The sequence below is a fragment of the Grampus griseus genome, assembly GCF_964374135.1.
Source record: "Grampus griseus genome assembly, chromosome: 3".
Classification (NCBI taxonomy): domain Eukaryota; kingdom Metazoa; phylum Chordata; class Mammalia; order Artiodactyla; family Delphinidae; genus Grampus; species Grampus griseus.
Genome location: NC_139019.1, coordinates 117705282 through 117846407, shown reverse-complemented (window position 1 = coordinate 117846407; position 141126 = coordinate 117705282). Strand labels below are relative to the sequence as shown.

Genomic DNA, 141126 nt, shown 5'->3' with positions numbered 1-141126 from the left:
CCCGTGGCCCCATCCCGCCCTCGTATCTCCCACCAGCTTCTTTTCTGGGAGCAGATCTGCAGGGCCCCCACCTCCAGGCGCCCAGAGGCCTGAGGAGTTGTCGAAACCACTGAACCTGACATGTATAATCATAGGAGATGCCAGCCGTCTCCTCCAGATGCGGACTAAAAATACAGAGGAGCAAGGGCCCTTGGTAATGGAGACTTTAAGAGCCTGTGACATGCGGCAATGGCTGCGCGGTCGCTAATGAGCTCTGAGCCGGTCGATGCCTGGGCCGGGAGTGAGCGCGTGGGCTGGGAGCAGGGATGGGGGTGTCACTCAGCATTTGTCCATCCTGGCTTAGAAACCTGGAACGCTGGTGTGCGCCAGGGACTTGGGGACCAGCTTGAGTGACCCCTGGACGATCAGATGGGGAGACTGAGGCCAAGTGACAGGAGGTAGGAAGACATCCAGGGCCCCCAGCCACACACCCCAGAGCTCAGCACACAACCTGCACCGGGACAAATGGGTGACGACTGACCAACTGAGTAAACAATTGAATGAGTGAATGAATAAATATCTTCCTCACTGCAATGTGAGCTCCCCAATGACGGGGACTGTACTTAGCCCCCTGTCCCTCTAGGAGCGCCTGGCACAGAGTAGGCACTCAGACACTGCTTGCTGGCTGAATGAACACGTGATCTGCTTCTTCATCTACCCTCTTCCTGAGTGCAGAGAGAAGGAAGCCTGTGCAAACTGTTCCTGGGGTCTCTTTCCATGGGTCCTGCCGCTCAAAAAGCCAAGGTGTAGTCCCACCTACCAGAGAGAAAAACCACCACGACACAGCAGACGTCTCTTAAACACCCTCCTAAGAACGTGGCACAGATTATCTCACTTAGTCTTCACGTCAACCTTATGAGTTAAACGCCATGTTTACACGCATTTTGCACAGGAGGAAGCTGAAGGGCTCAGAGGGGTTGTGTGACTTGCCCTGGGTCACGCCTCGAGGAATAACTGGGGCCAGGATTCAAACCGGACCAGCCTGCCCCCCTCCCTCCTGAACCACTGTGCTACCCTGCCTCCCCTGAAGTACAGCAGGAGAGGAGAGGAGAATTGCGGGCCAGAGAGAGCCAGCAGCGTGGAGGCAAAAAAATACCTCCAGGGCTCATAAAGTGTTTGATAAATTCCAGGAGAAGAATAGGAAGAAATAATGAGCATTTGTCAGAGTCTTTTATAGCATATAATACGCTTTCCCCTGCATTCTCTCATGTGATCTTCACCACAGGCCTGGGAGGAAGGTATTATCATTATCTACATTTTACTGGGGAGGAAAGGAAGGCTCCCACGCATCCCTGCTCAGGCTGGGCAGGCTGCATACCTTTGGGGGTCTGGGGAGACGGTGATGTGGTGATGGGGACTTGCTTCCCATCTCCTGGACGTTGTCATAAACCCTTCCCAAACTGTCACTGGCTCAAAGGCTAAATCCAGGCTGAGGCCCATGACATTTCTGAGCTCCCTATCACCACAGGAGAAAGGCCAGAAGAGGGCAGAGGGCGGACCAAATGCCACCTCCGCCAAGGAGCCTGCCTGGACCTGCCCAGGCCTGCAGGCCTCCGGGAATCTCACTCTTCTCTGAGCTGTTCATCTCCTCCATTTCTTTGGCAGCCCCTCCCAAAGTAGGGCCGAGCTTGCTATTTCTGCGTCATCACAATAGGTATTAGCCAACAAATAGTTACTCTCAGGCGGTGGGAAAGTAAACACCTGTGCAAGTTTGCTGGTGCACTGGTATGTGATGGTTTCAGGGCTGAAAGTATGTGTGGAATGAAGCCAGAGGCCCTCACCCTCTCTTTGCCCCTCTGGCTCCCCAGCTCCTCTGTCAGCTTCTCAACCATCAGAGCTTGTGGCCGAGGCTGGGCACAAAATGGGTGTGGTGACACCTTTTCTGAGGCTCCGCATGAGAAATGAAATTCAGATATAACATGATGGAGGGCTGGTGTAGGGTTCCTGTCCTACGCCCAGTCACTGTGCTCCAAAGTGAATGAGGGTGTCAGGCAGTGACTGCCCTGTGATTAGTTGGAACTCCCTCAGCTCAGTATAGGGTCAGTTGCGTTCAGCATAAGTCATCATCATTACTTTTTGTGCCAGTTCAGATGGATGGAAAAAAAAATTGTTTCTCACCAACCCTACAAAAATGAGAACCCAGGGGCTTCCCTGGTGGCACAGTGGTTAAGAATCCACCTGCCAATGCAGGGAGCACGGGTTCAAGTCCTGGTCTGGGAAGATCCCACATGCCACGGAGCAACTAAGCCCGTGTGCCACAACTACTGAGCCCGGGAGCCACAACTACTGAAGCCTGCCTGCCTAGAGCCCACGCTCTGCAACAAGAGAAGCCACTGCAACGAGAAGGCCGCACACCACAACCAAGAGTGGCCCTCGCTCGCCGCAACTAGAGAAAGCCCACGCACAGCAACAAAGACCCAACACAGCCAAAAATAAATAAATAAAATTTTAAAAAATAAATGAGAACCGAGGTTTTATGCGATTGAATTTCTTGGACCCCGGTTAATGCATATGGTGGAGTTTTACAGTCCTTGTGATTGAAAGGGGGAGCCAGAGCAGGAACGTGCCTGAGCAGGAGGCAGGCAGACGGTCCACAAACATATATGGAGCCCCTGCTGCGTGCTCTGCACTGTGCTAGGCTTGGAGGACACAGTGGTGAACCAGGTAGACACTCCCTGTTGTCAGGAGTTTCCAGTCCAGCGGGGGACGGGCAAGCAAACTTCACAGGGCAGTAGGTGCTCCTAGGGGTGGGGAGGGGGAGGGTGTTTCGTGTACCGAGAGCATGAAAGCCCACAGAAAGCTCCTGACATAATTAAGGAAAGAGAAGACCTCTGGGAAGGGGTTGAACCTGGGCTGAGTCCTAAAGGATATGTCGTGATAATGAACGCCTGACCTGGAACCTGGGCTCTGCTACTTCTAGGGGGTGACCTTGGGCAAGTCACTTGAACACTCTGTGCCTTGGTTTCCTCATGTATAAAATAGGGATAATAACGGTAACACTTACCCCATGCGGTTGTGAGGATCAAGTGAGTTCACACATATAAAGCACTTAGAATAGTGCCCAGCAAATGGTTAGCATCTCCCACATGTCAAGTATGATTATTTTTACCTCTCAGGTTGTTGTGAGGATGAAATAAGATAACACTGAAGCACTCAGCAGAGAGTAAGTGTCAGCTGCTATTATTTTTGTTATTAAGTAGGCACTTGCCAATGCTGGCCAGGTGGAAAGAGGGCCAAGGAGAAGAGGAATCCAAGGCGGACACAACAGCATATGCAAAGAGAGGCCTGGAGGCCACAGAAAGCCCGGTGCATTTGGCAAAGTTTAGACATTCAATTAGACTGGCACATAGCTAGCTTCCAGGAGTGAGGCAGGACCGGGTTGGAGAGGTAGAGGTAGGGGCTGGATGGGGAGGTGTTGGGAATACTGAGCCTCCCGCCCCTTACTGACAGCCCAGCTGAGAGTGCCTAGGCGTTAAAGGCTTGCCTGGGATGGGGGGCTGCTCGGCTCCATCCCCCACCCTGCCCAGTGCCACTCTGCGTGGAGCTGCCGGCTGTCAATTAGGCAGCCTCAGTGCAAGAGGCTCTCTTTCCTCATGCAATACATGTCACATCCGGGAACGATCAAAACAGCTTTGCTTTGGCAAAACGTCTTGTGCTGCGTGTTTGTTCTTTGGTGTCTGAGTGTAACTCCTGTTCTTCCTGAGACACCTGTGATTTGCTGGTCCCTGACAGCCATTACCTGCTCATAGTCTCTGCCTGCCACACACCCCGCCTGGTGGCACCACCATTCCTTTCTCTGCCATCCCCAGAGCACTAAATGCCTCTCCGGGCCGCAGGGGTTGAGGCTTGCACGGAATCAGACATAGCTGGCAAGAATGGCCAATTTTAGGGCTTCCCTGGTGGCTCAGTGGTTAAGAATCCACCTGCCAACGCAGGGGACATGGGTTTGAGCCCTGGTCCGGGAAGATCCTACATGCCGCAGAGCAACTAAGCCCGTGCACCACAACCACTGAGCCTGCGCTCTAGAGCCCACGAGCCACAACTACTGAGCCCGCACGCCACAACTACTGAGCCCGCAGCCACAACTACTGAAGCCCGTGTGCCTAGAGCCCCTGCTCCACAATAAGAGGAGCCACCACAGTGAGAAGCCCACGCACCACAACGAAGAGTAGCTCCCACTTGCTGCAACTATAGAAAGCCCATATGCAACAACGAAGACCCAACAAAGCCAAAAAAAAAAAAAAGAATGGCCAATTTTAGTAATCACCTCTGCTATTGGGGAATACCTACTGTGTGCCGGGTGCCTTAAATGCCTTATTACTCTGCCCAACAACTCCACAGTTCAGGTTTATTATCTTTATTTAACTGAGGCACAGTAAAGCTAAGAAACTGGCCCAAGTCCACCCAGTTGATAAGAGTCCAAGGCAGCATTTGAACCCAGATCTCTTGGCCGCCACAGCCTGCACACCTGCCGTGACACCAGGCTGCCTCTCTCCAGATCACTTCCTCCACAGCCAGCTGCTTCTGAAAGGAGGGTCTTGAGGATGGCTGGATTCAACATAGGCAGGAGATCAACAGATGAGAAGTCAGCTCCTCTGGCCCCAGGGCCCCTCAGCCCCTGAGGACAGGCCCCCTCACAGGTAGCAGGCCCCCAGTGCTTGTCTCCAGAGCTCAGGCCCCGACCAGCTCTTCCTGCAGGCAGCCCCTCCCCTGTCTCTTTCGGCTCCTGGACCCATCCTTTGGCCTCCACCATCTACCCACCAAATCTCCCTTTGAGTTCATGCGTGTCAAGCATTCAATTCAAGCTAACTGTTGTTAGGATTATAATGGGTGCAATCATAGCCTTATGTAAGGCTTGAGAGCCCTGCCTTTTTCCCTACTTTCCCCCTTTCCGGGACGAAAGGAGGTACAGGTGCTCCATTTTGTGATAAGCTCCTTGAGGGCAGAGCCCTGTCTCATTCACCTTCATTTTCGCAGTGCCTTGAACCACAGTAGGTACTCAGAAAGTATTTGTTGAATAGTCATCTCCACAGCTGCTATAATTGAGCTGCCCTGAGCATTTCACTTACATGACCCCGTTTAGTTGTGATAGGAACCATATAAAGTGGGTATTATCTTCCCCTCGGATGAGGAAATGGAGGCTCTGAAAGATGGAGCGATGCGTCACCAACCACCGTTAGGAGGTGGTGGAGCCAGCATTCAAAGCTCAGGGCTGCCAGGCCCGAAGCCCACCTTTCCTACCCTCCATCCTCTACTCTCTGTTAATGTAATCAGTCAATGAATAGTCAGTCAGTGAGTGAATGGAGGAGTCTCACGTGCCCTCTGCAGTTAGCTGCACCTGGCCTGAGCCCTCCCACCATCTCCTAGGACACTGGAGTCCCCTGCCCATCCTGCCCCTCCCCTGGCCATGGGCTCAGAGCAAAGCCTCTTCCAACAAGGCTTATTATTTCTAATCTTAGGAGAGAAGCCTCAGTTCAAAGGCATTTCAATTCCATTGGAGACATGGAACACTTGGCCTCTCTGACCCCCTTCTACCCCTACCTCCTCCTCCACCTGGCGCCAATAACACAAGATAAATCTTTCCTCAGAAATATAATAGTTGTTCTTCCTCTTCCCGTTGAAGTCTCTGCCAGGTAATTAGCATACGCTGACACCCTGATAGATGAAAAGAAAGGCATGAGATAATTCCCTTTTTCTTTAACCATTATAGTATGAAGCAGCCTTTCAGTTTGCCAGTTACCCCATCCAGCATTCCTGAACGCAGCCCACTGTGTGATATGTTATTCTAGCTGATCCTACCATCTCCGGTAATCATCACCAACCCCAGGTCACGCTTGATAGAGCAAATTCTCCCTCTTCACACTGACACCTCTCTAGTAGGAGGGGCAGCCAGGGTTCAGATGGTCTGGAAATTGTAGGGATGATGCCATCACACTTGGTTGGGCACCCCCAGTTGGCAGCCTGAGGCCTCTTCCAAGGGCCTCCAGGGGCACTTTCAGAATCCTTCCCCTCTTCCTCTTTCCTGCTCCCCAAAGAAGCTGGCCTTTGACCAGGGCTCTGGAATCCCTGCATTTGATGATGCAGCAGGAGTTTCAGCTTGCAACTGGTGGTCTTTCTTTCTCCTCACCGACAAACACACACAACATACATACACACACACACACACACACACACACACTCACTCTCTGGGCTCACGGGCCTGGCATCTTGGGGTGGTGCCCAGCCTCTTTAGAGGGACTGTTCCTCCATGGTCATATGTATGTTTACATGTATATGATTTTCTCCTTGTCTTTTTTGGGGGGTGAGGGATAGGAGAATGAATTCACTTCATTCAGTTTACTAAATGAAATAAATAATTTATTAACTGTTTATTAAGTGTTTACTATGTGCCAGGCAGACAGGGATGAACAAGACAGGTTAGAGCCCCCGCCTCATGGAGTTTATAATTCAGTCCAAGGAAGCACACAAGGAATTATTAATAAACCAGTAAAAGGTATAATTTCAGATGGTGATATATGCTGTTTAGGGAAACAAAACAAAACAAGTGAGGGCATAGGGAGGGCGTGGGAGGACTCTCTTGAGACAGGATGGCCAGAGAGGGCCTGAGATGTGAACTGACAAATGATGAAGGTGAACAAGCCAGCTGTGTATGAGCTCGGGGGAAACCTTCCTGGAAGTGGGAACAAATACTCACCACTCACAAACCGGTCTGAGAATGCGTCATCCTGCAGCTGGGACCGTCACTTTGGAGGGGTCTGTCCCACCCTGACGCAGTCTGACTTTCCCTGGGACCGCAGAGGGTGGGGCAGGGTTGGGCGAGCAGCTTGCTCCTCCGTTGGGAGATGGTGAGAAATAGCTACCTGGGTCTACCAGTCACCCAGGCCATCCGCAAGGCTGGGAACCAGGCACCCCACACCTGAGCAGAAACCGAAAGCAGATCAACTCTATCATCCTCCCAAAGGCTGCCCAAAGAAATCTAGTAGCCCCCCTGCCTCAACCCTCTTCCACTCCAGGCAGGAGGCTCAGCTGCCCCTACCTTCCCCTCACCTGTTTGCCCACTGGCTCCACCTTTTGGATGGGACAGGCTCCTGACACCCTCACACTGGGCCCAGGGGCTGGGGGCTGGGGAATGAGAGCCTGCCAGCTGCCTGCATCAGCACAGACACTACTCTTGTCAGCCAGCTAAGAGAAAGTAAGAATTTTCTTTAAAGGAAACTCATCTAGCAAAAAGAGGAAAAAATAAAAGAGAAAGAAGTCAGCGGCGGGGTGGGGGGTGGTGGCGGGGGATGCAGAAGCTGGAAACAGGTATCCACAGAGCTGGGGTTCTGGACTCAAGAAATTCAAACCTAGCCACAGCTCACTTGGCCTCCTGCGGACTTCACCCCACCACCATCCTGTGGCTCAGGATGCAGGAGGGCCTTGGGACAGCGCTCAGGTTGCCAGGTGACTTGTCAGTCATTCTGTTGGGGGGTGAGGAGCACAGGCCCAGAGCCCAACTGGGCCACGTGGAGCCTCTCCTTCCCCTGCGTCACAGGGGACCTGTTGGCGCTCCCAGCCGCCTCAGCCTCCAAACCTGTCTCCCCACCTCACCCTGTGCCCTCCCCCCATCTATTCTCCATACATGAAAACCAGTGATTCTTTTTAAAAACAGTATATATGAATCAGGTGACGTCGTTGATGGATTAAAACCCTCTACTGAATAAACACTAGGATGGGCAAGAGAGAAAGGCCTGGATACATGGGATGAACAACATGAACTGCCAGCCAGACCTCCCACCTCCCTTCAGGGAAGGGCCGGGTGCCCCAGGTGCTGGAGTGCCGTGGGCAGACAGCTGCCAGCCCTCAGCCCCTCCAGGGACTGCCTCAGCTGCAGAGAACACGGTTCAAGGCCACGCCGCTTCCTGGGGTCTCCGAATCCTAGAACTGACTGATGTAGGACACGAAGGACAAGCCATCAGCTCAGCTCCGAAGGGCCGTGCCAGCTATAGAGCTCCCGATCAGGTTGGCCAAGGCTGTCCTTGACCTATATCCCAGCTCCGCCTCTCCCTCTGCCCTGGCCAGCCTCCTTCCACAGGTGCTGCTCCCAAACGAACACCTTAATAAAATCTTGCGCACTAAAGCAAAATCAAAACCAGAAATAGAAAAATTCCACTGACCTCCCACAGTATTTTCAATAAAAAAATCAATTTTTTTACGAGAGCCAATAGACCTTGCATGCATGCCCTGACCCCAGCCCGCCTTTCTCAGCTCGTGTCACTGAGGTCCTCCCTGGCCACCTTGTCTAAAATGTCAACCTCACATAGCCATTAATTTTTTTCTCTTTATCATTTATCACTATCTATCATACTATACATATTTTTTAAACTTATTTATCTAGTTTATTTTCTGTCTCCCTACTAAAATATAAGCTCTAGGGGGGCAAGAGTTTTGGTCTTTTCCTATTGTGCCTCCACAGCTTAGCACAGTGTCTGGCACGTAGTAGGTTGTTCAGTGAAATAATCAATGAATCTCCTACCTACTGCTATCTCACACAGCACCTGGAACATAGTAGGCATGAAATATTTGTAGACCAAATGAATGAAAGAAAGAATGAAGCTGTGTCCACCAAGTGGGCCTCTCTCCAAAATCCTCCATTTGTTCTCAAGGGCTCCTGCCCCTCCAGTTCCTTAAGTTCTCTCTGGTAACCCCTCCAGGAGCCCAAGGTCACAGATATCGGTGACAGAGTTGTATGCCTGTCCCCCACCACCTATAAGCCTCTGATCATAGACTCTCTGACCATAGGCTGTGTGGTCAGTGCTAACAAACCAGGGCTCTGGAACCAAACTGCCCGGATTCAAGTTCTGGTCCAACCGCTTATCAATTGGGTGGCCTTAATATCTGTGAGCCTTTCATCTGCAAAGTAAGGAGGATGACTGTGCCCACCTCATGGGGTTCTGGCATGTGCCTACTGAACGCTCGTCCCCTACGACATCCTGAATGCTCAGAGGGCAGGACCAAATATACAAGGTCACAGCTGACCCCTCAGCACTTAATAGGTACACGATAAATGGGAGAAGGAAATTCCGTGTTTCCCACTGTCCATGGCTCCCCAGATGTGCATGAGTGAGCAAAACCGGTGGGACGGCACGGCAGAGGCAGATCCCTAATGGCTGCACTCAGGGGTCTCTGCCCGATCACCCAGGGTTTGCTTTCTCCTTCCTTCGCCTGAGGACTGCCTCTATTCTCTTATTTGGTGGGGAGGAGGAAGTCCAGTGGTGGTCATCCTATGCCCAGGGGTCCCTGCGTACCCCCAGATGACCACGCTACCCTGCAGCTTCTCTGCTCGTGGGCCTCTGACCGAACCCCAATCTCTTCTCTGGCACCCCTTCTCCTTACTCCAGGATCCAGCCGAGTCCTCCTCCAAACAGCCTCCGATAGCTCAGGCCACAATATTCTCTCCCCGTCCTGACCACCCACTGCATCTATCGACTGAATCGTGCTTGCTGGTATTTGCTTCCACCTAGGTCTGCATTTGATTAGGTTCTGCCGCAGGTTCCCATCTCACTTGCCTGTTAGATCTCTCCAAATCGACTTTAATAATAATAACCGTAATGCTCCCACACATCTGGGAACCCACTGCGCACTCATACAAAAGGCTTCAATTGCTTTTATCTCTGTCTCCACAACCACCCCAGAAAGGAGAAAGTGGGGATGTAGAATCTTCCCCACTCTGCAAGTAAGGCAACCAAGGCTCAGATAGGCTCACATCAAAAACTCCTCACCCCGACCCATTCCCCTTTCACCAGCTCAGTCACTGGCACCACTGTCCACCAAGATGCCCAAGCCAGAATGGGGGTGACATCACCATGCTTCACCTCATCCCTTCTCTCACAGCCAGACAGTCCCCAAGCCCTGCCCAGGTCACCTAAGTCTCTCCCCCGACCACTCTCCAGCTCTGCCGTCTTGGCCATGTGAGCTGGCCATCCCCTTCCCTAGAGGATTGCAAAGGTCTCCCTCCTCACCTCCATCATCGTCCCACCCCACCCCATCCTTCTGTACACTGCATCAGAGTGGTCTTTCTCTGCTGCATACTCATTTAGGTATTCATTCATTCACTCATTCAATAGTTTTGAGAGCTTACCCTGGGCCATGCCACTGTTCTAGATGCTGGAGGTTCAGCGATGAACTAAATAAAGCCCTTGTTCTCACGGAGCTTATATTCCAATGGAGAGGTGGGGGACCAATAAGAAATAATCGAGTAAATATATAGCAGCTAGAGAGTGTTAACCTTCATGGAAAGAAAAGAAGCAGAGGGAAACAAGGAAGTGCTTGGGCAGGAGAGAGGCTTGGGATTATACAAGGTAGGGAGGGAAGCAGACTTCTAGAAGAAGTGAGGGAGTGAGCCTCCTTGACACCTGGGGCTGTTCCAAGCAGATGGAACAGCAAGTGCAAAATCCTCGGGTGGGATTGCGCTCGGCAAATTCACGTTTGAGGAAGTGCACAGCGACCAGCAAGGCTAGGGGAGTAAGAGAAGAGGGAGGGGTTTGGCAGGAGGCCACACCTTGCAGGGTTTGTAGGCCATCTTCAAGATTCTGGCTTTGACTCTGAGGGAGATGTGGAGCCATTGGAGGGTTTGAGCAGAGGATCGACATGATTCGTTGGACATTTTAACAGGATCCCGCTAGCTGCTCCATAGAGAACAGACGACAGGGGGACAAGAGTAGAAGCAGGGAGACCAGTTAGGAGGCCACTGCGGCAACGAGGGGAGAGATAATGATGGCCTGGACCAGGGAGGTGTCTGTGGAAGTGGTGAGAAGTGGTCAGGAGTCATACGACTTACAAAGGTAGAGCTGACAATATTCTCTAATGAATTGGATATGGAGTGTGAAAGAGAGGACGCAGGAATGACACCAAGGACGACTGCAGATCTGATCTTGTCACTCCACTACTTCCCCATTGCTCTTTGGTTTGTCCAAACCCCTTAACAGGGATTATAAGGTCCTCATGATCTGAAGCCCCCCTTTACAGAAGGGGAAACTGAGGCCCAGAAAGGTTAAATAGCATGACCAAGGTCACACAGCTAGTAAACAGCAGACTCAGGATTTGAATCTAGGCATCCGATTCCAATGCTCCTTCTTTAACGAGAGACTGAAATTACAGTTCCACAACCAGCCATGAGCTCATTCCCCTAAACTCTGTGACTCCCAACAGGCAGCTCCACGTGTCGAGAACATTCTCCCTCCCACCTCTCACACACCCCTAACACCCCCCCCCCCCCCCCCCCGCCACACACACACACTTTTGTCTGGCTAAATTGCCTTCCTCTGGGAAGCCAGTTAGGGTTAGGCACCCCTGCTCCGAGCAACCACGGCTGCCTGTGCTTGCTGTGTGACAGTTTGCCACACTGCCTACCTAAGAGCCTGTTTATCTACCTACTAGATGACCTCTGTGTGCACACAGGCCAGTATCCACAGAGCAGGAACGAGGGCCTGGCATCTGTAATTATCTGTGACGGATAAAGGAGACAGAGCTCAGACTCAGACATTCTACCTCTAAGAAGGATGCACTTTGTATCCCCCCTCTAATAAACTCTAGGTCTGTGCCCCTCCACTTTGCCTTCTCACAGCCCCTACACTGCTACCTACGTAGTAGATAATAATAATAGCTGACATTTACTGAGTGCGTACTTTGGACCAGGCACAGTACTAAGCAGTTACATGCACTATCTCTCTTAATCCTCCCAACACATCTATGAGATAAAGATGCTTATTATCTCCATTTTACAAGTGAGGTAACTGTGGCTCTCAGAGGTTAAGTAAACTCCCCCAGGGTCAAAAGTACTTGGATGCTAAACTAATAGCTGATGAACTGAACTGATGACATTGGCAGTAACCTGTGCCTGCTTTCTGTGGGTCCACGGCTCTCAGCCCAAGACCTGGCACAGAGTGGACAATCGGCTCAACCAGTGAACAGACCCGCAGCCCAGCTTTCAGGCCACAGAGGAAGACCTCCCTCCTCTCTTCCAGAGCTTCCCTCTCCTCATTCATCTCTCCCTTCACACCCTTAATAAAAGCCCTGAGAGTGACCGACCGAAGGCTGTGATTTCCTCCGGAGAGCAGCACCATTTACGTGGGAACATTCAAACAGGAACAGAATGCTTCCGCGAGGGCATGGGCTTCAGAAGACAGCTGTGGATGGACAGTTGTTGTTGCGGAGGAGAGGGGTGCCCGAGGGATGGGGAACGATCCTTTATTTCCCTCTCAGAGCCTTCACCTTTCATTAAAACAGCCTCCGGATGGGGGTGCAATCAAACATTCATTAGACAAGCAAGGTACATTTAAAAAGAAAACTAACAACGCCCAAACGCGCACGCGCACAGAGCAATCATCTGCGCAATGAAACCAGTCGTTCAGGCGAGAAAAGCAGGCTGTGAGCCTCCGCACGATGCTCCCGGGGCCCTGGGTCTACCCCTGGTGACCGTGGCTCCCTCCCTGGCTGCGTGCCCGCCGCGGTCCCTTGGCTGTCTGCCCCTAAGCTACGACCCTGGGATATGTCACCTGTGGGATACTGCACGTGCGGAGCAGTCCGTACCCCCACCAGCGGGTCTGACACAAGGGGGTCCTTCCTGATGCTCCCACCTCGACAGGTTTGCCCACCGGCCTCAGACGCACAGAGTTCTCACTTGCATCTGTTCGCACATCCTGACCCGAGGCTCAGACCTTGGCCCCGGGGGTCGTCTTCACAGAGCAGTGGCATTTCCCCAAAGCCCGGTGGTTGGGGGAGTGGGGGATGAAAGGCAGTTGTCCGGAGGCCTCGGCTCTCCTCCCCTCAATCACGACCGGCTTCCCGCAGGAGACGGCGGCGGAGCCCGGAACGGGGCAAGGAAGTGGCTCGACAGATGGGGAGTGGGAGGCTCTTCCCAGCATATGGGGCTGCGTGGGCGTAAGGAGTCTGGGCCGGGCATGGGGGAGGGGGCACAGGGCTGCGGAGACGGTCCCCGGAGTCGGGACCCGCACTGGAGTGGGGGTGAGCGTGTGAACTGGACGGAGAGGGGAGGAGGTAACTCCTTAAAGGTGGGGGCGGGGGAGTGGGGGAGGCCTTGGATGCGCTCATCCCAGAGCCTTCGGAGTGCGCAGCACGCCGAGCGCCTTGCACAAGAGCGCCCCCTGATGGCGCTTCTCACGTCAGACACGGTTTCCATTTTCTTCTCTTATCAGTTTAACAAAATCCTTCACGGAGAGCTCCTTCGGAGCCAGGCGCTCGGCTGAGATCTTTGGAGGATCCTACCATGTCCATTTTTCAACTAGGAGAATGGAGACCCAGCGAGGTTATACCGCTAGACCTGGGCGGCAGGAGGCAGGATTCCAACCCGTGCACTCATTCATTTCACAGTCATTAAGACGTCCCTCCTGTGTGCTGGGGGCTAGGGATACTGCAGTACACAAGACCAACGGGTCCCTGGCCTCGTGGGGCTTATGGTCTAGGTGAGGAGACAGACGGTACACAAGTGAACAAATAAAGGAGCAAGATAATTTCAGTGTGCAGAGGAAATAAACCAGGGTGTGGAGCTAGGCAGCAACTGTTCTCGGCTTCCCCCAGCTGGCCTCCTCCTCACTGCTCCATGGGGGACAGGGATTTGTCAGCCGTGGCTTCTAGGCAGCAGCAAAGGAAGGTGGCTCTGGGGGTGAAACTAAGGTGCAGGGGTGTGCAGATTCCCAAGGCCAGGAGCTGCTCCCCTCCCTGGCACCCCCTCCCACGTGCCACCACCAGCACCTGCAGCCCAGGCTCTCCCACTGTGGCCAGCAGGCTGAATTATCTTCTCATCTCAACCCGAAGAGTTTTTAATCTGTCCTTACACAGGAGCCTGGCTGCCTGCGCCAGGATTATTACTGAGTTCTCTGCACATCGCTCCTGCCTCCCCTGGCTGTTCTGACCAAGTGAAGCTCTGCATGGAGGCTGGAGGAGTCTCTGCTCCAGAAAGATCTAGGGGAGATCCAGTGCTTGCTGTGGGCAGGGCCCTGAAGCGTTCAGGAAGCAGATGCTCAGGAGTTCAGGGGCACTGTCACGCAAGATGGGGTGCAGCCAGGGTGTAGAGATGTGGGGAGGAAGGGGCAAAGTTCACCATTGGAGCTCAGGAGACGGGGCTGTTCCTGTAGTACCAGGTGACTTGGCAGCTCCAAGGGGAGAGATGAAAGGAGGCAGGAGAGGCTGGGACGGCCTAGGAAGGGACAGGAGATCAGGAGAACAGGGTTCCGGTCCCATCTCTGCTACTTACAAGCCATATGCCCTTGGGCAATTATTTTTTCTGTAAAATGGAGGTGAGGAAAATATTCTGATAACATTTAATGAGGTGGTGTACGCACACGGTATTCCCACAGTAAACACACGGTCGTGTCAGCTGTGGTTATTAATATCATTATCCGTAAAATGGGAGTAGGAGTGCTGGCTCTGCTTCCTGGACAGATCTCTTGTGAAACTCAAGTGGACAGAGGCACCAGGCACACATGAAGACTATTGTCGATCTGCGGCCAGCTCACCGAGGCTAGTAAAGGTGTGAGGAGGTGTGAGGCAGACACACGCAGTCAGTCGCTTCCGCGTTGGGTCAGTGACAGACACACGCTGACAGCTGCTTATTAGACATGCAGCCTGGATAACCCCATCCCCACGCCGCACCCTGCCTTCGCACCAGGCCTAATAGCAGGCACTGTGGAACGGAAGCTCCCACACGCGACTTCGTGTCTGCCCTGGTGCCAGTGGGTACTTGAGAGTGGACTTTCAAGTACGCAAATCTGAGCGTCTCAATCATTGCCCTGGGATAAGCCCCCGATGCCCTCCGTGGTCTGGGTATGTCTTCTGTTCCCGCCTTGCCGCTCACCTCTCCCGCCCCTAGCACACTGAGCTCCTTAGGGCTCCTATTGTATACTTGGCCTCTCTTATCTCTTCCCCCACACATGCAGTTCCTTCCTCCTGGGACACTTTTCCCTTCAAACTCTAACCCCCGATAACAGAGACTTGGTCTATGGGTTTATCCAAAGTGGATGATCAGTAACTACTGGTTGAATTGAATTGAATCCACCCTCATCCCAGCTGACTCCTTCCGGCCTCAGCTCAAACCTCAATTCTCAGGAAGAGCCTTGCTGATGCGGAGGCTGGATAAAGCCTCAGAAAACCACCTGTACCTCCCCTGGGAAGTGGACTAAACTCCACAAGGGCAGGGACAGCTCTTTCTCGTTTACTTTTCTGTCTTCAGTTACCCAGCATGTAGCAGGTGCTCAAGAGATATTTTGAATGAGCAAATAAATGGATGGATGGTACCAGGACACCCTGCTTCCTGTTTTAGTCCCTCCCACTCACCCTCCTTCCCCATCTTCAGAGGAATGACTTCGGTATCTCAGGACCAGGTCTTTATTCTCCAGCCCCTTTTCCTTCTGTCTCCTTCTTCCATACCCATTCACTTCTAGGCCACGCCCTGGCTCCTGGGCACACCCCTCTGGCTGGGCCCTCTCAGCTTTGGGGGCCCCTCCCTGATGAAGAGTAAGGTCTGCTCTGAGCTCCTGGGGCAGGCCTGTCCCTGGGCGCTCTGAGCCCACCTCCCTTCCCCGCTCCAGAGATCACGGCTGTGAGCCTGCAGACACAGTGAGGCTGGGCGCCTCTCTCCCCTCACCAGCCAGCCCCGCCTAGCAAATGCCGAGTCATCGGCTGCCGCTCGTCTCCAGCTCCTCCAGCCTGAGGAGCTGCCAGGAGCAAACCCAGAAGAGCCGCCCCTGGCAGCATCTGAAGCACTTCACACCTGGAGCCAAGGAACCTCTGCTCCCTTTGTGCAGACTCCCACTTCTGCAAGGTAGGTGGAGGCCCAAAGCTGGGTGGGACCACTGACCCATCTCAGTGCCGCCTCCCCACCCCAACCTCCACTGCCAAGGGCCTCTGGACACACGCTGACCACCGGCCTCAGTTTCTCCACGGGGCCCTTTCCATGAAGGAGCTACCAAGGGAACTGCGCCAAAGCTTTGGTGCCTGTGAATGCAGACTAATAATTAAGCCCCTACAGACTGCCTATAGATGAACAATCCCTGCATTTGTACAGCCCTGCACAAATCTCAAAGCCTTTTCACGTATATCATCTCATATGACCTCCCACAATCATCCTATTGGGTAGTTACTGGGAAGAAAATTAATGTCCTTATTTTGTAGAGGAGGAAACCAAGACTCAGAGAGGGAAGAGTCTTGTCCGAGGTCACACAGCTTGTGGGGGGCCAGGGTCGGGCCCAGGACACAGGTTCCTAAGAGTCCGTGGCTCATAATTATCCCCTTGCCCGGGATCCTGGAGTAGCCTCTACAGCACAAACCCTCTCAGCTCTCCTGCCCACGTTAGCGATGAGGTGGCCCAAACTTAGAGAAGTTAAGTCATAGCCTAAAGTCACACAGGCTCTTCAGATCCAGGACATAATGCTCGTCAGTTTGACCAATCTGACTTTAATCCCTATCCTTAGGCTCTTTCTGGCTTAACTGAGGCTCCTTCTCAGACCCCAAACCTTCAGAACCTCTTCCTTGAAGTCTGGGACTATTAGAGAACTCTCTCTTCCACGGCTCTCTGCACTCCCACGTCCTCATTCACTCACACGTTCATTTGACAAACATTCACCGAGGCCCTTCTCTGTGCCTGGCATTATGAATACCACAGTGGACAGTGGGCCAATCTCCTGCTCTGGAGGAGCTAGCCCAGGCCAGGGAAACCCGGGAAGGCTTCCTGGAGGAAGGGGCACCCAAGATGAATCTTGAAATATGACTAGGGGGCAGGCAGCGGAGAGAGAAGGAAGAATGTGCCAAGCATAAAGAGCCAGAGGTTAAGAGAGAGCAGCACCTGTTCAGAGATGCCGTAAGTGAGGCCGTTTGGCTGGAGGAGAGAAGAGAAGTAAAGCTCATACAGTGCTGAAGAGGGGCATGTGGCAGGGTCGTCATCCTGCCAGGCCTGTGTTAAGGATGCTGTGGAGGCTGTGTAGAGGGTGGGGCTGGCACTGGGGACACCGTGTTCCCAGTCCTTTCTTGTCCAGGACCCTTGCAGCCAGCCTTGCAGGCTGTGGGGATGTGGGAGGGGCCTTCCAGGGCACTCTTGGCTGAGCTTGCGGGAGACTTTGGAGGGCGGGGGGGGGGGTGGTTTGTGGATGGGGTAAGATGTGAGAGCCGAATCTTCCCACCAGTCGTCCCCAGTGAGGTACCCGTTTGCGAGCAAGCAGAAGGAAGGGCATTCTAGACAATGGGAACACCATGTGCAGAGGCCCAGAGGCAAAAGAGAGCAAAGCCAGCTGTGGAGCTAGAGCCGTTCAATATGGCTGAAGAGGGGGTCTGAGCTGGGTGGGGCCCCTACTGTGCAGTAGGAGTGAACTCCGACTTTAATGGGTGAGAGTCCAGGGGTTCTGCAGATGGAACACTGCAGGTTCCAGCCCCAGCTCCTACTACCCAGGTGTCCTGGGGCAAATTATGTCATTTCTCTGGTTCTCAGTTTTCTCCTCTATAAAATGGGATTGTTGTGAGGATTATACAAAACAATACACGAAACACAGCATATAATAAACACTTAATAAGGGCAACCTATGTTATTATCGCTCTCATTAGTATTAGCAGTTTTGCAGTGAGAAATCCAAAGTGGAGTACCATGTTGTAGGGGAGGAATCTCATTTTAAAAAGTAAAAACAAGTTGCAACGTGTGCTTATCTGTAATCTCCACATTCACAGATATGTGTGAAATTTCATCTGCAACTGTTTTCTCACCGTGTCATCTCATCCCAAATCAAATGATGATGTTGGATGTTGGATGTTGTCACAGGAATAGTAGGGGCATCACAGCAAATGGTAACAGGCTTGAGGCTGGGAGTGGGTGCAGGGGAGGGGAGGGGGCCTCTCTCAGTCCCCGGAGGGGTGACAAGCGCATGTTTCTGAGCTGGGATGGTGGGGGACACTTTGAGGACTGGGAATGAATCTACCTGCCCCAGTTAGGATGAGAGAATCAGCCACACTTTTCTGGAGTGAAGGCTGCGAGAGGAGTCTGGGACACGGCCCCTGCCTCCAGAAGCTTATCATTTTTTAGAGTTATGAATTAATCTCATAGAATCTGCATTGTTTAAGCACGGGGATTGAGATTTTCAGGTGTTAACCGCGAGACCCCATAGCTCCAACATGGTCAGACAGGCCAACGAGGACCAGGAAGCCTGTGCTCCAGAGTCCTGCCTGGTTGGAATCCTGCCTCCATCTGTGCACCCATGAGCCTTAGACAAGCTACTTGTCTAGGTTTTGGTTTCCTTCCCTATACAACTGAACCAATAATTAGACCTACCTCAAGGTTTGTGTTAAGATTCAAAGAAATAACGCCTGTACAGTGCTTGACATGGGGCCTCCCACGTGATCAGGGCTCAAAAACTAGTAGTGGTAATTGCTGATGTGATGTGGTCATTGCCAATATGATGTGCTTCTCCTTCTGGGAAGCTTGATGACCAATCTTAGAGCTCCAGGTAGACTGCCCATGGAGAGGGGCAACAGGAACCTCTAACAGCAACTGGGGAACAAACTGGGCCTTGGCCTCAGCAGTGAGAACAGGGAAGGAGGTCAAATCAGCCACAGGGCTGGCTGGACAAGGACCTCTAACCAGCACACGGGGTGCAGAGCCCGGGGCAGGGCGAGGTCTGCATCGGGAGCGCTGGTCTACGTCTTGGTGGAGGTAGGGAGCAAGGCCAATCATTTTCCAGGCCTTCTGAAATTCAGGAACATGAAGCTTTAAAAAACAGCACACACACAAAGAAATGGTTTCTTGCAGCTGTTTTGGCATTTGGGGAGTAATTTACCAACTTGGAGTTCAACTTAATGAAGTCGGGGGTAGGCAACTTCCATGGGAGTTCTGCTTCCTAGCAATCTGTGTTCGCCCGGCCAGCAAAGAGGGCCGAGCGGGTGGTCGGTGGGGAGCATTAACAGTAACATGTTGTGTATTTGTCATCAGAATGGAGACCCCAGGCACTGGGGTAGTGCCCATGGCTGCCCAATGATGCATTTGTCATGTGCCACTGACACAATCAATTGACCCCCTTCCACACCGGTGTTTACTAGCCATTGTACAAATATTTCACCCCTCCCCGGCTGACACATAATCTCTTCTTTGCTGCCTCTGACAAATGAACATTTCTCTGTAGACTCTTAAATGAGTATGTGTCACAGCTATGTCACTGATTAATTTTTTTACCACCACGAACAACGATGCATAGAAATGTAACTTATATTCATTTCCCGGCTTGAGCCTAGCTGTCTAAAAAATTCCACCAGCAGATACGACTGACAGACAGCTATCCTAGCGCTTGGGCGTGCTGACATGTGGTTGTGTGAGTGCCAGCTTGTTAATTACGGGCTTTCTCTTCCGGCCTGGCTGCGGAGTAACCAGCCACAAGGACCTTAATCACTGTCGGGGCCGGGAAGGGCCTGCTTCAGAAGGCTCCGGGGGCTGGCTCCCCAGCCCAGCCTAACCACACACATTTTTTTCCTCCAAGCATTGGCCACATTTGCCTCCGGGCCTTGGTTTGGGAATGCCCCTGAAGTCACCCTGGTAACACTCATTGCCACCTTGAACTCTTCACCCACTGATCTGTGAGATCATGAGGTTAGGGACTGGGTCTTATTTGCTAAGCACAGGGTGGATGCTCCCCAAACATTTGCAGACGTCAAATGAGCCATGGTGTAATTATTGAACAACGTGCCAGACACTTGACATGTATCGTTCATTTCACCTTTTCAGTGAATATTCTTGGAACCCCTACTATGCAGACCCAAAGACCTGGGGCCAGAGGAAAAGGTGACCATTGCTTGGAGAAAAAAATGGAGTGCGTGGTTAGACTGTGGTGGGAAGCCACTCCCGGGAGTCTTCAGAAGCTGCCATTCCTGGGCCCAACAGTGATTAGGGTCCCTGTGATGGTTACTTGGCTGCTGGGCCAAAATGAAGTTCAGGTTCTAGTGGTGCAGGACTAGAGGTTCTCGGAGTAGGCACTATTTGTACCCTGGTTTGCAGCTGAGAAAACTAAAGGGCAGTTCTTGCCACTGGAGTCTGGCTAAGAGCCTGTGTCATCGATACCAGAGCCTGCACACCTAACCATCCTCTGTCAATCTCCCCACACCCACAATCCTTTCCTGGGGCTGCCTTAGTGTCCCCCCACTGCAGCTCACCTCCCCGCCTGTCCTTTCCTCTCCTTCACATTTTCCTCTTCCTGGCAGATTCCAGACTCACCTTGGGCTTCAGAGCCGACTCAGCATCCCTGCCCCAACCCCGACCCTGTCCATCTGCTGCTTCCCCCTCCCTACCCACCCACCCACTGGCACGGGACTGAGCCTGCAGCAGGTGTCTAGGCTGCTCCCACCCCACCCCCTACCTCCATGCACCTGTGTCCCATGCACCTGTGTGCCTTCTCTCATGTCATGTAACCACTGGCTGGGAGCCAAGTCCACGACACCTGGGGGCACTTCCGATAGATTAACTAACTCACACCAGCTCCACTGTCGCCCGCAAGGCTCTCAAGAGACTGACCTGAGGGAATTCCCGGGCGGTCCAGTGGTTAGGACTCAACATTTTTCACTGCCAGGGGCCCGGGTTCGATCCTGGTTGGGGAACTAAGATCCCACAAGCCTTGCAACGTGGCCAAAAAAAAATTAAAAAGGGAGATTGACCTGAGATATAGGGATCCTTCCCCTGCCTAATGTCATGTCCCTGGAGTCCACACAAATCAGTCAAAACCACTGATGTATGTAGTAAGGTAGAGAGCCTGGAATGGGAGACAGTCTGAATCCCAGTTTCTCTATTTACCCACTGTGTATCCTTGGGCAAGTCACTCATTTTCTTCTTGTCTTTGACACTGGGGCTGCCGATACCCCTTTCACAGGGCTGTTATAAGGGTGAAAAGAGCTCACGTCAAACAGCACCAGGCATGGTGCCTAGCACACAGTAGGTACACAGTAAATGGCAGGCATTTCAAGGAAAGGACTTTCAAGACTCCTTCCCATCTTGACCAATCATCTCCCAGTCAGAGAAGAAAAGCTGATCGAACCCATCTCCTGAGACACACGCAGGTGCCTGTCGATACCCAGCCCACACAGACCTAGGAGGTAGCCCTCTGAGACCCCACGTATCAGGTGGCACTGCCCGCCTTCTCCCCTCCTGGCCTGAGTGGTGTGGGAAGAGGGGCAGTTCTAGGGAATGAGATGAAACTGCTGGGGGTGGAGCTTCCCAGAGGATCTGCTCTCACTTTCAATAAGCATCATTCAAAATGATGGCCACATATGAACATTCAGTCCAGGCAGCACTGAATGAAGGACATGTTTATGTGCATTATCCCCCCGAAAAGTCCCCCAAACCCTCTGAGTTAGGTATGACCGACCTCCTTCTACTGGTAAAGAAATTGAGACCCAAAGAGATTAGGGAAACTATAAAACGTCACACAGAGCCAGGACTCACTTGAACTTGGGTCTACCTCCTTCCCAATCAAATGCTCTTAACTACCACCATATGTCACCTCCTTCCGATCTCCTTCCCCACTAAGCCTACCAAGTGTGCTCCAGGGGGCAGGTACCACCTGCTCGATGATGTCATCCAGGGCCTGTGCTGTGACGTCACAGCCCCAGTGGGCTTGCCTTGCCCCACCTGTGGGGACTTAGTGGTGCTGAGGGCAAGGTCAGGGGAAGGAAAAGCCCAGATGATGCAGTACTGGGTCAGAACCAGGATGACAGCAGGTCCGGGGAGGGGGCTGATGCAAGAGAGGGGCCCACACAACTGGCCCTTCAGTTGCAGGCTTGGCTGTGCCATCCCCCATACATTTCCTTGTTCAAAATGGAGCCTGGAGCCCCGGAAATCAGGACAAAGCACCACCCACAGCTCTGGTCTCGATGACTCAGATTCCACCTCCCACAGCCTCTTCCTGTGTGTGTTTCTGAATGTGTGCGTACCCGAGCGTGCACCCCGCCAGTGCATGAGGCTGTCAGCTGTGTGTGCACGTGTGTGCACATGCACACACAGGGACGAGTCCACATGTTTACCTGTGTCCATCTGCAGACCTATTTCCAAGCCCGAGCCTGCAGGATATGACAACCAGCAGGGTCGGTGATAATCATAACGTTAGTAGCAGACGCACTTCCTCTGCTCAAAGGCACTGTGCTAAGCACTTTACATGTAGCATCATGTGGAATCCTTACAACAGCCTTATGAGATAGGTACTATCACTATTCCCATTCTACTTATGATGCGACCAAGGCTCAGAGAAGTTACACTACTTTTCCAAGGCCACACAGCCAGGAAATGGTGTAATCTTCAGATGCCAAAGCCTGTGCCCAATAAGATGTGCTTTCCTCCTTGCCCTCTAGGGGGTTTGGAGAGAAGACCCCAAGGGTCCTTTGTATGCAGAAAGCAGCCAGGGTCCCTGAAGGAAAGAGGGCCAGAAGCCAGAGTCTTGGAGGAGAAGGGGGCAAAGAGCACATAGATGCCTGAGCAGGAGGGGGCAGGGCAGCTGTCTCTCAGAACAGGTGTTAGAGAAGCTGTGACAGCCACTTAGAACCATAGTGGCAAGCCTCCTTTACATGCCGATTTGCATATATTTGCATGTATTTGCATCACGAAATCCGTGGAATCGGCCTTAATGGTCCCTGCCTCGGAAGACTGGCAGAAGCTAAGAGGGTAGGAGTGACAGGGTGGGCCTGGGGAATTCGGGAAGGGAAGGAGGGAAGAGGCAGTACTGTGGAGGCACTGGGAGGTGCTGGGCACTGCTAAGAGACAGTTTCTAGGGGAAAGCAGGAAGATTCTTCCCCCTGTGTCCTGAGTCCATCTCCTGAGGGCAGCGGGGAAGAGCGGGGTGGAGGTGAGGGGAAGGGAGGGGGGGTGGATTCAGAAGTCGGGGAGAGCGGAGTGGGGTGTGGGACCTGAGTCAGGGGGTAGGACTCGACAGGAAGGCCGAGGCTGAGTCGAGAGCCCCCCACCCCCAGGTCCTGGGAAGACTGGCAGGAGGACAGGGGAGGGCCTTGCCCGGCGTGTCCCCGCTGGGCGGCCGCCCACTCAGCCGCCGGAGCTCAGTGGCTCGGTGTTGGGCGCCATCTAGTGGACATATGCGGGAACGCTCCTTCTTCCTGCCTACTCTGGCGCAGCACCTTCCTCTGCCTGCCTGAAGAAAATGGGCATCTGCTTTGCCCCTGCGGAGGAAGCACATCGTGGACCACGGTCCCGCAGCCCGCTGTCTGAATGGGCCTGGGAGTTGCGACTTTCCGGAGGATCACCAGCAGGGACCTTCCTATGGGGCTCAGGCCAGGCTAAGATAGGCTAGTATAGCTAAGTGATGAAGAGCTTAGGCCTTAAGGTCAGAAAAACACGGCTGTGCCAGTTACTAGCATTGTGACTTTGGCAAATTAACCTCTGAATCAGTTTCCTCATCCGTCAAAGGGGGGGTGATAATAGTTATTTGTGGGACTGAAAGGAGCGAATATATGTTAGGAGCTTATTAGTAGATCAGGATTAAGAAAAGGCAAGTGAGGTGACTGGGATGCAAAATTTAAGGACTTGGGACTTGCAGGACACAGAGACCTCTTTAAAATTTGTGTCCTAGGCCCCACATTCTTTTCCCTCTAGTCCTGGCCTTGCTTATTAGCATATTGCCTTGGCACCGAAGGAGCTACTGTTGGTGTTATTATCACAGCGTTACTGCTGCAAGGATGCTAAGCCTTGGAAGGCAGCCCTACCCCCAAGGCCCAGGAGGCAGTAGCATCCCAGGTCCCATCTGGCCTGGGCTGGCAAGGGTGTGAAGCGCAACTGGAACCCAGAGAGGTGAAGGGTCACTTCCCAGTGAGTCAGGAAGTCACAGGCAGATAGGATCTAGGTGGATATTGGGTCACAAACTTTGTGTGGCCTCTTAGGTTCCCTGTGCCCAACTGATAGACGAGGTTGGGGCTCGGGCCTGTCTCACAGAGGGTCAGTGTGACGTGTTGGTGAGAGTTGGAAGTGGACTGTGGCCACATTATGGCCCTCTCAGGATGACCCTAAAGGGCATCAGTGAGGGGAAGTCCCACCCAGTGTGCAAAGCTTTGAGCGGTACTCTTGGTCCAAAAGAAGAGATGGACTGAGGTGTAGATATTCCCTGACTCCTGGGAAGCAGTGCATGTCTTGGCTGGTTGGTCAGGAGCCTGGAATGAACAAGACCAATGTCAGTGGCAAAGAGGAGTAGGGAAAGGTAGATGGACAGACTTCTGGGAGTGGACACCAAGTGTGCAAACTTCCGGTCTCAGGTAAACACCCCGCAGGGTGTCCACTGCCAGGAGGCTCTGAACCAGGCAAATAGAGTGATTCATCAGGTGGGTGATGTCCACCCCAAATGCCTGCACCATAGCCCTTGAACAGAGCGGTCATGGTGCCAGGGATGGGGATGAAGCGTGGGCCCGACAGCCTGGGCTCCCCTCACCAAGGCTGAGCTGGTCTACCACTCTGCGGGCTCAACCCACCTACTGCGAGACCTACCCTGAGTGCGTGATGACTCTTCCTCAGAAGACCAGCCAAGCCCCTGGTGGCAGGTGGATTGCACTGAGCCCCTTCCTTTCACCCTGGAGGGAACAGTGACTCATCCTTCCTGGAACCAGTGAAGGCTCAGGATTCGGGCTTGTCTTCCCTGTCCACAGAGCCTCTGCAAAGAAGGTACAAAAAAGGGGTCATCTAAGACTTTTACACTTGCAGCTCTTACATCTAGGCCTTTGATTGTTTTGGGTTAATTTTTATCTATGGTATGAGGTACTCGTGCGACAGTGATCAGCAGATTCATCTCTCTCACTCCCTTGTACCTCATCACCCACAAGCGGTCAGCCTGGCAGAACAGTGGAGCGGCCTGCTGAATGCTCAGAAGATGCCGGCAGGGTACACCTGTGGGTTTGGGCCCTGACCTCTTTGACAGGGTATTTGTTTTCAACAGCAGTGTGTTCCCTATACCTAGAAATTACAGGTCCCAGAGTCAATGTGGCAGTGGAAGTGGCCCATCTCACCCTCAGATTTGCACAACTTTTGCTTCCTGTCCCCCAAACTTTAGGCTGTGCCAGTTAGAGGCCCTAGCTCCCAGGGAGGGAGAACTTATACCAGGGAACTCAGTAGTGTTTCCACTAAACTGAAAACTGTGCCTGCCACCTGGCCACCTTAAGCTCCTCATACCAGGGAACCAATAGCCAAAAAGGGCATCACTGTACTGTTCAAGGTCATTGGGACTTCCCTGGCGGTCCAGTGGTTAAGACTCCACTCTTCCAACGCAGGGGGCGCGGGTTCGACCCCTGGTCGGGGAACTAAGATCCCACATGCTGTGTGGCGTGGCCAAAAAATTAAAAAATATTAAACAACAACAACAAGGTCATTGATCCTGGTTGCCAGGAGGAACCAGGGCTGTGGCATGTAGATGCAATGAAGGCAGGGCAGGGTAGATCTGGACCCAGTCCGGAGATTCATGGGGCATCTCCTAGAACCTCCTACCCAGTGCTAATTGACAATGGACAGCCTCAACAATGCCAATCCCAAAAGGGCAGGCAATCAAAGAGTCAGACCTTTCCAGGATGAAAGTCTGTATGGTCTCATCAGGTTAGTAGCCCAGATCTGCAAAGGGCTACTTGAGGGGAGGCGGGGAAGGAGATAACATCATCAGTTATGGACTCAGGACCAGCTACAGCGGTGGGTCCTGGGCTCGCTTCACTAACCCTCTTGCCCGTATCTTCCTTGAGATCCCATCAGGCACTATCTTAAAGGGGATTTGTTGACAGTGGACTGTGCCTCCCTTTGAGGAAAAAGTGATAACTTTGTTCTCAGGGAAGAAAACGGAGGCCCCATGGTGTGGTATGGAAGTCAGGTATAACGGGAGGGCTCTAGGGGATCTCAGTGGCTCGAGCGGTAGGCGTAGGGAGACACAAAGCTTCCTTCTCAAAGGCCTTAGCTACCTCCTCTCCTTCTGACGCTGCCCCTCCGCTTTCAGGCCTAGACGCAAGACCGCACTGTGCAGTGTGGGATCTGGTTTCCGAGTGCCACCAGGGGCTGGATGACAGAACCCAGAAGTTTGGGGAGCACTTGACGCCCCGGGCTAGGTTGTGGGTGGGGGCTGTGGACCCCTCCAAGGTGTGACCCTCCTCACAGCCTTCAGCAGAAGCCCGCTACCACACGCTGCGAGCACACCGGCTGAGCCCTGCAGCGCCTCTCTGTGGCCAGTTTGAAGCACAGCCAGGACAGCAGGGCATCATTGCCCCAACTGGCCTTGCAGCTTCCCCGCCCTCGTTTCCCTTTGCCTCACCCTCGGCCCCCTGGTTTTCACCTGAATCCTAGCCACAAGCTCTGCTTCTAGGGGGCCTAAGACAAGGGGTGTCTGAGAGCCGTCTCCCCCGTGTGTCCCACTTCGTGGCCACTGCCGGAGCCCGTCTGACCAACCCAGCACTGCTGCCGAAGCCAAAGAAATGAAGACCTCAGTGGGCGGGGTGGGAGGGGCAGGAACCAGCTAAGGACTTTCCAGATGGGGGACAGAGAGGGTGGGCATCTGAGAGATGAAGGAGGAAGCCCAGAGCAAGAGGGTAGAAAGTTAAGTCCCAGTGAAAGTTGTCTTCTGTAAATGGGTCTATGCAGGGAGCTTTGGGGAGGAAGTGGCTGGAGCCTGGAGGTGAGAAGGGAGGACAGTATTTCCTCCCCACATCGGGTGGCCTCGCAGGGCCAAAGGCAAGTTCCTCTGAGCCCCCTCAGACCTTCATATTCCTGGGTTGGGGAGTGTCTGATTCGCAGATGATGTGGACGGTGAAAACGGCAGGCGTGAGTGAGTGGTGCTGGGGGCAGGAGGAGGCGGCATCAGGCAGAAGGCCTGGAGCAGCAAACAGCTCCCTTTTCTAGTGCAAGGAGGCCAAGAGGGGCTGGACAGGGGCAGAGTAACCCCCCTCCTGGCCGAGGTCTCCCCACCTCCTCTGGCTACTCCAAATCCCCCAGTTCATAAACACTGCAGGCTTCCGGCACGACCCCATCTCTAGAGCACAGCTTCACACTACAGTGCAGTTGTGTGCCCCAGGAGGGACCATCCCAGTGGCAGTCTGGTGGTTTTCAGGGAGGCTGGGCAGGAGGAAGTTCAAGCAGACACTGAGACCAAATGTCCCTAATGTCACCGCTGCCCCCATCCTGCCTTTCTTTAGATGTATGGGAAGTACTCCAGGCTGGGGGCAGAAGTCCTGGCTTAAAACTGTTCTGCTTGGAATATAGCCAATGTTTTATAATAACTATAAATAGAGTATAACCTTTAAAAATTACGAATCGGGCTTCCCTGGTGGCGCAGTGGTTGGGAGTCCGCCTGCCGATGCAGGGGACACGGGTTCGTGCCCCGGTCCGGGAGGATCCCACATGCTGCGGAGCGGCTGGGCCCGTGAGCCATGGCCACTGAGCCTGCGCGTCCGGAGCCTGTGCTCCGCAACGGGAGAGGTCACAACAGTGAGAGGCCCGCGTACCGAAAAAAAGAAAAAAAAACAAACACGAATCACTACGTTGTACACCTGTAACTTATATAATATTCTTCATCAACTATGCTTCTATTTAAAAAAAAAAAAAAAAAGGACTGTGTTCTGCTAGTTCCTAGGTTCTTCCCAGTCATTCTTCTACCTCCAGGGCAGACCCCACTTTTCTGCATTTTTAAGGCAGAAAGAGGGGCAGGTAGACCAGGGACCTGAGCCCCAGGCAGGGGACCCTGCCTGCTTGGGCCACATAAGTGGGACTGGAGGGGGCCATCTATGGTAGAGTGCATGAGAAGGGGTCCATAACTGTCATTGGAATTCTTATAAAAGTTTTGCCCCGCCATGCAGCTTGCAGGATCTTAGTTCCCCAACCAGGAATTGAACCCGGGCTACGACAGTGAATATGCTTTCCTGGTTAGGAAAGCCAGTGGTTAGTGGCTTTCCTAATCACTGGGCCACCAGGGAACTCCCTAAAAGTTTAAGATCTGCATGTGCTGTCCAGTATGGTGGCCACTAGCTACATGTGGCTATTTAAGTTTAAATTAATTACAATAAAATAAAACAAAATAAACTCATTCAGCTCCTCCAGCTCACCAACCACACAGTGTCTCAACGGCCACACGTGGCTAGTGGCCACCATGCTGGAAAGCACAGATAGAACATCGTCCATCATTGCAGAAAATTCTACTGGACAGCACTGCCCACTAACTTTAAAAAAATTTTTCCCACCTTTATTGAGGTACAATTGACAAATAAAACTGTATGAATTTCAAGCATATGTGCAATGCAACGTACATATATATATTGTGAAATGATTATCACAATGAAGTTAGTTAACACATTCACCACCTCACATAGTTACCATTTTTTTGTGTGGTGAGAGCATTCAAGGTCTACTCCCTTAGCAAGTTTCATATATATTTTTAAAAATTTATTTAGGTTGCGCCAGGTCTTAGTTGCAGCACACAGGATCTTCACTGCAGCACGCAGACTCTTAGTGGGGGCATGCAGGCTTTTAGTTGCAGCATGCATGCATACAGGGTCTAGTTCCCTGACCAGGGATCGAACCTGGGCCCCCTGCATTGGGAGCGCAGAGTCTTACCCACTGGGCCACCAGGGAAGTCCCTCCCTTAGCAAATTTCAAGTATGCAGTACAGTATGGTTAACTGTAGTCACCGTGCTGAACATTAGATCCCTGCCCACTAACTTTACACACCGAGAAACTGAGACCTGTGGAGGGGGTGACCTGCCCAAGGTCCCAAAGGGAGTCTAGTGGTAGCTGCAGGACTAGATGCTCTTCATAAAATGTCTTGCAGTGAAATTGCATTAAAATATCTCCTTATATACAGCTCACATCAACAGCCTGGGGTGGAAGGGACAAGGCTCTAGTTTCAGGGGTGGGGATGGAGGGAAGGGAGGTGTTCTGTGTTTGTTCCTCCCCTCCCAGCTCCCAGGGCTGCCCCAGTCCTCCAAGATAAAGGAGGCTTAGAGGCCTGGCACTCCCTTCCCTCCCCCACGATGACCTCATCCTCACAAAAATGTGCAAAGGGCACTGGGGAGGGGCTGCGTGGAGGGGACTGTATGGGTGGGGGAGATGGCACAGTCTTCAGGCCAGAGAAACTGGGGGTGGGGAGAGCTGTGAGGACCCTAACCGGTCTTCTGTGTGGGCATCTTAAAAATGCAAGGATGGGGGCTTCCCTGGTGGCGCAGTGGTTGAGAGTCCGCCTGCCAATGCAGGGGACACGGGTTCGAGCCCTGGTCTGGGAAGATCCCACATACCGCGGAGCAACTAGGCCCGTGAGCCACAACTACTGAGCCTGCACGTCTGGAGCCTGTGCTCCGCAACAAGAGAGGCCGCGACAGTGAGAGGCCCGCGCACCGCGATGAAGAGTGGCCCCCGCTCGCCGCAACTAGAGAAAGCCCACGCACAGAAACGAAGACCCAACACAGCCAAAAATAAATAAATAAATAAATAAAATTTAAAAAAAAAAATGCAAGGATGAACCTATCACCTGTTTGAACTCTTCTTGGAATGGAGACCAAATCCCAACCAAGAACAACAAGGGTCTTCACGGCCTGGTCCCTGAGGTCCCTTAATCTTGGGTGGCCTCAAACTCCCAGCCTCTTTGATCTGTCTCTATTCCTCACCAGGCTTGCGTCCCCCTCGGGATCTTTGCCTGGAAAACCCTCCTTCCCACCCCCAATTAACTCCTAACCATCTTTCTGATCTCAGCTTAAGCACGGCTTCCAGGAAACACTTTCCCAGACCCCCAGGCCAGGTTGGCTTCCTCTGTTTCATGTTCTTGTACTGCTTCCCTTCAGAACACTCATTTTGGGGTGTAATTATACATTTATTTGGGGCACTCCTCTAGTAGACCAAACTCTCCACAGTCTGTTTCTGCTCATTGTTGTACCTTGTTGGGAAGGGGGGAATTTCCCCCTCTACCCCTCTTAAGCTCTTGTGGCTAGACTAATAATAAAATTGACACAGAGAGATTAACAGAGAAAAAGAAACAAATTTTAATTCATGTGCATGGAGGTCTCATAGAAGTGGGACCTAAGAAGTGGCCAAAGCAGGCAGCTTTTAGAGTTTTTAGACAAAGAAACAATAAATGTGTGAGAAATTGACAGGACACAGAAACATGGGTTTTGGGTGCCCAATTAGTGAAAAATTTAAACAGAGTTTGGGCTTGGGGCAGTACATTAAAGAAGGAACAAGGCTTGTTTATATAGGCTCCTTGGCCTGACTTCCTATCTTTGGTGATAAGGGCATCCTTCTACCTCCAGATGCAGGGAGTGCATCTGTCACGTGAGAGATTGATTTCCTGCTTTCAGGGAGACAGAGTCAGGGTGTCTCTCTTGCTTTGGCTGTTTCTTAAGTCACTTTAATTCAAAACAATCAATATGTCATTGAGGCACATTTTGGGGTGGCCAACCACGGACCCCAACACTCTCTAAACCCTTGAGCAGCGGTTGGTCCATAACAGACACTCAGTAAAAATATGAGAGATGTCTAAACATGGGGAGAAATATGAGAAATAAATGAAGTGATCGAATGGGAGTATTCCTTCCTGCAAGAAACGTGCCCCTCAGAGGCCACCCCCACCCCAGCTGGCCCAAATATGGGTGACGGTTGTGCCCTCTACCACACAGAAGGGGAGTGAGACCTGGAGGCCACTGGAGACAATGGAGGTGATCAGGAGTCACAGGGGTGACAGGAAATTAGATGAGGAATAACAAAATTGGTGGAATGGAGATGACAACCAGGGACCTTGGGGGATGGTAGAAATAGGACAAGTGCAACGTGGTCTAATTTAACAATAGGATGCCATGGGATGATTGATTAAAACAAGATCAGGGGATGTACCAGGGCGATGGGGTAACAGGCAAGCTGGTTGTAGTCTAAAGTCACTGTGGAAGTGACTGGTGAAAATAGTAACAAAGAACGGGAAATGTTTATGAGCACTTGCTGTGTTTCAAGTCCTTTGCCCATATTATCCATATATCTCCATGGATTAATCTTTACAGCAACCCTGTGAGGTAGGCACTATTATTATCTCCACTTTGCAGAAAAGGAAACTGAGGCACCAAGATTTAAGTAACTTGCTCAGGTCCCAGCACTGGTAGAGGTGGGGGTCAGGGTTTGACTTTAGAGATTTGCTCTTAATTACTACATCATACCATCCCCTTCCAGGGAGCAAAATGGTATTCTAAGTGACAGGGGCTGTAGCAGTCAGTCTATGGTGTGGGTGGGGAAGGGGAGGACAGAGCCACACAAAGGGGTACTGGAAAATTCCCTTCCACACCCACCCCTTGTTTCTGTCCCTCCCTCTGCTCACTAGTGCCCCTTTGTCCCATGTGTTAGGGTTAAGATGTACTCATGTCACATTTCATTCTTACTCCTCTCTCCCTGCAAAATGCCAGAGAGGCTGAATCAAACCACACAACGAAGACCATGGGAGACAGAAAGGCAGGGCTGGCTATGGGAAGGTCTCTGGGGAGATGGAGTATCAAGGAGAGAGAAGACCCAGACAACTGAGGTTTGTGAAGCTCACAGAAGTGTTGCTGTAGGTTACAAGGTCTTCTGAGAGATGAAACATTGGAGAACCTGGCCATTGGTTTTGGTCTCTGGACTGGACCTTATTGTTAAACCATGGCTCCATGCGTACTCTGGGTCACGTGAGCCCTGCAGCTTATGTTTGGTAGACCAGAGCGGGCAGATCAGACGATGATTGTCAGTAATGCAGTCTCTCTTGCCGGGGTGAACTGGTAGGGGTCCAGGGTTAAGGTTTGAAGAGGGACCCTTCTAAGGGGTACCTTTTGCACACGTGGTACCACTGAAGGAGCCACAGATGATAACCCCAAAAGGAAAAGGCAGCTCAGCTCAGATTACCAGCCGTGGCTGTCCATGGAGTAAAGTGAGTTCCCTGGCTCAGCCTGGCATTGCTGATCTTGCTGTAGGTGGACCCCTTGGGCAGTGAGAATGAAGGAGGTCTGGTTAAGGAACAGGGATCCAAGACAGCCCCCCAGGGAAAGAGCCCCTTCAAGGGACATGAGCCACCGACCCAGTCTCCCTCTCATTCCTTTGAGCTGGTTTACCCTGCACAATACCACTCCCCCTGCTCTCTTCTCCTAGGATGCCTTCAGCTCTTTCAGGACATGCTGTGACCGCTCTCTACCCCCAGTTTCTGAGACCAACAGCCCTCCCCTGGTCTAAATCATCTTGGGAGGCATACACCCCAACAAGGGAAGAGCTGATTTGGTACTCCACCCCATTCTCAAGTATTCAGAGAAAAGATCAACCCCAGAACTCCATGCTCCCCTTCCTTGAGGCCACTGACCTCCCTTCAGCCCATCCATTAGGGGCCAGGGCTGACATCTGCTGTAGACTTACTCCAGAGCCTCTGTGCCCTCGACCCAGACCTGGTCAGTTGCTCAGTGCTCTTTTGGGGGCCTGGAGGAGGGCAGAGGACAGCCTCGACCTCTGGATTCCTGGACTGTAGCTCCACGGAGTGGAATTCAGGGAAAGATCCCTTGGACCCAAGTCCAGGATCACAGGAGCTTCAGCCCTTGTCTTCTGGAGTCTGGGATGCCTCCATTACCTGCCTTCGTTTTCACTCATCTCTGTCTTGGCCTGTTTCTGCCCCTAAGAAGGCTGAGAATGGAAGAGGGGGTGGGGAAGGAAAGACCTGCATCTCCCCCCAGAGCCCGAGGCTCAGGGACATTCCCTCTTCCAGGTCCCAGTGACCCTAGAATTACAGAGTTCTCCTTGCCCCACTGTGCCCAGGCTACAGGAATCCCCTGAGTCTGCCCTGTTCCCTCAGTGACAGATTATGGGGACACAGAGAGAGACACAGAGGCACATAGAGACAGAGACAGAGATTAGAGAAACTGGGAAAAAGAGCCAGGGAGAAAGAGGGAAGGAAGATACCAGCCAAGGACCAGACGCTCCACCAGCCCCAAAGGGTTGAGTCAGAGAGGGGAAGTAGGGTCGGAGGGAAGGAGCTGGGCCTCCTTCTCTGTGGCTCTGCCCTGACCCTCTGACTCAGGTGTCCTTATCTTGGAGTCACTGAACTTGGATGGGAAAAAAAATTATATTATTTTCACTAATCTCTAGCTGAAATGTAGCATGTCCTTCAATTATGACAGCAGCAACAAACCAGTCATATTAGCCACAACTATGGCTTTGTCACCAATAGAAATCATATATATATTTGTATCATATCATTACAGTATTGCAGATAGTTTGAAATATCATGCACGCTCACCACTGCTTCAAAATTATGTGAGGCGTCAACCTACTGCTAGATCTTATTTAAAGCATTAATAAAGAAGTACATATATTACTATATCACTTAAAAGTTTTATAACAGTATTGCAATATAATTGGTTTCCTTTGTAATCCTACATATTTCATTTTATGCATTTTTAAAACATTATTCTGAGATTGGGACCATATCCTTTACCTGATTGCCAAAGAGGAACCTGACACAAAAAAGGATTCAGAACTCCTGCATCTGGGCCCTGACCAGGACCCCCCCACCCCGCCCCCGGCGCCCATCCCTGCAAGCTCCTCGTGCCCTCTACTAATTTACCCAACTCTCCTCTCTTGCTGGGTTACTCCGAGTCCTCCAAGAAGAAGCCGCCACGGCAGGATGAAACGTGCAAGGATCTGATTAAAGCAAAGCAAGGGAGCCAGGAGCTGGGAGAGCTATGAAAGAGAGAGGGAAGGAAGGAAGGGTGAGAGGAAATATCCTAGACCACTTATGCAGAAGAAGGAAAGTTCAGCAAGCCCATGGGGGAATTCTCGAGCCAATGTCAGCTGTGAGAGGAGCCCCCTGTCTCCCAGGGCTAGGCCTGCCTTAGGATCTCTGCTGAGCTTGGTCATTGGCTGGGAGCGGCCCGGGGGGAAGCTGGCCTTAGAGTAGGAGCTGATGGATTTCAGAGAGAAGCAGCTGAGGCCCTTGGTCAATTTTCACTCCTTATAGCTGCAGGTCTATGAGGAGCATTCTCCTGCCCCGCACCCCCCAGTTAACCATCCAGAACAAAGACATCCAGGAGACTGTCTCCTTATCTGTAAAATGGAGGTGGTAAATTCCCTATCTTAAGGGTTGCCGTGAGAATGAATCAAACTGCAAAGCAGTGTTTGCACAGGGCCTGTGACATAGACAGCTTTCAATAACTGGTGGCCATTATTATGGCCATTTGAAGTATTAATTATTATCATTCTCTTTCTCAGCTAGAAGGGCTCCAGGAGGCTGAAAACGGCAGTCCCCTTACAAGCTGGGGCAGATGGGAGAGGCGGGGACCACTTCCCCACATTCCCTTCACCTTCCCCTCAGGCAGGGGTCTTCCCCTAGCTACTGATAGTTCCTGTGTCTGCTGACTCACAGCCAACTTCCTCTCATACAAACCGGAAAGCACAGCCCGGCCAGCGGGCGCCCCTACCCCGCCCCCCAACCCACACACAGCTAAAGGCCAGCCCCACTCGGAGGGGGAGGGGCCTCAGGCTCTGGGGGGCAGGCTCTAAGGTTAGGGCTCCAGGCAAGATCCCGAGAGGGGAGAGGAGCCGTTTCTCCTCAGGGACCCCTCTCCCGCCCCCCCTCACCACCCACCCACACACCCACCCACCCACCCACCCACCCACACACACACAAACTGCAGTGGGAGGGTGGGGAGAAGGGGCTTCGCCCCAGGATGCAAAGGCTGCTCGCCGGGTCACCGTGCTTACAGGGCACCAGCCTTATCTTCAAAAAGGCAGCCCCGAGACCTGACCTTCATCTCTGGGAAGAAACCTAGACTAGGCCCTTGGAGAGGGAGAAGCAGTCGCGGACTCCTCCTCTGGGCCTCTGCCTCTTTCCCCCAGGTCATACGGCTGGGCTCCTGAAGGTTCGCCAGCTTGGAAGGCTGTGGATATCCGTGACTTGTGGATATCAGCTTCTGTTCCCTCATTAACTGGGTACCAGAGTCCAGCCACCCTGCGGGGCGTGGGAGAGATGCCCTGGGGACTTAAGGCCCTATTCTTTATCCTCCCCTTTCGGCCGGACGGGGAGGGAACAGCGGAGGGCATGCAAAGCTGTCCCCCGCAGCACTCTCCTTCTCTCTCTGGTTCTACCCCTGTCCCCATCTCCGTCTGGTCTCTGCCTTTTTGTCCTGCTCTCTAAGGCTGTCTCGGCCTCCAACCCTGTTCCGGTCCCCCCCCTTTCTTGGCCCCTCAAGGGGCTGAGCTTGCCAGGCTGCGAGATAAGCGCAGTGGTTGGGTAAGGAGCCCAAACCTTTTGGAGGCCGCCGCTTGCACAAGGAGTGGCCGGGGCCCCGCCGAGGGAACCGACGAGCGGGGCGGGGCTGGGCCCCGTCGGGGGAGGGCTGAGAGGAGGCGGGGCCGGCGCGGCAGGACCCGGAGCCTACGGCAGCGCGTCGGGCACCTGGGAGCCGACTGCAGCCGCTTAGTGAGGTGAGGACCCCCGCGCCCCCGGGCCCCTGCCTCCCAGACTCCTCCCCATCACCTCCTCGAGAGCGTTCGTGGGATCCCCGGCCCGCTCCGCGCCGGGGGCCCTCCCCTCTCCCCCTCCCCGCCGCGACCGCCCCTCCCTCGGGTTGCCGGTCTCTGCCCCCTCCCTCCTTGCCCCCTCCCTCGTCGTAGCCGGAGCTGCTCCGCGCGGCCTGGCCCGCCCCCCCGCACTCCTGCCCCGCGCACCTCCTAGTTCCCAGTCCCATGCCCTCGAGTCGGGCCTGAGTCACCGGGAAACTGGACTCTGAGTCAGGGCGGGAGGCGCAGCACCCCGGCCCTAGCTTGGGGAGGGGCTCGGCCACAGAGAGGCAGAGAGGCCAGAGCTGATGCTGGGGCGAGAGGGAGTCCTGGCCGGGACCCCGCAGGAGAGAAACTGGGAGAGAGCCGTCAGGGCAGAGGCAGAGACAGAAACCTAGAGCCAGTTTCATGTGGCCAGAGACACAGATGAAACCGAACATCTAGTTAAAATTGGAGACGGAGGCAGGGAGAGGCTTAATGACAGAGAGCAAAACAAGGAGAGGGACCAAGATGGATTTAGAGGTAGAGATGGAGATGGAGATGGAGTGGGGTAGGGACAGGGACAGGGTAGAGATAAAACTCAGGGAGACAGAATCCAAGGTAGGTCTAGGCAGTACAGCAGGGTCAGGGTCAGGCTGGTGGAATGGGACAGAGCCTCAGAGACCTGGGTCCAAAGGCATGAGCAGGGCGAAGGAGGACTTGGAGAAAGCAGGGGTAGGGGGATGTCATTTCACATTGTGAGTTCCTGCAGGGTGGGTGCTCCTGTTTGCACACACGTGTGTGAGAAGATGCTGCAGAGTGAAGACCCTGGTGTACCCCTGGTCCCTCATCTCTGACTCAGTTCTCTGCCCCATCCTCACTCCCCAAGTGGCCTCTGCTCAGATGTCGGTACTGCTTAGAGCTCTCTGGGCAGCCTGACCAAGGGAGGCAGGATGTGGGGGCAGCCAGAGCCGGAGGGAAAGGAAGGAAGTCTGAGCAGAGACAATAGGTGGAAGGGGAGGGGGAACTGGGAACGTCCAGGATTAGGATGGCCCGAGCCTGTACCTCAGCTCTGGAAACCAGCGGGAGTGGGATCTGCATCTCCCCTCTCCTCTTGTGCCACAGCTGCCCTATCCCCACGCTGTGCCACAGCAGGATTAGGGCACATCGTGGGCCCTTCCTCCCCACCATCCCCCCTTCACCCTGCAGGGGCAGGGTTCCGGCCTCTTGTCCCAGACTTCCTTAGTTGAACGTGCAGCAATGCAGAGGCAGAGCTTTGACCCAGACACAGGGTGGGCAGGAGCTAAGGGACCAACACTGCCATCGATAAGCCAACTTGCTGTGAGCCCTGGGAAAGCCTCTTCCCCTCCCTGGGCCTCAGTTTCCTCATCTGCAAATGAAGGGGTTCACCTGCAATGAGAAAGCATGTTCTGGGATGGCTCTGCCCCCGGATTACAGGCCTCTGGTCATTCTTCTTTGGAGGAAGACTGGAGTCTGGTACCCCTGTCCAGGCCTCAGACTTTGGTACAGGGAGGGGGAATCTCAGCCTGAGCCCTCCCTTCACCTGCCCCTCCCCCCAGCAATGGCCTGAGCCCCCATGGCTGCCCCTCAGGACCTGGACATCGCTGTGTGGCTGGCCACGGTGCACCTGGAGCAGTATGCAGACGTGTTCCGGCGGCATGGCCTGGCTACAGCGGGTGCAGCCCGGGGCCTGGGCCATGAGGAGCTGAGGCAATTGGGCATCAACGCCACAGGGCATCGGAAACGCATTCTGCGCCTGCTGCAGGCGGGCACGGCAGAGGGCTCCCCGGATCCCCAGCTGGGAAGTGCCATGGAGCCACCGCCCAGCCCGGCCCCCCAGGCGCAGCCCCCCAAGCCTGTGCCTAAGCCCAGGACGGTATTTGGTGGGCTCAGTGGCTCCACCACCACCCAGAGGCCTGGGTTGAGTCCAGCTCTCTGGAGACCAGAAGCATCCAAGAGCCCAGAGCCCAGCCCGAGGTCCCCTCCTGTCCCTCAGAGGTCCTCCTCTGAGCAGCCTTCAGCCTTGAATACTGTGGAGATGATGCCCAATGCCATCTACTTCGGCTTGGACTTAAGAGGCGGGGCACAGACGGCTCAGGACACGTGAGTGGAGTTGGCTCCCTGGGGATCCCATGCTGGGGGCAGGGAGGAACAGGGCACGAGGGCTTGTCCTTCCTTCTCTTTCCTTTAATGACACTAGACCTTTCCCCTAAGGGCCCCAGACAGCTCCCAGACAACTGCCCCCACTCCTGCCCTCAGGCCCACAACGGGCACAGGTAGGTGGGTTATCATGGGTTGGGGGAAGAGGGGCAGTGCCCTTCAGGACGTCAGACACTCTCACCTGACCTCTTCCCTGTCTCCCCTTTTTTTCCTCCTGCCAGTGCACATCATGGACCCTGGTTGCCTGTACTATGGTGTCCAGCCTGTGGGGGTCCCAGGGGTCCCCGACAGAAGAGAAGGCAGAGTTATCTGTCAGGAAAGGGCTGAACACAGGTGAGTGGTCCATAGCATGATGATGGCAGGAAGAGGGGCAGCTTGAGGAGCGGTTGAGCTGGTGGTGGCCGTGTTTCCCGTTATCTGTCAAATGTGCATTAAGTGTCCACTGTGTGCCAGCCGGGTTCTTGAGGTACAGGATGAATATGACAGACCCAATCCCCCATGAGGGAGCTTGTGACTCAGTGGGGACAGACAGGAAATAAAACAGGTAGACAAAGAAATGGATGTATGATTTAAAATAGGGAGCAGTGCCTTTCATTCCTTCATTTAACTATCTTTATTGAGCACCTACTGAATGCCGGATATCGTTGTAGATACTTGGGATAGATCAGAAATCCCTGCCCTTGTGGGGAGATGTTAATTAACAACAGATATAATAAATGAGCTACACCATACGTTAAAAGGTGATAAGTGCCATGGAAAAAATCGAACCGGGTTAGAGGGCTGGGATGGAGTGAGGGGGGAGTGGACTGCAGTTTTTCATGAAGAGTTGCCATTATTAAGAGGATGACATTCAAGCCAAAACTTGAAGGAGGGGACGGAGTTAGCCCTCTTCTAGGAGAAGAGTGTTGCAGGCGGGAAGAGTGGCCAGAATAGAGGCTTTAAAGAGGCCAGTTGCCCACAGGGATCCAGGAGTGATGACAGGGTCGGCCGGGCTGGGGCAGAGTGGGGCAGGGTGGGAAGAGTTGGGGGAGATGCTGCCATCAGAGCTGTAAACGGAGCCAGATGGGTAGGACCTTGTAGGGACTTGCTTTTACTCTAAGTGAAATGGGAAGGCAGCCACTGGAAGGTTTTTCGGTTTTTTGTTTTTTTTTTTTGCGATACACGGGCCTCTCACTGTTGTGGCCTCTCCCGTTGTGGAGCACAGGCTCCGGACACGCAGTCTCAGCGGCCATGGCTCACGGGCCCAGCCGCTCCGCGGCATGTGGGATCTTCCCGGACCTGGGCACGAACCCGTGTCCCCTGCATCGGCAGGTGGACTCTCAACCACTGCGCCACCAGGGAAGCCCCGGAAAGGTTTTGACTTACATTTTAAGAATCCCTCTGGTTGCTGTGTTAGGCATGGTCTGTAGGGGGCAAAAGCAGAAGCAGAGAGACTAGTTAGGAGGTTCTTGCAGTGATCTAGGTGAGACATCTCAGGCTAGTGTGATGGGAGTGGAGATGGTGAGAAGTGGTTGGTTTGTGTTGTATTTTGAAGGCGAACCGTCCTGGTAAATTGAGGTGTGAGAGAAAAGAGCAGTCAAGAATGACTTCAGGGGTTCTGGTCTGAGCCTGTACTGTCAGTTGTGGTGGCCAGTAAACAAGTGTGGTTGCTGAACGCATGAAACGTGGCTAGTCTGGTGTGAGCTGTGCTGTAACTATGAAACAACCACATTTCAAAGATTTAGTTCCACAGCACTGTTCTGAGCAACTGGAAGTCCCTCAAGTTGCCATGGTCGGAGATGGGGAGGACTGGGCATAAAGCAGAGGTAGGTGGGGGGCAGATGAGGCGTTCAGTTTTAGATGTGTTGAATTTGAGGTGTGTACTATACACCCAAGAAGAGGTGGCAAATAGGCCACTGGATATACAAGTCTGGAGTGTGGGGAAGAGGTCCGAGCTGCAGATCCAGATTTGTGAGTTGTCAGCGTTTGGATGGGTATATGTAGCTGTGAGTGAGTGTTGATAGAGCAGAGAACCAAGCACACTCCAGCATCAAGAGGTTTGGGAGAAGAAGGACAATCAGCAAAACAGGCTGAAAAGAAATGGTTAGTGAAGCAGAGGGAAAAGCAGGAGAAGTTGATGCCACAGGAGCTAAGTGAAGAAAATGTACAAGGAGGAGGGAGAGGTCAGCTATGTCAGGTGCTGCTGAGAGGTTGGGTACGTTGAGGGCTGAGAATTGACTGCTGGAACTGGTAACATGGAGGTCACTCGGGACCTTGACAAGTGCTGAGGATGAAAGCTGGATCAGAGTGGGCTCAAGAGAGAACGGAAGGAGAGGAGCTGCAAATGTGAAGACAACATTTTTTGAGGAGTTTTTCTGCAAAGAAGAGCAGAGAGTTGGAGTGGTTACTGAGAGTAGAAGTGGAGTCAAGAAGGGGGTTTTTATAGCATAGAATGCTACGTATGTTCATAGGTGAATAGGGATGACCTGGTAGAGAGGGAGAACTAGCTGATGTAGGGGAGAGAAAAGAGAGAAAGTCTGGAGCGATGTCATTGTGTAGGTGAGGGGACTAGGATCAAGTGCTCAGAGGACGGACCGGCTTTAGACAGGGCTATTTATTCCAGTACCAGGAGGAAGGCAGTGTGTGTGTGAAATGGGGCAGATGAGGCACTGGGAGTCTGCGGGGATTCTCGTCTGATGGCTTCAGTTTCTCAGTGAAGTAGGAAACAAACGGGGTAGAGGTTCTCAACCTCAGCGGCACTACCTCCTGGGGAACTTTTTTTTTTTTTTTTTACCGGTATACGGGCCTCTCACTGTTGTGGCCTCTCCCATTGCGGAGCACAGGCTCCGGACGCGCAGGCTCAGCGGCCATGGCTCACGGGCCCAGCCGCTCCGCGGCATGTGGGATCTTCCCGGACCTGGGCATGAACCTGTGTGCCCTGCATCGGCAGGCGGACTCTCAACCACTGCGCCACCAGGGAAGCCCCCTGGGGAACTTTTAAAACAACAGATGCCTGGGCCTCATTCCCAGAGACTCAAATTTAAGTGTCTGGTGTGGGGCTCATATACAGGTATTTTTAAGTTTCCTGGGTGATTCTGTGCAGCTGACGTAAGGAACCACTGGAAAGTGATAGAGAATAATAGAAGACTTTCTGAGAAGGAACACTCGAAGGATGAGAAGAAGCAGCCCAGGGGAGCGTGCTCTAGGCAGAGGGAACACCGTGTGCAAAGGCTCTGAACTGGGGAAGAGAATGTGGCTGGACTGTAGTAAGCCAAGGTGAGGGCGATACAGGGTGAGGTCAGGGGAGTCGCCACGGGTCTCACTGTACAAAGTCTTGCAGCCCCTGGTAAGGAATTTCAATTTATCCTAAGTGCAGATGGGAAGTCATTGTAGAGGTTCATGCTGGTGAGTGAAATGCTCTCATTTGCATTGTTAAAAGAGCACTCTGGTGTCAGTGGGAGAACGGATGTTTGGTGGGATGGTGCGAGTGGAAGCAGGTGACCAGTTAGGTGATTCCCTTCACCTCGGTGAGAACTGATGGAAGCTTGGTCCCCGGAGAGAAAGGCAAGAACTTTCTGGAGCAAGAACCAGTCAGGCTTATTGATGAGATATGGGCAACTGTGGCAGAAAGCCATCTACTCAGCCCTTCCCCAAATTTTCTGCCAAGTAATCCTAATGGCAGAGGCGAAGGACTGAAATTTTTTGTTTGTTTGTTTTTTGGGTTTTTTTTTTTTTTTTTTTTTTTGTGGTACGTGGGCCTCTCACTGCTGCGGAGCACAGGCTCCGGATGCGCAGGCTCAGCGGCCATGGCCCACGGGCCCAGCCGCTCCACGGCATGTGAGATCTTCCCGGACCGGCGCACGAACCCGTGTCCCCTGCATTGGCAGGCGGACTCTCAACCGCTGCGCCACCAGGGAAGCCCAGACTGAAAGTTTTCAAATGCAAAGTCCAAGTGTGCTCGGGGAAGAAGCTCCATGCTAGTGTTTTGGGTTCTCAACCTCCCTGTTCCCCTGTTTGAAAAGCAGATCCAGTACCTGCCAGGCATTCCACTAGGCGCTGAGGGTGGGGCTGTCCAGGGAACTGGGTCTAATGTGTGTCCCTCTCTGTCTTGGCCCCCACAGGCTCAGCAGGCAGGATCTGGAGGCACGAGAGGATGCTGGCTATGCCAGCCTTGAGCTGCCGGGGGATTCCACCCTCTCACTGCCCGCCCTGGACGCGGAGACCAACGATGACCTCATTTCACCCTATGCCAGCTTCTCCTCCACGGCAGACCGCCCCACGCCCCTGCTCAGTGGCTGGCTAGACAAGCTCTCCCCTCAGGGGTGGGGCTGCTGGGAAGGGCAGGGGAGGGGGGCGCGGGAGGCTGCGTGGTGGTGGTGGAGGTCAGGCCCCAAGTGCTCCCAGCTCCTAGGACGCCCCGGGATGCAGCTTCCACCACTTACTGGTCTCGGCCCTTGCCTTCCCCAGAAACTACGTCTTCCAGAGGCGCTTTGTGCAGTTCAATGGGAGGAGTCTGATGTACTTTGGCAGCGATAAGGTGGGTCCGGGAGATGCTACATGGGGCCTGGGGAAAGGGAGAGGGAGAGGGAGGGCTGAGGGAGGCTCAGGACTGGAAGGCCAGTCCCCCCCTGGTGGGGGAGGCAGGTACCGCATGACTGGTGTCAGCATCTAAAGGAGCTCGGTTAGCAGCTGTACCCCACTGCTTGCGGAATGAGTGCTGATCTCATTAAAAGTTGGCACTGGCCCCCCCGGGGTCAGCGCACGTGGCTGAGTTCCTGTCCCCATGGGCCAATGGTCTGTCCCTCCAGGACCCCTTCCCCAAGGGTGTGATCCCTCTGACAGCCATCGAGATGACCCGCAGCAGCAAGGACAACAAGTTCCAGGTCGTCACTGGCCAGAGGGTGTTCGTGTTCCGCACAGAGAGCGAGGGTGAGGGCCAGGGCCTCCCGGGCCAGGGCAGGGCTGGGGAGGCCAGGTAAGCACACAGCCGGCTGACCCTCTTCCCTGTCCCCCGCCAGCTCAGCGGGACACGTGGTGCTCCACGATGCAATCCTGCTTGAAGGAGCAGCGCCTCCTGGGCCACCCCCGGCCCCCACAGCCACCCCGACCCCTTCGCACGGGCATGCTGGAGCTGCGTGGGCACAAGGCCAAGGTGTTTGCTGCGTTGAGCCCCGGAGAGCTGGCCCTGTACAAGAGTGAGCAGGTGAGGAGGGCCGGGCTGGGGCCGAGGGGCCTGACCTATAGCCCATTCTGGCCTCACTGTGCCTGCCCCGACCCTGCCAGGCCTTCTCTCTGGGCATCGGGATCTGCTTCATTGAACTGCAAGGCTGCAGCGTCCGGGAGACCAAGAGTCGCAGCTTCGACCTGCTCACACCACATCGCTGCTTCAGGTGGGGCCCAGACTGGCAGGAGGCAAGGCTCGGGGAGAGACATTGGTGGGGGCACAGGGGTGCAGAGGACCCAGGACCTCCTCAGTAGGATTCAGTGGGTGTGCACTGACAGGAGGCCAGTGAACAGGGTCAAGGATGTCAGGAAGGTCTGGGCTGGCCCACATGTGGCCAGGGGGATGGAACAGGTCGGGGGGTATGTCCATGCCCACGGACTGGCTGTCCACCCCTCAGCTTCACAGCCGAGTCTGGGGGGGCTCGGCAGAGCTGGGCGGCCGCTCTGCAGGAAGCAGTAACCGAGACCCTGTCTGACTACGAGGTGGCTGAGAAGATCTGGTCCAATCGGGCAAACCGGCACTGTGCGGACTGTGAGGCCTCCCGCCCGGACTGGGCCGCTGTCAACCTGGGGGTGGTCATCTGCAAGCAGTGCGCAGGTGAGGGCTGGAGCCTGTAGCTGAAATGGGGAGAAAGAGGAAGTTGGGGGCAGGAGGGCTCAGGGTGCCCCTGCCACATGCCCTTCACACCCTAACAGGTCAGCACCGGGCCCTGGGTTCTGGGATCTCCAAGGTGCAGAGCCTGAAGCTGGACACAAGTGTCTGGAGTAATGAGATAGTGCAGGTGAGGAGTCTGAAGAGGAAGAAAGTGTGTGTGGGGGGCCGGGGTTGCGGATGGAAGGAGAGCATGCAGAAAAGGCCTTGGGTCCTGCTTGGGGCAGGATTGGAATGTCTGGGGACTCTTGAGTTCCTGTCACTTGCCTCTGCCCCTTGTCATCCTACAGTTGTTCATTGTCCTGGGAAATGATCGTGCCAACCGCTTCTGGGCTGGAGCGCTACCCCCAGGTGAAGGGCTGCATCCAGATAGCACCCCTGGCCCTCGGGGAGAGTTCATCTCCCGGAAGTACCGGCTAGGTCTCTTCCGGAAACCCCACCCTCAGTATCCAGATCATAGCCAGCTTCTCCAGGTAGGAGGGAGGGCCGGGGCTGACGGGGAGGGGGGAAAGCAGTCTCTGAGTTGAAATGCCTAAACTTGCAGTGTTCTCCCTGTAGGCACTATGTGCAGCTGTGGCAGGACCCAACCTGCTAAAGAACATGACCCAGCTCCTCTGCGTCGAGGCTTTCGAGGGAGAGGAGCCCTGGTCCCCTCCAGCCCTCGATGGCAGCTTCCCTGGTCTCCTGCCCGCAGGTAATCCCCACCAATGCCTCCTCTCTCTCCCTGCAAGAACTCCCAGCCCCGACCTGAGCCTTGGTTCTTCCGGGGAGCGGGGGGGAGGGGCAATTACCTCTCACCCAGCCCATCACAATGGTCCAGCCTGGGCAGTTTCCCAACCCTCCAGGTCCTCCAGGTCCTATTTCTTGATGTTATGAAATGACCACTGTCTGGAATGGATCTGGAGGTTTGAGGTGTTACTGCTGGCCTACCCCTGATGGGATCAACCAGTAGGCCGGGTCCCACCTCCCCAGGGGTAGTCTGATCATAGAAATGGTCATGTTATAGAGGCTGGTCTCCAGGAGTCGTGCCAAAGGGGCCAAGACACTTGCAGGATGGCCCATGCTCTGAGGCCTCCACCCGGAGCTGACTTGTGGTGGGGACAGACAGTGGGCAAGGCCTGGCTTGGAAGCCTCGTCACTCCCTGCCACCCTCTTTTCTAATCTAGGTGGTGAGATGTCCCCACTGGGCTCTACTTGGCCAATGGAGTTGGGTCCCACTGTCTTGCTTGATTCAATCCCTTCCCAAGGAGGTCAGGCCGTCCCATTACACTGGCTTGACCTGACCACTTCTTCTTCCCCTTGCAGACCCCTCCCCTGGCGTGTACAATGAGGTGGTGGTGCCTGCCACTTACAGCAGCTTCCTGTACTGTGGTCCCGTTAGCAACAAAGCTGGACCGCCACCCCCTCGCAGGGGCCGAGATGGTGAGAAGGGAGGGCAGAAACCCTCTGGGATGCGAGGAGGTGGGCAGAAACCAGGATGGGAATGGGTGTTCCATAGAGGGACAGGGAGGAGAGGACGGGGATGGGACATGCCTTGGAGTGGGCTGGGTGCCGGGAGTCAGAGAGGGACCATGGCAGGTGGCAGCATTGGGTGATGGTTGAGAGGCTGTGCTTTGAAGTCAGACTGTGGAGGTCAAATTCCAACTCTGCTACTTTCTACCCATGTGACTTGGGCAAGCTACTCAAATTCTGAGCCCCAGTTTCTCCTTCTGCAAAACAGGAGTGAATGTAAAACCCACCTCATAGAGCCGTGAAGATTACGTGAGATCATACACAGGCAGAGGGCTTGGCATAGAATAAATATCTGGTAAATGGGAATTCTGACAGTGGGGACAGAGGTCAGCCGCCTGCTGACCATCAGTTTCCTTCTTAGCTCCCCCCCGACTGTGGTGCGTGCTGGGTGCGGCTCTGGAAATGTTTGTGTCAGAAAGCAGCCCTGAACCCCTCAACCTCATCCAGCCCCAGGATGTCGTATGTCTGGGTGTGAACCCCCCACCCACTGACCCAGGTGACCTCGACAGGTAACACCCACCATGTTCCCTGAACTCCCCTTTTCCCTTCCTGAGCCTGAGCCTGCCAACCCCCTCACTCACCCCCATTCTCCGCCCGGACCTCATCTTCTCTCCAGGTTCCCGTTTTCCTTTGAGCTCGTCCTCACTGGGGGGAGGATCCAGCATTTTGGCACAGATGGAGCCGAGAGTCTGGAGGCCTGGACCAGCGCCGTGGGCAAGGTGAGATAGCCGAGACCCCCTCCCTGACAGCTCATGGTTTCCCTGTCCCCACCTGCCCCCATCCTGTCCTCTCTTATTCCTACAGCCACTCCTACCCCTTCCACTAACAGCTAAGGTTGACTGAGCACTTATTCTGTACCAGGCCCTGTGTTAAACACTGCCCACTCAATGTCTCAGTTAAATTTCACAACAGCCCTCAGAGGTAAGGATTATTAATACTTCACACCTAAAGAACTCAGAGGTTATGAAGTCATGTGGTCAAGGTCACAGAGCTAGGAGGCAGCAGAGCACAGGACGAAAATCAGGCCTCTGTCTCCAAAGCTCATGGGCCAAACCTCACTGTGCTGGGCCTCTTCCCACAGAGAGGCTGCCTCTGACTCCCACTCCCTTCCCCCAACCCTCAGATCTCCAAGTCCACAGGCAAAGCTGCCTTCATCTGTTCCACCTTCTCCATTCCCAGGGAAGCCACTGTCTCTCCACCCTGCATCCCCTCTGTGGCATTAAAAGTTCAGGCGCGAGAGTCAGATATCCTGGGACTTGAGTCCTCCAACTCTCACATGTGAGCTCTTCCATGTGAGTAGAGTGGTGTAAAAGACCCCACCCCCTAGTGTTGAGGATTAAGTGACACGCGAGGCCTACACTGCCCGGCACGCAGCAAGCCCTCCACCTGTGGGTGTTGAGGTAGTAATGGCAATGATGATGACAATCGCTCCCATCCTTAAACAGCTTTTCACCCAGCTCTGCTCCACCTTCAACTCACCATCCTGGCGCCCTCCTGACAACTCCTTAGAAAGTTGTGTGCTCTGGCAGCCTGCAGTTCCTCCTTAACCCCTTGTGGCTGCCCCCCTCTGCCATACTCTTCTGAGCTGCTACCCTGCAGGTGGCTGGTGACCTGTCCTTGGTAAAGTCCAAGGGCCTCCTTCTGGCCTCACCAGGTAGTCTCTGCATCTCACACTCCTCTGTAGGAAATGCTCCCCTGCTTTGGCTTCTGACCCCACTCTCCTGGTTTGCCTGTAACTCCTCACACCAAGAAGTTATCTCCATATCCTCTAAGGGCTTTGTCATGGCCCTCCCAGCCAGGTCCAGGTCTCTTCGTATTATCTACTCTCCAAAAATCTAGCCCATCCTTTAAGGCAGTGCTACCCCAAGTGTGGTCTGTTAACCCATCGTGGCCCAGGGACTCTGTTATGGCCCATGACAGCTTAAGTACAGGGCTTGAGTCAGCATTTAGAGTCTTTCATAGCAATTTGACAGAGAGATTTTATGTGTGCAATCTAATTTTAAAACTTGGGGGCTTATTTTGTAATTCTTCTCATTTCATTTTTCTAGTAATTCATTTTGTTGCTTTTTAATGAAAGTGTTGGTTAGTGACAGATTGGAAAATTTTTTTAAAACTCCCTGTTCCTTCACCGCAAGTAGCTTGAGAAGCACTGCTTTGAGGTTCACCTCGAATACTCCTTTCTCCATGAAGCCTCTGCCCGGCCCCAAGAGGGTGGGACTTCCCGGGGCCTCGTGACTCTTCGGTTACAGCATGTAGCTACCCATTCTGTCTTCCCCTACATCCCAATTAAGGGCATGAGGCTGCCTGCCACACAGGGATCTTCTCTGGGTTGGCTGGAGCAAATCAAATTGAATTGCATTTCTTTCTTGTTTTTCTCCATCCATCTCCTGTCTCCTTCACCGGTCTTTCCTTCATTCTCTCCCCATCCCTTTCATTCCTCTGTTTCCTTGGCTTTCTCTCCATGTTTTTCTCTGCCTTTCCCTATCCCTCTCACTCTTACTTCTCTACCCCACTCCTTGTCTCTTTCCCTATTTTCCTCTCTCCCCTTGTCCTCCTGCCTCACAGTGGTTCTCCCCACTGAGCTGTCACCAGCTGCTGGGCCCTGGGCTGCTGCGGCTGGGCCGCCTGTGGCTGCGGTCCCCTTCCCATACTGCCCTGGCCCCTGGCCTCTGGCTGTCTGGGTTCGGACTTCTTCGTGGAGATCACCTCTTCCTGTGCCCAGCATCGGGCCCGGGCCCCCCAGCCCCCGAGGACATGGTTCATCTGCGCCGGCTACAGGAGATCAGTGAGCAGGGCTGGGGGCAGGGATGAAGGGTGGCTATGGGGAGTTAGGGTGGGTAGTGGACCTTCATCTATTTGGGGGTCCCTATGGGAGACAGCAGGAATAGTGGATTCAGGCGCAAGTTCTGGAGTCAAATTGCCCAGATTTAGACCCCCACCTCCATCACTTCCTGGCTGTGTGACCTTGGACAAGTTACTTAACCTCTCTGTGCTTTAGTTGCCTCATCTTCACAACAGGCACAATATTAGGGTTGTAATGAGTTTCAAATAAGGCAATGCATGTAAAACACTTATCACAGAGCCTGTCAGGAGGCATCTTGTAGGTATTCAATAAATGTTATTTGTTATAAATATTATTGTTATTATCATTATTTGGAGTTGCTTGCTTGTTGGGAACTGGGAGAAGGGACTGGGAATTCTCATTTCCTCTTAAAAGAGGAACAGTGTAGGATAGTGTTTTGAGGTTTTGGAGACAAACTTGAGTTCTATTTTATAGCAGGTAATCTGAGGCAAGTTACTTAACCTCTCTGAGCTTATGTGTACAATGGGGATAACAATATGTAACTCACAGGATTTATTGCAGTATTGTTTGTAAGGCTCCTAGCATGAAACCTACATACCTTAAATACTTAATAAATATTAGTCACTATGATGAAGACGACAATGATGATAATGTCCAATGATTCTCCTCCCAGGTGTGGTCTCAGCCACTGACACCCCAGACAAGAAAGAGCATTTGGTTCTGGTGGAGACAGGAAGGTAAGTCTTGCCACTACCCTTGACTCTGGGCCCCCCTTTCTAGAGCACAGCTCACACCCTCCACCCTGGCCTGCTGGACCACTGCCCACTTCCTCAAAGTCACTTCCCTAGTTCAGGGGCCCTGTCTGGGTTGGGTGTTGTTGCCCCCTGCTGGTGTCTCTGGGAGGTCTGGTCCTTGTGCTCCTGGGCCTCTTAGTCGGAGGACTCCTCTGGAGCTGGCTCTGACTCAGGTCTCTTGGGTCTCAGGACACTGTATCTGCAGGCAGAGGGCCGGCTAGACTTCTCAGCATGGAACGCGGCCATTGCCGGGGCAGCCGGCGGGGGAGGCACAGGGCTGCAGGAGCAGCAGATGAGCCGGGGTGACATCCCCATCATTGTGGATGCCTGCATCAGTTTTGTCACTCAGCATGGTGAGTGGGTACTGGCTGACACCGAGTGGGGGATGGGGAACGTGGGCGCAGCAGGGGGGCAGGTATTTGCCCTGTGTGTGTGTGATTTACCTTCAAAAGCTTTGCCTCCAGAAACTGCAGCCTGACAGCAACCAGTGTATGACCCTTGGCAAGCTGCTTTGCTTTTGTGAGCGTCAGTTCTCTCATCTTTAAAGTGGGGCTACCAACAGTGTCATCTTCCAAGATAGCTGTGATAGTGAGATAACACATGTAAAGCATTTAGTGCAGGACCTGGCAGGTAGTGAAGTGTTCCAAGGCAGCTGTTACTGGGGCGTGGGCATGGAATGAGGGTGGCACTGAGTTGTGACTGGAGATGCAGAGCCATGGAGAACAAAGAGGGGGCAGCTACAAGGCAAGAGCCATGCTGTGCAGCAAAATCCTTGGGGCTCTGAGCAGAATTATTCTGTGTGGGAGGTTTTCCAGCCATAAAGGATCAGCTATGCAAGGGGTTCCCAGAATTCTTTGTGAGTTTTTGACCTCCGTTTTATTTTCTTTCCCAAGTAAGGACTAAGTTGAATCTCTTTTCCCCGCAAACTCTCTTTAGAAGGCTGGGCTCTTGAGAAGGAAAATTCACAGAAAACTAAGGAGGACAGTCAAGGGGTAAAAGGCACATCCATGCACCGACAAGGAGTTGTGCTTACTACACGGACAAGGGATAGTCAGTGGCTAAAGACATTCTCCACGCCTTGGCAGTAGCCTCGTGCACTGACTTCCCCCACTCACTAGACCGCTATCCCCTTCCCAGCCTCCCTCGTGTTCATAAGAGGATTGAAGTAGGAGGCCCAGTGAAAAAGCCCTGGGGAAAGTGTGGGTGTTCTTCCCTGCTCCTCCACAGTTCCTGCACTGCCACTCTTCGTTCAACAAATGTTTATTGAGCTGCTCCCCTGTGCCAGACACGGGGGATATGGCAGTGAACGAGGAAGGTTATATGAAGCTCAGAGACTGGTGGGAGAGATGGGTAATAATTAAGAAAACAAATACAGTCAGTTCTCATGATTCACAGTACTTATATTCTATAAAGTCACTGAAAGGACTGGATCAATGAATGCTGAACCGTTGCCCCAGTGGAAATACAGGGTTAGGTTCCTGGGAAACTCTGGTCATATTTTCATTAATTGATCAATATGTAACTTTGTTTTATGTGTCTTTCTGTTTAAAGACACTTTATTTTTAAGCTTCCATCTTTTTTTTCCTCTTTTTTTTTTAAAGTGAATTATGGTTAATTCATAATGTTGAATGTGTTAGTTTCAAATATATGGCAAAGTGATTCAGTTTTATTTATATATATATATATTCTTTTCCATTATAGTTATTATAAGATATTGAGTATAGTTCCAAGCTTTCATCTTTAAAAAAAATTTTTTTTGAAGTATATTAGATAAATTACAAGGGTACAATATAGTGATTCACAATTTTTGAAGTTTATAGTCCATTTATAGTTATTCTAAAATATTTGCTGTCTTCCCTGTGTTGTACAATATATTCTTATAGCTTATTTTATACCAAATAGTTTGTACCTCTTACTCCCCTACCCCTATACTGCCCCTCCCCCATTCCTTCTCGTCACTGGTAACCACTAGTTTGTTCTCTGTATCTGTGAGTCTGCTTTAAAGATACTTTATTTAATATAAATTGTTGATTCGTTAATTTTGACCGCACAGCCAGCAATACTCAGCAACTCATGCCTGAACAAAATTTATCTGACACATGTATTTTCTCAACAAGGCACATCAGAGCCTTCTTGTGCTTAGGAACACTAGACAGCACTTCAGCACTACACTTGGGGGCTAGTTTAAACCGTGAAATCCCCCCCAAAAAAGAAGCACAAGATGCAAAAAATGTGACTTTAACTATACCACGAAATGATACTTGTTTACCATATGAGGCCTTAGCTAGAAACATGTCCATCAGGCAACTCAAAATTTTCTCCACTTGGGCATGTTCACAAGTGACTGCAAAGTGCCACAAGTATTGATTCGGGGGCTCCAAATATACTTTAGCAAGTAGATGAATTCATAAGTATAGAACCTGTGAATAACGAGGCCTGAGTGTAATGTGATTTCAGAGTGCTATTTAAAGATCAAAGTGGGGGAGGGGAGAAAGAGAGAGTGAAGGGTGCTGCTGTGTGATTAGGCAAGGACCTTCTGATGATGAGGGCTGGAGCAGGGACCTGAGAAGCAAGACCACAGAGGCCGATTTCTTCCTCTCTGACCCTCCTGCCTCCAATAGCCACATACCATGAGGGGTGACAGACAGGATGGTGGGTGGGTTGTGGCAGGTCTTTGGGCAGCGGTGAGCTGAGATGATGGCCGTTCTCAGGGCTCCGGCTGGAGGGCGTATACCGGAAAGGGGGTGCCCGCGCCCGCAGCCTGCGGCTCCTGGCTGAGTTTCGGCGGGATGCCCGGTCAGTGAAGCTCCGACCAGGGGAGCACTTTGTGGAGGATGTCACTGACACGCTCAAACGCTTCTTTCGAGAGCTTGATGACCCTGTGACCTCTGCTCGGTTGCTGCCTCGCTGGAGGGAGGCTGCCGGTAGGTGCTCCCAAGATCCCTAAGAACTCCTCACCGACAACCAAGACCCAACCAGGAACTCCACCCACCCCACCAGAATCCCTGAGCCTCCCCTGTGGGATTGGGCGGCCGCCCTCCCCAATACTCCTCCACTGGAAGATCACCCAGGGACTCAGCTCAAGGCAAGGTGGGAAGGGGGCAGAAACACATCCATCCTGGGTTTGTTTCTCTAAAAATCCCTCTACTCTTCCTTCCCTGACCCTCTCCAACCCTTCCCCATCCCATCCCCAGAGCTGCCCCAGAAGAACCAGCGCCTGGAGAAATACAAAGAAGTGATTGGCTGCCTGCCACGGGTCAACCGCCGCACGCTGGCCACCCTCATTGGGCATCTCTATCGGTCAGTACAGCCAGACCCCCTGCAGGCTTCCTCCCTGACCCTTCATCACCTCTGTCCAACCCCCTGGCTTACATTCACATATTCATCCCACAGATAATTGTTAAGTGAAGGTATCACAACATAAAGGCTCACAGCGTGGACTTTGGAGTCAGACAGACCTAGGCCTTAATCCAGCTCCACTATTCTAGCGCATGACTTTATTTTTTTATTTATTTTGGCCACACCGCGCGGCCTGCGGGATTTTAGTTCCCCAACCAGGGACTGAACCCAGGCCCTTGGCGGTGAAAGCTCAGAGTCCTAACCACTGGACCGCCAGGAAATTCCCTAGCGTGTGGCTCTAGAGAAGTTATTTGCTGTCTCTGAGCCTCGGTTTCCTCATTTGTAACAGGAAGATGGTATAAGGAATAGTATCCACCTCATAGGTTATACGAGATTTAAATGAGATGATCCTTGTAAGCTGCTTACTACAGCACCTGGCATGTATGTAGTAAGCATTCAGAAATGGTGAGCAATCAGTATTATTTTGTTTTATTTATTATTCTATGCCAGGCAAAGATTAGATGTTGAAGACACAAAGAAGAATAAGATGCACACCTACCTTTACCAGTCTATTGGGGAGACAGAATTTTAAATCATTCCAGGGTGAGCCTCAGCTCTGTTGTACTGATTACACTATATCACAGGGACTGGACAACTATGGCCTATGGGCCAGATCCAGCCCATTACTTGCTTTTGTAAATAAAGTTTTGTACATAAAATATAAAGTCATGCCCATTCATTTATATATTTTCAATGGTTCCTTTCACCCTACACAGCAGACTGTATAGCCTGAAAGCCTAAAATATTTACTCTCTGTCCCCTTACATAAAAAGTTTGCTGACCCCTATTTATAAGTCTGTCTCTCCCCTAGACTGGGAGCTCTTAGAGCCAGGGTTTTGTCTAACTCACTGCCGTATCCCAAGCGCTTAGCTCAGGGCCTGGCATACAGTAGAGACTCAATAACCTTTTGCTGAATGAAGGGAGGGGTCGATGAACAAGTGAGCGGAAGCTCACTGCATTCCTCATGACCCTCACACCCCTCTGCAGGGTGCAAAAGTGTGCGGCTCTAAACCAGATGTGCACGCGGAACCTGGCCCTGCTATTTGCACCCAGCGTGTTCCAGACGGATGGGCGGGGGGAGCACGAGGTGCGGGTGCTGCAGGAACTCATTGACGGCTACATCTCTGTGTTTGATGTAAGCTTTCCCAACCCCTGACCTACAGTCCCTCTTCCTGGACTCTGGATCCTGCTCACCCTAGCAAAGGCCCAGCCTAGCCCTCTGAAGGCCTTCCGCATCAGGGACCACCTCCCAGAGCCCTGGGCCCCAATCTCCTGTAACTATGCTCCTAACACGCTTGCCCCACTGGTTCTTAGCTCTTCTGGCCTCTAACCCTCTCCTACAGGTGCTCCGGTCTTGCACATCTCTCCCTGCTTCCCTCCTTTCCCGGCAGCCCGCCCCCCCCAATGCGCGCGCACACACACACACACACACACACACACACACCTTCACCCTTTTGGCTCTTCCACAGATCGACCCTGACCAGGTAGCTCAGATTGACTTGGAGGTCAGTCTTATCACCACTTGGAAGGATGTGCAGGTAACTTGTCCTGACCCTAGACTCCCGAGTGGGCCAGGAGGGGACATCAGGACAGGAAGGTGACCTTCTGCTTCTGGACACTGGCCCTCAGTTCTTTGGGACACAGGAAACCCAAGGAGAGGAGTGCTTTGGGGAGGGGGTTTGGTTTAGGATTTGCTCCATTTATTCCACCATGAGGATTCTTTACAAAAGGGTGGCAGGAGCACTTCAGTTTCATGTGTAAGAGATCCAAGGAAGGGTTAGCTAAGTTAGACAAATAGGTGAGAAGAATAACAAATACAGTAGCAAACAGCTGAGGACTAATTATATTCCAAGCACCTGTACTCTCACTTTAGCATCACCCAACTCCAGGAGGTAGGTAGTCCCATTTTTTCAAAGAAACTGAGGTTTGGAGGGTCACTTACTCAAGGTTGTACTGTAGCAAGTGGCAGAGTTGGAACCCAGACAGTCTGACTCCAAACCTGTCTTCCCAAGCACAGCTGCACTGCCTTGGGAAGCTCTGTACACAGTTCCGCCATGCCTGGAGATTTTTCTCTTTGAAGGACCTGAGCGATGTTTGGAATGAGGGTTGGGAGGAGGCTTCTGTGGTGGGGAGAAGCACTCGTGAGGCAACCCGAGGAGTCCTCTGACCTTGATTCTTTGCACCGTCTGGGTCCTCCTGATTTCTTTACCCCTCCCCTCAGCTGTCCCAGGCTGGAGACCTCATCATGGAGGTTTTTATAGAGCAGCAGCTCCCAGACAACTGTGTCACCCTGAAGGTCAGTCCTGAGGGGACAGGAGGGGAGATGAGAGGATGGTGGGGGGCAGGGGCAATGGCCTGACCGGCACGGGTCCTTTGCTCTTGCCCTGACCCCAGGTGTCCCCAACACTGACTGCCGAGGAGCTGACTAACCAGGTACTGGAGATTCGGGGGACGGCAGCCGGGATGGACTTGTGGGTGACGTTTGAGATTCGAGAGCGTGGGGAGCTTGGTGAGTATGACCGTGCATGTGCGCATGCACGTGTGGTGCGGGGTGAAAGTCACCAAGACTTATGTGTTACCAGATATGCAGTTGTCCACTTGCTCTTTCTCAGTACTGTCTGCCCTCTTGGCTTTCGTGGACCCCACAGAACCTTGGTTTCCCTTCCACCTCAAAGGAGGCTTCTCTTTCTCCTTTGCCCAGACTCCAAATGCTGGAGGGACCCAGGGCTCAGTCCTCAACCCTCTTCCTTTCTCTGTCTACATTTTTTCCTTGGATGAGCTCATCCATTCCCGTGGCTCTAAATGCCATTAATAAGCTGGCCCCCAAATGTTTATGTGTGACCCAGACCTCTCCTCTGAGCTCCGGCCTCACATATCCAGCTGGCTACTTGACACATCCACTTGTACATCTTACAGCATCTCACATTTAAAACGTCTAAGACCAGGACTTCCCTGGCAGTCCAGTGGTTAAGACTCCATACCTCCACTGGAGGGGCTGCGGGTTTGATCCCTGGTTGGAGAACTGAGATCCCACAAGCCGCGTGGCACAGCCAAAAAAAAAAATGAAAAAAAGAAAAAAAGTCTAAGACCAAACTCAGTTCCCAGTCCCCTCGCCTAACAAAATGCCCAAGCCATTTCCTAGTTTCCCTAACTCGGTCAGTGCACCAGCATTCACCCAGTTATCAAGGACAGACACTTGGGAGTCTTCTGGGACTCCTTCCTTTCCTTCATCTTCATACACAATGGGCAACTAGTCCTCTTGAGTCATTTCGAATCTATCACCTCTCCATCTCCATCGTTACCACCAACCTAGTTGAAATCACCATGATCTTTGTGCTTCCCAGCATTAACCACTAAAATGTATAGCCCGGGAAAGGGCATAGCTGGCCAATGTTCCCTTCTCGCCCCCCAAGAATCCGTTTTCCGCGCAGCAGTCAATGAGCATTTCAAGCATAAATCATCATGCTATTCGCATGGTTAAACCCTTCCAATGGTTTCCCATTGAACTTAAAATAAAATTCAAACCCCTTATTATAGCCCACAAGACCCTGAATGTCTGGCCCTCGCTTATTTCTCAGAACTCGTCTCACATAACGTATTCTCTTTGATTGAGCCACACTGACTGTTTAGTTCCTCAAGCACATCTTTCTAACTCAGGCCCTTTGGTGTTGCATTTTGTCACACCTGAAGTCTTCTTCCCCCGATCTCAGCGTGGCTTGTTCTTCCCAGTCCTTAGGTCCTCTGAGTCTCATCTTCAAATGCCTCCTCTGAAAGGCTTTGCCTGGTCACCCTGTCTCAGTAGCTGCCCTGTTACTGTCTCTCAGCTTCTTATTGCTTCTTTCAGAATAATGGTTTGTCTTTAGTTACCTCATTTACTTATCTGTTATTCTCTGCTCCCTCGCCAGGCTGTGGGCTTTGTGAAGGCAGGCCGTGTGTTTCATGCTCCCCACTGTATCCCCAGGACAGCCCAGCACCTGGCACAGTCAGTGCTAAATAATGTCTGTGGCTGGATGGTAGAATGGACGAATGAATGAATGAGCGACTGGTGGGCGAGGAGGGGGGCGCTCCAGGCTGTGGATCGATATCTGGTTGATACCTACCCTCATCTTGCCCCTTAGAGCGGCCACTGCACCCCAAGGAAAGGGTCCTAGAGCAGGCCCTACAATGGTGCCAGCTCCCAGAGCCCTGCTCGGCCTCCCTGCTCTTGAGAAAAGTCTCCCTGGCCCATGCCGGCTGCCTCTTCACAGGTGAGCCTCCTGCTTCAGCCCAGCACCTCCCAGGCCTCTTTCAGGGACCCTCCACCTAGCCCTGCCCATCTGTGCCCAGGTATCCGCCGTGAGAGCCCACGGGTGGGCCTGTTGCGGTGTCGGGAAGAACCGCCCCGCTTGCTGGGAAACCGCTTCCAGGAGAGATTCTTTCTGCTGCGTGGCCGCTGCCTGCTGCTGCTCAAGGAGAAGAAGGTGGGCCCTAGGCAAGCAGGGAGGGATGCTGGGTGGCCGTGTGGGAGGAGCCCTGACGGCACTGACCCTGTCACTCCACAGCCCATGTTCTCATCAATCTCATTGCTTTCCTGGCCCTTTGACTTCTGTGACCCTTTGACCTCACACGACCCCAGTGCTTCCATGACTTCTTGACCTCCTTAACCACGATCCTTCTCTCTCACCTCTCAACCTCACTGGCTGCCTTCGCGTTGTCAGAGCTCTAAACCAGAACGGGAGTGGCCTTTGGAAGGTGCCAAGGTCTACCTGGGAATCCGCAAGAAGTTCAAGCCTCCCACCCCGTGAGTTTTTTTCCCCAGTCCACACTTCTAGAGCCTTCCTGCTGCCACCCTGCTGGCCTTTCCGATCACCCATCACTGTTCTCCTTTGCCTCTCAGGTGGGGCTTCACGTTGATCCTGGAGAAGATGCACCTGTGAGTACCTCCCAGCCTGGCTTCTCCTGTGGCCCAGTCAGGCTCCCTGTCCTCTACCTTCTTGCTTTTTCTATCTTCCATCCCTCTAGCTGTGACCCCTTCCCCTCCTGCTGATTCCCCTCTGATCACCCCCAGCTACCTGTCCTGCACAGACGAGGATGAGATGTGGGACTGGGCCACCAGCATCCTCAAAGCCCAGGTGAGGGGAAAGAGAGAGCTGAGGGGTAGGTCTGTGGACTCAGCACTAACCCTCAGCACCTCCCATGCCCACCAGTGCCATCCCCTCACCCTCTCTCCAGCATGATGACCAGCAGCCAGTGGTCTTACGACGCCGTTCCTCCTCTGACCTCGCCCGTCAGAAGTTTGGCACCATGCCTTTGCTGCCCATCCGTGGGGATGACAGTGGGGCCACCCTCCTCTCTGCCAATCAGACCCTGGTGAGGTCCCCCTAGCCTGCCCCAACCCCTCTGGGTCCCTGCTCACGCCCTTGCCACACTGCAAAAAGGAGTGGCGTGCCTGCCAGCCTGGTGCCCCCTCTGCCTTCTCTATGCCCCAATCTCTACACCTGCCTCCTGTTGCCAGGCCTCACTATGTCTCTGTGTCTCTCCCTCCCTGCCTCCCCACCCCACCTGTGCCCAGCGGCGACTTCACAACCGGAGGACCCTGTCCATGTTCTTTGTGAGTACTGTGCCTGCTCCAGTTGTGTGCCTGTCAACCCTGTGTCCCTGTGTTCCTCTGTGCTGCCTGAGCCGGTGTGCTCTCTGTATTTGTCCTGATGCAGACCATCATTGAGTGTGTGTGTGTGTGTGTGTGAGAGAGAGAGAGAGAGAGAGTGTGTGTGTGTATTGGGACCAAAAGGAATGAGGAAAACAAGGGATGGTAGGATGCGGTGAGGAAAGGGGAAAGTGGTCACAGGATCTGAGAAATAGAAGGGAAGTGGTTACGTGAATGCATTTTGGAGTCAGACAGACCTGGGTTCAAGCCCCAGCACCACCTTTTACTTAACTGTGTGATCTTGGGCAACTTACTTAACCCCTCTGTACCTCAGCTCACTCACCTGCAGTGTAACCATCATACAGGGTTGTTTTTGACATCATACATGCAAAGTATTTTGCAGCATCTGGTAAAGAGGAAGAGCTCAATAAATGTTAGCGATTAATAATCTGGTAACTCTAACTCTGTGCCTGCCTCTGGTTACCCCCATTTCCATCCAGCCGATGAAGTCATCCCAGGGGTCTGTGGAGGAGCAAGAGGAACTGGAGGAGCCTGTGTACGAGGAGCCGGTATATGAGGAAGTGGGGGCCTTCCCCGAGCTGACCGAAGACACCTCCACCTCCTTCTCCATCACACCGGAGCGGACAGCCAAGCCAGAGACCCCACTGGCCAGCCAGCGGTCCTTTGATCAGTCTCCTCTGCCCAAAGCAGGCCCCCTGGGCTGGGAGGAGAGACCACCTGAGCCCCCTCCGGGGCCCCCTTCAAAGAGCAGCCCCCAGTCACGTGGGTCCCTGGAGGAGCAGCTGCTCCAGGAGCTCAGCAGCCTCATCCTGAGGAAGGGAGAGACCACCGTAGGCCTGGGCAGCCCCTCTCAGCCCTCCAGCCCCCAGCCCCCGAGCCCCAATGGCCTTCCAACACAGACACCTGGCTTCCCCACCCAAGCTCCCTGCACTTCCAGTCCATCCCCCAGCCAGCCCCTCACATGACCCTGGGACCAGCAGTCTGAGGAGTAGGTAACCAAAGGCCCAAGCTCTCCCCATGGCAGACCCTGCTGGGAGCATCCTTTGCCCTGGTTGATAAGACTCTAGAAGCCAGTATAGTGCTGTGGAAGGAGAACGGGGCCGAGAGCTCCCGAGGCTGCGTCCTGCTCAGAGAAAGGCAGGTCGTGGTGCCTCTCTGGGCCTCCGCTGACTTACCTGTACCATGAAGTAACTGAAATAAGGAGAATGGTGAATCTCAAACTGTTTCTCAGAGCTGTAAGCCCCACATAGTTTCCCTCGAGAAGGGCAGCTTCCGCTCTATGTATTTGATATGTAGGGGTTCTATGAGAGATCTTGGGTTTGAAAAGAATGGTTTTATGCATTAACAAAAAAAAGATTTGGAAGGCACAGATTTGAATGATCTCCAAGTTTATCCTACCCCACCTTCAACATTCAGAGACTACAGTGAAGCCCCAGAGTGGGGAGGTTGATTAGGGCTGGGAACTGGGGCAAAGAGGAGCCAGAAAGGATGCGTCACTGTTAATAAACCTTGGAACAAAAAGACTGCCATTTTTTACTTCATTCATTCAATTATTCAACAGATATATATATATATATATATTTTTTTTTTTTTTGCGGTACACGGGCCTCTCACTGTTGTGGCCTCTCCCGTTGCGGAGCACAGGTTCCGGACGCGCAGGCTCAGCGGCCATGGCTCATGGGCCCAGCAGCTCTGCGGCATGTGGGATCCTCCTGGACCGGGGCACGAACCCGTGTCCCCTGCATCGGCAGGTGGACGCTCAACCACTGCGCCACCAGGGAAGCCCCAACAGATATATATTGAACACCTAATTGGTGCCAGCTATTGAGGATATAGTGTGAACAAAAGAGATGGGGGTCCTTGCTTTAAGGGGAACAGAATATGCACACACAAACAAAGGGCTGTGAAGAAACTAAACCAAAGTGATGTGCTTGTGGAGGTGACATTTGGGCTGGGTGGAGGGTAAAGGTAAGAAGCCAGGCATGTGGAGTGCTGAGAGGAGGAGCACTCCAGAAGGAAAGGGAAGGCAGTAGGCATGAAGGCTCTGCAACAGGAAGGGAGTTGTCATGTTGGGGGAAGAGCAAGGAGGCTGGAGTGGCTGGAGCACAGTGAGTGGGGAGCTGGACAAGAGGGGGAAAGACTGGCAGGGACCCAGTGATGAACAGCCTTGTGGGCCATGATTTTATTCTGAAGCAATTGAGGAGTCTTAGGGAAGAGAGGGATGAGATTTTGCTTCCTTTGAACAAAAAGATCAATCACTCTGGCTGTTTTCTGAACAATGGGTTGTAGGGGGAAGACTGGAAGCAAGGAGGCCAGATATCAGACCAGGAGACTGATAATGGGGACTTGGACCAGGCTGGTGGTTCTGGAAATTGAGGGAAGTTGATCAATGGGAGATAGAACCTATAGGCCTTGCTGATGGATGGAAGGTGGGGGTAGGAGGAAGGGTACATAGACTCTGGCTTTCTGACTCTCCTAAGTGGATGGAGAATGGTTCCATCTAGTATGTTACCTGGGGGAGGTGACTGGGGAAGGATCAGGTAGAAGGAGCCGTTTGAAAGTTTGAGGTACCTATTTAGATGAAGTGGTGGTGTCAGGTGAGCTGTTGGAAATGTGAATCTGGAGTTTGGGCCACAGATATCTGCCTTTTCCAAGTCGGGGGTGAAGTGAGGAGGTGTGGGCCATGGATAGGTGAGGAGGATGAGGAAAGTGTGTGTGCAGATCCTCAGAAAGCAGTGCCAGGGCGGGGATAGGGGGTATATCCTGGGGTGTAGAACCTTAAGGGCAGGCCCTAAAGCCGATAGGGGCTTTCTGGGTTGCAAGTCCCCACTCTCATCTCCCAGCTCTCATCTCCCAGCTCACGCCCACTCCATTGGCCCTGTCTTTTCCTCTGGTACTGGTTCCTTCCTGGCTCCAGGCGTCTTTCTCACCCTCACTCACGCAGGCTTTTCCAGTTCAGTGGGAATTAGGAAAAGGTCTGGGATCAGCCCTGTTTCTCTCATCACACGCATCTGCGCTCAGGCATTCAGTGATTCAGTTTCCTTGGTTACAGATTTGAGTTCCTCACCATCCTTCACCCATCGCGTCGGGATTGGAGGTCTGCATATGTAAATGAATGATTAGAAATAATTACGAGCTAAGTCAATAGCTCTCCACCAGAAATAGAACCCAGGCGTCTTGACACAGAAACCTGGGGTTCCCCCTACCGCCCAGCGGACGCGGCGTCCACAGGGCGGCGCGGACCCTTTCCGGGGTATTCTCAGCAATAACAGAGGTTTAGTTCCTGCCACTCTTGGCGCTTCGCGGCCCAGCGAAGGGACTGATCAGGCGTGGGCGGGGCGAGGGCGGAGCTGGGCCAGATCCTGGGCGGGGCTTAGCTGTGGGCGGGGTTTCCTCGAGTTCCGGAGTCGAGTTGCTGCCTGGGCCGGAGCGGAGATGCAGCCGCCGCCCCGAAAAGTGAGCTTGGCCTGGGGACGGGGATTCCTGGCGGGCTGGGGGAGTGATGCGGCCCAAAGGGGCACCAGACCTGCGGTGGGGGACGAAGAGTAGGAAGGGGTTCAAGGGCCAACCCAGAAGTAACCGAGGAAACAGCCCAGCTCCTCCCTGGCCCCGCCCCCTCACCGCTCCCTGCGCGGAGTGTTTTTCAGGTCCCTGCGCCAGGGGTCTTCATCTTCTTCTTACCCACACAGGTGAAGCCATCCCAGGAGGTGAAGCTTCGCTTCCTGGAGCAGCTGAACATCCTTCAGACCCGGCAGCAGAGAGAGGCGGACCTACTGGAGGATATCAGGTAGCCCTGACCCCCTCCACGTACGCCGACTTTCTCTGTCACACGCTCCGCCTTTTCTCCAACATACTACAGCTGTCGGGGTGGGCGGGGGTGAAGAGCTCTCCAACCTGCCCATTCAAGGCCGTCATCCTAGGCCTCCCTCTCCAGATGCCGGATACGAATTATCCTTCCACGCACCCCAACACACATAAACACACAGGGACCCTCTCTCAAACCCCTTCACTCCACACCGCCCCCTCCACACCCACAATCAAACTCAGGACAGAATCCCCCCTCCCTCTTCCAGACCTGTTGGAAGGCTGGCACACACTGTACTCAGCTGACCCCCATCAGTCCTCACCTCCAAGCACACAGATGGTTCTCCAGGGGTGGGGAGGATCCTGCTGAGGCTCTGAGCACTGAGATGAGGTTGTCCTTTGCTGCGGCTGCCCGAGGTGATCTCAAGGACTCTGTCTTCAGTCTCAGGCCCTCCTGGTATAGTCACACTCCAGGCCTGGCTCCCCTCTCCCTCCTGCCCAGGCTAAGGAGAGGGTCGAGGGTGGGAGAAAAGGACCAAACAGTAAGACCACCCCATCCCCCTAATCTCCACAGATCCTACAGCAAGCAGAGGGCAGCCATTGAACGGGAGTATGGGCAGGTATGGGACTCCTTTCTCTGGACCTTCCCTTTTGTTCCAGCCTCCTTTACACTACCAGCAATGTGCCTCCACGCATACTCCTGTTCTGGTCAAGAGCAAATGCCTAGCACCAGGCAAATTTGTGTCAAATCCCTGCTGTGGTACTTTTTAGCTGTTTGACCTTGGACAAGTTACTTAACGTTTCTTGGCCTCAATTTCTTTCTCTGTAAAATGGGAATAATAATAACTGTACCTTCACGCAAGGTTGTTGTAAGGACAGAATAAGTTAATGCATGTAAAGCACTTAGCAAAGTGGGTGGCATTATTATACTCTGATCGTATGTTCTCCCAAGTGGGGAGAGTCTTTGAAAGGGAACTGGGTCTGTGATGACTTTCCCACCAGGCACTCCAGAAACTGGCTGGGCCATTTCTGAAGAGGGAAGGACACCGGAGTGGGGAGATGGACAGCAGGTGGGTCCCATGGTGGGGTGGCAGGGAGGCCAGGGAGCCAAGAAGGGATGAGGAGCTCAACCCCAGGAACCTATGAGGAGGGCACGTGAGCGGCAGGTAGAGCTGACACGGCAGCGGGATAGCAGCTGACCCAGCAAGGACACTGGATGGGGGCGGAGGGCATAAGTGATCCTTGTGGCCGAGCTAATGGGCTGATCGATTGATGGGCTCCCAGACGAGGGGGATGGGAAAGCAGTCTGTCTCCCATGGTGTTGGGGGTGGGGGGCGCATCTCGTGAAGCTTTGGAGTGCTCCCCTCGTCAATGCAGACTTTCTCTGGGGAGAGGCAGGATGGTGTTTGGTGCCTGGCGCTGCCTGCTGGATGCCACCATGGCTGGGGGCCAAGCCCGGCTCCAGGCATCTGACCGATACCGTGACCTGGCAGGAGGCACAGGGCGGAGCGCTAAGGAGCAGGTGCTTAGGAAGGTACGGCTCAGTGGATGGGGTGAAGGAAGGGCTGACTCAGGGATGGAGGTGATCTGGATCAGGACTTGTGTGTCCATGCCCCTAGGGAGCAGAGAACCTCCAGAGGGCGCAGGCAGAGGTGCTGCAGTCTGTCCGGGAGCTGAGCCGAAGTCGAAAGCTGTATGGGCAGCGTGAACGGGTGTGGGCCTTGGCACAGGAGAAGGCGGCTGATGTCCAGGCCAGGTGGGGTCATGGGGAGTTAGGAAGCCTGTGGCGTCGGGGGATGGAGCCAAGGTGCCATGGCTGGGCCTGACCTCCGCTCCTCTCCCTTGCCTGCACAGGCTTAACCGAAGTGACCATGGCCTCTTCCACACTCGGACCAGTCTCCAGAAACTCAGCACCAAGGTTCAGAGGATGTGGGCATGAGTCGGGGCAGGGAGAGGTGGGCAGATTAGTCTAGTGGTTTGGAACCCGGGGGCATAAGTCAGAGAGACTGGGATGAATCCAGGCTACCCTACTTCCTTGGTGCCTGACCTTGGTAAACTTGATCTCTCTGAGCCTCATTTTCTTCATCTATAAAATGGAAATAGTACCTTTGTTTTTCATTCCTTTAATATGCAGTGATTGAGGACTTCTATGTACTTGGCATTGTTTGAAACACTGGGGATATGATGGGGAACACTACCAGCAGAGCTCCTGCCTCCACAGCCTGGTTAGGGGAGACAGATAGTAAATAAACAAAGACTCAGAATAAATGAAAAGAAGGTGATATGATAAAGCATAACAGGGGAGTGTAATTTAGAGGGAAAGCCTCTCTGAACAGGTGGCCTGAGTGTCAAGGAGGAGCCAACCATGCAGAGATGTAGGGGAAGAACATTCCAGGGAGAGGCAGCGGTGAGTGCAAAGGCTCTGAGGTGGGAATAACTTTGTAGGCTCGAGGAACTGAGGGAAGGCCAGTGTGGCTGGAGCACTGTGAGCAAGGGGACGAGCACTGTGGAAAGACTCAGAGAGGGTGCAGGGGCCAGCTCATGTTGGACCTGGTAGACCACGGTAAGGAGCAGTTGGGATTTTATCCTAAATGTATGCAGTTGCCACTAGAGGATTTTGAGCAGGAATTGTGAGTATGTAAAATTTTTAGTATGGTTTGCCAGTTATCTCAGTCATGTGAGAATCCATTCTGGATCTGGGTTGGCCGTGGAAGGACCCCAAGGGTCCAGGGCTCCCAGTTGACACCTATGTTCCTCTCCTAGCTGTCTGTCCAGTCGGCCCAGTACTCCCAGCAGCTGAGAGCGGCCCGCAATGAGTACCTGCTCAACTTGGTGGCCACCAATGCCCACCTTGACCACTACTACCAGGAAGAACTGCCGGCCGTGCTCAAGGCCAGTCTCAGCCTAGATACCCATGCCTCTCAGCAGGGAGGGCATCTCCCTGCTTCCCACCACGATCAGGCTGGGTGGGGCTGGGGACCTAGTCTGCTCAGAGTGGGCAGAAGATACATACCTAGGTTCTGCTTCTGCTTCTAGCTGGCTGCATGACATTGTGCAGAACACTTGCCCCTCTGAACCCCAGTTTCTTCCTCAGGACTAACCCCTGCTCTGCCTACTTTATAAGACTAATGGGGCTCAAGGGAGAGAATGAATGTGAAAATGCTTTTTAAACTGTTAAGTGCTGTGCACACATGAGGGCCTATTATTAGAAGCATAATAATGTCTTATTCCTTCTCAGTTTCCCATACCTCATACCCATCACCCATTCAAACCTGGACAGAGAGCCTGCTTGGGGGAAGGGTGGTGTCAGCATCTTGGGGTTCTCTCCAGGCCCTGGTCAGCGAGCTGTTGGAACACCTGAGGGACCCGCTGACTTCACTGAGCCGCACGGAGCTGGAAGCTGCACAGATGGCTCTGGAGCATGCCCATCGTGGGGGGCAAGCGACCTCCCAGGTAAGCTCCCCAGAGATCCTCTTCACCCTTCTCTCCCAGTACAGCGCCCCCTCCTCCACTGCATGTCTGCCCCTTTCCTTCTCACCTTGTCCTCTCTCTACCAAGAAGGGCTGGGGACAGGCTTGGAGAGGGAGCCAGTGAGTGGCCGACTTTGATTTTTTCCAACTCCCAGGTAAGCTGGGAGCAGGATCTGGAGCTTTTTCTTCAGGAGCCCGGAGTATTCTCCCCCACCCCAGCTCAGCAGTTTCAGCCAGCAGGGAATGATCAGGTAAGACCTCTCTGCTAGGTGCAGTCAGGCCACTTGGAAAGGGGACTGTGGTGTAGGCCTCTTCCCCATTATCCTTGTCCTGGTTTTAACTTAGGGACTATTAAACCATGGAGAGAGGGTTTCAGAACCCCAGTTCACCTCCCTCCCACCAGGACACAAATTAACGCACTTCCTCCCACCCTTCTGTCCCTTCACTGCACTATCTTCTTCATTCTACCTCTGTCCCTCAACCTGGATCCCACTTCTGGGACTCTCTGTGTGTCCACGTGAATGCACTCCTGTGTCCACAGTCATAGGTGTGTGCTCCCACCTATTTGTCCCTGACCCTGGAGGTCAGGAGACAGGGAAGAAAAAAAGGAGGGAACTGGAGGGAGGGGGAACGGAGAAGGAGCAGCATCAGGGCATCCTCACAGCTCCTCATTCATTCAGGTGTGTGTCCTGGAGCTGGAGCGGGGCGCAGGAGGTGTGGCTGGGGAGAGTGGCCTGGAGAAAGAAGTTCAACGCTGGACGAGCCGAGCTGCCCGAGACTACAAGATCCAGAACCATGGGCAGCGGGTGAGGTGGGGAGTGCAGGTGTCGGGGGTGGGCAAGAAGAGCTGAGAGATGGGGATCCCGGCGTCACTGGGGATGTCATGGGGCTGCAGGCAGGAGGGGAGGGAAGGGTAATTTAAGCCGACAGTGTGGCACAGTAATTTAAGAGCGTAACCTTTGGGACTAGACTCACCTGGGCTCAAATCTTGCTCTGTTGCTTCCTAGTTATGTAACCCTGAGTAAGGGAGTGACTTAAGCTCTCTGGACCGCAGTTTCCTCATCATTAAAGTGGGGCTAATGATAGCACCCACATCACAGGGAAGATGAGATGACATAATGCATGTGAAACAACTAGGAAACTCCCGGGTTATTAGTAAGTTGTGCCCCATAGTATCTCCACCCACTCCTGTCCTCTGCGTCCCCAACCAGGTGCTGCAGCGGCTGGAGCAGAGGCGGCAGCAGGCTTCAGAGCGGGAGGCTCCAGGCATAGAACAGCGGCTGCAGGAAGTGAGGGAGAGCATCCGGCGGGCACAGGTGAGCCACAGCCCTGGGGTTAGAGCCACTGAGACTGCACCTCCTCCGGCAACACCCTCCTCCACTCCTTTATCTGATGGTGGGGAGACTGGAGGCAGGAGGTAGAGGGTGGACACATCTGGGGAGGAGGCTCCACTCACCTCCCAAGGGCAGGCCCAGCCACAGCCTTGACTGACCCCCTCTTCCCTGTGTCAGGTGAGCCAGGTGAAGGGGGCTGCCCGGCTGGCCCTGCTGCAGGGGGCTGGCCTGGATGTGCAGCACTGGCTGAAGCCAGCCATGACCCAGGCCCAGGATGAGGTAGAGCAGGAGCGACGGCTCAGCGAGGCCCGGCTGTCCCAGAGGGACCTCTCTCCCACGGTGAGCTCCCTCCACTCCCTCCCCGTACACACCAGGAGGGTAAAGAGCCCCAGTGGAAAGCAGAGCTTATAAAGTGGGAATCACACTAGTAGCTAACTCAAAGGGTTGTTGTGAGGCTGAAATGAAATCACTTAAGTATGACTCTTGGCACAGTTTGTAACATAGAGAGCTGTCAATGAACTTTTATTATGGAGTATAGGATGGTGGTTATGAAAGGTCCCGAGAGCAGACTATAAGCAGTTTGAGTACCAGCCACTCCACTTACTAGCTGTGTGATCTTGGAAAGTGACTTAGCCTTTCTGAGCCTCAGTTTCCCATTAAGTAAACTGAGGTTGATAGTTTCGCAAAATAACACTGGGTTATTAAGAAGTTTAAACAAGACAATGTACATAAGATACTAAGCATTGTGCTTGGCACATATAAGCGCTCAATACTGTAACTCTGTGATTAGTGTTATCTTGCTCTGTGGTGGTTCTGCCTGTGACCCAGGGTGAACGGATGGGTGGTACTACCTTGGAGGAGGATCCACAACGTTAAGGGTAGGATGGGGTGGGAGGGAGGCGCAAGAGCGAGGGGATATGGGGATATATGTATACATGTAGCTGATTCACTTTGTCATACGGCAGAAACTAACACAACATTGTAAAGCAATTATACTCCAATAAAGATGTTTAAAAAAAAAAAAAGGTAGAATGGAGGAGTGAGAGATATAGTGGGTGGTACTTGAGACGGGGCCTCACAACGATGCCTGTTCTCTGTCCCCCAGGCTGAGGATGCTGAACTGTCTGACTTTGAGGAATGTGAGGAGACGGGGGAGCTCTTTGAGGAGCCCGCCCCCCCAGCCCTGGCCACCAGGCCCCTCCCCTGCCCTGTCCATGTGGTGTTTGGCTATCAGGTATGAATGGAGGTGGGGACCGCAGACAGGCAGGGATGGGGAACAGCCAGTCCTGAATCCTTCTTTGTGGGTCCCAGGCAGGACATGAGGACGAGCTGACCATCACAGAGGGCGAGTGGCTGGAGGTCATAGAGGAGGGAGATGCCGACGAATGGGTCAAGGTGGGTATGGACCCGGGGCTCTGCCCTTGGCAAGGGGGCAGTGGGAGGGACTTCTCTGTGGTCCGTAAAGACCCAGCCAGGCAAAGCTGGAAGCCTGAGTGGAGGAGGGCCAGGGCCGTGGACTGCTGAGGCAAGCCTGCTTTCTGTTCACGTTGCTGGGTGAGCAGGCTCGGAACCAGCACGGTGAGGTAGGCTTTGTCCCTGAGCGGTATCTCAACTTCCCGGACCTCTCCTTCCCTGAGAGCAGCCATGACAGCGACAATCCTTCGGGGGCAGAGCCCACAGGTAAGAAAGGGAGAAGAGTTACTCAGTGGTTGTAGCCCTGGTCTGGGGGCACTGCTGCCCGCCTCTTCCCCTCACCATCTCTCCCGGGCTTCCGCAGCGTTCCTGGCCTGCGCCCTGTACAGCTACACGGGACAGAGCGCAGAGGAACTGAGCTTCCCCGAGGGGGCGCTTATCCGCCTGCTACCCCGGACCCAGGATGGAGTGGATGATGGCTTCTGGAGGGGAGAATTTGGGGGCCATGTTGGGGTCTTCCCCTCCCTGCTGGTGGAGGAGCTACTTGGCCCCCCAGGGCCATCTGAACTCTCAGACCCTGAACAGGTGAGGCTTCCTTTTCCCTGGGTCCCCAGGCACCAATGGGTTGACCCTCCCATGCCAGGGAGGTCCCATATCCGTCTTAATGCCCCCTCCCCCCCTATAGTGGCTTGGGACTCCCCATCTCCTTTGGCGCAGAGAAAAGGGACACCAAGGCAGTCTTCATTAGAGTTTGGTCGTCCTGCTTTAGAGCTGGCTCTTAGTTCAGATTCCTGTTCTGTTACTTTAGGCAGTGATTAGACCTCTCTGAGCTTGTTTCTTCACATGCATGTAGAAGGGGGACAATAATGCCTCTTTCAGGAGGCTAACTACCCTGATTAGAGATAGTGGAAGTGAAGTGCTTAGCACAGTGGCCCATAGGTGCTTTGATATATGGTACCTGTTGTTCTAGCAAGAAGAGCATAGGAGTAGGAGTCAGGAGTTCTAGCCAGGACTTTGTCACTAACTAGCTCTGTGATTTTGGATAGATGGATTAACCTGAGTCTCACCTCTGACATAGGAATCATCAAATCCTTACCTCATGGGGTGGAGGTGAGGACTGAATGAATTAGTGCATGCGAAGTGCTGGCAAAATGCCTGGGACATATTAAGTGTCAATATATATTGGCTGTTGAAATGTGTATCACCTACAAGCCTCACCCAGATACAAGCATTTGGTCACTCTCTGAACTGGGGTGTGACGGGACAGGAACTGAAGCTGGGATGGGAGGAAGAGCTGGTGAAACCTTCCCACATGCCGGGAATAACTCTTTGCCCCCTCATCCCCAGATCCTGCCATCCCCTTCCCCTCCCAGCTTCTCCCCTCCTGCACCCACCTCTGCCTTGGATGGCTCGCCTGCACCTGTCCTGCCCGGTGGTGAGTAGAAGGAGCTGGGGCCCTGGGAGGGTAAGAGACAGGAAGAAGGAGGAAGTCTGGAGCTCCTGGGTTACACTCAGCCCCTCTGCCTGCCCTCAGGAACCTCCTCCATCAGGCTCTCTGATGCATGATGGTAGAAGAGCTTGGGCTTTGGAGCTGGGCCCACTGTTCAAACTCTGCTCTATGACGTCCTAGTGTGTGATTTAACATGCCTGGGCCTTTACAGAGTGAGAAGGAAGGTCCCTCCCTCACTGAGTTGTGAGAGTTAAAGGGATGTGTCTATAGAGTGCCCAGCGTTGTGCTGGGCACATAGCAAGCATGCAATTAGTAGCTGTTTTCTCATTATTATTATTTTAAAAATTAGCCAGGGGGCTTCCCTGGTGGCGCAGTGGTTAAGAGTCTGCCTGCTGATGCAGGGGACACGGGTTCGTGCCCCGGACCGGGAAGATCCCACATGCCGCGGAGCGGCTAGGCCCGTGAGCCATGGCCACTGAGCCTGTGCGCCCGGAGCCTGTGCTCCGCAACGCGAGAGGCCACAACAGTGAGAGGCCCAGTTACCGCAAAAAAAAAAAAAAAAAAAAAAAAATTAGCCAGTTTCTCCCACAGTGTTTTCCCAATACACGTCCTCTGCCCTTAGTGTTCTTGAATCCTGCAAACACCTGGTTTGCATCATCATTTTCCTCATCCATCTTTTCTTTTTTTTTCCTTGTTTTTGTTGTTACCTCATTCATCTTTCCTAAAACCATCTTTTCTAAAAGGTTCTTTCACTTTCTTCACTGCACCCCCCACCCACCGTGACCCTGGAACCCCGTGAGCGTTTTCTGCACCCCGCTTCTCCAGCACCCGTCGTTCACTTTGAATGATTTAGTACTCAGTCATTCATTGTGTCTGTTAGTGTTTCATTATGTGGTTCCTGGCAGCCATTAGGGGTGGGGGCAGTGTGGATCCCTCCTGCCCCCGGGTACCTTTAGCAGGCCCAATTATACAGCAGGTGCTCAATAAGCGTTGAGGTTGGATGGATTGATGGATATTATGACCCAGGTTAGTGACTATTTGTTAATTCAACAAATATTTACAGAGTGCCACTGTCCTAAGTGCTGGAGATACAGAAGCGAACAAAACAAAGTCGTAAGACTGACTTGTGGTTCTTACTTCCAGACCAAGACCTGGACTGCCCTGGACCCCTGGATGTGATGGCGCCTCGACTCAGGCCGGTAAGGGCCCCGCCCTTGGAGGAGAGTGTTTGGAGAGGGGTCACTCCAACTTGTCCTGTTTTATCTGCAGGACAGAGGGAATGGACAGGGATATCCCCAAGGGAGGCATCTGGTGCACTGACTGTGTGTTCCCTACAGATGCGTCCACCGCCTCCCCCGCCAGCTAAAGCCCCGGATCCTGGCCACCCAGATCCTCTCACCTGAAGCCCGGGGGAATCACTTTCCCCCAGTGATGCTGCTGCCCCTATCTCCATGCTATCAGAGACCATCCCTCCCCACGGTGATCCAGAGCGACACAGCCAAAAGCTGGAATCTCCCTGATTTCCGTTCTCACCTTCACGGGTAGAAATTTCTTCTCTCCCCATTTCTGGGGCTGGAACCCACTCCTTTTTTGCCATCATCCTCCAGCCATCTCTAAGGGCTGAAACTACTCCTTTGTCTTCTGCTACCACCCCATCTCTAGGGTGGTGAAGTACCCTGAAATCTCTGGGACTGGAATTCATCCCCCAAAGTCTCGAGTGGCTCTGGCTTATTTGTGTCTCCACCCTGGTTCTGTGAATCACCCCACTCCAGATGCCAGAGCCACTGGGGATGGGGGCAGGCCTGTCAGAAGGAGCTGGAGCCAGTATGCGAAGCAGCTGTAATCGTCTGAGCGGATTTATTGACAGTGAATAAAGGGCACAAAGCCCAAGCCAGGGCCTGGGCCTCTTGTGCCAAGAGGGCAGGGGGTCTAAGGTGCTATTGCTTTAAGGGCCCACCAAGGGCAGGGGCCTGCTCCCAGCCGCACGCTCTAGCATATGGAGTGAGGTGATGGGGAAAGCAGGTCAGGCGGCCTGTTGGCAGACAGGGGAAGGGGAAGAGACTGAGGACCAGAGGTGGGACTTCTCCCAAGGTCCCCCAGCCTGAGACCGTGCAGTTCCAGGTGGAAGTAGGGCTGGTCCCTCAGCTGGGGGGCAGTGCTGTCCAGTTGAGAGGAGGGGCTTCATGCCCACCCAACCCCTGGCCCTGCCAGCTGGTAGTCCATCAGCGCAATGAAGGAGAGGAAGGGTAACAGTGTTGCCTCCTCTTCAAGCTGTGTCCCCGCTTTTCCCCAGGGGCTGCAGGACCTTCCCTGTCCCCTGGAGCACAAGCCCACTCCCCACCACCAAACCAAGGAATATGTACCAAAGGCTAAGCCTGCAGTTTAGCTTGGGGGTTCAGGGAACCAATGGGATTAGGTAGTTTAAAGTAGGGGGTGGGAGGATGAGATTATCTGACTTGGGGCCCAGGCAGACTCACCTCACACACCCCCTGCCCCCTGTGGTGGGGACACCTGAGAGAGAGAGGAGGGGTCACCAGTGGGAGAACAGGAGGTGGGTCATATCAGTGCCCCCTAGAGTAGGGGCAGTAAGAGCTGAGCCCACCGCAGCCCACCACATGTCTTCATACCTGGTGATCTGAGGTGTCCGGTTTGCTTGGCTGTCCATTTGCCTCTTGACTGGCCAGCCCTGGGCTTGGGCCCCTTCCTCCAGCCCCCAGCATCGACTCTGCAGAGGCTCCAGGGCTCCTCTCAAGTGCACGAGGGACTAGGCTGCTGTCCCTGAGTCCTCCATTCCGCACTGGGGGGCTGGCAAGGGCCAGGGGCTGCGGCCTCTCAGGGGGAAGGCTCTCAGTGGCAGGCATCCCTGTCCTGGGCTGCCCTCCCCCAGACCCCTGGCCACCCCCTGGGTCCAGCCCCCCACCAGATCCCCAGCTCCTGTCCGTGGGGGAGCCATCACGATGCTCATGCAGCCCATAGCGCTTCTCAATGTGTGTCACCCGGAACCTGGGAGGGGAGGGAACACTGGGGCTTAGGACCACCACCCAGAGGCTGCTTGGCCCTTCCCTCCGGTCAGGGACATCCTGGGTTTGATAGGCACTTCCCTCTGGCCTAGGGCAGGGGAGACCAGATTGTGGGGCACATTGTGCAGCCTGGCTTCTGCTGTGGCTCACAGGCCACAAAGAAAGAGCCAGGGCCTACCTTTGGAGGCAGGTGCCTGACCGTTGGGGTCCCCACCTCAACCTCCCTTTCCCTGGGGCACTCTATACCCACCTGCCCACAGAGAACACAGTGGTCTCCCCAGGCCGGGGGCGACTCTTTCCTTCCTTGGAGCGTCCCTGACGGACAAGTGGGGGTCTCTTGTTGCGGCTGCAGTGGATGCAGGGGGCTGCGGAGCCCAGGTGCACTGTGTGATGATGGGAGGGGGCTCCGTCCTGCAAGCTGGAGGTGGCATCCACACTGGACGGTAGGGAGGAAAGGACCAGGGGTGACATTCCCAGTTTTCTTCCTGTTCGACTTGCTCCTGTTCTTTCAGCGTGCTCCTTAAACCCCAGATGCCCCACTTGCCCCAGGCCCCACCATTCGTTTCTTGTATTTATCTAATAAACTCAATATGAAGATAGTAGTGACCATGTGTTCTCCCTCCCGGGGCTAAAAAGCGGGCAATGCTTAATGCAGAGGAGTGGCATAAGGGGTGAAGGTTAGGCTTGATGATATCCAGAGGAGAGATGTGGTTTGAAGGACTCAGGATTTCTACAAAACGTCCTTCTTCCTGTATGTTAACCAGCCTTACTCTCCCTTGTCAACCCAAACATGCAAGGAGACTAGGAGAGGAATGTGCAGGAGGAGAGGGTACTCTCCAAGGCAAGCTCAATCGTGCTGGCCCTTGTTCTCAGCTCACCTGGACAGCTGCATTGTCCCTTCTCCTTCACTGTCCCCCAGCATCTCCTTCAAGGCCTCAGCATTGGCTGAGGGCAGAAGGAAAAGAGGGGGTCAGCGGAGGCAAAGGCCGGGGCAAGGGAAAGCTGAGGAGGTGGGGAACAAGGGGCCAGCATGCACCCACCTTCATTTTGGATGATGCATCGAACAATCCTCTCTACTGTGTCCTCATTCATGTCATCGTCCTCAGCTGAAGGATGAAAGAGGTCGGTAAGGAAGCAGCAAATGAGTCAGCTTTGGGGGTACATTACCTGGTGGCTTCTGTGGCTTCTTGCTCAAGACCTACCCCTTTAGCAAATTGCCATGGTGCTGTACATTAGCATTCCAAGGGCCAGGGCAGAAAAGATGGGGAAATCAATGGGAGTCCAAGACTCATCAGTGGGCCCTTCCCACCCATGCTGCCTACTCTAGCCCTGCTTTCGGGGTGGTGGCAACCCAATTGCTTTTGCAGAGTCAAGAAAGCATTACTAGACCTCCTGAAAACTTGGTCGGGATTTGGCCTGGGTCTGTTGACCAGGAAGAGGTGTGGGGAGAAGGGTCAGGGAGAAAGGTGACTGAGCCAGGTTCTAGGCTGTTCACTCACGGGGCTGGAGCTGGGTGTCGTCAGGCTCCGAGCCCCTCGAGGTGCGGCAGCGGTAGCCTTTCTTCTTGAGCACGTGGCAGATCATGAAGCCTACCAGGCCCATGAGGAAGAAGACCAGCACAAGCAGGAAGAGCATGTACAGCCCATGTTGGGGCGGCTCCAGGTCAGGCTGTGGTTCCGACATGAGGCCCTGGGGGGCGAGCGCGGGCCAGGGCGCCTCCTGGGGTTAGGGGGCTGCAGCTAGAGATGGGGGGAGGGATAGGAATGCCTTCTTCAGGATCCGAGACAGGCAAGCCTCTAAGGTCTGGCCCCACCCCCCTACCCAACCAGGGAGCTGTCCGTGCCAGGGGTGCTGGTCCGGGCCAGGGGTGCCAGACGGCAGCTGCGCAAGCTGTCTTCCACGACCCTGGTCCGCTTCCCCGACGCCCAGAACGTTCCCCTTTCCAGCTTGTCCTGAGCTTCCGTCCCTCCCAAGGACACTGCAGAGCGAGATGGGACGGAATTCTCAGGCGGCCTGCACAAGGATCGTGCCTGAGTCAGCGTCCACACCTCCTCTGCGTTGGCCTGAGCCAGGCCTCCACAGCCCCCTCCCCTTCCTGTACTCTCGCGTACACACCCCCTCCCGCCTTTCTGTTCCTCCCATCCTGACCACCTGGCCCACCGGTACCGGTGGTTTAGCTCTGGCTCCGGCTCCGGCTCGGGTTCCGGTTCCAGGGGCGTCCTAGTCCGGCTCAGGGCCCCCGACGCCCTCCCGGCGCTCATCCCTTGCTTTCTTCCCCTCCCCCCTTCGCCGCCTCAAGGGCTCCGGGCTGCGGCCGCAGATACCCTTGCCGCGGCAGGCGGGGGGAGGGAAGGATGGAGAGGGATGCGGGCTGGTTGGGACCGGGGAGAGGCTCCGGACAATTCCAGCCCTGGGAAGGGAAGGAGAAGGGGGACGCCGCCGCCGCCGCCCTGGGTTCCCAAAAGCCTTCGACCGTCGCCGGCCCGGGACCAGGGGGCGGAGCGCAGGTGTGCCGGGCGGAGAGCGAGAGCCTTGCGCGCTTGTGAGCGCAAGTGTGATGCGCGCGTGACTGCGCCGCTCCCCCGCTTCCCCGACCCCGCGTCGGGGGAGTGTGCGGTGCCGAGTCTGGGTCCGGTGAGGAGGACAGGCAGTCAGGCGAGAGTGCTCTCTACTGGTCTATCGGGCACGGCTGGCTTGGCTTCTGCCCTCAGATGCCCCGGCCGGATGTGTAGCAGGGAATCTTCCCAGCGGGCCGGAGGGAGCCGGCTTTCTGCACCCGAAAGGAACAGCGTGGCCGGTTCTCCGGAGCCTCCTAGAGAGGTGACATGGCCTACGCCCCGTTTTGGAGAGGTAGCTGTACGGGATGGCTCGGCTTCCCGAGGATTTGACCCCCGCCCGGAAGGAAATGGCCCTATCATACTATTACCGACGCTACAGTCCTCCGGCCAACGCCAGACGCTCACGCCCCAGAACCTAGAAGGGCGTAGCAAGGCGAGGGCGGAACTCCGCAGGGGGCGTGGCCTGGGCGTGGTCTAAGGGAGGCCGGCTTGGGTCTCCCAGTTCCGCAGAGGCAGGCTGCGTGCTTACGCAGCACGCAGGACCGGGGGTGGGGCAGGCGGCCAGGCTGGCGGCGGAGGCGCTGGGCCTGGTCCCGCCGGCACCATGGCCAAGACTGTGGCCTATTTCTACGACCCCGACGTGGGCAACTTCCACTACGGTGAGGGAACAAGGTTGTAGGCGAGGGATTTCGGGACGCGGAGGTTTCGAGGTCGGGGCTACAACTCCAGGAATGCGTACTGATGAACTCTCTTCTCTCACCCCCAGGGGCTGGTCACCCTATGAAGCCCCATCGCTTGGCATTGACCCATAGTCTGGTCCTGCACTACGGTCTCTATAAGAAGATGATCGTGAGTCTCGCGGCTTCTGCTGGGGATTGAGGTTGGGGAGGAGCTGCGGCCCTAGGGATGGGTAGGCTGCACTGAATGCACCAAGAGCGACCCACCCCTAGAGTGTGTGTGTGGGGGTAGAAGGAACCAGGAGCACCCCCATATGCAGAGTGTTGGTGGGTGCATCCACTGACTTAATGAGAGATACTTTTTCACCTTAGGTCGGCCACCTTTTGACCTCAAGTGGACCAACTCTTGGCCTAGGGTTAGGGTGGAGTGGGGCTGGTTTGAAGACACAAAATTTTTCCCTCCTCAGCATCTTAGGGCAGTTCTGTGGCCTCAAAGAAGAGAAGGTGGCTGGATCACTGTATCTGGATGTGAGGTTTACCCTCATTCCCATACCTTCTCTGCCACCTCTCTCCACCTCCAAGCTAGAGCTCCAGGGAGGACTTTGCAGCCCTCTGTGTAAATGTGTATGTGTGTGTAGGACAGAAGGAGATGTCCTGGGTATTCCCTTTTCAACCTAGAATACCACCCGCCCCCTCACACACACACATAGTTATACTTAATTACTACCTATCCCTCCATCTCCTGGATATACACATGCTGTCTGTTCCTGGCCTGGAATTTATAGCAGTGATATGTGATTATAACATATTGCTCGGCCCTGATGCATTGCAAGGGGAATTAGTCAACAGTATGAATGAGTGTCCACTGCTTGTGCTGAGGCACAGACAAGTTAATTGGTCGTAGAAAAGACTGAGGTGATGTTAGTGCATGAATCCCTGACTCTCTTGAAATTGTTTGCCAGTATGTGCCTTTGAGCATTTTCTGGGGAGAGAAAAACTTTTTGCTCTTGTCCAATTTCTAAAGAAATGTGTGAACCACTCAAAAGATAATAAATCTCTGGCTTATTAGCACCTGGGCATCTTGGGTTTTAATTAGAAGGTTGTCGTGTGTCCCATATTATTTGATTCCAAAATTAAGAAGAACTCAGAGGAGAGAGTGGACAGAATCAGAGCCCAGGGGAGATGCGTATGAAGAGAATCAGGAATAGGAGATCCAAGGAACAGGGCAGGTGGAAGGGGGTTAAGGTTTGAGAAGGTAGGAAAGGTGGGATGGAAAAGGCAAGCCCAGTGGTCTTTAGGGGGCTTGATCATAATAAACCACCAAGCTAATCAGAGTCTCTCTTCACTGACATATGTCTCATAGAATAACAAGGATTGGGGGGCGAGGGGACTGCTGTGTGTAGTTTTGGACAGTCCCCAAGTCTGGGCTCAGTGTGGGCAGTCTCAGCCCAGTGAGTGGGACTGACCCTGCCTGGGTTCACCTTGTGTTTCCATCCGAGGTCTTCAAGCCATACCAGGCCTCCCAGCATGACATGTGCCGCTTCCACTCTGAGGACTACATCGACTTCCTGCAGAGAGTCAGCCCCACCAATATGCAAGGCTTCACCAAGAGCCTTAATGCCTTCAACGTGGGCGATGACTGGTGAGGGGAGGACTGGGACCTTTGATGCCAGACACCTTGTTGCCAGGCATTTCAATGAGAGCACTTGAGTGAGGTCTTGTGGCAGCAGTGGGAAGATATGATGGAGGGGAGATACTTGTCAATGAATCATCATTTACTCGTTTATTCAACAAATATTTATTGGTCATTGGCTCTAGGCCAGGCCCTGCGCTAAATGCTAGGGACGCAATGATCAACAACAACAAAACAATTTTAATATTGCACTTGTGCTAAGGCCTGTGAAGGAGACGTATATGACAGACTATGAGAGTGTATACATGGGAGAATTCTGTAGCCTGGGCAGGGGCTGGTCAGTGGAGGCTTCCTAGAGGAAATAATAAAGATTGAGCTGAGATCTAAAGAAAGTAGGAGGTGGTTAGAGGAAAGGTAGTTGGGAGGATGGAGGGTGAGGGGAAGAATGTCTTGGGCAGTAGGGACAACATGTGCTAAGGGTCTGTGGTAGGACAGAGTGAGACTTATTTGAGGAACAGAAAAAAGGCCACCCACAGAATCTGAGAGTGATCTGAATCGAGGCTAAAGAGATAGGTAGGGCCTTTGAAAAGTAAACAGCCCTATTATGAATTGGGGTTTTTAACCTCTTGAGTAGGGGGAAGTCATCAAAGGGTTTTAAAAAGCAAGAGAGTGATTAGACACTACCACATTTACGTTGAACTCATATCATAAGAAGTAGACTCAGAGTTAGGCCCTGTGAGAAGAAGGTGGACAACAAAGATAAGCCATGATCCTTGCTTCCATTCTAGTCTACATCCACAAAAATATAGTGACCACAACAGCTGCCATCTACACAATTCATTTCTAAACTTTTTGTTAGGGAAAATTTCAAACATTTCTGAAAGTACGGTGAACCCGCACGTATCTATCACTGAGCTACAACACTTAGAGCAAATGGCTAATCTTACTTCGTCTATATCCTCCCATGTTAGATTATTCTAAAGCAAATTCCAGATGTCACACCCTTTTATCCATAAATACTTTACTATATATCTCCAAATGATACTCTTTAAAAAAAAGTGAACAATATCATCACACCTGAAAAATTAACAGTAATTCCTTCATATCATCAAATATGCAATCAGTACTTAAATTTCTCCAGTCGTCTCAAATTTTTTCCTTTTTGCAGTTAAATTACTTTAATTAAGATTTAAACAAGGTCCACATATTATATTTGGTTGCTACGTCTCTTAAGACTTTTAACCTATAATGTTTCCTTCTCTCCTTTGAATTTATTTTTTGAAGAAACGTGGTTGTTGATCCTATAGTTTCCTACAACAGCTACAGTTTATTGAGTACTTATTCTGCTGTGCCAAGGATTACTGGTATATCCACCTAATTCTCACACCACCCGTGAGATGTACTAGTCCTTTTCCTGATGGTAGGCATAAGTACATAAACTGAAATTTGAGGAGATTTTGGTAACTTAACCTGAGTCACATAACTGGTCAGTGGAGGTGGCAGGATTCAGATCCAGAGCCTAGGTTTTTAAACACTACATTAATCCGTTTCCCTGAAAGATCCTACCAATAGAAGCAGCCTGGGCTGGAGGATAGAGGCCAACTCCTCAGGCTGGCCCTGAGCACCTTCCCAACCTTATCCCCACACCCCTGCTGCACAGGGTGTCTTCCTGGAATACCCTTTGTTCCCCATTCAGCCTCACCAAGGCCTTCTCAGCCTTCACACCACCATGAAGCTTCACGCCATGGAGCCTTTCTTGAGCACACCAGTCGCAGTGGTCTGTCCTGCACACGCTGCCCTGCCCATTGGGTTTTTCAGTTACATGCTGTCTTGGGAGGTTTCTTGTTTTTTGTGTTATTGCTGCTGCTATTTCTGAGTTCACTTTATAGATCTGGGAATGCAGAGTCAGCCCTCAGGCCACAGCTGGGGCCGTAAATGCTCTTTGTGCAGCTAGGGAATACTACCACTGGGCTTCCCTACTTCCCATCCAGTGCCTCGCACAAGGCTCGGTACATGGTTTGGTCTAAAATATTTGTCAAATAAATTTGCAGATAACCCAGGTATGTAGGAGGGGCAGGGGGGTTATTGAAGCATGGAGATCAGAGGGCTTTGGGGTAGGGAGAGAGGTGTAGGAAGGGAGTGGACAAAGGTAAAAGGGCTCCAACTTGCTCTTCTTCCTGCAGCCCAGTGTTTCCCGGGCTCTTTGAGTTCTGCTCCCGTTACACAGGTGCATCTCTGCAAGGAGCAACCCAGCTGAACAACAAGGTGACCATAGCCCCGAGTCCTATTTCCCCCTTCCTGTGGGTCCCTGAATCCAAGGGCTTAACCCTGATCCTGAGCTCCCAGCTTTGGCGGTGGGCAGGAGAAGGACTGTGAGTTGGGTGTTTGTCTTTCAGATCTGTGATATTGCCATTAACTGGGCTGGTGGTCTGCACCATGCCAAGAAGTTTGAGGTGAGTGAGGAGGAGATGGGGGAGACAACAGCTACTGTAGGGTAGGAGGTCAGGATGACACTAGTGGGCAGCTGGGTGGAGGAGTCGTTCCTCTCTGTAAGACCACTCTCTTACTATAGGCTTCTGGCTTCTGCTATGTCAATGACATTGTGATTGGCATCCTGGAGCTGCTCAAGTAAGTAGCCTGGGAGGAGATGGGGGGACTTAAGAGGCTCTTGGCTGAGGAGGTCTGAGACTGCCCTGGCCCTGACCCTGACCTCCACCCCACACTAGCTTTTCCCAAGTTCTTGATGCTTTTCTCAGGCTGCCTCTTCCTGTGCTCTGCTGCAGATTCCCCGCTGCCTGCTCACATTTCAGCCTTCTCTGCACATCCCTCTCCTGTCCCTGCCTCCAGGCTGGAGCCCCAGGGTTGCCCTTAGGGAACTGGTGGTATTAGGTTTCAGGTGACTTGGGCCAATGTAGACTCTTCATAATTCCAGACCTTGTGTTTGGGAGGAGCGGGTTGGGGGGTTTTCCTCCTGGGGTTCACCTCTGCCTCAGACCCTGGCTTTGCCCTCACCCCAGGTACCACCCTCGGGTGCTCTACATTGATATTGACATCCACCACGGTGATGGGGTTCAGGAGGCCTTCTACCTCACGGACCGGGTCATGACAGTGTCCTTCCACAAATATGGAAACTACTTCTTCCCTGGCACAGGTATGGGAATAGGAACGTCTGTCCCCTTCATACTCTTCATACTCTTACCATGACTTTCTCCTCCTCAGCCTCAGGTCTCAGCTCAGATGGCCCCCTCCTTGGAGAAGCCTTTCCTGATCACCCCGTTACTCTGTCACATCACTCTGCTTAGTTTTTTCAGAGCACTCACTGCTGTTTGAATTTATTGTGGTGTTTTGTTTTGTTTACTGCCTCCCACCTTATCATGCCTACCTCCCAAGAACATAAGCTTGGTGGGATTTCAATCATTTCGTTAGTTCTCTTTACTGCTGTATCCCCAGTGCCTCGCTCCCAGCTTGGCTCATGGTAGGCCCTCCAAAAGTATCTGTTGAATGAATGCAAGCTGCAGGGGACTTAGTGGTTCGAGGGAGTGAGTGGTGGGTGCACATAGATGGAGTGAGAGGCCCTCGGAGTACAGTTGGGGTTGAAGCGGCTGGGTTGTAGATACCTCCCAGGTACCGCTGCCACTCCCACCCCCCACTTCCCTACAGGTGACATGTATGAAGTTGGAGCAGAGAGTGGCCGCTACTACTGCCTCAATGTGCCCCTGCGGGATGGCATTGATGACCAGAGTATGTACTGAAGTCTTCTCCCCGCTCACTAGGCTCCTTCTCTCTCTCCTTGAGTTAACCTCTTCTGCCTGATGTTGTCTACTGTTGGGCCAGGTGTCCTTAAGGATGAATGGCCTTCAGAGGGACCGTGAATTCCCCGGAAATTGTATGCAACATATTGTATGTGCATTTTTCTGGGAAAAGGGTCATTAGCTTCCATCAGTCACTCCAGAAGTTCATCAGACCCCACCTAGAAGTTCAGAACCAATGGTTGCCCCTTTGGGTTGCCCCATTCCTGGGGCAACATCTAGAAGCGTATACTTTGGCTTTTGGTAACTTCTGCCACGCGTTCCTGGGCTCCACGCTCTCTGAACCCCCTTTTTCCTTTTGTTCCCTGTCTCCCCATCCCCTTGGGGTGCCAGGTGCCCATCTTTGGCCCTCTCCCAGGTTACAAGCACCTTTTCCAGCCAGTTATCAACCAGGTGGTGGACTTCTACCAACCCACGTGCATTGTGCTCCAGGTAATACTGTCAGTGCCTCCTCAGGCACTGGGCTTGAGGGAAGAGAGCAGGAAAGAGGAGAGTCCCTAGGCTGGTGGGGGAAGGGAAGTGAAGGACATCTGTGACATTCTGAGTAGTTATCTCACTGTAGCCACCTTGGGTTTTGATTTTTGCAGTGTGGAGCTGACTCTCTGGGCTGTGATCGATTGGGCTGCTTCAACCTCAGCATTCGAGGACATGGGTGAGACCTGCCCTCCTTCCACTCCCCCAGGTTTTCACGTGGCCTTGGGCCTCAATACATGGAATGGGAGTAGTTGGGGAATGGACCTCACCTCCTTTTGGGACTCAAAAGTAGCTATATGTTGTACTTTGATCCAGAAATGTCACCTTAAACAGTGTTCGCCAGTTGGTCATTCATTCACAGTAGGTTTTTGTTAAGCACCTATTATGTTCCAGGCATTGTACTAGGAGATGGGGATGCAGTGGGGAAACTCCCATGGAGTTTACAGTTTAGCCTAGGAAACAGACAAAAAATAAGTAAGCAAACAAGACAGGTAGATAGTTATAAATTCTGTGAAGTAAAAACATAGAAAGCTAAGACACAGGATAACAATGGAGAACCTACTTTAGATAGCACGATTTGGAAAGAATTTCCCAAAATTCTGAGCTGAGACCTGGAGGCTAAAAGGAGCGAACCATAAAAGGAGCAGAGGGAGGTCTATCCCAAGCAGTGAGAAGGACCCATGCAGAGGCTCTGAGACAGGGCAGAGCTGGTATAGTGGAGGAGATGAAGTAAAACCAACAAGGTAGGGACAGGGAGAGCAGGCTGCAGGTGGTTTGAGGTGAGGTCTGAGAAGTCGGCAGTGGTGGGGTTGTGCAGAGCCTTTAGACCCTGGTAAGGAGTCTGGATTATATTTCAGATGTGATGGGAAACTTTAGACAGGTTTTAAACAGGGAAGTGATATGATCCGGCTTATATTTTAAAGTGACTGCTCTGAGTGCTGAATGGAGAAAGGTTTGGGGTGGCGGGGGGGCGGTACACAGGAGTGGAAGTGGGAAGACCAGTTAGGAAGCTATTGGTATTGTGTAGGCAGGATGCCAAGTTGGAGGAGGTGGTTGATGGAGAGAAGCAGATGATTTGAGTTATATTTTGGTGGCTAAACTGACAGCACTTGCTGGTGCCTTGGTGAGAAGAGTTGACTAACAGGTCGGGTGCCAGGGTGGGTGCTGAGCAGGACAGAGGTAGGAGTGCACCCTATTTTAAAGTTTTTATTGAGACGCAACATGTGGATAATAAAGTGCGCAAATCTCAGGGATATAACTTAGTGATTTTCACTGCCTAGATCAAGATAGAGAACATTTCTAGTTTCCTTGTGCACCTTTCCAGGCAATATCTAGAAGCGTATACTTTGGCTTTTGGTAACTTCTGCCACCTGTTCCTCTGGTTCCTTTTAACAGGGAGTGCGTTGAATATGTCAAGAGCTTCAATATCCCTCTGCTGGTGCTAGGTGGTGGTGGCTATACTGTCCGGAATGTTGCCCGCTGTTGGTGAGCACGCCCCCATTTTTCCTCCTCCCCCTTGTCCAGTGCGAGCTAGGGGCTCCCTGAGAGATGGCCAGGTGGGCCCTTCAGCCCACTTGTTCAGCCCGCCCCCCTCTGCTGGTTTGTTTCAGGACGTATGAGACATCGCTGCTAGTAGAAGAGGCCATTAGTGAGGAGCTTCCCTACAGTGGTAAGGACCACCCCATGATGTCCCCAGAACAGGAAGGCCATTTTCAGAAGACCCCAAAATGGCCTGGTTTGAAAGCAGGTGGAAAGTTTGACTTTCTCAGAGCTCTGCAGACTAAACCCCTGGACCCAGGTCAGGGAAAAGGTTGGGCAGCTATTACGTAGGGGTTTCGGATGGAAAGGAAAGGGAGTGGCAAGTCTTGGGACCTGCCTGCCTCTATCTGAGCCATAACGTCTCCTCCTAATCTCCTTTTCCCCCAAGAATACTTTGAGTACTTTGCCCCGGACTTCACGCTCCATCCAGACGTCAGCACCCGCATCGAGAATCAGAACTCACGCCAGGTCAGCAGCTCGGAGAAGCTGAGCACCAGGGCGGGGGAGCCCAGGAGAGGTCCAGGATGTGGGAAGTCAGAGAAACCAGGGAAGAAAAGAAGTTCTCAGCCATCACTGTCACTGTTCTCAGCTAGGAGGCAGCCCAGGTTAAGGCAGAAGCAGTCAGGGTTGGGAGGAGGGACAGTTAACAGCTGGGAGACTCAAACTAAGATGCGAGGTGGGATTGAAACTAGGACAGTCGGGGCAAAAGGCAGTTAGAAGCATAGATGCCCTGGGAATCACTGGGAGCTGCTCACTGTCTATTCCTCATCCCCAACCAGTATCTGGACCAGATCCGCCAGACAATCTTTGAAAACCTGAAGATGCTGAACCATGCACCTAGTGTCCAGATTCACGATGTGCCGGCAGACCTCCTAACCTATGACAGGACTGATGAGGCTGACGCAGAGGAGAGGGGTCCCGAGGAGAACTACAGCAGGTCTGGGGCAGGGACTTGAGAGCAAGGGATTCCCACAAGCTTTTTGGGGAGGTTAAGAGGGAAAAAGTACATTAGAGGGCATTAGCCTAATTGTCCTTGGCTTACCTCTTTGGTATGTGGCAATCCCACACTTTTCTGCCCTGCTTCAAATGACGTAAGTAACATATGTTTGTTGTAAAAATTTTAAACGGCACCAAAATATGTTCAGTTTGCTTTTACACGATCCCAGACCCGTTTCACAAAGTATCCAATGTTAATAGTTTGACTTCTATCTTTTCAGATTTTTTCTGTAGATTACAACTGTACTATTTAACATTCACATATAAACACAAGGGCACACATACACTCATTTTCAGAGTTGTGCAGTCTTTTTTTTTTTAATACAAATTGGATTACTCTATACATGTTCTACAATTTCCAACTTTTTTTTTTAACATAACAGTGTATCTTTTCATGCCAATATATATAAAAATCTGCTTCATTATTTTATTAGCTGTATAATATTCCATTGTGTGGATGTAGCATAATTTAACCAAGTGCCATTGACAGGCATTTACATTATTTTCCATTTTATCCATATTACAAAGAGTATGGAAGTGAATCCCTGTCCATATACATCTTTGCATGCTTGTTTGAGTGGGTGAGATTCCTGGAATTGTTGTTGCTAGGTCAAAGGCTGTGTGCACTAAAATTTTTTTATTTGTTGCCAAATTGCCTTCCATAAAGTCTGTAACAGTTTATATTCTTGGCAGCATTTTACTCACTCCTTCCAGATTCTAAGCTGGACAGGTCACTGCCCATGTACTGCTCTTGAAAGGCCCTTAGATTTCTTTCCTCTGTTAATTTTCTCAGTTGTATTATGTATGTGTGTGTGTTTTTATGTCTTCACCTTTCTGAGATACATATTAAAATATTTACAGATGCACTGAATAGGGGAAAAAAAAGACTAGAATAGACTTTTTAAAACACCTCAAACCAGGCTTTTCTGAAAAATGAAGGGAAAAAACAGCAGAACCCAGAAGTGCAGAAACAGATGCACTTAATAGAGAACAGATTTCCTTACGTGACTGGGGGATAACCACAGCTGGACGCTTGTAGGACACCTGGTCCTGCTCCCATGCACTGTTAGATGTTTGATCTGGCTCTGCTGCAGAGTCTGATGGGCTTCTCAGTCCCTTCCAGAATCTTCTCTCTTTCTTAGAGTTCAGGCTTTCAGATCTCTCCTCTGGACCTGGGCTCTACTGCTTAGACCCTTGGGACCACTCCAACCCTTCTCCTCCATGAGTAACCCCTTATTTTCTCTCTTGGTTGAGGAAGTATCTGAACATCTGGCCTCCGGGATCCTTCTTGACCCCTCATCTCCTTCTTAACTTCTCCAGGTCTCTGGGGCTTGACTTTTGGAAATTGATTTTCTTAAAAATCTGTTTTTAAGTTCTTCCTTTTGGCAAAGTTTGTTTTATTTTTATCTGTAGTTCCAGGCTGGTATCTGGGCCTAGTTTCTGCATTATACAGCCTGCTCTCAAGAGCCAGCAGAAGCCTCAGGCCTCTTCCTGTCCTAAGCCCTACCATCAGACCACCCACTGAACTCCTTTTCTTTGATGCCTATAGCTCCAGCTTGCATATCATTTGCAGAGTAGTAATAAGTTTTACCACTTTTTGTGGGTTTGCTAAGCAGCAGACTGTTACTGAGTGCTTTATATTAAAACATACATGATACAATGTCATCCTGTCATCAGTCTCTTGCCATCAGACAACCCTAAGAGGGGCTATTCTTAAATTACCAGAAGAGGAATCTAAGGCTCAGAGAGGCTAAATAACTTTCTGAAAGTCCCACAGCTAGCTAAATATCAGGGCTGAGATTCAAACTCGAGTCTCTGACTCCTCACCTTTAACCCTTGTGCACTTAGAGGTAACTGAGACATTGCTTTCAGGCAGAGGGGCCTTTCCTGACTTTGTTCCCCAGCTTCTCTTTGATGACTTTCTTCCTTCTTTCTCAGTTATCAGCCGTGGGCAGGATAATTCAGTTATACATATTCTCCCAGAGAATAGTTTTCCAAAAAGAAAGAGAGCAGTATTGAGTACTTATGGGATCTTGTGTTGCTTTCACATCCCTTTGCTCACTACAGGTTTATAGTATATCACTCCTCTGCTAAAAATGCTCCTTTCCATTGCACTTAGAAGAAAATCCAAATTTCTGACGGTGGCTTTAAGAGGCCCTGCATGCTTTAAAGGCCCTTACCTATGTCCCTGGTCTCATCTCTAATGACCATCGTCTGTGCACACTTCCCCTAGCCATCTTGACCTCCTTTTCTCACTGGAATACATCAGTCTCCGTCCACCTTATAACTTCTGTACTTGGTTTTCTTGCAGCTTGGAATGGTCTTCCTGATGTCTTTGCCTGTTCAGCTTCTTCTCAGACTTCAGGTCTTACCTTGTTAGAACAGCCTCTCCTGATAATCCTATCTGAAATTTTACCTGTTTCCTCCCATCACGCTCAGTCACATCCCTTTATTTCATTTTATTCATAGTGCTTTCCACCATCTGAAATTACGATATTTATGTTTTTACTTTGTTAGTTATTGTCAGTCTCATTTATTCGGTGAGTTTTTTGAGGATAGGCAGAAATTTTGTCTGATTGATTCTCTACTGCTAAGGCTTATGACAGTGTCTGGCACAGAGCAGTCTGTCAGTAAATGTTTATTGACTATATGAATGCATGAATGCATAGCAGTCAGTCTCTACCAGCAGAAGGAGAGGAGTGGTTCCCTGACAATGGGGGCCTGAGAAATGGCTCCAGAGAGGGTACCTATGTGGGAGAAGATTGGAACTTGGAGAGTGGGAACCTGACCTCTCTTTCTCTCTTTCCTTACTTTGTAGGCCAGAGGCACCCAATGAATTCTATGATGGAGACCATGACAATGACAAGGAAAGCGACGTGGAGATTTAAGAGTGGCTGGGCTTGCTGTGTCCCCAGATATTCCTTTTTACCTCTTGGTTGGGTGGGAGGGAAAAGGTGTGGCTCTTCCACCCCTGGTCAGGTTACTCTCAGGGCTTTTACCAACGCTGGGGGAGGGTTTGGAGACCACATCTTGTTCTGGAACCAACTATCCCCTCTCTTCTCCCTCCCAAGGTCTGAGAATGGTACCTATTAGGGATTGGATGGGGAAAAGGATAGCCATCTCTAGGACATCTTGGGCGGTGAGCCCTAGAGGCCAGTCCCAGCCCTTCTGGCTCACTTATTCCTTCCCTACTTCCCTGTAACCCAGAGGCTTTAGGGGTGAGGGGGTAGACAGGAGTAAGGTTGCCTTTGACTTCCTCCTGGGTTCTCCTAATGCAGGCCTTGTTTCCAGTGCAGGTGAAGAGTAAGGGATTTTAGGGGGCTCTGGCTCCCTAACACCTTAACCCAGATGATGGGAAGTGCAGTTTTGAGATCGGGGAGGGTGTGAAAATGTCCTGTTCTAACTTCTGGCTTTATGTCCATTTTACCACCCTTTTTATTCAATAAACCAAGTTGGTATTTTTTGTACCTTTTGCCTTTCTGGGAATATTCTTAATTCTTGCTAGCTGCCTGTGTATGAAGAGAGAGGAAATGGGGTGATGATGTATATAATAAAAATCATAGTTAACATTCATTCAGCACTCACCTTACATTAGGACCTGTATATATGTATTCTACATGGATTGTCTTACTCATATATAGGGAGTTAAGAGAGCATATTAGTTAAGAGTTAGACAAACCTGAGCAGATTACTAGCTTAAGAGAGGGAGTAGAAGATGACTTCAGGTTTTTGAACCTGGGTGTTGGGATTGGTGATGCTAGTTGGTGAGGATACACTGAGATAAAATGGTGACTGACATAAGCAGTTGCTCCTTATCTTCATTGTCTATGTGAAGAATGATGCTAGATATTGTAGTAGCCACAAACATGGACTCTTCCCCAGTAGGGAGTAAGATAAATGCTATAGTAGATGTAGACAGTGGTACAAGAAAGAAGAGTAATACCTGGATCACTCCTTCCATGCTCTGATCCTGTCGTTTCTCAACACTAGCATAGAAAGTAAGTAGCTTTTGAACTGTTTGGGACAAATTGATTTCGAAGTGTGGGCTGGACAACTCTGTGCAACTGTCCATCAGGCAATTAGAAAGTGGAAGGTAAGAGATGAAGGTCAGATTTAGGAGCCAGCCAGCTTGGCAGAGTCTTTGTAAAATAACAGACCCTAGACTGAGCACTGGGCTCCCTAATGAATGAGTCACTGACTGCCCTCCAGGAACATGCAGTTGAAATCTTTTGCCAGTCGTGGGAAAGATAAGTCCAGACTTTGAGGACTTACTGGGTACCACAGGCTTTTCACACAAGGGACAGATGTAGCTATTCTTGAGAATAGATGAAATCACTGAGGGAGGAAATCAAGCTAGTAGAGCAAAGAACATACTTTTGGAGAATGCCTGTTTTTTTCACTCAGGTTTGGTTTATGTCAGTAGGGAATCCTGGTTAAATATAGGGCTTGGCCGTCAGACCAACCTGGTTTTAAGTTGTCACTTCATTATGTGTCCCTGGGCAAGTCACTTCAATTGTCGATGTCCAAATTTCCTATCTTTAAAATGGTGAGACTAGTGGAATCTATCACATGGCATTGTGAGGATTCAGTGAGAAAATAGGTGTAGAGTGTTTTTGCATAGAGTCTGGCATAGAACAAGTGTATGGTAAATGGTTAGCTATTATTAAGCTTCAGGCACACTGTAGCAATAACTAGTTTTTCCAGATTAGAAACATGGAAAGTAGTAGACCTTGGATTTAGAACTAGGTAATCTAACTCCAGAGCTAGTCGACTTCAGTCTAGCACTGGCCCTGGACCAAGCTCTGTTCTTGGTACATAGCTTTCAATAAATGGTAGCTATCACTTTATTTTTTCATGTGCTCCATGGGTATTGAACACATAAAAACTATATTATCCTGGAAAGCCCGGCACTAAATTTTCTGCAAAGATAACAGTCTCTCTTATGCGATTTTTGGTTCAGATAATAATATCCTGGTCTGGAGTGTGAGAGGGTCCAGGCTTTACAGCCACGTGGGCACTGCGTGGGAGCAGGGAGGCCTGCGCCGCTCCAGCCGCCAGGTGGCGCTGCCTGGGAGAGTTGCACCGCCCACTCACCATCACCCCCCCAACGTGGGTCCGAATGGTTAGGCCCGCCAGGCAGGTAGTGCGCTTCCGCGGCTTTCCTCCACCCCCCCTCCCTTACCCCGTTGGTAGGGGCTGCGTGTCCGGGCGGAAGTGGGGCAGGCGGGCGGGAGCGAGGCGTCGCGGTTGTATATTCATGAGGCGCGCGCAGCCCGGCATGCTAATGAGGCGGGGCGCGGCGGCTGGCTGAAGAGCTGCTGGGCGGCGGCGGCGGCGGGCTTGGAGCTGCCGGGCGGGAGCGGCGTAGGCGCGGGGTCACTAGCAGCGCGAACCTGGACATGGAGCCGCCCGGCGGGGGCCCGGGGCCCGGTCGCGGGACCCGGGACAAGAAGAAGGGCCGGAGCCCGGACGAGCTGCCTTCGGCGGGCGGCGACGGCGGCAAATCCAAGAAATTTGTGAGTGTCCCTCCCACCCGGTTCCCTCAGCCTGGCCCCGTAACCGCCCTCCGGACCCCGGAGACCTCCGCAGCCGGCCCCAGGGGTGCACGCCAGTCTCTGGGGAGCCGACCCCGCGCCTCCCTTCCTCATTTTGCTCGGTCCTGGGCTCCAAAGCCCAACCTCCGACTGCTCCGGGACCTCCCGGAGCCCCGGAGTCCCAACTGGCTCTTGCCCCGGCAACCTCGGGGCTTCCTCATCCCCCAGCCCGCACGTTCTGCTCTTAGCCCCCGTAGCCCTGGCCGGTCTCGGCCCCATCTCTTCCCTCTCAGCCCCACTTCCTTTCTTCTTTCTCCGTTACCCGAACACGCCTTCTTTATCTCGATCCTGTGTGCTTTTCGGGGTCCATTTTCTCTTATTACCCTTCCCCCTGTTTTTGGTATCCTCCTGTTTGCTTCTCCAAAGGTCACTTCCTTGCCCAAGATTGATCTCTTTCACCTGCTAACTTTCCTCCCGCCCAGTCTCCTCTCTGGGCCCTCAGCCCAGTGTCACCTGATAATCCTTCCCCCCAGGAATGTTACCTGACTTTGGCCCTGCCTTCCCTCCTCCCTTGGACGTTTGTCCTTGCGGCTGCAGGAATGGGTACCTGCCCAGTTACTCTGGTCATTGGGCATGACGGTAGTTGGCTTCCCAGTATTTCTTTATCCAGAGAACCTGTCCCTTTGCCCTGTTGCTTATCGCTTAGCAAGGGGTTCGAACTTCTCTCATGAATATGCCCTTCTTAGGACGGTGATCACCCTCCCCCATGGGGAGGAAGTTAGACTAAAAGGCCAAGAAGTTTGTGAGTACCTAAGGGAATTGCCTTTTGTACGTTTCCCATGATAACTATCTCTTCAGCTCTTCTGCCACATCCTGTGCCCCAAGGCTACTGACAACCCTTTTCCAACCTGTAGAAGAGTCTGACTTTCATCAGGTGCCAATTCCAATCTGAAAGAATATTGATATTCGTGTAACACTGTGGTATCTCATTACCTTTGCACACACTGCATCTTCTTTTTTACTCCTCTCTCCAGGGAGTTGTTTGCTTTTTACTGTAGAAGCTTTGAAAGATAGGGGGCGCTGTCCAAGAGAGGGAGTTTTGGATCTTAATAACCGTTTGCTAGTTGTAACTGTAATGTAGTCTTCTCTCCCACGTAATTACTCTGCCACCCCAGTATCTTTTTCTACTAACCAAAAGGTTTCTAACTTTTTCCTCTTTCTTTCTCTTTTCTCTTATCCCCACCCCTTAGCGTTCGGACCCAACTCCACAAGTGTGGGAAGAAAACTAAGAAAGTGATGAAAAAGGATAATGTTGCTTTGGGACCTAGAGGGTTGGAATGTGGAGAGCACTAAACAGAATTAAAATAGTGACTCATCTCTTCCTACCTATTTCTAGCAAGACAGGTGCTTCTGGATGTCCTTTCCTGTGACTGTAGGCTGGCAGTCACTGCCTGTGTTTTTATCTGGTGAACATCTTTTTTCCCCCAGAAATGTAGGTTTAATAGTAGTGACAGTTTTCCCCCTATGGTGACCAAAGCAATATTTCCCTGTGTTTCTTTAGGATAAGCATGAACTTCTAGTTAGGGAGCTTTCCTTCTAAGTTTTAAGGCCCATATTTCTTCTATTTATGTATCATTTTGTTTTGCTTTTGTTTCCATGGTTACCCTTTGACCTTCCTCACCCAAATTCCAGCTGTTTTTGCTGATTTATAGTGACCTCTGTGACTTGTAAATGTTTTTCAGGTTCTAAATGGAATTTTACATGTGCTTTTGTTTTATCTAACACTTACGTGTTTCACAGATTTGTAAATTCTACTAAGTGTGTGGGGCTGAAAGGTGAGATACCTGAGGAAATTCAGCTTCTTTTCACCTGTTTTTTGGCATGTCCGTGGAGTCTTGTGTATGCTGAGTGGATTTGGCTCCGAGTCGTTGGTATTTGCTTTAGAGAGGGTACAGCTGAACCAAGTTTCTTTTTCTTTCTGAGGTGTTGGTCTTAACTCTTAATCTGCTGAATTTAAAAAAAATATGTAGCACACACAGGTAGTGAGGAGAATTGCATTCCTGGCTAGGAATTGGAAAGTTTCCAGGAAAGTAGAGCTGCTTAACCCCTTTATTGCCAACTATACCATACCTCAAGCTTCAGGATATTCTGTCTTTCTCATTGCTCTTTATATAAGAACTCTGTGGAAATGAGAGCCTAGGAGGAGCGTTGCAATCCACTTCTCTTTGTGTCTGTGTATGTATATGGCGGTGGGTAGAGTGGGCGAGATTGCCGGTTTGCTTTTGTTACCCATGGTGTAGTTTTCTTGAACTACAGGCTAAAAGTGAACTCAAAGCCGTTTCGCCTGCTCCACCTTTTTTACAGTGTGTGTCCTCGGGAGCTACATTAAGAATGCATTTTATAAAACTGCACTGGTTTGGACCTAGTGTGCCTGAAGGTATTTGTTTGCACCTGAGGGGTTACTAATCCCTTTAGCTGCTACATACCTTTCCAAGCTGATGCAGGTTCTAATTACAGATCGACTGATGAGAACACAGAGCTCACAAATTGCCTAAGATCTGCTCTTTACCCTTAAAGGCATCTAGTGTGGAAAGGACACAAGGAGTCTACGTTTAAACAGTGGTAGGGCTCATCTTTTTAAAACGTGTGGTTGTTCGAGATGCTAATGAGTGTGGTGAAGCCAGGCTGTCTGGTGTTCCATTCCCCTTGGTTCTTCTTGAGTCTGTCGTCTCCTGGACCATGAGCTTATCCCCTTGTCCAGCATTATACCAGTTCCTTTTGGAAGCCCTTAAGATGAAGGGAAATAAAAATGCTAAATGAACGGAGTGTTTTCTGCCTTTTCAGCAGTAATGAATGTGGGTGTCAGAGAGACTGATTTCTGAAATATGTGTAAGGGGAGTAAGTATAACCAGGATGTTAGGAAGCTGCAGAGTATTCCTGCACTTTACAGACTCCATGTCTTCTCATACAATCGAGAACTGATCCATTTTAAGAAAGACTATCGCATCTTGATTCAACTAGGAGCCTAACTTCGTAAAACATGAATTTTAGTGTGGGATTAGAAATAATAGAAGATATGTAATTTTTTAAATCTTGTTTAGTTTTGGATACCTATGTAAAATTATTGCTGTGTTGCAGTTTCATGCCCTTCTAAAAGCAAAGTGAGGGACTTCCCTGGTGGCGCCGTGGTTAAGAATCCGCCTCCCAATTCAGGGGACACGGGTTTGAGCCCTGGTCCGGTAAGATCCCACATGCCATGGAGCAACTAAGCCTGTGTGCCACAACTACTGAGCCTGCGCTCTAGAGCCTGTGAGCCACAACTAGTGAGCCCGTGTGCCTAGAGCCTGTGAAGCCACCGCAATGAGAAGCCCTCGCACCACAATGAAGAGTAGCCCCCACTTGCTGCAAGTAGAGAAAGCCCATGCGCAGCAACGAACACCCAACATAGCCAAAAATAAAAAATAAATACATTTATTTTTAAAATAAATAAATAAAAGCAAAGTGAGAGTGAAAGTATATTTAGTTGTAGACCCCTGTTCATCCAAAATGAAGGATGCCAGGCAGAATTTTTTTTTTTTTTTTTTTTAAGATATTGGGGGTAGGAGTTTATTAGTTTATTTATTTTTGCTGTGTTGGGTCTTCGTTTCTGTGCGAGGGCTTTCTCTAGTTGTGGCAAGCGGAGGCCACTCTTAATCGCGGTGCGCGGGCCTCTCACTATCGCGGCCTATCGCGGCCTCTCTTGTTGCGGAGCACAGGCTCCAGACGCGCAGGCTCAGTAGTTGTGGCTCATGGGCCCAGTTGCTCCGCGGCATGTGGGATCCTCCCAGACCAGAGCTCGAACCTGTGTCCCCTGCATTAGCAGGCAGACTCTCAACCACTGCGCCACCAGGGAAGCCCCGCCAGGCAGAATTTTAAACAAATATTAAGAAAGGTAGAGATTATGAAAGAAGTGGAGTTGTTCATGCAGATACCTGCTTTAATTTTGATCCAGAAGGTCGCTGAAAACCAAGGAGTATGCATAGAACTTTATACAAGTCATTTGTGTTTTTTGAAGTTGATAAACACAGGGATTACTTAGTTTGGAAAGAGGGAGGGGAGCCTACAGGAATGTTATTGAGAGTTTGAGATGACAGAATGATACCTTAAAAATTTGCCCTCTGCCTGCCTGGTCTTTAAAGAGACAGCACAAGGATCCACTGGATAATGTTACATTTACTTGTCTCAAAGGAAATCCTCCCTCACAGAAGGTGAAACTGAGGGAATGCCTCAATTAAAATCTCTGCCTTGAGAGAGTTGTTAAATGTTCGGATATTTTTATAAAAAGAGTTGAAATTTTTATGACCTGTAAATTGTTTATTTAAAAAGCTAAGAATATAGTAATAAGTGAGAAATGATTTAACTTTGTTGATGGGCGTATGGGTCAGAATAGACTAATTTTATTTCCTGTGTGATAAAATCACCTTTTATTATCCCCTGGGGTGTTCAGTGTATTTTATAAATGGATTGCCACGTTATTCTTGGAGAGTGTTATATTTTCAGTGAAATGTAACAGAGGCTTAAAAGATAAGGTTATACCACGTATGATTTAGAAAAACAGCTTAAAATCATGTTTATTAACAAGAAATATTAGGTATTATAGAGAAACAGAGTTTGTATATGCAGGTGGTGTTTTCTCTCATTTTATGTCTCAGCTGAAATCATGACTACAAAAAGCATCCCCATATTGAAAGAAATCTTAAGTGTTTTTCTTTATTATGTTGAGCCTTCTATTCTCAATCACTTTTGTCTGAAAGCAGTAGGAAAAAATTCATCTCTTGCTAACCAGCAAAGCAGCATTGGGTGTTTGCCCCTTGTTTGGGTTAGATGAGACAATGCCAACCCTCTCCCTGTGCCTAGCTGTCTTATCATTCCCTCCCTCTTTGTTTTTACTACTGCCCTGCTGCTATAAGGACTCGTTCTAGTTCCTTGGATAGCCAGACCTTTGGGGAATCAGGAGCAGTAAAAGATGCTTATACTAAAATTTCTTAAAACCTTGAAGCTGAAATAGAAAAATAAAGAATATTTTAATCACTATGAACATATCTTACCTTATTTTCTACCTATCTTTTTTTAACAAACACAGTTTTTCTAATCAAAGAACCTTTTTTAAGAAAGTAAGAGAATTACTGTAGGAAAAGGGAAATTGAGACCAGTATTTTAAGGAATTTTACCACTGATTACAGGATAACTCTGGGTGAATCATTGTTCTTTCAACTTTGAGATTCTTACTTCCATTCATTAGTAAAGCTTGCTGTGAATGGTAGTCTTAAAATTTTAGAGTTGGAAGGGACTTTAAATGTCATCAAGCCCAAACACCTGCTCAGTGTAGCATCCCTTCTTACAGTTGTAGGTTGGAAATTGGATAAATAAATGGACGAGGCAAAAGCATAAAATTTTGGATTCTACATTTCCTTTAGTAAATTTCAGGATCTTGGAGGAAAGGGATTATATAAAAGGAAGAGATACGCTAGAAGCTATGAGACTGAAAGGGAAAAGATTGAAGAAATTGACTCTGTTGCTTGGCTCTGTGACAATTAGGGAGTGTCAATTGGTCCTTTAAATATTTGCTTAAATTTCTTCCCTCCAAGAAGGGGGATGAAACAGATAAGGGGACAAAAAAGAGAAAAATCATAAAGAACTTAATTAAGAGAAACACAGCATTCCTATATGGAAGCATTGTTATATGGAAGATGGGAAATTCCATCCTTGATTGTGGTTATAAGTGGTCTTTAGGCAGTAGCTACTTTGTCATTTTGTTAGGTAGCAGATACAGGTAGCGTTTATGGTGTCCTAGATTATTTTTCTGGATTTCTGATTCTGTGACTTATTCCCTGTTTTAGGAATAGTACTGTTTGAAAGCAATAGGATTTGCATTTTCTTTGAAGACTTAGCATACTTCAAGGATCCAACAGAGGTTGCTTTATAAACCATCTTTGATCCTAAAGGTCACAGAAAACCAAGGTAGTGGGCTTATATCTCAGATATAGCTGCCTTTTTTTTTTTAATGTTAAGTAATTAACATTAAAGTAAATCAAGTAAAAAGATAACCCACACTTGCTTTTTTTTTTTTTCACCTAGAGTAGCTGATACTTTATTCAGGGGTCTTCACCTGTTTGTTTTGCCACAGATCCTTTGGACATCTTTTTTCTTTAAACATCTTTATTGGTGTATAATTAACATACAATAAACTGCATATATTTAGTGCACAATTGGTGAACCCATTGCCACAGGCAAGATAACGAATATATCCATCACCCTCAACAGTTTTTTCCTGCCCCATTGTATTCTCTCCTTCTCATTCCTCCTTGTGCCCCAATCCCCAGGTAACTAACGACTGATTTGCTTTCTATAACTATAGATTAGTTTGTATTTTCTAGAAGTTTATATAAATAGACTTATACACAATATGAACCCTTTCTTTTGGCTTCTTTCAGCATAAGGTATGTTAGCTATATTAATAGATCATTCTTTTTTATTGCTGAGTAATATTACATTGTATGGGCTTACTGTACTGTAATTTGTTGATGGGCATTTGGATTGTTTCCAGTTTTGGTTCTTTTTTGTTTTGCTGTGAACAGTCATGTACAAGTTTTTGTCTGGACATATGCCTTCATCTCTGTTTTGTAAATACCTAGGAGTGGAATGACTAGGCTATATGGTGGGGCTATGTTTAACTTTTAAAGAAGTTGCCAAACTGCTTCCAAAGTGGTTATACCATTTTACATTCTCACAAGCAATACATGGGTTCTGGTTCCTTGTCAGCTCTTGGTATGATCAGTCTTAAATTTTAGCCATTCTAGTGGGTGTGTAGTGAGTGGACAAAGAATGTCGCTTGCCATTTCAGTAAACAAAGGATGTTGTGGCCATAAAGTCGTCAGCCACTGTAGGAGTCCCTGTTGGTGCACCCTGAGGGGAATGCAGGAAGGAGAAAAACAGGTTGCCAGCCACCAAGCCATCAGTCACTGTAGCTGTCCAGACTATGCACCCTGAGGGGAATTCAGGATGGAGAAAAACAGGACACTGGCCTTAGGTAGTTAAGATGCATATCAAAGGAATGATTTCAGTAAGCCCAGACTCTTACATCTTCCCATATACAGAAAAGCACTAAAAGTCATTAACTTGAGATGTCTGTTTTTTTGTGATTAGCAGTAATCTTTTGATGTTCAACTTCATGTTTTTTTTTTTTCTTCCAGCAAGAATTCCCGTATATCCCGGCTCCTCTCTTAAATCTTTGGAGTAGTCCCTCAGAACTATCTGAGAGGCTGCCATCCGGTGCTTTAGTCCTCAGTAAGGCCTCTGAATAAAACATAATTTTCAACTTTTAGGTTGTGCATTTTTTTCCAGTCTACAAACAGTATCTCAGTGTGGCTTTAATTTGCATTTCCTTGATGATGTTGAGCATTTTTTCATGTGTTTATTTGCTGTATATCTTCCTTGAAGTATCTGTTCAAAAATTTTGCCCACTTAAAATTTTTTTATTACTGTCTAAATACAAATCCTTTGTTGGATATGTTTTACAGATGTTTTCTTCCTCCTGTGACTTGCCTTTTCATTTTCTTAACAGTATATTTTGAAGAACAAAAATGTTTAATTTTGATGAAGTCCATCCAATTAATTGTTTTTGCTTTTTGTATCATATTTCAAAAATCTTTGCTAAAATCATAGTCACTAAGATTTTTCTCCTAAAAGTTTTATAGATTTAGCTCTTAAATTCTCCTATCACTGTGGAAATATCAGTTATATTCCACATGTTCTCTTTGGGGTATTAATTTTCACCTGTAGACAAGACAGACCATTTCTGATACTCTTGGAATTGGGGACCTTTGAGATTCTATTTATAGTGAAAGCATTTTCATCTCTTATGTGATGTTAGAAACCTTTTGTTTTCCTGTGCTCAGTGTGTTACAGGTTGTATAATGCCAATCTTCCTATCTATAGATATTAACGAGTGCTCATCATCTTTATAGATAGGAAGATTACTTCATTGCAGACTGGAAGGACAGGGAGTAATAATAACTGTAACAGTAATAATAGCACTTGTTTGTTGCATACTTGCTATAGCCCTAGAGCTGCACTGAACAGCTCTAGATATAAAATAGGTACTATTGTTATTCCTGCTTTCTAGGTAATTAAACTGAAACTCAGTGAGATCAGCAACATGCTTTAGGTCATAGAACTGGAATTCAAACCTAGGTCTGGCTGATTTAAACACACACACACACACACAGCCATCTTCTTGTTCACTGCATTGTATTGACAGTTTACAAATGTCCAGTTTTTGCACTTGTTGTATCAAAGGGTATTCACTGTTAGGAATTTCATAGAAAATTTTGATGGTATATCTTTAGAGCCCTTTGACTACTGCAGTCTATTAAAACTGGAATCTTTTTCAGTTCAGTTAGTGGGAAAAGAAGTGTTGGGTCTAGATGAACAAAGTGCAGTGGCTAAATGCCTGACTGCGTTTTGCATTTAATAATTTAGACTTCGAGACCATTGCAGGAATCTTAATTAAACCTTTCTGAGGCATGTAAAAGTAGCTGTTATAGTGCATGCAAAATCTACCTTTCCCCTGGCTCATACGTTATTAAGAAGTTGTCTAAATTATTATTATTTTTTAATGTAACCTTATCTCCTTTGTAAATAGAACAGCTCTAACAGCATCACCTGGCAGGAATTTTAGTTGTTTAAATTGCTGCGAGCAGCAAGTAGTGGTGACGTATAGGAAGGAGGAAGCTGTTGCTAGACCAGCTCCATAGTTATCATTTCTATATTTTAGAATTGGCCCTGAAACAAATAAGGATTGCAAATGGTTACTAACTCTAGGGTCTCTCCTGAGTCTGGGGACTGCTGAAGTTTATTCTTTAGACCTGGCAGTTATTTGCCTGTGGTTAATAATTACGACTTTGCCACAGAGGTCCAGGTACCTGGAACTAGGATTTTCTGTATGATTGGTGGCAAAGAGTAGAGAATAGAGTTTCTCTTGTTTGTGTGAATCTACCCTAGATCCAAAAGGCTGAAGATCAAGAGCCATGTTTTTGACCTATCAGGTTCAGTCCATGCTTTTTAAGAGATTGTAATCTCAGCCGTGTCTGTAGAAGAATAGGTAGGAAAAGCTTAAAAGCCATGAGCATAGACTTCAGAAGCTGTAGAAATTGAGAGAATTTAAGGAATTATGTGGAAAGATTACTGAGCTGAGAGTCAGAAGACCTGTTTCGGAATCATAGAATGCTGAAGGTGAAAAGGATGCTGAAAGTTATTTAATTCAAATCCTTTATTTTATAGATGAAGGAATGTGGGCCTAGAGAAGTGATCTGTCCAAGTTTACAACTAGACCTAGGACTAGAACCCCCATCTCTCACTCTTACTGAAATATTCTTCCCATATATTGCTACTTAGTTTGACTTTGCTACTAATTAACTGTGTGAACTCTGGGCAAGTCACTCTTCTTTCTTGGTCTTTCCTCGTAAAATGAGAGAGTTAGCATGAATGATTTCAAAGGGCTATACTAATGTCCCAAATTCTACATAAATGATCTAGAATACAATTGTGGGCAATGCTAGTTAGCCTCATGGAAGATGAAGGCCCTGGAACATGAAGGAACATGATAGGCCCTGGAAGTAAATCCAGGGATTGGTAGAGGAGAGGGGTAAGGGGTTTCGTGGGGTGGGGAACAATGTGAACAGAGGCTCAGAGGTTTGAATGTATGGCTGTAGTAAAAAGAAATGGCCCGGTTATAGCAGTCAAGAGGATCAGTGGGAGATGAATCATTTAAGAAAGCCACTTCATAGAGATTATTTTATCCCTGGGAAGGGCTTTTAGGTTCTCTTTCTGTAGAAACCCACGGAAAGCAGAATGGAAAAATTTGCATTTTGTAACAAGTCATGATGCATGTTGATGCAGTTTTTGGCCTTGTGAATATGTGGTGGTGAAGAACATGAACAGATTAGTGTTAAGGTTCCAGCAAATCACCTCTGCTATCTAGATGGGAGTTTAGGTAGTTAAGTTTGTTTGATTTCCATTCCTTATCCATTGTAATAATCCATCTTCTCAGACTTTCAGTGATCATTCTAGATTTTAAAAGATGTGACTGTCTTCATCTGGATCTCAGCACTGTATAGTCAAATTGTGGGCTCAGAGACTTCCCTGGCGGTCCAGTGGTTAAGACTTCACACTTCCAATGCAAGGGGCGCAGGTTCAATCCCTGGTTGGGGAACTAGGATCCCACATGCCATGCGGTGCGGCCAAAGAAAAAAAAAGTTGTGGGCTCAGGTGGGAAATTGTGGGAATAATCTGAGCCTATCTCTGGGACCTGTTATTTTCTTCTAAACATACTTTAGCACAGTGCAGTTATATTGGTTTTGATTGCATGCTTATTTGAAGTGTTCTTTAGTCTTTCATGAATGCACTATATATATATTATGTATATATTGTGTGTGTGTGTGTGTGTGTGTGTGTGTGTGTATATATATATATATGTATGTATAAAGAGACAGAGAGAGAAAGACAGAATGATATCGAAATCTCTTGAGGAGGGTGGGTCTTATCTCCCATCTAGCTTGTAAGGTATCTAAGAGTGGTGGTGTTTAGCTCATATTAGCAATAACCTGTTATGTATTTTAGTTTTACTGTGAGTCTTGTGACTCTTGGGATTACTTTCAAGTCTCTCCATTTCTGTGGTCTAATGTAGGAGATTGACGGTTTTGAAAACATTAGTCCTCTGACCAAGGTAACTGTGAGGCAGAGAGAACCACTGATATGACTATACCAGACCAGAAGAACTCTGTTGAGAAAAGATTTTTATTTTTCTCTAGAGATAGTGTCTTAGGTTTTGTCTTGTATCAGTATTTAATGAAGGATCATGTCTATCGGATTTAAAATCTGCATTATTTTACATAGCACAGGGCTGCCAGCTTTTATCGTTATAAATGAGAGCAGTATTTGACCCACTGCTCTAGGGATTGATAACATACATTTAAAGTGAATAATTGCTAAGTTCCTATATTATTTGAATCAGTACCACAGTCTTTCATGGCTACAGAAAGGTTTACACAGAATATTAAATAAAGGAGACCAAGATGAGTCTTCAGGTCCTCAGGATATGTCTGGATCTCCACAGAAAATGCTGCTGGCAGTAGGATTGCCTTAGTTTTTTCTCAAAGTCACATATTTCTGTCCATAGCTATGGAGTTCCTTTGATTCCTTCATTTGGCCGTAGAAGCAAAGTAGTTTTAAGGACTCTTCTAAAATTATTTCATCATGCTTTCACGGGGCCTAAAGAGATATTTTTAGTTTTGTTAGTTTTTGTGAAAGATGTGTGTCAGGCTCCCCAGACATAGAGGTTTCTAGTGATTTCTTGATTCTGGTATTTTAAAAAGATGGGAGTTGGCCTTAGTTGGCAGCTCTTTGCATCCGCCAGGGCTTGTTCGTTACTTACTTCTAGGCCCATGGGTGACGTCTGTTTCCTGTGATTGAAACCACAAGAAGAAGTGGTGAGAAGTCTCTGTAGGATATGTCCTATCAAGCAAGCAGCAGGCATTGGGCTGCCCTCAAAAAGAACAGTAGTAACTAAGCACTGTCTTTAAGGGTCCCTGAAGAGACCCTAGAAATGATCTGACTCAGCCTCCTCATCTTAACATGAGAATGCCACTGAGGCCTAGAGGTATTAAGTTGCTCAAGGTCATGTAATTAGGTAAGCTAGCTTTTAGACTCCACTAACTGTTCATTATTCTTTCTCACATTGCATTGTCATCCCTAAATTTTGTGACTGTGCCCTGCCAGAGTGTTGCCTTAAGCAAAGTACTACTGGAAAAGAGTAAATGCCGGTGGGCATTTTGAATATGAATATTGGATATTTTGCTTTTCGATGCTGTGCTAATTTTTATACTCTTTTAAAATAATTTTTTATACTCTTTTTGAAAAGACATATACATACATTTTCAAAATAGCAAAATCTAAGAACCCCCAATTTTTATTTTTTATTTCACTTAGTATTTGAATATTCTAGTCATCTCTATGCACAGATATTTTTACAACATTGCAATTACAGTTGCTACACATTTTCTGCTTTTAAAACAATGTGTCATAAACATTTTTCAGCTCTCTAATCTTTGAAAATTGGTACTTTTGTTTGAAATGGAAATTTTGTTTTATTTTGCTTTGGCCGCACCGCACGGCTTGTGGGATCTTAGTTCCCCGACCAGGGATCGAACCCCAGCCCTCAGTGAAAGCATGGAATCCTAACCACTGGACCACCAGGTAATTCCCTGGAAATGTATTTGTATCATAAAAATGATACACATTTTTCTAAGAAAATGTAGATGTGTATAAAAATAGAGTAAAACAATATCCTAACTTGTTTTCCAGAAATTTTAGTTATTTTTCAGTAGTTAGAACCAAAGAGAAAAATACATGGTACATGGAAGTCTCTTTGGAGCCTAAGTACTTTGGCATGAAATTCTGTAATGTGTTTGCATTAGAACATAGTTCCACACAAGTATCGTTGCTAGAAGTATTGGAAGTTTCTTGTTTTAACTCTTGCTTATTATATTTCTGGTTATAGAGGAGTAATGAGATTTCACCTCATGCTGTCTCCCTCCTCCCTTCTCCAAATTTTCTCAAAATAAAATCTTAATTCTAGATTTGTAAAGGGCCAGTAAATGTTTACTGTGGTTTCATAAGATCGAGTCTGGCTTTTTGAGTAGTAGTATAATTTTTGGATCAGTTAAGCTATTATCAGTAGGTCATGATTACTTCTTGTATTCAGGAATGATGTGAGGGTAGAAGAAGTGTAACCATCATTTAGAAATGAAGGGTTTGAGAATGGGATTTAAAACAAGGTGGCCTCATGCTTGGTGCCTGTATGTAGAAGCAATATCAGCTGCAGGAACTTCCTGTCTGTCAGGCCGTTGGGTGTGTCATTCATGTGCTCACCCTTGAGAAAGAGTAGATGTCCTGCTACTCACGTCACAACATGGGAGGAGAAGACAGTTGCTACGGAGATTGGGAAACAGCATTCCTGAGTCATTGACTGTTTCCAAATGAATGAACAACACCCCTTTTTTCTTAGCTTCTCTAAGCTAAGGCAGTGAAGAGAGAGGCCTAATAAGAAAGTAAAGAACAAGTATCAGTATTTGGAGCTTGAGAAGTATGTCAAAACTTTGGAAAAGTAGGTTAACGTTATTTATTGTTTTCTATATATGTATTTGAAAGTTTTATTAGAACCTTTGGATGTTTGAAAGGGAGGAAGCTTTGCTTACTCTGCCCTCTCACCAGATGACAGAATGTGTGTGCGCCTCCTTCCTGACAGCAAAGGAGAGGAGCGTGTCTGCCACGTCATGTGGTACTTGATAGGAAACTAGGACTTCTAGAATCTGAGCACCTTCTCTAGTGGCAACTTGTTTTCCCGGCCCTTGAGTGCTTTGTAGTGCAGGGGGCTGGCAGTTTGTGTGCATGGACATAGAGGAAGAATGCAATGTTCCCAGCCTGGTTTCCACCTGTTCTGCTGAGCTGGAATAGTGAAACCTGAGTGGACTGTCCTTCTTCCTCGAGGCTATCAGCTATCTAGGATGCAGTCTCTGCCAGTCCCAGGCTTCAGGATGAGCTAAGCTGGAGGCAAAAAGTTGCCCTCTCCTTTTCCCCAAGAGACTTGCCTTCTTGGACTATTAGAGAACTGTTCGAACGTACTGGACCTGTCTCTCAGAGGATTGAATTCTAATATTAAGATAGTTTTTTCCCCTCATTTTAATTATAGTCGGGAAATGTGGTTTATTGGAAAGCAGACTCTAAACAGTTTTAGACAGTCGTGAGGGAAATTGAGTTTGTTGCTTTGAATTTATAAGCAAATTGCTTCAAGTTTATAATTATTGAAACGGGATGGAGTACAGTTACCTAATAATATTCTTTACATGGCCTTTAAAAAATGTATTTTTTTTTTTGGCTGCGTTGGGTCTTAGTTGCAGCACGCAGATCTTTCGTTGCGGCAGGCGGGCTTCTCTCTAGTTGTGGCGCATGGGCTCCAGAGCATGTGGGCTCTGTACTTGCAGCACAGGGGCTCTGTAGTTGTGGCGTATGGGCTTAGTTGCCCCACGGCATGTGGGATCTTAGTTCCCCCACGGCATGTGGGATCTTAGTTCCCCAACCAGGGATCGAACCCACGTCCCCTGCTTTGGAAGGCAGATTCTTAACCACTGGACCACCGGGGAAGTCCCCTATATGGCATTTCTAACTTGTGCTTCACATGGGCCACTGCCTGGAATCTTTCTGGACTCCCTGGGTTGTATCAGGATAAAGATACTGATTCTAGAAGGCAGGGGTAGATTGAAAGACGTCTTTTAATTAGGAGTAAAAGATCTTGAGGGCTTCCCTGGTGGCGCAGTGGTTGAGAGTCCGCCTGCTGATGCAGGGGACACGGGTTCGTGCCCTGGTCCGGGAGGATCCCACATGCCGCGGAGCGGCTGGGCCCGTGAGCCATGGCCGCTGAGCCTGCGTGTCCAGAGCCTGTGCTCCGCAGCGGGAGAGGCCACAACAGTGAGAGGCCCACGTACCACAAAAAAAAAAAAAAAAAAAAAAAAAGATCTTGGGCTCTCCTCTACTGTGTTTCCTGTGTTGTCTCTTGTATGAGTTGTCACAAATTTAACTCTCCAATACTGAGTTTAGCTGTGGGGCTGCTGAGGCAGTGTGGAACTAAGTGGATGAGCTGCTAGAGTCTTACTTGTTCCTTTAGCACTTTTTCCTTAGCAGTCATGGAGAACATGAGTGTGCCATCTCATTTCTGGGGGTTGCTAGATAATCTTCAGTTTTCTTTCCCTTAAGCGCATTTAACTTTATAATGGTAAATTAGCTTTAGAGTTCATATTTTTCAATTTCTAGTCATTTGGTGCTCTTGTTTTAGACTTCCTTTCCTCTGATATACCTTTTTTCTTTGATTTTCTTTTTTGAAGTGGGTACTCCAGTTCTACACAACTCCTGTTGAGGCTGTTGGCACTAATAAGTAGTGATGTCAGGATCTAGTTTGTTTCTCTGTAAATGGAATATGAGATATTGACTCATTCCATGCCATCCATGGGCCGTTATTTTAAAATGGAAGGGAAAATTTCCTACATTTGAAGGTATCCATTATTTCCTTCTCTCTAGTTCTAATTGACTTCTCTATAAGGAGTGGGAATTGAAGGGAGTTTCATTGGTTCCATCATCATATATTATTTACCTTTTACAAAACACTTTGCAAAACAAAGTGCTTTACGTCTATTTTATTATTTATTCTTCACACAAGCCCTATGAGACAACATAGTCCTAAAGATAGGAAGGCTGAAACTGTGGTGGATAAAAAGAAGAGCTTGGGACTTCCCTGGTGGTGCAGTGGTTAAGAATCCTCCTGCCAATGCAGGGGACACAGGTTCGATCCCTGGTCCGAGAAGATCCCACATGCCGCAGGGCAACTTAGCCTGTGCACCACAACTACTGAGCCCGTGCTCTAGAGCCTACGAGCTGCAACTACTGAGCCCACACGCCTAGAGCCCGTGCTCCGCAACAAGAGAAACCACCGCAGTGAGAAGCCTGTGCACCGCAACAAAGGGTAGCCCCCACGCTCAGCAACGAAGACCCAGCACAACCCCCCCCCCAAAAAAAAGCTTACCCTGCCTTTACTGTCCTTTAGTGGAACTGTAGCAAATCTTGTGGCAAAGCTGGAATAGGGCTTGTTGGTAACTGAATTCACATCCATGTTATGACCCTCTGTTGCCTCACTATCCTAAGAAACTGAATGTCAGTCCTGTGCTAGAATAAAAAAATGAATCAGAGCCAGACCCTGCTCTTTGTTCTTTCTGATTCTGAATGACAGATACCTGACCTGTTCCTTCCTGGGTAGGTATATTGGGACTTGAAGGGAAACTGTTGTTGGCTGCAGTGAGACTTATTTCCCATTTTACCCATAGGTAGCCTATGTCTTTACTGAAGGCTTATTGCTTTTCACAGGTGGTGGAAGACTCCCTAGGTGACATGTGTGCCATAATTGGATATTTTCCCCAAGGACAACTAACAAATATGTCATGTGGGCTGAAGCATCACTCAGGGTCTCCTGGCCTTATTCATAGGGAAAGACATTATTCTTGAAGGTTTGGTCTGAGCTGTCTATAACAATCATACTGTACTGTCATAAACCTTAACTTGAAACTTTTCTTTAGCTTGTTCAATTTGCATAAAGTAATGAATAAATGAATATACTGTGCTTAGGATGATGTTCTTAAACCTAGAGTGATGATAATTTTTAAAATATTTATTAAATATTGGACATGTCAAATGAACAAAGCATGGGTTCTTGCCCCCAAGCAACTTACAGTCTGGTCCACAGAAACAGCTACAATAACGGTCTGAAGAAGGATCTGATATAAAATATTTAGAGCCTGGCTTGGCTGAGTCCTTTAGATCTTTTTGTGAAATGATTGGCTATGGCTAAGTATACAATTTACAGATGAGGAATAACTTTTTCCTTATGCCATGTTGTAGGAGTACCGTGTCAACTAGTACATGTGTATATTTTACGAGAATATATTTCTGTAGTAATAAGAGTACAATTGCTTTTATAGAATGCTCTCTCACTCCATTTTATGATCTTAGTGGTCCCAAGAAGTGTGTGTCTGGTTTTGTTTTGTTTTTTAATAAATAGGGGAACTGAAGCATGAAGAATTAACGTGATTTGCTCAGAATCATACTTGCAGTTGTTTAGCATGCCATAAATAAAAATTAGGACTCATGATCTTTTTCCTTTAGCTAAAGTTCTAGATAAATTTTGTCAGTTTGCTTACTGTATTAGTTGCCTACTTTTACATGACAAACTCAATAGCTTAAAATAAAACCCACTTATTAGCTCGCAGTTCCATTGGTCAGAAGTCCAGCAAGGATAGTTTGGCTGGGTTCTCAGAGTATCACAGGGCTGAAATCAAGGTGTCAGCTGGGCCTTTTCTCATCTGTAGGTGCTGGAGGAAAACCTTCCAAGCGCATTCAGGTTGGAAGAATTCAGCCTCTTGCAGTTGTAGCACTGAGGTCCCTGTTTCTTTGCTGGCTCTCAGCTCCTAGATGCTGCCTGTAATCCCTGCCATTTGGCTTCTTTTATGCTGAAGCCAGAAATGGCATGTTGGATCCTTGTGTTTCTGACCTCTTACCCTAGGTTTAAAGGGCTTGTGTGATTGGGTCAGACCCACATGGATAATTTCCCCTTCTTAAAAGTCAGTTGTGCTAAATAATATAACCTAATCACAAGAGTGATATCCTATAATATTTACAGTCCTGGTGATTATACAGCGAATGTACGTCAGGCTGGGAATCTTGGGGGACGTCCTAGAGTTCTACCTACCACACTAAATATTTCCCTCACGCTGAATTAGCCCATGAGCAAGTGTGGATGTCAGAAGAGGGAGAGGTGGGAATTGAGTATATTGAGGCAGTGAATTGCATTGTGGTTATAGGTGTTATGAGAAAAACCTGGGCCTCCTAGAATCATCACAGAGCAGGGGCCAAGTGGCATTCACCTGTGGTGTTCTCCCTTAGCCGAGAGTTCAGATATAGTTGTCCCCTATAAGTTAGCCTGAACAAAATCTTTAGAAAGTACCGAAATATGGGCTTGCTCTAATAGGTTTATATTACCCGTATGCTAGCCACATGGTTCATGAGGTAAAAGTCCATGATTAACTGTTCCTGTGAAGCACATTGGTAGGAATTAGAAACACTTTTTGCTATGTAAAGTACTCTGTGATCAGAGTAATGGTTAATCATATTCTCTTATTAGATCTCTCCTAACCTCTCTTCTGCTAAGGACACTACCTAATTACTTTTTGTTAGGCTACATGAGTATCCTGTTCCAAGAGACTGTCCTTAATTGTCTGAGAATCCTATGCCCTTTTTGTGACCAGATGGAAAAGTTAAAGATTCAGGGAACTGGGTAGAAGTGAATCAGTGCCTTGGATGAATTTTCTTATATCCTTGAATTTATAATAAGACCAGTTCTGTTACTAGGCAAACAGAGGGAACCTCTGTCCAAAAAGACTGCCAAGTTTAGTCCGATCGGCCCACTTTTAAAAAGCTGAAGTGCTAATAGATGCAGCCACCACCACCACAACAAATCCAGCTGTGGAAAAGGAGTTTTAGATTTCATTTGCATTTATTATGATAATAATTGATCAGAGTATGTTTCAGACTCATTCGGTCATGAATTTATTTTAATTAGCTTGGCCTCATAGGGCATACCTTGGGAGATTGACTTTAATTTTTGGTTTCTTAGAGAAACCAAACTGTAAAGTCTCTAGGAAGTTTCTTATTTCCTGCAGATGGTAACCAAAAGATTTATCTTACCACATATTACATTAGGATGTGGTGACTGAATCAGCGCTTTGAATTACACTCTGGAAGGAGAGCGAAGGGACAGCTTTTCATTTTTATGTTGATTGATGGTCTTAATGCAGAGCAGTGCCCAGCCAAGTATATTTATTCTGATGCTATTACTTTTGATGCAGTGTACCTTTGAGCAATTTGTGTTAATTTAAGTAAGATTTGATAATACTGAGAATCTTTTAGAGGAAATGAATCTTATTTTAATAAATGCAGTTTTGTTAAGGTCTTTTCCTGTACCAGCTAATGACCTTCAGAAATTTATTTACCCATCCCATTCTATTGAATAAAAAATTCCTATAGAATAAATGTTTTTCTGCCCCTTTAAAAAATATTTTGTGCTTCTATCATTGTTTGCATATAACTGAAAGATTATTATAAAAATTGAGTAAGAAGCAAAAATCTAGACTATATTTAAATGACAATATTGCCACCCTGAGGAGGAGGCTCCCAAGTGTTGGAGTCATAGTCTGACTTTAGATTCTCTGTGTGTTTACAAGGGCTCCTTCTGAGGGTATCCGTGGGTTAAGCCATGAGGAATGTAGGGGATCACCACAAAGATCCTGGAATCTTTGTCCTAGGGATTTCTTTTACCTCTTTCATGTGTTAGATCTCCTGTTTCCTGTATTTCAGGTCTTTAACTTTCTTGGTTTGCTCCCTCATTTTGGTGGAGCGTATCCTACAATTGCTTCCTAAAGTGCACGGGGATAAATTTTTTGAAAGCTTCAATGTCTGAAAATATCTATTTTGAACTCACATTTGATGAGTAATTTGGTTGGGTATAGAATTCTAAGTTAGACGTTTTTTTCTTTTTTTTTCAGATTTTAAAAAGGCCTTTTTTCATTGTTTAGCTTTTTGTATGTAGTTTAAAAAATTCAAAGCTTCCCTGATTTCTTTGTATATGACCAGTTTTCCTCCCTTCTTCCCCGCCCCGCTTGCCCCAGCCGCACTGCATGGCATGCGGGATCTTAGTTCCCTGATCAGGGATTGAACCTGCTCCCCCAGCAGTGAAATTTCGGAGTCTTAACCACTGGACCGCCAGGGAAGTCCCCCTTCTTTCAAACTGTAGGATTTTCTTTGTTTTCCCAGTGTTTTGGAATTTCACCATGATATACCTTTGTGTGGTGATCTGTTTTTGTCTTTTGTGATGGGAACTTATCCTTCAGTACTGGAAAATTTTTTTAAAAATTGACCTATAGTTGATTTACAATGTTGTTAGTTTCTGCTATACCCCAAAGTGATTCAGATATACATATGTATACATCTTTTTAATATTCTTTTCCTTTATGGTTTATCACAGGATTTTTTTTTTTTTTTTGGCTGTGTCGGGTCTTCGTTGCTGCACGCAGGCTTTCTCTAGTTGTGGTGAGCGGGGGCTACTCTTACTTGCAGTGCACAGGCTTCTCATGGCGGTGGCTTCTCTTGTTGCAGAGCATGGGCTCTAGGTGCATGGGCTTCAGCAGTTGTGGCTTGCGGGGTCTGGAGTGCAGGCTCAGTAGTTGTGGTGCATAGGCTTAGTTGCTCCACGGCAAGTGGGGTCTTCCCGGACCAGGGCTCGAACCCGTGTCCCTTGAATTGGCAGGCGGATTCTTAACCACTGCGCCACCAGGGAAGTCCCTATCACAGGATATTGAATATAGTTCCCTGTGCTATGTGGTAAGACCTTGTTGTTTATCCGTTTTAGATATAATAGTTTGCATCTGCTAACCCCAGCCTCCCAATCCATCACTCCCCCACCCCCCTCCTTGGCAACCACAAGTCTGTTCCCTATGTCTATGAGTTTGTTTCTATTTCATAGATAGGTTCATTTGTGCCATATTTTATTTATTTTTATTTTCTTAATTTAAAAAATTATTATTTTATTTATTTATTTTTGGCTGCGTCGTGTCTTCGTTGCTGTGTGCGGGCTTTCTCTAGTTGCGGCGAATGGGAGCTAGTCTTCGTTGCGGTGCACGGGCTTCTCATTGCGGTGGCTTTTCTTGTTGCGGAGCATGGTCTCTAGGCGCTTGGGCTCAGTAGTTGTGGCTCGTGGGCTCTAGAGTGCAGACTCAGTTGTGGTGCACAGGCTTAGTTGCTCCGCGGCATGTGGGATCTTCCCGGACCAGGGATCGAACCTGTGTCCCCTGCATTGGCAGGAGGATTCCTAACTACTGCACCACCAGGGAAGCCCTGTGCCATATTTTAGATGCCACATATAAGTGATATCATATGGTATTTGTCTTTCTCTTTCTGACTTACTTCACTTAGTATGATAATCTCTCAGTACATCCACGTTGCTGCAAATGGCATTATTTCTTTCATTCTTATGGCTGTGTAGTAGTCCATTGTATATATAAACCACGTCTTCTTTATCCACTCATCTGTTGATGGACATTTAGGTTGTTTCCATGTCTTGGCTATTGTGAATAGTGCTGCTGTGAACATAGGGTTGCATGTATCCTTTAAAATTATAGTTTTTTTCTGGATATATGCCCAGGAGTGAGATTGCTGGATCACATGGCAACTCTATTTTCAGTCTTTTGAGGAACCTCCATACTGTTTTCCAGAGTGGCTGCACGAACTTACATTCAGTACTGGGAAGTATTCTTGAATTATTTCTTTGATAGCTTCCTCCTCTGTTCTCCTGTTATTTGGATATTGGACCTCCCAAACTGATCTAATTTTCTTATCTTTACTCTCTTATTTTTCCATCTCTGTCTTTTTGCTCTAATTTTGGGAGATATCCTCAAATTCTTATCTTCCAGCCCTTCTATTGAGTTTTCTCTTGAGTTTCTGTTCTCATGTGTTCAATTTCTCAGGGTTCTTTTTCCTCTGAATGTTTCTTTTTAAAATGGCATTATAGGGACTTCCCTGGCGGTCCAGTGGTTAAGACTCTGCACTTCCACTGCAGGGGGCGTGGGTTTGATCCCTGGTCGGAGGACTAAGATAATGGATGCCGCACAGCATGGCCAAAACTTTAAAAAAACAATTTAAAAAAATGGCATTATGTTCTCCCTTGTGGATATTAATTTTTTTTCCTAATCTTTCTTTTTCTTGCATAGTCTCTGTATAATGAGTTGCTTTTCCCCCTCTCTTATTAGGATTTTTCCTCATGTGTTTGATAATCCTTGGTTGTCTGTTAATGTTTAAAAATGAGGGGCTAAAAAACTCATTGGTAACTCTGGATGCATGGGTAGGGTTTATTAGCTGTGCAGTTTATTGTAGGCTAGCCCTGTCCAATAGAAATATAATGTGAATCACATATGTAATTTTAGATTTTCTAGTAGCCACAGAAAAAGATAGAAAGAAAAAAGTGAAAAGAAACATGTGAAATTAACTTTAATAATAAAATTTTTAATCCAGTATATCTAAAACATTATTTTAACATGTAATAGATATAACAATTATATATAATTATATATAACAATTATATATCTATAACAATAGATATAACAATTTTAACATGTAATAGATATAACAATTATTACCTTCTGTTTTTTATATGAAGTTATTGAACTCCAGTTTTTATTTTACATTTATAGCACATCTCAATTTGGATGCTAAATTTTCATGAAGATACTTGATGTGTATTTAGATTTGAAAAAATTTACAGGTGAAAGGTAGATTCACATACCTAGCATGTTCCAAACACATTGATACTTAAGTTTAACAATAACAATAAAATATTAGCTTTTAATTTTAAATTTCGATAAAATTAAATAAAATGAAAAATTCCTTTTTCAGTTGCACTAGGCATATTAGAAGTGCTTAATAGTTACCTGTGTCTGGTAGCTACCATATTGGATGGCATGGTTCATCTGCTTGGACTATGTCAGTAGCTTAATGTTGTTTTTCAGTTCCCCAGAGAAGGCTCTTCCAACCTTCTGCCTCAAGGGTAAGGGTTTTGGGGTGCTGGGGTCCTGAGAAACTAGAAGGGGGAAGGTGCTGGGTGTCTCAGCTTATAGTATGCATAGATTATTACTCTTCTTTTTGGTATAGGATCTCTGCCCACAACTGTGCCTGGCATCCCCTGATCCAGAGATCTGTGTTTTACCCTCTTCTAAGAATAAATTTCCAGACTTCTGCTGGAGTAAGGGAGGGTAGTCTCCCAATGGCATGGGGGGAGAGGTGTTGGGGGGTAACGGAGGATCTACCTGTCCAACTGCTTCTTAAACAGCTTTCAAACCAATCTTATTTTTGGGTCTCCCCCTCCCTCCAACTGCCCATTTCTATAGGTACCTGGTGCTGCTAATTCCTCAGCCTGTTGAGGATCCTGAAGTACAATTTGGATTGGTCATTAGCTTTTCCTATGGCAGGTTTAGGACTCAGTTTTCTTAGGTCTGTTGGGTCTTAGTCCTAGCTTCAAAAGTTGATTGCAATTACGCTTTTCTTGTTCTTCCCAACCTTGTAGGCTCCTTCCCTCTATCATTTTTTCTTTCTAAAAATTCCTTTTCTGTAGATTTAGAAGGGTTTCAAAAAGCGGGGAAATTTGATTCAGTCTACCGTCTTTTATCTGGAAGTTCCTATTAACCTGTATTCATGAGCAGATTTTGATATGCTAAAAAATTTCATTCCGTATTTATGCTTCCTTCAGTATCTATATTTGTAGTTAAAGGTTTTAGTATAGTTTTAGTGGAAGACTCAGTAGGAGGGACAGGACGATGAAGTATTTAGTGAAGATAAGTAAGGGTTTATAGTTTGGGGGCAGAAAATAATTGATAGCAAACAAGGAGAAAGGTGAGTGTAGAAGCATTTAGAAAGAAGTAGGTGGGATCATTAGAGACTATGTTAAAAAGCTTGAACCTCTGGGGCATAAGGCATAAATATAGCTCCAGTAGCATTTATCCTCAAGGTCTCCACTATTTTTAGTCCTTCTTACTTTTCATGAGCTAGGAACCTCTTGTTGCATATCTCAGAGAATCCACAAAACAGTTAATGGTACAGTTAAAAAAAAAAAAAAGCTGTTTGTAAACTGTATGTTCAAGATCTGTAAGGAAAGCACACATAGTATTAAATAAGTAAATTAATACACCCTCAGTATACTGTAGCAGCAGATTCCCTTTCAGTAATGGAATTGAGCTTGCTGTTTGGGTGTTCTGTTGGGTTCTGAAACAGAATTTTGCCGGTAGTACTGTGATTCACTTTGCTGGTAGATGCTGCCCTCTGTTGGAGTAGTTGAGGAAATGCATCGATCATTTTTACTGTCCTTACTCAAATTGAGCACTAAAGCATGGATAATTTTTTTAAGGAATAAATCTGTTTCTAATGATGCACCAAGGAAAGCAAGGGAGACTGGTTTCTTCCTTCTTAAGAAAAGAGATGTTTACTTTTGTATGTAAAGGCAACAGTTAGTGGGCATTAAATGGGAACAAGACAAGAATCTGGAGAATGCAAATATTTAGGGCTTTGGAATCTGGAGACCAGAGTTCCATACCCAGCTTGCCCTTATTCATGTGACCTCAGTGATTTACTCCACCTATCTGGGCTTCAGTTTCTTCACTAATGCAGTGAAGAGGTGGAATAGATTTGAGGGCTTTTGCAGGGATTGGTATTTTAGGAGAGCAGCCCCAGATTATGGTATCTGTTCATAGGAGATATAATGACTAAGTCTTAGGCTCTACCATGAAGGAACTTAGTCTGGAAATGGCTAGAGGAGGCAATCAAAAGAGAGTTGTAATCCACTTCTAGTGCTGTGAGACAGGAAAGTATCTATTTCTATATACACACAAGGAGAGGTACCCATCCAATTAAAGGAGGTATCATCCTGTAGGGCCTGTTGGAGCTAGCCTTGAAAGCACAGTCTAGTCTGAGGGAAGCAGCAGCCTAGAGAAAGTCTTGGGTTGTGAGACAGCAAGATCTGTTTGTGGACCTGCACACTAGTTAGGATGCCCAGAACATAGAGTTTGAAATGGAGGGTTTGTTGAGAGATGAGTCAAGGGAGAGAAGCCAGAAGTGTCATATGCCATGCTAAGGAATTTGGATCTTAACCTGAGGGCAGTAGGGAACTATTGCAGGGTTTTAAATGGGAAATAACATGGACAGCTTGGCATTTTAGAACGATTACTCTTGGGTATAGTATATAGAATGGATTTTGTGTTGGGCAGATGGGATTGAAGGCAAGGAGATCAGTTAGGAGGCTATTACAGTAAATCAAACAGGAGATCATAGTGGCGTGAAGTTCAATAGTGGGAATGGAGGGAAAAGAAATAAGAGTCTGCAGACACAACAAGCTGCTGGTTTGTTGTTCTTTAACTTAACCTGCAGCTGAGATTGATTCATTAGACCCAGGTTCTGTTACCTACATTATATCCATCCCAGAATTGTTTGGGTTGTTGCTTGGTTCTGAGGGAACATTTTGAGTTTGGAGGACAAGGTTCTGGAAGCACTTGCTCTAGGAGCAAATAAGTTTAACCTTCGCAATGGCAACCTAACTATAAACATTTATCCTTTTTGTGGCTTGTTTCACCTCTGTGTGTCAGGTGACAGGGTGGTGACAAAAGGAACTGTGAGTCTCCTTGGGTGTTGCGGTCTCTGCTTCATCATCCTTCTGCCTTTGCTGCCCTTCTGCCTTTACTTTGTGTAAACAGCACACACAAAGTAACTTTAGATTCCATTGACACTGAGCAAGGATCCTATGGTTTCGGGTGAGTGATTAGCATTCCATCAGTAGAAGGTTGACCTCCTCTGGACCGTGGAGGGCAAAGTTAAGATTCACAGTTCACACTGGATTTAACCGAACTCTGACATGGGGCACATGAACATAAGGACATAGATTTTTCTCGTCTGTAAAAAGGTTGGTAAAGTAGCTTTGTGGCAGTGTCAGAAATAGTTTTTCATTAGTTGAGAAAAGTTCATCAAGAGGCATTTACTATACTCTTCTAAGGACATTAGCAAAAATAGATATGGTTTAAAACTAAGTATTAGAATGAAGAATTCCTGCTTTCCTGGAATACCTGCTTGTTCAGATTTTTTGGGGTAAAGTGTAGCACATATACAGAAGAGAATATAAAACATACAGAATAATTATAAACAGAACATCCATGTAACCATCATCCATATCAAGAAATAGAATATTATTGTAAGCACCCCTGAAGCCCCCTGTCCCCTTCTGCAGTCATTACTCTTCCACCCACTTCAGGTAACCACTCTTTTGCCATTTGTGGTAATCATTCCCTTTATAATCGTACATCCTAAATAATATAATTTAGTCTTGCATGTTTTTAATCTCAGTGTAAAAGAAATAATACATTCACTTTTATGTTTGTGAGTAGCTGTAAGTTCATTCACTTTCTTTGTGTAATTGTTTTCCACTCTACCATTATACGAGTTTATCCATTCTATTCTTGATAGCTATTTGGATTGTTCTCTGTTTTATTGATAGATATTACAGTGTTGCTGTGAACATTCTTGTTATACACAACCTGCTATATATGTGCAAGTTTCTGAAGGGTAGATTTATAGGAACTGATATGTTGAGTTGTAATATATCTGCATATTTTAACTTTACTAGATCATGCCGTACTGTTTTCCAAAGTGGCCATAGCAATTTACATTCACACCCACAGTGTGTGAGAGCTCCCGCTGCTCTGTGACTAGACAGACACACATGAAAATTTTTGCCAGTCTTGAGTGTGAAATGATATCTCGTTGTGGTTTTAGTTTGCATTTCCTTGTTTACTAATGCAGTTGAACATATTTCATAGGTTTATCAGTCATCCCATTTAGAGTTTTTTCAGTTCTCCACCTTTTTTTCCCCAAAGGGTTATTATATTTTAGTGACCTTAAAACTCCTACCCCTTACCTAAGGGAATGTGCCAAGGAATAGTCTGGCAGAAATCTAGCATGTGGGAAGGAGCCTAGATCCTTTCAACTTATTTTCTCCTCTTTTTTTCCCCAACCCATCTGGTATTTGGGAGCTTTCCTGGCATTTCACTGATCTCTCTTCCCTTTCTTCTCCCTCGTTTTTCCTGTTCCTAGACTCTGAAGCGGCTCATGGCAGATGAGGTAAGGAAATTTTGTTCAGCATGTGCATGGCTCATTTCCTACACTATGATATTTACCAGTTGCAATAACTTTGACTTTCTGTAACTTATAAATGTGATATGGGTTCTATTCTCAGATCATCCCAAAGCTTTTTCCTAACTCTTTGCTCTGTTTGACCCATTGCATGCATTTTCCTGGCACATTCATTGGCTTCCAAGGTTAGGCATGTTCTTTAAACTCCAAGCTGACTTGCTGTCTGGATGTCACTCTTATCATTTGAAGCCCCAGAATGCTTGCAGATATTTACTGTTATTTTCAATCAGGTAATGCCGATAAGCTGCAGCTTATCGGTAGCTCTTTTTGAATCGAACACTTGTCCTTGCGGTTTGAGGAGCGGTTCATAAGCATTTGGTTGACAGAGAGATGACATATATACCCCTGAAGTAGATTATATTCTTTGCAAAGGGGATTTTGGAGAATATGTACTGAACTTTTGCTGCTTACATAACACAAGTGCTATGGAGCGTACAGAAGAAAGAAAAAGGAATGGTTCCTGGTTTTAAGGCATTTCCTTGTTTCTTGTATATGACTTATATCTATTAAAATCTATGGTCACACTTACCTCTTGAAGGGAGAGATCCTCTGAGGACCTGGCCATATTTATTATTGGATAGCTAGAGGGAAACAAAAGGCATTTTACTGAGCACTCTGCACATGAGGTGCTGTCAGTTCTGTGCTGCTAGAGGGCTTAGAAATGACAGGGGAGCTAAAGAACAAAGTTTTCTCTTTTTAGAGAGTTTCCAGTTCTTAATACTTCATTCCTCTTATCTTTGGATGAAGGTGAGAGTACAGAGTCCGTGTAGTAAATTAGGTACAAGGAAGATTGGTTTCTCTTTTTCATGTCAGAAGAGCCTTGAATTGGCCACAAACCAGAGGAGCCATGCACGTATAAGAAGTTAGAGGCTATTTGATGTGTGCTTTGTTGTGTAAACGAAAATGGATCACTGCTAATACTTTTTTATTCTTTCTCAGCTGGAGAGATTTACCAGCATGAGAATTAAGAAGGAGAAAGAGAAGCCTAATTCTGCTCATAGAAATTCTTCTGCATCATATGGGGATGATCCCACTGCACAGTCATTGCAGGATGTTTCAGATGAGCAAGTTCTAGTACTCTTTGAACAGATGCTGGTAAGTTTGCCACCCCAAAGCATTGCTTCTTCTTGAAAATGCTTTTACGAGCATGATGGGCCCTTTTTTGTGTACAGTCCCCCTTAACTATCCTTTAATTACAAAAAATTCCAGGCTTAACAGAAAACTTCTTAATAGCAGTCCCATTAATGAAGGGACTACATATACAAGCGCCAGTCCGTAAGATTGGAATCTATGAATTAGGCTTGGAAATATCTGATCACTGACCACCTTGTTAATGTCCTTCAGCCCAGCAGCACTTTAGCCACAAAGATATTTTAAATGAGTGGGCCAGCTCTTGTGGTAGTGTGATGACCACCTTTGGGTTAGCCAGAGTAGATAAAGTTTTAAAACATTCACAACAAAATCTATGTGAAGAAGAAGCTGAGTGACTTCCCTGGTGGCGCAGGGAATCCGCCTGCCAATGCAGGGGACACGGGTTCGATCCCTGGTCTGGGAAGATCCCACATGCTGCCAAGCAACTAAGCCTGTGCGCCATAACTACTGAGCCTGCACTCTAGAGCCCGTGAGCCACAACTACTGAGCCTGCGTGCCACAACTACTGAAGCCCGTGAGCCTAGAGCCCATGCTCCACAACAAGAGAAGCCACCGCAATGAAAAGCCTGTGCACCGCAACGAAGAGTAGCTGCCGCTCGCCACAACTAGAGAAAGCTCATGCGCAGCAATGAAGACCCAACGCGGCCGAAAATAAATAAATAAAAGGAAGGGAGGGAGGGAGGGAGGGAGGGAAAGAAGAAGCTGAGGAATAGAAAGGCATCGTTTGCCCGAGATCTTCTACTTAGTGGTGAATCTGGAAAGAGAATTCTGATGTTACAATCACTAGAAGACCTTTAAAGGTTGGGGCTGAGGTCAGTTCAATAATGAGCTGTGCATGGATGTGACTGACTTTGCTGTCTTCAGTGAGGACCATTGCGTGGGGAGGACACTGAGTGAATGTCCGCTAGTGCTAAGTCTTGGAAAGTTTTGAGTACATGCTTATAAGTTTCATAAGACCTATATATTAACTTGGATTTATGATCTCAGATTCAATTAGAGATTAGTGGCAGGCCTAACTTAATTAAAAGCATGCACTTAAAACCCTTAAAACTGAGGCCTGGTACCTGTGGTAGTCACCACTCAACCAGTACTACTATTATTACTTTTCCTTGAAGCTTTCAGTTTGTCTCATAATAATCCAAGTGTGTTAAGAGTCCAAGAGTATGATCTATCAAGACAGTCTCTTGGCCTTGGATTGCAAATTTAAATGTCTTTAGGGCCAAGGGAGGAAGCATAAATAAGTTAAGCAGGCTACATAGAAGATGATAAAAAGGAGAAAGGACTGCAGTAAAATGAAGGACTTTTGACATTTTTGATAAACTCCAACCACAATTCAGTTCCAGTAGGTTTTGTAGCATTCCAGTTGGGAATGCTAGCCCAGTAGTGCCAGATATTTTTGTTTTTCAAAAGAAGCTAGAAATCTCTATTTTTTTAAAAAAACAAAAATTGTTTTTTAAAAAACAAATATCATAGCCAGCATTCAGATTTCCTGAATTAGGTCATTTTTAGAAAAACAATTTGTTTGTTCAAATCATAATTCCAGGTAAGGTCCGTTGTGATATTCTACTAAGTTTCATTTGAACTGTAGGTTTTCCTCCCTCTCTTTAATCCTTGCTCTTGTTATAAAAAATTTGTTGAAGAAACTGTTTGACCTGTAGAGTTTTCCATAATCTTAAATTTGATGATCGCATCCCTTGGCGCTATAAATTCATATTTTTATATGAAGTCTCTCAAATTTAAAATGTTGAGCTAGCCAGACAAAACATACTTTATCTTTGGGTCTGATTCAACCTGAGGGCCAGTATTTTGCAACTTCTTTGTTCAATTTATCTGTAAAAGGAGGAAGAAAGCACCAGGAATTGAGTCAGAAAGAAGTCAAATTATTACTGTGACAATTTGGTGGTGGTGATTCCTTCACACATCACACACATACACAAATACACACATGGGGGAGAAATTGAATATACCCTTTTTTTTTCTCCTATACTTTCCCCGTTTCAAATAATATTCTGGACTTGTTAGGGTTAAACTTGTGCTCACAAAAATAGGAGGCTCAGACACATGGTTATATATGTAACAGGGTCAAGCAGAGCCTTTCCCCCAATGACACACTCCAGGTTATGTCTGTTGAGGGAATTTGTCAGTTTCCAGTTCTTTCTTCATGGGAAAGGAGTTTGTACAGGGACTTAGTTAACCAGGGGTAATGGGTGTTTAGGCCCTAGAGTGCTGCAGATTTTGCTGGTGTTTGCATGATGCCAGTCATCCAGTGCTTCAGTCTGAAGAGATGATTAAGGTCCATTCTAAGTGCAGAAAATACTATGTTTGCTTTTCTTTCAATAATGCAAAATAAGTTTTCCCTCTATATTGAGAGTCCATTTTGTTAGGGAAAAATTTAGTGTATGTGTATAAAAATGTCTGTTGGGATTTATAATAAAATGTTAACCATATTTATCCCTAAGGAATTCCCATCATCTATAATAGCTTAAGTCTCTAAGGATCAGGAAAATTTATTTATTCAATAAGCATTTAGTGTGTTCATCTCTTTACTAAGTATACTAAACATTAAACACTGAAAACTTGTAAGGAATTCAAGGCAATTTTTCCCCCTTTTTTCCTCCCGTTTCTAGTTGGATATGAACCTGAATGAGGAAAAACAGCAACCTTTGAGGGAGAAGGACATTATCATCAAGAGAGAGATGGTGTCCCAGTACTTGCACACCTCCAAGGCTGTGAGTCCTGGGGCAGGTACCCACGACGTGGGAGGCTGTGCCCTTATCTTGGACCTGTTTGTTTTGCTACTTTTATAGAACTTTTCATGTCCACATCAGTTTTATTTCATTCTTTTATATAAACCTACTCATTTGAGTTACTTTTCTTACATACTTTTGCCTGATTCGATCTTCATGAAGTATGTATGGGTAATGGGAAGGAAATTCTGAGTCTCACATAGTTTGGTGGTATATATAATGGGTGTTTGCCCTCATATTGTTTAAACTGTATTAACTAATTCTGGTCCAATTTATGACTGAGTCCAGTGTTTACTAATCTCTGTATGCTCCTTTCCAGGGCATGAGTCAAAAGGAGAGCTCTAGGTCAGCTATGATGTACATTCAGGAGCTGAGGTCGGGCTTGCGGGATATGCCTCTGCTCAGCTGCCTGGAGTCCCTTCGTGTCTCCCTCAACAACAACCCTGTCAGGTGAGGATTCTGAGGTAGTAACAGGAGTGAGAGCCCAGTGTTGGAGCTCACTGGTGGGGATTAAAGATCAAAGGAGTCAGGGAATTATGAGACTGTTTTGGATTGGAAGTAAAGAGTTGCCAGGATATACTTTATTTTGGTGGATACTTATTGATTTGATTTGATATTGCATCGTCTTTGTCTCTTCCTTACAGTTGGGTGCAAACATTTGGTGCTGAGGGCCTGGCTTCCTTATTGGACATCCTTAAACGACTTCATGATGAGAAAGAGGAGACTGCTGGGTGAGGACTTCCGAGTCTTGGCATCTTCTAGGTGGAGGGTAGTAGAGGACTTGGCTGTTTGCTCTAAAGGAGAAAATGGCAGTTAAATGGAAAGTTATGGACTAGGATATTATGTTGTTAGCTGAGAATGGGGTTTATCGTAGGGGTGACCGGAGAATGAAGGATGATTATAGGTACAGGGAAAGGAGGAACTTAAATTTCACGGTGAATAACACAAGATATATACCACATAAGATTGTGAGTCTCCCAGCACAGGTTCTTATCCAGTCTGGAAACAGGGTCTGATTTAGTCTAAAGCTCTCCTGTGATCTGGTCTGGGTCATATCTCATTTGGAAGTCTTATAATACACTTGATCAGTTTGGGACTAGCTTTATGATAGTCTTCAGGATTGGAATAATTCTGGGGATACCTTGCACTGTCTTAGGTTAGGCTACCTTGAAGCCAGCCTGACCCAAAATGATTTCTCTACTTCCTGGGATCTTTCCAAAACAAAACACAGGACCTCTACCTCCTGAACGTACAGACTTGAAACCTCTGATGCAGTGAGGCAAGCAGTAATAGGTGGGATGTTATCCTGATAGAATTTAGCCCTTAGGAGCCTACAGGGAGTTAAAGAGAAGATTTTAATATAATACTGAATTCTTGGTTTATGAGAGGATTAACCAATGGTTCTTTCTTCAGCTACCTCTTTTCGCCAGTGTTTTAGGGTAGAGTGCTATGTGCTAGAATTTACTCAGCTACTAGTTGGGAGTGTTCCTAAGACCCTTGTTTACAAGATTGAAAAGTCAAATGGGGAGGGGTATAGAATGAAGGGACTTCACTGATTATGTCTTCTACATGCAGAAGCTACGATAGCCGTAACAAGCATGAGATCATCCGCTGCTTGAAAGCTTTTATGAACAACAAGGTAAGATATTTCCCATTCTCATTCAACCCCCATCGTGACCGCTGTTTTTTCTCTTCTGTTGGCAGACTCAAAAAGGGACCTAGGAATATGAGGTTCAAGGCTTCTAGCTTTCCCTTTTAGTACCGTAACTTTTTGATCACCACATACACATACTTTTATGGATCTTTTCCCTCAGTTGTAATGTCTGTTTCAGAGGATAGGCTTAATTTTCTTCTTCTGTTTATACTTTTTTTGCTAATTCTTAAATTTCCTGACCTGTAGTTATTATTTTTGGAAGGTTTACTTTATTTTCTGCTTATTTGTTGTTGTTTTTTCCCCAGTCTATTCCTACTTTACAATCTTTTCTTCCTTCCTTTCTTTTTCTTTCTCTCTTTCTCTCTCTCTTCCTCTTTCTTTTTCTTTTTTTGTCTGTTTAGTATTTAAACTTAGGGATCCTACAGTTATTTGTTCCTCAGTGCAAATCTGTCTTCCTCACTATTTAATTTTGTTATAATTATTCCACTGGCTTAGGGGGAGCATTGAAAAGAAACATAAGAATCAAAGTTTTTATTCTTGGAAGACATAGAATTCTGTTGTGTCTTCTAGAAAATTATTTTGCTCTGCTCATTTCTGTTTAGCTATATTGGAAAAAGTGTTCTACCCTATATTAGTTTGCTAGGGTTGCTATAACAAAGTACTACAAACTGGGTGTCTTAAACAACAGAAGTTCATTTATCTCACAGTTCTAGAGGCGATACGTCCAAGATAAGGTGTTGATAGGGTAGGTTCCTTCTGAAGGCTGTGAGAGAGGGTATGTCCCATGCCTGTTTCCTAGCTTCTGGTGTCTCGCTGGCAATCCTTGACATTCCTTGGCCTGTAGATGCATCACCCCAATCTCAGCTTTTGTGTCCACATGGCGTTCTCCCTGTGTGCACATCTGTGTCCAAATTTCCCCTTTTTATAAAGATAACCATTATATGGGATTAAGGGCCCACCCTACTCTAGTCTGACCTCATGGTAATCTAATTACACCTGCCAATGACACTATTTCCAAATAAGGTTACATTCTGAGGTAATGGGGGTTAGGACTTAAACATACGAATTTTGGGAGGAGCACCATTCAATCCATAAGAACCCGTAAACTTGTCCTTGGTTAGATGCTCTCACCTTTAAGCCTCCCTTTTCTCTTTTTGTCCTACCAGTTTGGAATCAAGACCATGTTGGAGACAGAAGAAGGAATTCTGCTGCTGGTCAGAGCCATGGATCCTGCTGTTCCCAACATGATGATTGACGCAGCTAAGCTGCTTTCTGCTCTTTGTATCCTAGCACAGCCGGAAGACATGTATGTGACTGGAATTATTTTTCTTCTCTATTTTTTTTATCATCTTCTTTAGTCTAGAGGAATATTAAGTTGCTTGGGTGTCCACTTAGTCTTAAATACTAGGTAAGACTATATTTCTTACATGAACACTGTGTATCTTAATATTTAAGAAAGATTGTTAAGAGATGGAAGCTGTTCTGCATGTACCACTGGTTATCAAAGGTACAGCAGGATCTCCTAGATCTCCATTAATGTCTGTATTGTCTAGGACAAGGGTTTCTTTTTACATTTTTTTAAAATTCAGAAGTAACACACCATTATTTTTAAAATTCAAACAACATAGAAGTATATGAAGTACAATTTAACAACATCATCCCTTTGGCAAACCCTATTCAGCAGAGGTAACCACTGTTAATGGTGTGGTACAGTCTCATAGATCATTTTCTAGCACAGACAAATATTTACTAAATTCTAACACACCTGCCACTCCAAAAGATGGTTTCTTAGAATTAAGGAAAGATGGCTTATGCCTATAAAACCAATCTCATGTATAGGATAGATTTTTATTTTTGTGGAGGGGTTTGGTTTAACAAAAGCTAAATCATACCACCATTCTTTTCAACTTGTTTCTTTTTATTTAACAGTAGCTCTTGGACATTCTTCTCTGGCAGTACTTCTAGATCTATCTTATTATCTTTAGTGGCTGTTTAGCATTTCATACTCTGTACGTCCCATAATTTAATGATTCCTTCATTGCTAGACTTTTAGGTAGAATTTTTTTTAGCACATTCTGACCCCTGCTCCAGATGATAAAAAATTTTATTATCAATTCTTGTGCATATATTCTTTGTACATATATTATTTCATATTTATGTGTTTATGTTAGATAGATTTTCTAGAAGTAAGCCAATGTTATGTGCATTAAAAAATTGGTACTGTTAAATGCCCCTCCAAAAGTTGTACCAATTTATATGCCATAGAACAGGGGTCTTAATTTGGTAAATATAGGTAGGAGTCTGGGGCGGATTTTAGGGAGTGCATTTTTCTGAAGAGATGGTCCTTAGTTTCCTGTTGATCTGGCCTCTGCTCCAGGTGATGAGAAGAAGAATGTGAGAAATCCAGAACATTGCTAATGTCTGTTTCCTAACTGATCTATGCCTCTGTATAATATACCTGTTGTGTACCTGTCTGTGTCAGAGCACCCAACCAGTTCTCTCCCTTTCCTTACTGTCTGGCAGGAATGAAAGAGTTTTGGAGGCGATGACAGAAAGAGCTGAAATGGATGAGGTGGAACGTTTCCAGCCACTGCTGGATGGATTAAAAAGTGGGACCTCCATTGCTCTCAAGGCATGTATACCTATGAAACTTGGCCCAAAAGTAGAATTCAAGATAGAAAGACTTAAGTTCATTTGACCTTTTAAGAGAACACATGGAGTGGTTACCAATGATATATATTTCAAAGTTCTTTCTGAAGGGAAAATGATTACCCTTCTCTCCAAGAAGGCAGAGAAAGAACTGTCTTCCTCATTATGAGATGGAAAAAAGTCATGGTATTTATTTACAGGCTAGAAAAATCAAGGCCTAGAACAAATTATACCATAGAATCTCTGGAATCCTTTAGACCTCTGAACTCTCCAGACCTGTGTTTAAACCAAGTTGTATTGCTATATATAAGGAAGTCATTCTTGTAGTTTTTGTACTGAATCTTCTAGGTTATATTTGGGGGCCTCAGAATGCATGTAAAGAGAATGGAATCTTGATCTCTAGGAGTTAACATTGACACAGCTGCTGAATTTTCTTATTTTAGGTGGGATGCCTACAGCTGATCAATGCTCTCATCACACCAGCTGAAGAACTTGACTTCCGAGTTCACATCCGAAGCGAACTGATGCGCTTGGGGCTGCATCAAGTGTTGCAGGTGAGATGTAACACTTCATTAGAAAGGCTGGGCTGGTTCCTTCCCGCTCTTATAACCCCATCATCCCTGGGAAGACTTCGGTTTTCAGTTTAAAAACCAGGTTGAGGGAGTGCCCTGGTGGTCTAGTGGTTAGGATTCAGCACTTCCACTGCCGTGGGCCAGGTTCAATCCCTGGTTGGGGAACTGAGATCCCGCAAGCCATGCGGCACGCCAAAATTTAAAAAATTAAAAAAGAAAAAAAAAAGGTTGAAATGTTTGGGCTTTTAACCAGCATAGGACACTTTTGGGTTCCCTGGCCTATACTTTTGCTGTTGACAGGACCTTCGAGAGATTGAAAATGATGATATGAAAGTGCAACTAACTGTGTTTGATGAACAAGGAGAAGAGGATTCCTATGACCTGAAGGGACGTCTGGATGACATTCGAATGGAGATGGAATATCCTTTTACTGACTGGGTTGAAGACACCAGACATTCAGTTGCATTCAGTTGTAGATCCCTGTAAGGAATGGTGTGGAGTTGATGACTTACACGAGGGCATTAGCCCTGTCTTCTTTGTAGATTAGGCAGGTGCCTTTTGATTGCCATTGGATATATTTACGTCATTGTGGACCAGAGAAGTTGGGAAAGGCGATCTGAGGGTTGCTCAACATGGAAGCAGCCATCAAAATTAGTATAGACCTCCTAGAACATGATAGCTTAGCTTATTAAAATGTAGAGCTGGTTTTGGGAGAACATAGACAAGTCAGGGAGTGAGGTTGTAATTTGCTCTCTTGTATGTTTCCATGAGACTGACGGGGAATAATTTGGTTACCTATTGATACTTGCCACAAGTGACTTTGAGGCAGTTACCTTTTTGTGTCTTGTCTACTGCTCGATTTTCAAGCCAAGTACTAGGAGTTTTCTATCTCTGTGTATAGTACCCCCTGACCCACTGGTCCCCTGGCCAAAGAAAGTTTATAGAGCTTAAAGTTTAGGGCAGGGTTTACAGGAGGAACAGCTGTTAGAATAGAAGTGGCATCTTGCTACTTCTCCCGAGAGTTGGGCAAGCTACCTGTCAAACTTAGTTTCTAAATATATGCTTTCCTTAGCCTCTTCTCCTTTTCCACTGACTTCAGTGAAGTCTTCCAGATTCTCTTAAACACAGTGAAGGATTCAAAGGCAGAGCAACACTTCCTGTCCATCCTGCAGCACCTACTCTTAGTCCGAAATGACTACGAGGCCAGGTAAGGTGGTATACCTGTGGGAAGTTTTGAATTTGAGCCTAAGTGGAGAGTGCAAACTTCTTAAATTCAAAGATTGTCTGTAGAGAGAAAAGGAAAAGACAAAGACATGGATTAGAGTTCATTTTTAGTTTCAGATTAAGGGAGTTGCCAGTTGTCCCTTTAATCCAACTGAAAGGCATCTCTGTGGAAGAGATGAGAGTGTATAAGGTGAACTGCCTCCCTCTTTTGGAATGGGGTGGTGGGGTGGAGTGAAGATGATAGCAAAGGAAGGCAGCCATTTAAAGTTGATTCATGTTGGAACATGAGATTCAAGCAGTAGAGTAGAGATTCAGCAATAGTAGTATCCATCACAGGCAGGATCAAGCTCGAATTTTAGATGGAAAAGGATTTGCACTCGGAGGCAGATGGCAAGAAGTTTTGACTTCTTTCTATCTGAAGTAGATGGGGTAGCTGATGTGGAAGAGGGGGATTTCTTAGCATGGCAGCAATACTTGTTAATTTCATGAAAAGGTCTTTTCCAGAACATTTATCCTCAGGTCCTTCTGCTGTCAAAACAGTTACCTTTCTTGATCCTGAATACCAAAATTTTATTTTGGTTTTCCTTTAATAACCTTATTTTGTTTCTTCTGTAGACCGCAGTACTATAAGTTGATTGAAGAATGTATTTCTCAGATAGTTCTGCACAAGAATGGGGCTGATCCTGACTTCAAGTGCCGGCACCTCCAGGTTGATATTGAGGGATTGATTGGTAAGCATATTTGTCTGTCTGGTTCCATAAAACATTGCTTCTTCTGTCTTTCATTTTGCATCTTTCTTTCAGTGAAAATTTCAGAGAAGATACTTTTCTAGCCCCTGGTATTTCCATTTTCACCCTTTCTTAGGTGATATAACCAATACCTGTGCTAGGAATATATAGGCCTTTAGTTTATTTCTACATAATTCTAAAAATTTATCCTGTCTCATACACCACCCCACGTTTTGAAGGGTCTTCAGCTATTGTCTGCTACTCCTGCTGGTCCCAGAGATTCATAAGTATTACTTGTAGGTGTTCTCTGTGCCACCTGACATGGTGGCCTTACTGCATAACAGGCACTCAGAAATTATATGTTGAACTTAACTGAAAGTTCCATTTCTTTGTCTAGTACAGAACATTCTTGTCTAGTACAGAACATTCTTGTCTAGTACAGAACATTAAGAACATTTCTTTGTCTAGTACAGACATTCTTTGTCTAGTACAGAACATTCTTTGTCTAGTACAGAACATTAAGAACATTTCTTTGTCTAGTACAGACATTCTTTGTCTAGTACAGAACATTCTTTGTCTAGTACAGAACATTCTTTGTCTAGTACAGAACATTAAGAACATTTCTTTGTCTAGTACAGAACATTCTTTGTCTAGTACAGAACATTCTTTGTCTAGTACAGAACATTAAGAACATTCTTTGTCTAGTACAGAACATTGAGAACATTTCTTTGTCTAGTACAGACATTCTTTGTCTAGTACAGAACATTCTTTGTCTAGTACAGAACATTAAGAACATTTCTTTGTCTAGTACAGAACATTCTTTGTCTAGTACAGAACATTCTTTGTCTAGTACAGAACGTTAAGAACATTTCTTTGTCTAGTACAGACATTCTTTGTCTAGTACAGAACATTCTTTGTCTAGTACAGAACATTAAGAACATTTCTTTGTCTAGTACAGAACATTCTTTGTCTAGTACAGAACATTCTTTGTCTAGTACAGAACATTAAGAACATTCTTTGTCTAGTACAGAACATTGAGAACATTTCTTTGTCTAGTACAGACATTCTTTGTCTAGTACAGAACATTCTTTGTCTAGTACAGAACATTAAGAACATTTCTTTGTCTAGTACAGAACATTCTTTGTCTAGTACAGAACATTCTTTGTCTAGTACAGAACGTTAAGAACATTTCTTTGTCTAGTACAGACATTCTTTGTCTAGTACAGAACATTCTTTGTCTAGTACAGAACATTAAGAACATTTCTTTGTCTAGTACAGACATTCTTTGTCTAGTACAGAACATTCTTTGTCTAGTACAGAACATTCTTTGTCTAGTACAGAACATTAAGAACATTTCTTTGTCTAGTACAGACATTCTTTGTCTAGTACAGAACATTCTTTGTCTAGTACAGAACATTAAGAACATTTCTTTGTCTAGTACAGAACATTCTTTGTCTAGTACAGAACATTCTTTGTCTAGTACAGAACATTAAGAACATTTCTTTGTCTAGTACAGACATTCTTTGTCTAGTACAGAACATTCTTTGTCTAGTACAGAACATTAAGAACATTTCTTTGTCTAGTACAGAACATTCTTTGTCGAGTACAGAACATTCTTTGTCTAGTACAGAACATTAAGAACATTTCTTTGTCTAGTACAGACATTCTTTGTCTAGTACAGAACATTCTTTGTCTAGTACAGAACATTAAGAACATTTCTTTGTCTAGTACAGACATTCTTTGTCTAGTACAGAACATTCTTTGTCTAGTACAGAACATTCTTTGTCTAGTACAGAACATTAAGAACATTTCTTTGTCTAGTACAGAACATTAAGAACATTTCTTTGTCTAGTACAGACATTCTTTGTCTAGTACAGAACATTCTTTGTCTAGTACAGAACATTAAGAACATTTCTTTGTCTAGTACAGACATTCTTTGTCTAGTACAGAACATTCTTTGTCTAGTACAGAACATTAAGAACATTTCTTTGTCTAGTACAGACATTCTTTGTCTAGTACAGAACATTCTTTGTCTAGTACAGAACATTAACATTTCTTTGTCTAGTACAGACATTCTTTGTCTAGTACAGAACATTCTTTGTCTAGTACAGAACATTAAGAACATTTCTTTGTCTAGTACAGACATTCTTTGTCTAGTACAGAACATTCTTTGTCTAGTACAGAACATTAAGAACATTTCTTTGTTAGTACAGAACATTAAGAACATTTCTTTGTCTAATACAGAACATTAAGAACATTTCTTTGTCTAGTACAGAACATTCTTTGTCTAGTACAGAACATTCTTTGTCTAGTACAGAACATTAAGAACATTTCTTTGTCTAGTACAGAACATTCTTTGTCTAGTACAGAACGTTAAGAACATTTCTTTGTCTAGTACAGAACATTAAGAACATTTCTTTGTCTAGTACAGAACATTAAGAACATTTCTTTGTCTAGTACAGAACATTCTTTGTCTAGTACAGAACATTAAGAACATTTCTTTGTCTAGTACAGACATTCTTTGTCTAGTACAGAACATTCTTTGTCTAGTACAGAACATTCTTTGTCTAGTACAGAACGTTAAGAACATTTCTTTGTCTAGTACAGACATTCTTTGTCTAGTACAGAACATTCTTTGTCTAGTACAGAACATTAAGAACATTTCTTTGTCTAGTACAGAACATTTCTTTGTCTAGTACAGACATTCTTTGTCTAGTACAGAACATTCTTTGTCTAGTACAGAACATTAAGAACATTTCTTTGTCTAGTACAGAACATTAAGAACATTTCTTTGTCTAGTACAGACATTCTTTGTCTAGTACAGAACATTCTTTGTCTAGTACAGAACATTAAGAACATTTCTTTGTCTAGTACAGACATTCTTTGTCTAGTACAGAACATTCTTTGTCTAGTACAGAACATTAAGAACATTTCTTTGTCTAGTACAGACATTCTTTGTCTAGTACAGAACATTCTTTGTCTAGTACAGAACATTAAGAACATTTCTTTGTCTAGTACAGAACATTAAGAACATTTCTTTGTCTAGTACAGACATTCTTTGTCTAGTACAGAACATTCTTTGTCTAGTACAGAACATTAAGAACATTTCTTTGTCTAGTACAGAACATTCTTTGTCTAGTACAGAACATTCTTTGTCTAGTACAGAACATTAAGAACATTTGTTTGTCTAGTACAGACATTCTTTGTCTAGTACAGAACATTCTTTGTCTAGTACAGAACATTAAGAACATTTCTTTGTCTAGTACAGAACATTCTTTGTCTAGTACAGAACATTCTTTGTCTAGTACAGAACATTAAGAACATTTCTTTGTCTAGTACAGACATTCTTTGTCTAGTACAGAACATTCTTTGTCTAGTACAGAACATTAAGAACATTTCTTTGTCTAGTACAGACATTCTTTGTCTAGTACAGAACATTCTTTGTCTAGTACAGAACATTCTTTGTCTAGTACAGAACATTCTTTGTCTAGTACAGAACATTAAGAACATTTCTTTGTCTAGTACAGAACATTCTTTGTCTAGTACAGAACATTCTTTGTCTAGTACAGAACATTAAGAACATTTCTTTGTCTAGTACAGACATTCTTTGTCTAGTACAGAACATTCTTTTTCTAGTACAGAACATTAAGAACATTTCTTTGTCTAGTACAGACATTCTTTGTCTAGTACAGAACATTCTTTGTCTAGTACAGAACATTAAGAACATTTCTTTGTCTAGTACAGACATTCTTTGTCTAGTACAGAACATTCTTTGTCTAGTACAGAACATTAAGAACATTTCTTTGTCTAGTACAGACATTCTTTGTCTAGTACAGAACATTCTTTGTCTAGTACAGAACATTAAGAACATTTCTTTGTCTAGTACAGACATTCTTTGTCTAGTACAGAACATTCTTTGTCTAGTACAGAACGTTAAGAACATTTCTTTGTCTAGTACAGAACATTCTTTGTCTAGTACAGAACATTCTTTGTCTAGTACAGAACGTTAAGAACATTTCTTTGTCTAGTACAGACATTCTTTGTCTAGTACAGAACATTCTTTGTCTAGTACAGAACATTAAGAACATTTCTTTGTCTAGTACAGACATTCTTTGTCTAGTACAGAACATTCTTTGTCGAGTACAGAACATTCTTTGTCTAGTACAGAACATTAAGAACATTTCTTTGTCTAGTACAGAACATTAAGAACATTTCTTTGTCTAGTACAGACATTCTTTGTCTAGTACAGAACATTCTTTGTCTAGTACAGAACATTAAGAACATTTCTTTGTCTAGTACAGACATTCTTTGTCTAGTACAGAACATTCTTTGTCTAGTACAGAACATTAAGAACATTTCTTTGTCTAGTACAGACATTCTTTGTCTAGTACAGAACATTCTTTGTCTAGTACAGAACATTCTTTGTCTAGTACAGAACATTAAGGACATTTCTTTGTCTAGTACAGAACATTAAGAACATTTCTTTGTCTAGTACAGACATTCTTTGTCTAGCACAGAACATTCTTTGTCTAGTACAGAACGTTAAGAACATTTCTTTGTCTAGTACAGAACATTCTTTGTCTAGCACAGAACATTCTTTGTCTAGTACAGAACGTTAAGAACATTTCTTTGTCTAGTACAGACATTCTTTGTCTAGCACAGAACATTCTTTGTCTAGTACAGAACGTTAAGAACATTTCTTTGTCTAGTACAGACATTCTTTGTCTAGCACAGAACATTCTTTGTCTAGTACAGAACGTTAAGAACATTTCTTTGTCTAGTACAGACATTCTTTGTCTAGCACAGAACATTCTTTGTCTAGTACAGAACGTTAAGAACATTTCTTTGTCTAGTACAGACATTCTTTGTCTAGCACAGAACATTCTTTGTCTAGTACAGAACGTTAAGAACATTTCTTTGTCTAGTACAGACATTCTTTGTCTAGCACAGAACATTCTTTGTCTAGTACAGAACGTTAAGAACATTTCTTTGTCTAGTACAGACATTCTTTGTCTAGCACAGAACATTCTTTGTCTAGTACAGAACGTTAAGAACATTTCTTTGTCTAGTACAGACATTCTTTGTCTAGCACAGAACATTCTTTGTCTAGTACAGAACGTTAAGAACATTTCTTTGTCTAGTACAGACATTCTTTGTCTAGCACAGAACATTCTTTGTCTAGTACAGAACGTTAAGAACATTTCTTTGTCTAGTACAGACATTCTTTGTCTAGCACAGAACATTCTTTGTCTAGTACAGAACGTTAAGAACATTTCTTTGTCTAGTACAGACATTCTTTGTCTAGCACAGAACATTCTTTGTCTAGTACAGAACGTTAAGAACATTTCTTTGTCTAGTACAGACATTCTTTGTCTAGTACAGAACATTCTTTGTCTAGTACAGAACATTAAGAACATTTCTTTGTCTAGTACAGAACATTAAGTTCCATTTCTTTGTCTAGTACAGAACATTATTAAGAAAAATAAAAAGAACAAAGACTGCCCTTTGGTTATGTAGAAGGGCTTAGGCAGAGAGAGGGGAATACGAGAATTGGGAACTTGACTTCCTGACTGTTTGCCTTCTTTTTAGATCAAATGATTGATAAAACAAAGGTGGAGAAATCTGAAGCCAAAGCTACAGAGCTGGAAAAAAAGGTATGTATGAGAGATCAAAAATAATGGGAATATATCTTTCTTTATCTAAGGATTTTGATTTTTCTGACATGTGAAACAGTTACCTGTGATATATTCAGTGTTTAGCACACAGTAGCAGTTCCTAGGGTAACCCTTTCTGCTGTAGGTTACTCAGTGGAGAAAGTGGTGTGGATGTGATCATGAGGAGCTAGTCAGTCGTGAGTTTGCACAGTTCTTGGGCCCCTGAGCAGGAGGAAAGACAGGTGACACTCTCATATAACATTGACAGCACTTGGGTTTGCTTGGCGACTCAGGCCTTTTATCCATAGAACAACAGGAACTGGAATATGTCTGAATTCTCTTTGATTAAGGACTCCTATTGTTTTTGTTTTTTTAATTTTTTTTTTTTTTTTTTTGCGGTACATGGGCCTCTCACTGTTGTGGCCTCTCCCATTGCAGAGCACAGGCTCCAGATGCGCAGGCTCAGCGGCCATGGCTCATGGGCCCAGCCGCTTCGCGGCACGTGGGATCTTCCCAGACCGGGGCACGAACCCATGTCCCCGGCACTGGCAGGCGGACTCTGAACCACTGCGCCACCAGGGAAGCCCAAGGACTCCTATTGTTGATAGGTTTTTGATCCTTGAGAATACTGGGATTGTGCACCTTAGCTGTCCTGGTTAAATGTCTTTAAAATCTTAGTTGTTGCTGTTTTTAAAAATAACTCCAAGTATAGATAGACTATGGAAATAATCCCTGGCTTCCCCCTCCTTTAACCTTGATTTTAAGGTTGAAATCATGGTGGCCTTTTTTCCAGGCATCCCTTGCGTCAGTGAGCTCAATGGATCAAGGATTAGCACAAAACAGTAAATTATGGGGACTAACACCTGGCCTTTGCTGAGTTGGAGAGCTTACTGGGAGCCTGATTTCTTTCTCCTCTAGCTGGACTCAGAGTTAACAGCTCGACATGAGCTACAGGTGGAAATGAAAAAGATGGAAAGTGACTTTGAGCAGAAGCTCCAGGATCTTCAGGGAGAAAAGGATGCATTGGGTTCTGAAAAGGAAAAAATTGCCACAGAGAAACAGAACCTGGAAGCAGAAGTGTCTCAGCTCACAGGAGAGGTAATATCTGAACAGAGAAGGCAGAGTGACCTGTAACTGCCATCAGCAGCCTCAGAGTGAGCTTGTGTTGGAGCAGGACTGTCACCTTACTCCCAGGGAGGGTTCAGATACTAATAGGTAATCTAGTTAGATGGCACATATTTTTAAAATCATAAGCTGTTTTGTTTTGGAAGTAAGTAATACATAGATGGAAAATTTGGAAAATACAGAACAACACAAAGAATAGATGAGTCACAGTACTACCCAGAAGTAAAGATAATAGCCTTCTAATAAATTTAGGAGTAAATACTAAATAAACTGTTCTCATATTTGCTATTTTTCTCTTATTTTAGTCATCTCTGGACAGATTTATGCCCACACACTCTCTGCAGTTATAGATATTTATATGATCTGTGATACTTGATAACTTGATCACCTAGGTGGTTATATAATTACCTGTATAGCACATATGTTAATTACATACCTAGAATATTTGATTTACTTGATCTTTGCATTTTCTTTCTTTTTTAAAAAATTAATTTATTTTATTTTTGGCTGCATTGGGTCTTTGTTGCTGCGCGCGGGCTTTCTCTAGTTGCGGTGAGCAGGGGCTACTGTTCGTTGCTGTGTGCAGGCTTCTCGTTGCGGTAGCTTCTCTTGTTGTGGAGCACGGGCTCTAGGCATGTGGGCTTCAGTAGTTGCAGCACGCAGGCTCAGTAATTGTGGCTTGCAGGCTCTAGAGCTCAGGCTCAGTAGTTGTGGTGCACAGGCTTAGTTGCTCCGCGGCATGTGGGATCTTCCCGGACCAGGGATTGAACCTGTGTCCCCTGCGTTGGCAGGCAGATTCTTAACCACTGCGCCACCAGGGAAGTCCCGATCTTTGCGTTTTCTAATCAAAGGGAGAGTTTAACATAAACTTTGAAGTTGCCGTTTTAATGCAAAGCATACTGAACTAGGAACATGAAGACCTGAATTCTAGTTTTGTCTCTGTCACTAAATAGCTATGTGACTTTAGGTGGAGCCTTTCAACTGTCTGACTCCTTTCACTCCCTTCATGTGTAAAGTGAGAAGTTTGGATTAAGTAACTTCTTGGGTCCTTTCCAGCCCCAGTGGTCCCTGAAGTGGAGTGAGAAGTACTCCCATTGGTGTTATTTCTTTAGGTTGCCAAGCTGTCCAAGGAACTGGAAGATGCCAAGAAAGAAGTGGCTTCACTCTCCACTGCAGTTACTGCTGCAGCCCCTCCTAGCAGTGCTACTTTTCCCCCTGCCCCTCCTTTACCTGGTGACTCTGGGCCTGTCAGTCCCCCCTCACCCCCTTTACCAGGAGAGGTTAGCACAGCCTCTGCACCCCCTCTTCCTGGGGGTGGGGCCATTCCTCCTCCACCACCTCCTCCTCCTCCTCTGCCTGGGGGTGCCTACATCCCCCCACCCCCTCCTCTGCCTGGGGATACCTGCATCCCCCCACCTCCCCCTTTGCCTGGGGGTGTTGGCATCCCCCCACCCCCTCCTCTGCCTGGGGGTGTTGGCATCCCCCCACCTCCCCCTTTGCCTGGGGGTGTTGGCATCCCCCCACCTCCGCCTTTGCCTGGGGGTGTTGGCATCCCCCCACCTCCGCCTTTGCCTGGGGGTGTTGGCATCCCCCCACCTCCTCCTCCTTTGCCTGGAGGACCAGGAATGCTACCTCCCCCTCCCCCTCTTCCTGGTGGAATCCCTCCACCCCCTCCATTTCCTGGAGGCCCTGGTATTCCTCCACCTCTCCCTTTTGGAGTTCCTGCAGCCCCAGTTCTGCCATTTGGATTAACCCCAAAGAAACTTTACAAGCCAGAGGTACAGCTCCGGAGGCCAAACTGGTCCAAGGTGAGAATTTCTGTCCATCTCTTCATCAGTAGATTTTAAGAGACCACTTCAGTTTCCTACTTTGTGTTTTGTGCATGGTTGGGCTTCCCTTTCTTATGGCTCACATCTGTCTGTCTTCAAGTTTCACTCATGTGTATGTTTATTCAGCAGATAATAGGCAAATCCTATATGCTGGATATCACTCGGGAGAGTTCTTCGAGCCCTATACTCTGCTACAAAACCTAAACTTATCCTTAAGTTAATATTTTTGCCCTTTTCTCTGAGGATATGAGTGCCATGGGATACCACACAGTTTGATAATAGTCATTTCACCAATCTGCAAGGTACTGATAAATTTTGCTGATCCAAAAGTCATGGATTTATGGATACAACTCCCTACCACTCCCACCCACCCCCACCCCGGTAAATAAGTTACACAGGATATGTTTGCATGGCACAGTGTGTGTTTGAGAGCGCTGTGATTCTGCATCAGCCTTTTGCTTCTGGAAACCAAGGTAAAATAAAGGAGCTTAGGGATTTGTTCATATAAAGTGAACAAATTTGGTACAGTTCACCACCCTGATGGGAAAAGTGTAATGTAGAGCAAGGGAAGATGTGAAATAAAGCCTTAATGCTTCTAAAAGTAGAGGATTTGGGGTTAGAAGGAGGATAAGCAGCATAACTGATTCTAGTTGTTGAATAATCACCAATAAACACATAACCTGGAATCATCGTCTCCTGGTCCCACCACAAAGAGCATAGCTGTTCTCTGTGTCTCAGGTTAGTCTTATTTTAGTATGATGTTGACAATAACCAGCCAGCTGCTTCTTTTGCATCTTAATCAGTTTTCTAGGATGGAAAGTACAGAGCTCAGTTTAGTAACTCTTAACACCTGCCTGTATCCACAGTTTGTCGCTGAGGACCTTTCCCAAGACTGCTTCTGGACAAAGGTGAAGGAGGACCGATTTGAGAACAATGAACTTTTCGCCAAACTTACCCTTACCTTTTCTGCCCAGACCAAGAGTGAGTCCTTTCCTCTTTCATGCAAAGGGCCAGTGTAGGACTTAGAACATTTGTTAAGGGGGTCTCCCATTTCTTTCCCTTCCCTGGGTGAGGGTTGAAGAGAGCTGGGAGTTCCTATTCAGAAGAAAATAAGCTGGTTTTGTATTCTGGGGATGCTGGAGTTGGCAAAGAGAACTGTTGCGTGTACGTATTTTTCCCCCCAGTTTTTTTGCATGTAGGTATTTTACATGCATGTAGGTATTTTACACAAGTGTAACTTGTGGGGATATGAGGTTAATGTGACAGAGCTCAGGCTGGTCTGAGAGTATCATTTTGATGATACTCTTGAATGGATTCTGGCACTGCCTTTAAGGCGCCTTCTTTAGACCTACATATGTAATTGATAAGAGCTGAGCAGAGTCTTTAGTAGGTGAGGTGGCTGAACAACTGTGTTTGTAAAATAACAAAGAACCATATGTGATCCCTTTTCTTTTTTCCATTTCTTTCCAATATCTGATGCTTTCTCCTTCCTGGCACTTTGCTCCTGCAGCTTCAAAAGGTAAGAATACAGAAGAGCCTTGTAGTTGGGTCTCTTGAATATTAGAGAAAAAAAATGAAACAGATGTAAAGGGATTTCTCTTTAGAAAACTAAGACTAGAAATTGGGGATTGATTTCTCTTTTGCTAGGTTTTTCTTGAGAGTCCAGAAGGACCAGTAGCTCTGATGTTAGCTGACAGGGAAGAAAATTATTTTAAGTTGAAGCTACAATATACTTGCTCTTTCTTTGGAAGGTGAGGGACAACTTAAATAATACTGTTACTTTACATTTGTGTTGTATTTTACAAATTTCAAAGTGCTTTAACATATTCTGCCCTATTAGGACTGCAAAGAAACCTTATGAGGTAGGTTGGGTGTATATTATCTCCGTTCCATAGCTTACATAGCCTTATTAGTTAGGTAGCTTGCCCGAGGTTTTATATGGCCAGATCCAGGGGTCTTGACTTCTGGTCTGTCTTTTCATATAAATTCTTGCTTTTCTTTTTCACCCTCATATCTTCCCCTTTATTTTAGAAGAGCTGATCTGTTTTGCCCTTTTCTTTCTTCACTTCCTAATTCTTGTGGTTTCGTGCTGTCTTGTGATGGGACACTTACAGTTATTTCCCCAGAGGGATGCAGTATTTGCAAGATATTGTCATGTACCTAATGACAGTTATAACCTAATAATTTTGTATTTCCATCTTCTTCCAGCTTTTTTGTTTATTTAGAGGTTTATTATGACCCTAGTGATGACAATTAAGTGCAACTTCAGAGCACTCCTCCCTCCCCCTGCCAGTAAATAAGCATTTTTAAAGACAGTTACTACTTTTTTCCTTAAGTGATCTGATGGGACTAGGCTGCACTTCATTCTAATAAGATACCTAACAGAGGGAGTTTTCTGGTGGCCTAGTGGTTAGGATTCGGTGTTTTCACTGCAGAGGCCCGGGTTTCATCCCTAGTCAGGGAATCATCCCGCATGCTGCATGGCATGACACAGCCAAAATACAAAAAAAAAAAAAAAGAAAGAAAGAAAGAAAAGAAACCTGTGCCTCTGGCAGCCCCTAGTTACACATATGTATCTAGGAGTCAAAGATCACAGTGCTCAGGCCTGCCCTGTTGCCCTAGCATTCTGGGCAAAGTTGCCTTTTCCTCTAAGAGATATATCACCTTCTGAACTAAAGTTCAGCTCGGAGAATTACTTCTACCTGCTATTAAAAATGCTGTGATAATGACCACTTATACTACTCTAGAATATCAGCAAAGACTAGTTGACAATCAAAATCAAATTTGTAAGTTCACAGAATACATCCCTGTGTTGGCCACTGGTGTCATTTTCTTTCTGGTGGCTGCATTCTGAGTGCCACTGCAAACGTACACTGACTCGGTCCCTTTTCCTGCCTGCTCTGTCACCATCCTTCTTTTATCCTGTACATTTGTATTGCTGTTGATTGCAGTGGAGTTTTCTGCAGTTTAGTGGTTTGCCTCGGCATTTTATTCCCACTGTGAATTGGTATGTAGTGTGTGTGTATGTATATATATATATATATATATATATATATATTTTTTTTTTTTTGGCTGCGTTGGGTCTTCATTGCTGTGCAAGGGCTTTTCTCTCTAGTTGTGGCGAGCAGCATCCACTCTTCATAGCGGTGTTCGGGCTTCTCATTGCGGTGGCTTCTCATTGCGGAGCACGGGCTTTAGGCGTGCGGGCTTCAGTAGTTGTGATTTGCGGGCTCTAGAGCACAGGCTCAGTAGTTGTGGCACACGGGCTTAGTTGCTCCGTGGCATGTGAGATCTTCCCAGACCAGGGCTTGAACCCATGTCCCCTGCATTGGCAGGCAGATTCTTAACCAATGCACCACCAGGGAAGTCCTGGTATGTAGTGTTTTTTTTTTAATTAATTAATTTATTTTTGGCTGTGTTGGGTCTTCGTTTCTGTGCGAGGGCTTTCACTAGCTGCGGCGAGCGGGGGCCACTCTTCATCGCGGTGCGCGGGCCTCTCACTGTCGCGGCCTCTCTTGTTGCGGAGCACAGGCTCCAGACGCGCAGGCTCAGTAGTTGTGGCTCACAGGCCCAGTTGCTCCGCGGCATGTGGGATCTTCCCAGACCAGGGCTCAAACCCGTGTCCCCTGCATTGGCAGGCAGATTCTCAACCACTGCGCCACCAGAGAAGCCCTGTAGTATTTTTTAAATACCTAAGCAAGACCTTATCTCATCGTTTGTTATTTTCAACAGTGTAACCAAACTTTTTAATGTTCTTTTAGCCTTCAACTTCTGCCCTGGAAACTATTTTCTGTTCATTGATGATTCTAACTTCCTGACAGCTTTGGCTCCCGCCCCCGCCCCTTAAATTATTCTTAGAAATCTCTGTATCTTAATCTGAAAGGCATAAGTATGAATTAGTCAATTTAGTTTAGTGTCAGTATTGATTTTCATGTAATAATAATCATCATTAGTAGTTTGCTGCTACTTTGACGAAGGACATTTCTAGCTAGTCTTTAAATATCTTTACTTTAGTTAGCACTTTCAGGTGTTAAATTGGCACCCTGCCTTAATTTCCCAGTCTTTTTATTAGGAAGCACTAGAGAAGGTGTTCTTGAAAATTATTAAATCATGAACAATTTTCCAAACATCCTAAATCTTACTCATTTAAAACAATTCCTGGGATAGATTTTTTTTTTCCTATCAAACAAGTACTTATGGTTTACCCAACTCTAACAGTTATCACATGCAACGAAACCTTCCTGCTTGTCATCAACCACACTACATCTGTATGTTTCCAGTCATCTTCTCCCAAGAAACAAATGCTGCTCCCTTTAAAAATTATTTCTTCCTTGCATTTTCAGTGTTTTACTGACTTTAATGTTTGGTTTATTTTTTTCTTCTACATTTTCTTGCTTTCTTTTCCTTTGAGTTACTCTGCAAGTCTATAGTGATGCAAGCAGTATTTGAATGTCAGGGCTTGTTCTAGTGTGTATTTCTTGGTGACAGAACAGTTGCTTTGACATCGTGTACATGGGCATCAAGTAGCAGATGGAGGTGCTGCATGTGGACCCAGTGCCACAGTACCCACTGTGATCAGGGTAACTCATCTGCTCTGCCTTTTCTGATGCAGTTTTGAGCCTCCCTCTCTTGGTGCTCTGGTTGACAGACTTAATACAGACTCCTCCCAAGTAGCCCCTTTCTTTCAACATGGCCCCCCAAAAACACTTTAGTAAAAAAGACTTTAGGCTTCTAGAGTTTAGGTTTTTATCAGGTAAGGAATTTCAAGCTAAGAAAACTTCAGAGGTGAGGACTCAGAGGATCTAGAGCTCCTCAGTATGAAGGCAAGGTTTACTTTGCTTTTGGTGCTTTGAACATCTCTAGTATAACATTTCAGAATACCTTCATTCTTAATCCTTTTTTCGAGTAGGTAACCAGTTTCAGTTACCAAGTCTCTCATTCATAGCCTTAATATTGATGGTATAATTAAATGATAGATAAATACTCATTGCCACTCTATAACTATTTCATCTTCCAGATGAAGTAGAGATATGGGTTAAATAATTTTTTCAAGGCCTTATAGTAAGTGCCAGAGGCAGGATTCAGACTCCAGAGTGTGACTCCAAAGTCCTGCTCTAACCCCCTGCTTCCCAGATGTGTATGTCCCTGCCCTAAGAGCTTCTGAAAGCTTAGATCCAGACAGAAGCTTGAAGAAGGAGATATGCTGGCTTCTGCTACCACCTCATTCATTCTGTCACAAATATTCTTAAATTGGAAGTGACTCTTATGAGTACAAAAAAGGAACAACATTAGATTAGGGAAAGTAAGATACCAGATATTTAGGGTTGAAGAAGAGAAGCCATGTTCTGATTACAGTATATTCAACTCTAGCAAAACTAATCCAGCTGGAGAAGCACGACATGCATATCTAGTACATAGACATCTTGCTTAAATGATTTCAGCCCAGTAGTTGCCAGTCTTGATGAAGAAGTTATCTGGACACAAGGTTTGCATAATATTGCATTGTTTCATCTCTCACTTGCTAAACACAACTCGCTGCTGTTTGTTAAGCATAGCTGTATCCCCCTTATATTTTAGTGGTACCTGAAACCTCCCATATACTGATGGCTCCTCCAGGAATGAACATCAAAGAAAACATCCGCCTCACTCTTGACATCTGCCTCCTGTAGGTCAAAGGTCTCGAGCCACTGCTTCATTAAGGTTCAGGAAGATGTGTGCCTTTTACTAAGAAGAGCTAAGAGAGAGGAAGTGGTTCTCAAGTTTATACTACAGATTCTTTTACGCATTTTTCTCTCTTAAGGATTATTGTCTTGTTTCTGATCTCTTGACTTTCTGTAAATCAGGAATTTACTTAGTTGATTTATTCCTTGACAGAGAATACTTTGAATT

At 48.0% G+C, this 141126-nt stretch overlaps 5 protein-coding genes across 8 annotated transcripts; 4 read left to right on the top strand and 1 right to left on the bottom strand.

Moving 5' to 3' along the window:
• Positions 1-37124: 37124 nt before the first annotated feature.
• ARAP3 (ArfGAP with RhoGAP domain, ankyrin repeat and PH domain 3) lies at positions 37125-59204 on the top strand (the record flags this gene model as incomplete). Of its 3 annotated transcripts, none has more annotated exons than XM_082651312.1 (32): positions 37125-37651; positions 37763-37824; positions 37930-38041; positions 41818-42009; positions 42155-42224; positions 42496-42616; positions 42706-42890; positions 42971-43077; positions 43309-43508; positions 43607-43692; positions 43853-44035; positions 44121-44256; positions 44868-44984; positions 45436-45583; positions 45691-45793; positions 47640-47859; positions 48551-48614; positions 48861-49024; positions 51383-51595; positions 51866-51971; positions 53058-53205; positions 53540-53608; positions 54292-54366; positions 54465-54579; positions 56189-56317; positions 56397-56530; positions 56768-56850; positions 56947-56982; positions 57118-57181; positions 57282-57419; positions 57622-57660; positions 58197-59204. In XM_082651312.1, 32 exons carry the CDS (start codon positions 37125-37127, stop codon positions 58680-58682), a joined length of 4632 nt encoding a protein of 1543 aa, XP_082507438.1. In that variant the 3' UTR covers positions 58683-59204. The 3 variants fall into 3 exon arrangements, with proteins under 3 accessions (XP_082507438.1, XP_082507437.1, XP_082507436.1); XM_082651311.1 differs by having other exon boundaries at positions 41815-42009; XM_082651310.1 differs by having other exon boundaries at positions 41809-42009.
• Positions 59205-61115: 1911 nt separating this feature from the next.
• On the top strand, positions 61116-70664 carry FCHSD1 (FCH and double SH3 domains 1). Its single transcript, XM_082652036.1, has 20 exons — positions 61116-61173; positions 61407-61504; positions 62096-62141; positions 62524-62591; positions 62920-63055; positions 63141-63277; positions 63376-63439; positions 64285-64413; positions 64852-64974; positions 65147-65242; positions 65672-65797; positions 66203-66307; positions 66503-66664; positions 67431-67559; positions 67637-67720; positions 67888-68005; positions 68103-68323; positions 69086-69173; positions 70332-70387; positions 70526-70664. Exons 1-20 carry the CDS (start codon positions 61153-61155, stop codon positions 70589-70591), a joined length of 2073 nt encoding a protein of 690 aa, XP_082508162.1. The 5' UTR covers positions 61116-61152; the 3' UTR covers positions 70592-70664.
• Positions 70665-71147: 483 nt separating this feature from the next.
• Positions 71148-73891, bottom strand: RELL2 (RELT like 2; the record flags this gene model as incomplete). Its single annotated transcript, XM_082652035.1, has 6 exons — positions 71148-71220; positions 71816-72191; positions 72459-72644; positions 73087-73153; positions 73249-73314; positions 73708-73891. The coding sequence occupies 6 exons, from the start codon at positions 73889-73891 to the stop codon at positions 71212-71214; spliced, it is 888 nt and encodes a 295-aa protein (XP_082508161.1). The 3' UTR covers positions 71148-71211.
• Positions 73892-75307: 1416 nt separating this feature from the next.
• Positions 75308-87342, top strand: HDAC3 (histone deacetylase 3). 2 transcript variants are annotated; one of them, XM_082651655.1, is made up of 15 exons: positions 75308-75425; positions 75533-75615; positions 76943-77085; positions 79260-79341; positions 79473-79529; positions 79649-79704; positions 80094-80227; positions 80737-80817; positions 81244-81317; positions 81473-81537; positions 82755-82844; positions 82970-83028; positions 83287-83366; positions 83678-83835; positions 86713-87342. In XM_082651655.1, exons 1-15 carry the CDS (start codon positions 75371-75373, stop codon positions 86780-86782), a joined length of 1287 nt encoding a protein of 428 aa, XP_082507781.1. In that variant the 5' UTR covers positions 75308-75370; the 3' UTR covers positions 86783-87342. The 2 variants fall into 2 exon arrangements, with proteins under 2 accessions (XP_082507781.1, XP_082507782.1); XM_082651656.1 differs by having other exon boundaries at positions 75352-75438.
• A 1671-nt stretch (positions 87343-89013) lies between these two features.
• LOC309819884 (protein diaphanous homolog 1-like) lies at positions 89014-140906 on the top strand (the record flags this gene model as incomplete). The annotated part of the gene is made up of 19 exons (XM_082650335.1): positions 89014-89083; positions 89184-89410; positions 115805-115831; positions 116843-116998; positions 119683-119784; positions 120122-120252; positions 120447-120533; positions 121378-121441; positions 122623-122762; positions 123980-124088; positions 124549-124659; positions 124978-125096; positions 125768-125884; positions 126517-126632; positions 132219-132283; positions 133202-133381; positions 134521-135216; positions 136104-136218; positions 140854-140906. 19 exons carry the CDS (start codon positions 89014-89016, stop codon positions 140904-140906), a joined length of 2685 nt encoding a protein of 894 aa, XP_082506461.1.
• Between the last annotated feature and the right edge of the window lie 220 nt (positions 140907-141126).

What these genes read in the sequence shown, in the direction of transcription:
- HDAC3 (XM_082651655.1), top strand. Translation starts at nt 75,371, where the DNA reads ATGGCCAAGACTGTGGCCTATTTCTACGACCCCGACGTGGGCAACTTC. An exon ending in CAACCCAGCTGAACAACAAG is followed by an intron (nt 79,342 to 79,472) that starts GTGACCATAGCC and finishes TTTGTCTTTCAG; the next exon opens with ATCTGTGATATTGCCATTAA. An exon ending in AGAATCAGAACTCACGCCAG is followed by an intron (nt 83,367 to 83,677) that starts GTCAGCAGCTCG and finishes ATCCCCAACCAG; the next exon opens with TATCTGGACCAGATCCGCCA.
- FCHSD1 (XM_082652036.1), top strand. Translation starts at nt 61,153, where the DNA reads ATGCAGCCGCCGCCCCGAAAA. An exon ending in AGCCAGCAGGGAATGATCAG is followed by an intron (nt 65,243 to 65,671) that starts GTAAGACCTCTC and finishes TCATTCATTCAG; the next exon opens with GTGTGTGTCCTGGAGCTGGA. An exon ending in TCCAGAACCATGGGCAGCGG is followed by an intron (nt 65,798 to 66,202) that starts GTGAGGTGGGGA and finishes GTCCCCAACCAG; the next exon opens with GTGCTGCAGCGGCTGGAGCA.